At 38.6% G+C, this 142,809-nt stretch overlaps 1 protein-coding gene and 1 long non-coding RNA gene across 4 annotated transcripts; one reads left to right on the forward strand and one right to left on the reverse strand.

Moving 5' to 3' along the window:
* Positions 1–1,767: 1,767 nt before the first annotated feature.
* fxr2 (FMR1 autosomal homolog 2) lies at positions 1,768–103,650 on the reverse strand. 3 transcript variants are annotated; one of them, XM_028798434.2, is made up of 17 exons: positions 103,142–103,650; positions 75,260–75,312; positions 53,248–53,341; positions 47,095–47,166; positions 46,100–46,248; positions 45,914–46,007; positions 40,537–40,653; positions 36,337–36,507; positions 33,825–33,903; positions 30,291–30,400; positions 27,305–27,391; positions 23,931–24,165; positions 23,031–23,207; positions 19,103–19,306; positions 14,375–14,473; positions 5,898–6,010; positions 1,768–2,335 (listed from the first exon to the last, which is right to left on the reverse strand). In XM_028798434.2, the coding sequence occupies exons 1-17, from the start codon at positions 103,190–103,192 to the stop codon at positions 2,228–2,230; spliced, it is 2,013 nt and encodes a 670-aa protein (XP_028654267.1). In that variant the 5' UTR covers positions 103,193–103,650; the 3' UTR covers positions 1,768–2,227. The 3 variants fall into 3 exon arrangements, with proteins under 3 accessions (XP_028654267.1, XP_028654268.1, XP_028654269.1); XM_028798435.2 differs by having other exon boundaries at positions 23,946–24,165; positions 103,142–103,649; XM_028798436.2 differs by lacking the exon at positions 14,375–14,473.
* A 452-nt stretch (positions 103,651–104,102) lies between these two features.
* On the forward strand, positions 104,103–108,077 carry LOC127527219 (uncharacterized). The gene is made up of 3 exons (XR_007934527.1): positions 104,103–104,240; positions 106,733–107,096; positions 107,128–108,077. It is a non-coding gene; the product is annotated as an uncharacterized LOC127527219 (long non-coding RNA).
* The last annotated feature ends 34,732 nt before the right edge of the window (positions 108,078–142,809 follow it).

Here is a 142,809-nt window from a genome sequence, read left to right on the forward strand (position 1 = left end):
TAGGCCACTATGCAACTTGGGTGGTTTTACATAATTGCCATTAGCAACTCAAAAATCAATACACTGGGTCTTGAAGCAGGGGCCACACTAATGGACCCATTAATTGCATTTAAATTAACCTCTACTGCAGCCCCAACAAAGTTTTTCCTGCTTATACTTCAAACATGTCAGAGACTGAACTGCCAATGCTTTAGCTTGGAGCTGTCAGATGTTCAAGGCATCCTCATACTGAATGTGGCCTCTAACATCTTTGGGATTATATTGCAATACGTGAAATAGGAAATCCGAAGGTGAGAAACTCCACACAGCATGTCTAGTGACCTTGCTTACTGCCCCTGATGTCTGCCAAATAAAGAGATATTCCAATACATGAAGAGCAGCTGTCTGAATACTTTAGTGCTGCAAGATGGGTTTACTGCCAGTGAGATGAAACTGGCACAAAGACTCCCAATTCCAGGTTCTAAGATCTAAAATAATTTTGTTTCAAATACAGTAGCACTTCTCAAGATCTTTCCAAAGACATTCTCTCTACATATTATCTCAGTATAATGAGATACATTAGCTGCAATGCTCTTTTTCTGCTAAACATTTTTAAATACTGTACAACAAATAAATAGAAAAGAAATACACACAAAGCTGTGTGAGTCATGAAGTTCAGCAGGTCCACCCACTTCATCATTCTTCCACTAAGAGCAGCATATACTGGAGCCACATTTTAATGGCTGTGCACATTTCACAAGCCGTATAAACTGAAACATCTGCTTGGCCACATATGTGTATAACAGAGGCATGCTTTACAGAGTAAATTCATCCAAAGGTGTGAAAAGGTCTAGTGTTGTGATTTACGATTTACAACTAAAATTCAGCTTGGATGACAATTGATCCTATCCACACAATTTCCCATATGCGTTGCACAGTACACACAGTGACAAAAGCAACACATTTGCCATGTAGTACAGATGGAATACCACTAGTCCCTCATTTTTCTAGCCCAGACAGTCAGAGCTCAGATGTGTTAGGGGAATGGAAAATCAAAACATTCTGTGCACAAAACCTGCAGAAGCAATCTTACTATTTCAATAACCTTGGAAGGACCACAGTCCTTATTGTAAGCTGACAAAAACAGAATGTTCCCTCCTTAAAAAAAAATAATAAAAAGAATGGCTACCTGTATTACTAATTTAAGCTAGTATTCTACACAATGCATCTGCCAAGTGTCAGTAACCGCACTTACAAGACCAAGTTTTCTGGAGTGTGTTTTATTTATTATTTTCATTTTTTTTCTTCCTTCATTTTGAACCACACATACCACAACACATCACTTTACACATTTTCAAAAACTATGTGCTGTCTGGCGTTCCACTTCTTCCTCCTTTGCATCTTATCTTCCCTAGTGCATTATGAAGTTCTCTTCTTTCCCAACAGCTGATGCCAAACTTTGTTAAATTTGGCACGCGTTTTATTCTTATAACAAATGACCAAAGAGCAGATCCGCTTTATCAGACTACCCATTCTACTGCACTGCTCTTTTCCAGTCCTCCTCCATTCGCTTTTTTTTTCTTGGCCTGCTCAATCTCTTACCAATAAACAACAAAAAAGCCCTCTCAGTTCATTTCAGAACACACAATACTTTTGCAAGTTCAAGGCACAATGTCTCATTTCAATATATAGAATTTTTAATTTCAACTTGTTTTCTCTCTCTACATTTTATTTTTTAAGTCAAAACCAGGATAAAGACATTGAAGAGTTTTCTTCTCCCCCCCACCCCCCCTCGCTCAACCCCATCCCAACACCACCCAAAGTTAATCCACTGCCAGCTACTCCCTTCTCAATTACTCTCTCACTCACTCCACCCCCACCTAACAATAGGGGAGCGCAGCCAAGTCCAGTCCGGTCAGAAAACAAACAAAAAGAAAACGAAAATGTCACATTCTGTTGATTTTTTTTTCCTTAAACACCAAAAACATATCCATCAGCTTTTTTGGCAAGCTAGTTAAATAAGCACTAGTACTGATAGATAAGATAGATAGCTAAAGATTGTTTCTTAGATATGTAGGATACATATTGTACGTAGTGTTTGTGTTAAGTAGGTTGTGTGGATTTTTTTTTTTTCATTTGTATTGTTTCATGTTTTTTTCTGTTAACATCAATGCAAGCAGGTCACCATAGAGAAAAGGTTCTGAGGCCATGGCCCCATCATTTAGCGCATCATTCTTCATTTCTTCATTTACGAGACTCCGTTGACGAGAGATGCTGGTTCATCTTTTGTGTCAGTTTCAGCACTATTCTTCTCTGAGCTGGGGGTTCGTTTGGTGGCTTTGTTGTTGCCTTTTTCCTAAATACAAAGAGAAACAAACTCAATAGGAAGACTTCTAGTTTTGGTATATTTTCCAATGGCAGCATTAAAATGTAAGGGTGTGATGAGTGCGGAGTTTCCTAATGAAGTCCCTGACAGCCAGTCTAATGCGAGGTGCAACATAAAACTGAATCTGTCTTCTTTACAACATAAAAGGATGGACAAAGCAAAAACACAAGTATTCCAAAGTTCTCAGACCAAAAGAAGAAACTTCTTGTTCTAAATGGAACAAACTTACACAGGGATTATTCATTTGATTAAACTGTGTAATACACTGGAAAAACTGCATCTAAAATACTGTCTGCACTTTTTGAGAGACACACAAAAAAGCACATCTAGAAGTATATATTGCAATAGTGGCAGCAAAAGCACAGACAAGTGCAAAGACTGAAGGAAACGAATCTGGTCTGAATAAGCAAACCAAGATTAAGAACTGATCCAGCAGAAATGATTACTCAACACGCTAATAATCAGTTCATACAAGACCTATTCTATGAAATGGCAAGTTACAATGACTTAATTGTTAAAGCTGCCTATACAAGTGTCCATGACTGCCACATTTATAAACAGTATACATAATTAGTTCACAAAAACCAGTACTGCTATTTGGCCTTCCCCTAAAAGTTGCCCCAGAATGAGCTGGATGACAGCTCTTAAATATATCAATCTCTGCACAACTACCCAATACATATCTACTAAATGTAAATGGAAAACTCAGCAACTTCAACATTTGGTTACTAGTTTTAATAGAAATACTAGATTAAAAAGTAAAGAATGTTACAAATAAAAATATTTGTTTCATTAAGAAAAAATAATGGATAATAAACAGCATAGTCAGGGTCTGAGCAACTTCATTTATGATTTTCTGCCCCAACTCAAAGCTAATCCATTTACACTTCATTTGCATAATGGACACTCACACAAGTTATGGCTTCATTTTAGGTGTACTTTCAAACTAGCTAAATCTAGTTCAGGTGGCCAGAGTCTACCCTGCCAGCAGTGGCTTCAAGGCAGAAAGAAAAGTGCGGTTTGGGGCACCAGCCCATTGCAGGTCCTAGTCACATACACAGGACCAATTTAAAATTGTCAACTAGCTTCACATGCATATATGCAGTATGTGGTTGGTAAGCCAGAGTACCTTGAAAAAAACCCCAAGCAGACATAGTGACCAGTGACCAAGAGCCAAAAGATGAAATAACTTTACTAAGAGCCCTCAGAATGCCAAAGAAACATGTAGTGAATTATTCAACTGCATTTCCTTTTAAAATCCAAAATCAACAGAATTCTTTCACACAGCAGTTAACTTTGCAACACTGCTTTAAATTTAGAGAATAATTTGCATATTTGCTTTTGGAGGAGCACAGTTTCTCATTACATAAATATACTCATGGACTGGTGGCCTTTCAGATTAGCTTTTTCTAGCTATAGATGTTGATCATGGACCATACTGAAATGGCAGCCTAAACTTATAATGAACCATGGTCTCTGTTAAATTATATACACTACCAGTGAAACAGTGTCCCTGATATGGCTTAATGTCAGCCTAAGCTGCAAGTGTGTAAAATGTTTCTGTAATATTTAGTTTTATTAAAAGTACCATACTGTGCATTTACATACTGTTTACAGCACACTTTTATATTGGGTGATTTGATAGAACATGACAGTTACAGTTAGTGTATTTTGGAACATGTTTGCCAACCACTGACTTATGCACCCGAAAGTATATTTTTAAGCACTAGTGAAATTAGAAAACAATAGCTCACACTAAACAAATCAAAAGGCCTCAAAGCAAACTAATCAGTTTCTCTGCATTACACAGAAATCAAAATTGTCAGATGGTACCTTCCACTAATAAGTTTTTAAAATCATTGAATCTGAACTTCAAAATTCAATGTACTATCAATTTAGGTTTAAATGGCTCTTTAATTACAAAATAAATTATAAAGAAGCAAGCATTAATAACTTTACTGTATATAAACTGCTCAAAAAAATTAAAGGAACACTTTGAAAACACATCAGATCTCAATGGGGAAATACAATCATGCTGGATATCTATACTGATATGGACTGGACTCAAAGTGAAAAAATGATGCACCAGGCTAATCCATTTTGCCGAAATTTCATAACAACAACTCAAAATCGTACTCAGTAGTTTGTATGGCCCCCACATGCTTGTAAGCATATATGACAACATCGGGGCATGCTCCCCAATGAGACGATGGATGGTGTCCTGAAGGGATCTTCTCCCAGATCTGGACCGGGGCATCACTGAGCTCCTGGACAGTCTGAGGTGCAATCTGGTAGCATCAAATGGACCAAAACAATGTCCCAGAGGTTTTTTATTGGATTTAGGTCAGGTGAGTGTGGGGGCCAGTCAATGGTATCAATTCCTTCATCATCCAGGAACTGCCTGGATTCTCTCGCCACACGAGGCTGGGCATTGTCATACACCAGGAGGAACCCAGGACCCACTCCACCAGCATAGGGTCTGACAATGGGTCCAAGGATTTTATCCTGATACCTAATGGCGTTCAATGTGCTGTTGTCTAGCCTGTAGAGGTCTGTGCGTCCCTCCATGGATATGCCTCCCAGACCATCACTGTTCCACTGCCAAACCAGTCATGCTGAACAATGTTACAGGCAGCATAACATTCTCCATGGCTTCTCCAGACCCTTTCTCATCTGTCACATGTGCACAGGGTGAACCAGCTCTCTCATTTGTGAAAAGCACAGGGTGCCAGTGGTGGACCTGCCAATTATGGTATTCTATGGCAAATGCCAATCGAGCTCCACGGTGCTGGGCAGTGAGCACAGGGCCCACAGGCCACCTTCATGAAGTCTTTTTTTGATTGTTTGGTCAGAGACATTCACACCAGTGGTCTGCTGGAGGTCATTTTGTAGGGCTCTGGCAGTGCTTATGCTGTTCGTCTTTACCCAAAAGGAGCAGATACCGGTCCCGATGATGGGTTAAGGACCTTCTACAGCCCTGTCCAGCTCTCCTAGAGTAACTGCCTATCTCCTGGAATCTCCTCCATGCCATTGAGACTGTGCTGGGAGATGCAGCAAACTGTCTGGCAATGGCACGTATTGATGTGCCATCCTGGAGAAGTTGGACTACCTGTGCAACATCTGCAGGGTCCAGGTATCACCTCATGCTAACAGTAGTGACACTGACCATAGCCAAATGCAAAACTTGTGAAAAAAAAAGTCAGAAAAGATAAGGGAAAAATGTCAGTGGCCTCAACCTGTTAAATCAATCCTGTTTTGGGGGTCGTCTCATTGATGCCCTCTCTAGTGCACATGTTAATTTCATTAACATCAAAGCAGCTGAAACTGATTAACAACCCCCTCTCTCTGCTACTTAACTGAGAAGATCAATATCCCAGAAGTTTAATTGACTTGATGCTATACTCTGATTAAAAAGTGTTCCTTTAATTTTTTGAGCAGTATATTTTTTTCCACTTCAAATCACAGTCTTGTTTTCTTTGAATACATCTGGTATATAAGATATTAATGAACTCTGTACCCTCACTCAACTTACCTTTGGCTCAGTAGAAAGTGTCACTTCTTCCCGAGGCTTCTCTGCTTTGTTTTTCTGCGGTAGTTTCTGACGGCTTTGCGATTCTGCACGGGAAATGTAATCTGCAACAGTTACTAGAAAAGAAAGAAATTTTCAAAAAAAAAAATGTAGAGTACATACAAAATCTAACACCTAATGGAACTTTCCACTTGTACGAAAAAAAAACAAAATCCTTCACAGGAGATATGTAAAAACCTCTATGAATACCTTAGGAATGGCTTGCAGCATAATACTGCCACAAAGGAAACCTAAAAATGCAGTATTTAGTCATTTAATTATTTTTAACCACATAAAATGCTAATGTGTCATATTTATGTTTACTGAAACACACTAAAAACAATACCAAACTGTATAAGAAAGACACTCAGGTAATGACTCAAAAAAGGCAAGACAACTAAACTCAGATACTCTTAATGGGATCTGTATCTTTGAAACTATACTGTTCTACCTGGTTTCAGATGTTAGTGTCTATTGTGTAGTCAAGATTTCATCATAACTTATTGTTGCTTCATAGATGTAAAATGATAATGGGAAACTCTGAAGAATTAGGATAACGTCCAAATAAAATGGAGACTACCAGCAACAACTGAACTGAAGTAAAGTTCTACGTTTTTCACATTGTTCATTCTATTAATACCAAGGATCAGGGAAATCATCCATTAAACAATTGTCTGTTTTAAGAAATGCATAATAAACCTTACATTTTTCTTCATAGCTTAATTTGTCTTCAGGCAAGAATGACTTATCTTTACAAACATTTAAATTAAGTTTCTGTTCTTGTAAAGTAAGGTAAGCCTAAACTGACTGTTGCAGCTACTGTACCAAGCCTGCTTTACAGGTGGTTCATGTCTAAGTTTCACCAGGCATCTGGTCTGATTTGTGTAAGACTACATAAAAGATTTTGTTTCCAAACTGATGGATTGAAAGAAATAATGATCTATTATTTAGAGCAAATCAGACGTGACTATCAGGAATGCATAGTGTCTGGTTGATAAGCCTCAGCTTCATATTTTCTCTATCAAGATGATAGATTTAAGCAGTACATTTATAACTACAAGTTCCAAACCACCGGGATTTTTTTTTCTTTGATTAGCTCTGCACTGATTGCTGTTCAACATTATTTTCTTATTTTATTTCAATATGAGTTTAGGTGCAGCTACACTAAAATGTAGACACATAGTAATAACACATCATTTTGCAGTGTGGTGTGGAGTTGGGGCTAATACATTACACATTAAATCAGAAGATAGATGGTTCAACATTGCTGACTCACTATGTAACCCCAAGTAAGTCACTTATCCTGCTTGTACAATTACAAAAATATCTATAGACTATTGTGCTGTATCCATACCCTGTATGAAGGGTTAGGCATTCCCGAAATACTCAATATTAATGACAAGCAAGATTAACTTAGCATATGCTGTAATGTGATCCATAAACCAGAAAATACACCATCATAAATCTCATCTTTACAAGTTTTAAGGAAAAGCAAAAACCTAAGTAATATGAACATTCCACAAGCACGAAGAAAACAATACACTAAATTATAAAATGTAATTGTCACTGTAGTTTAACATATTGAGCTAACATTTATCAAAATCACCGACAGGCATTCCTAAGTAATTTTGTTCTTGAAACATTGTTTACTACTTCAGAAACATTTATAGATGGGTCAGTTACGGTCACAGCTTAATGCCGATGCAATCAGGAAACATTGCTCCACATAGGCTACTTTCTAGTCAACGACTACAGATAGAATGTCAAGGAAACTTGGATATGGTTGTTCGCTGGAATTAGCTTTAAGTAATATGCTTGATCACAGTGCAGCAACATAAGCATTAACAGAACAGGCTTAAGAGACACAGCCTACTAATTGCATGGAAACAATGTAAGCAGTAGATAATTTTCTTTTTCTTACGAAAGTAAGCTATAAGTCCAACCCTCCAAATTTAGGTAACAGTACTCTGTGACCCTATTTGATCCGCTTTTTTAGCAGAAACAACCACTGGACAGGGAACATACACGCACAATCACATCCATTTGCAAATAGGCCACATAACCTAACATACACATCTTTGGTACTCAGACACAGGGAGAATGTCCAGATTCATGGGTTTAGGAACCCTTGCAGGTAAGGCCACATTTCTAACCAATCCAGGACCATGCAGATCCTCCTATTTTTTTTATATATAAATACTAGGGGGCTTTGCTCGCCAACCCCTGTGTTTGGTTTACCGGATATACAATACAATTTATTTTTTGTATAGCCCAAAATCACACAAGAAGTGCCACAATGGGCTTTAACAGGCCCTGCCTCTTGACACCCCCCAGCCTTGACCCTCTAAGACGACCAGAAAAAACTCTCAAAAAAAAACCCTTGTAGGGAAAAAAATGGAAGAAACCTAGGGAAAGGCAGTTCAAAGAGAGACCCCCTTCCAGGTAGGTTGGGCGTGCAGTGAGTGTCAAAAAGAAGGGGGTCAATACAATACAGTACAATACATAGAACAGAACAAATCCTCAATACAGTATAAAAATACAAATTCTAGAAGTACGGAGTAGAATTTCACATTAGATGATATCACATAATATGATTTGGATTTGTTTTAAGTCCCGGAGACCTCATTCAACAAGCTGCCTCCCCCATTTTGCCATTCCACATCTGTAATAGCATTAATCTAATGAAAGGACCCCTCATTCCCACGTCCCCATTCATCAGGGATGACTTTACCTTAGGCAGGCAATCTACAATTTAAAAAGATTATTATTTTCTTGTGAATTGTTACATATGCATTATTTTCACTTTTACTTTAAAAACTTTTGTAAAAACAATACTTGTTTCTTTATTTCCTGCCCCGCGCGTGGTTACGTGTTGCGGCTGAACGTACGCTAAGGATATGCCTTTGGATCATTTGCGGTATTTTTGCTGCTTGCTAGCTGCCTCTTCTGCCTGTCACATGTCGTTGTTTTAAGAGCTCTGAGCACACGATGCTTGCCTGCCAAAAGCAATCCAACAACTGCTAGCTTAGAGATCTGTTGACTTGTTTTAAATGATGGCTCACTGCCTGGTCTCGCGTGACGTTGTAAAAGCAATACCTGTCTTATTTCTGGCCCCAGGCGTGGCTGAATTCTTTCTTGCAGGATGTATAACGCTGCTCGTGTTCAGTTGGGGTAGCTGCTGTCGCACTGCCCTTCGATCTTTTTAAAGCCTGTACAGCCGCTGTCCTTTTTGCTACAGCCCTAGGACAATCTCTTGGCACCAAGTCTCATGTTTACGGTCCCCGTGAGACGCACCGTGGCAAGTCTCCTTGGTCTTGCGGGTCTTTAAAATATCTTTCGAGATTATCACGTATCGTAGCCTTGCATTTGCTTTCCATTCAAGGATTTTCTTTTATATAGAAAGAGATAAAGCAAGTGCTGCATTTCAACAGTCCTGATGAATGTAAAACACAAACTAAAAAAATACATCACTGCCGACCAACCTGTAGCTAAAGGCATAACTGATGGGAAAATTCAGCCATGCATGCTGTTTCACATACTGCATCAAACAGAAAACAGCCAAGTACTGATCCTACACTGCCCAGCTCACAGGATTGTGTGTTAGATCAAACAAGAAATTGACCAATTTTCAATCCCCTTCATACAGTTCATCACAAGGCGCTTTACCTCACAATACACTTTTCACTTTAACATAATTAATCATACTAATTGTTTGTGGAGGGATTACCCTGTTTATCTCATTGCTAATACAAAAAAGACACCTCACTGCCTTACTATTTTATCAGTTTACTTAATAATGTGCCTTTTGAAATCAGACTTGTGATTTTTGCCAAGAGGAGGAATACAGTCCAAATGCAGTAAAAGGTGTGCGTGTTTAGATTTCAGAACACCCTGCCTCTTTATTGGCCCCAATTAGACTTTACTGTTTAAATTTAAGGATTACCTTGGCACTGAACAATGCAATTTTATCATTCTCCAGAGGGGTGGAAGGGATACGCTTGGCTTTCCAAAACAAAAATGAACATAGCGGTGTGGTTGGAAGATTGACAACTTTGCTTTTTCTTAAAATGCACATTTCAATAATAATTTTACCTGTTCCTAACTTTGTTTTTTCTTTAAACTGTTATTAAACATTTTTCTCTACATTTTAACAATGTGAACACTAGCAGATAATGAACCTTCCTCAGGGTCACAAAGAGGGAGAAAGTGAACTGGCACACTGTTTTAATCAACAGATAACTGGGAGGAATTAATGCAGACACATCTACAACATTTTAATTTTGTAACATAATTTGAAGTGACTGAACTGGAAATTAGAGCAAGACAAGTTATACACCACACACTGTATATACCACCAGCATATTAACCTTCAGAGAATTTGAGCTGGGGCAAAGAGAAACATTAAACAACATTTAAACAATCTCTATTAATTTAAAACAGAGTTTTAGCAAAAAAGGACAACCTGACCGTTTGCTGAAAAAAAAATTGGAAGCTTTAAAAAAATAAATAAATTTAAAAAAAAAAAAGCTCATACTTGACAGCAAAGGCCAGCAGATCAAGACTGCCTCTGTATTTAAGCACTACCTAGCAAATTCATCTATCACACGTCTTTTCTCTAAAAACCATGTAATGTCTGGTAAAGACTAACACATGTGGTCCCTTTTGGAAAAACAAGAGGTTTGTTAAATATTTCCACATCTGTCAGCATGCTGAAGGCATTACTGCAAGGTAGAAAGCTTACCATGCAAAGTGTCCTATGAAGCACATCTTTTTGTATACATATATTACCATAGAAATGTTTGGGAACCCCTGTCAAAATACATGGTTTCATTGACTCTGCAAGTGAATGAAGTTAAGAAAACCTCTGCAAGATATGCCTTGTACTTCTACATTGTAATGCACAATTACTATTCTCTTAATTTAAATAACTGCCAGGAGAAAAGGGGAGGCAAAAATAGGTGGTACAAATATGTATGTAACTTTGAAGCTGTTTTTTTAACTACATTCCCCCCATCCTATAACAACTCAGGAAATTTAGCAAATTATTAACAATCATGGACAGTCTATGCAGCTAATAACCAACACAGACATTAAAATAGAAAGGGTACTATACTACTGAAGTCAATCAAGAACTGAAAGATCCAGAAAAAACTAACCACTGATAGTCATGACTCTGCAAAAGGATATGAAGAAAAATTAAATTTTAAGTGGAATGTTGGTGCTCAGTACAGCAGAACAAGGTTATTACAGTTTTGCCTTTTTATATTAATTTTTTCTGACCTTACTTGGAAATTCAGTTTAGTTTTAGTTTTCCTTCACCGTGTATTTTTAGTTTAGTTTTTATTTCACAGACATTTCTATTTTATTTTTATATCTATTAGTTTCAGTTTTAGAAATTATGGCAAGGAGCACCTACGGAGTTAGTTTTGTGTGACAGTCAGAAAGAACTGTACACTTAACAGATTTGGATACAAGATTAATGTTAGTGGAAGCTTACTACACTGCCTGGTTTACTATCTGGTTTTGTTTTTGTCTGATAAAAACCAAGCATAATCAAAACTAGACACTGAATATGAACAATTTTACACAATTTTATAATTTTTAAAATATTTTCTCATGACAATCGCAGGGGCTTAGGAAAAAAAAAGGGCTCTTAGACTTGAATCAGTGTGCAGACCCCACCTAGCTGTATTGAGGTAAACAAAGAACAACAAGCATGGAGTGTCAAGGTTAGGGGCAGTGAGTCTTGAATAGACCATCATAAAGGACAGTAAACCCATAATGAGCAGGTAACAGGAGTACGGACAGGCATAAAACAACAGAGACAGCGTTTGAGATTAAGAACATCATATACATTATCTAAACCTGTTTATCCAGAGTAGGATTGCAGGAAATCAGGAGCCTACAGCAGCAGGTTTGGATGCAAGGCAGGAAAAAAACCCTGGTATGCAATATGAATGATAAAGAGTATGATATCTAGGGGATGGAGATTTGAGGAGTAAACCGCAAGACAATGATTTTTATATTATGTACATTAAGAAACCAGCAACAACAAATCAAATTAACAATATATTGAACAATTATTATAAAAGTTGAATAAATCGGACTCTGCAGCTGTATAAAAAAAAAAAAAAAAAAAAAAAAAAAAATCAAGTATGTGTTCAGGTAAAGTACCACTTCCGGGTGATGGATTTTGCCCAAAAGTTAATACAAATCTATACTTGTGGTGTAACAACTACATGCCAAATTTCATCCATCTATCTAGTTGCGTTTTTGAGTTATCGTGTTTAGACACACTCAGGCACACATATACACTCGCGTGCGCGTGTACAAACACAATTCCAAAAAATAGCATTGTTGGACACTGGTTAGTCTATAACGTCAAGATTCATCAAAATATCGAGGTCGAATTTTTTCATGATTACTATACTTTCTCTATACTTCGTATATGGGAAAGTAAAAACGATTTCTCCTGTGCAAAGTGACAGGTGAATTGCTGTCAACAAAAAGCAGGCACCTGAGAAAAACTGAAACGTTACTCATGATTTTTCTGTCCATATGGTAAATGTTTTGTTGACCAGCACATTCTGATTTCAGCCGTTTGAATTCCATCTTGATATACAACAAGCACAAAGAAAGGCGGCACGCAAATCGCTTTCTATTTCTCACGCTTTACGCACCCGCACTCAGCTTGCTCTGTCACCGCAAATGCTGCGTGAACAGCCACCCTCCGTCACCAGCCCCCGTTCACTGGATGAGTATATGTGGGCGGCTCGTGGTGGATGACTTTCTGTTTTAGAGTTAAAACTACTTACAAGGGTTAAAGACTAATGGCAAGAATTGTCATTCAAAAACGAAAACTATAAATATTTTAGTAAATTATTATTTTATTTCAGTTAGTCTTTCCAGCTACTTTAATAGTTTCATTTAGTTTTAGTTTTTCATTTCGGTTTTGTTCATTATTTTCAGTTTACGAAAATGTTTTTTTTAATAGTTTCAGTTTTGATTTTAGTTTTCGTTAACTATAATAACCTTGCAGCAGAAAATGAAGAACGGATTCAGCCAAGTAAAAAAAAATCCTATAAGCTAAAACCAGTAAAGAAACTGAAGCTTTGGGTATTCTTGCAAGACAAAAATATCAAAACATTAAAAGTCAACCATGGAGTACTCAACAGGACCAAAAGGTTAAAATTTGTAGCGACCTTCAAAGCCCACTGAGCTAAATATTAGAGAAAAACTGATGGGAAACATTAGACATACAGTGTGTGAAAAATGCACTAAGATTATTTCTGAGCAAGATTAATTCTAGAAGTGCCAGGTAAAAGTTCCTAAAGCAAGAAGACTTTGGAAACTGTCTGTTCTAAAGTGGTTCAGGTATGGTATTGACCTGAAGGATGACCAAACTTATCCACACTCCACATTCACCATCTTAATGAAATGTACTTATTTATATTATTCAAATTAGGAAGATACAGTAGGAAGTTGCATTAACTTTCAATTGCAGATCTTGTGAAAACATCAGTTTGACCAGAGGATAACAAAATCTTCACATACAATAGTACACATAGCAAAGAAATCCACCCCAACCCAAAGTAGCCTGACTTTACACAGAAAATGTGTGTTCCTAAGAATATTTTTGGGTACAACTATAAGTATGACAATGCAAATGTAGTTCATTTGCTCTTTATGCATTTCCACAACACTTTCCCTAGTCCAACCAAAACTGGCAGGAGTACACAAAATAAACCAAGGAATGTTCATAGGATGCTCACTAATGTCAAAAGAGACTTTGCTAGATATACGGAGACGTGTCAAACACCATCATGCTCCACTCATGTGACTATGCAAGTGGAATTATTTTTCGATACATGCAAAAAAGTATTTTACCAGGTTCACAGCTTGGAAGAACTTAAATGGTGCATAGTGATTAGTATTAATAAATAATAAAACCTATAAAAACCACACAGATATACAGTGCTCACACCTTTGTGCAAACTGGTTTTAACAGATTGGTTTAGTGGGGAACTGACTGTTGATATATAATAACAGCCATTAATGTATGGAAATTAAAAAACAGGCACCTATAAAACAAAAAGTTAAGGTTGGAAATTATGTGCAAGGTGCTCTCAGCGATTATTTCACCACAGAAAAGTCTTCAAAAAGCTTAGTCATATTAGAAAGGCAATATTAATTGCATTTGAAGGTGGAACTTAATTTACTTTTTGGAGACCAAAATGTTACCTTTTCAGTATTATACAGTATATTAAAAATCAAATAACTTCTTTGGTCATTAAAATGATTGGGATGACTGCAACACGTATATCTGTTTATGGTTTGTGACTGGTGCATGCAAGCCCTTTTTGCAATAGGAAATTAACAGGGATAGCAAAAATGATTTATTGTTGCATGTATACATTCCTCCTTTTAACTTGTTCACTCACCTGGTTGGCGGTCTCTGCTTGCAGAGCCTCCATCAATCCGGGCCCCACGGTTGCGGCGGCGCCGGCTCCGGTTCCGCCGTTGGGGCTTGCTGTCATCTTCTGGAGAGAGCAAAACGAAATGCTTACACTCCAGTTCCAAACTGTGGCAAAATGTCTAACAGCTCTTTGGCCATATTATATATGTATCAATCAGTACCCCAATGAATCACTTTTCATTTGTTTTATAAAAGCTGGTATAAATACTAAAATTTGGAGGGTGAGAGCACACTTAAACCTGCCAATAAACACAAATCTAGATACTACTCAGTACTCATAAGTAGGAGTAATATTTCCAAGGCCTAGGAAACAGCAACTTATTGCACAAAAATACTTAAGAATTAGTCATGACATAAGGTCAAAAGTGAGAGGTGGTACATAATGATTCGGTAACCTAGTCATTCAACTACAATCTAGTACAGCCTCAAAAATCTGGCACACTATTTTCAGGTACTGCAGACTGCTCCTATGAACTCTCACACATCCTTACTTTATTAATAAACAGATTTAGATTTTTAATGGAATAATCCAAAATTATTTTGACTGACAAGTTTGTTATATGTTCTGTCTCTTTATTCTGTTAAAAGGAGTAGGCAACCATGGGATGGCTTCTTACATCCATTCTATACCATCCCATAATATGCAGTTAATCCCATCAACCTTACATTTAAAGTAACATCTCTGTAGATGCTGCAAGTTACTTATTAGTCAACTAATTGGAACAAAAAATATTGATAGACTAATCTTGGGAAAGTTGTTAGGTGCAGGCCTAGTTTAGAATAAGGATATAATGACAAGAGGAGGAAAGTACATAATTTGCTAAAGCCCGAAAAGTTTATTATTCTAAACCAAATACCACTATATTAAAAGATTTTATTTCAAATGTAAAATTTACTTAAATCTAGGCATTCAACCCAAAATGTACAATTGCCCACCTTCAGACTCCGCGATAAGGACTTAAACTGATAACGCAATTATTTTGAACCAAAATGGAACAATTTGATATTTCTCAATGAGTTTTTAAAACGCCTTAAAGACTGACAATTCGCACCAGACAAATCACAGACCCTAATACATGTACATTTGTATATTATATACACACAAAGCTCTCCATAATGTCTGGGACAAAGACACATTTTCCTTAATGTACCCCTCTGCTTCACTGTTTAAAATTACAAACCAAAACAATTCAGACATGATTATAGTACACACTGCAGACTTTCATTTAATGGGATTTACATACTTGTTGGTCACACCATGTAGAAATGACAACACTTTTTATACAAGGTCCCCATTTCAGGGCTTTATAATCCTTATGACAACTGGTGTTGCAAGAGTTTGTGATTACCCAGGTGGGTTTCATTACTTCATTGTTGCTGCAATAAGATACCTCGGTTTGCGTAATTGTTCATCATGAGAATGAGAGCTGTGCCAATGAAAGTCATAGAAGCCATTATGAAGTTAAAAAGAAGAATAAAACTATTAGACATCAATAAAAATGATCAATAAAATAATAATAATAACACCCCCCCCCCCCAAACAGGAAAATAGGGCGTGATCAGCAGAGTGGGTTCCCAAAGGTTAATTAGAGAATCAAGAACAATCTTGCCACCCACTACCAATATAAACAACAGCTACTCGCAACCCTGCGGTAGCAGCATGTGACCCAAACAGATAAGAAACTTTGAAACAGAGCACTAAACACAACACTAACTTTAAATCATTCAGAACAGACTATCACGATCATTAAGTTCAATTCATCTACTAAACAAAAACAAAATCAAAAGAAAATGGACCACGCTGCAGTTTACTCTGTAATTGAATAATTCAGGAAAAAAAACATTAAGGCTGCTTATAACATTTCAGTAAGCAGAGAGCAGGTGCAGTGGATGGATGAGGAGTTTCATGCTGCATACATGTGCCTGGATGGCCTTTTCATAAGCAAGAAGGTGTTTTATCTTTAGATGATGTACTGCTTGAACGGTCTGTAAAACTGAAGCATTTGCAAACAGTAGCGCTATTCTAAACATTTCCTCTTCTGATCATCTTCGTTTTTTTTCATGCTCATCGTGGGCAGATTTTAGAAAATTGTGGATATTTTAAAGGATTTTATTTAACATTAAGAAGAATTTGTGGAAAATCCATATACAAATTCTGATCACTGCAATATTGAGTTTTGCATATTGATTTTTTTTATTAAATACTGAATAAAAAATTTGACATATTGCCAATATAATGTAGGAGGAGAGAATCATTTTACACTATTTACATTTATTTAACATTATCTTTGATTTTCCAGGCAATGGATTTAGTAGAAACAAATTATCAGTGAGACTTCACTTTGCTAAACCAGGAAGTCTCCTTCCTATTCAAAAATTAACATTCTGACAAAACTCCATAGCAGACAGTGACAGCCCCTCCAGTGTCTTGCTATTGTTTTGGAACTGGTCTGTGCCATGCACACTGTTTATGGGGCACTATGTATTGATTTAATGTGTGAAGCTTAATGGAACATGATCATCTTATTCTCCTTCTTGCCCAACTGACAACCCACCCCCCACCCGACTCCCTTTAGAAAACATCAAGAAAAAAATAAAATCCCAAGGTTTCCAACCGGATATCCTTTACATAAAGGTTACAAACAAGAGAAGACAAAATACCCTTTCAAAGTTCTAACATTTTAAACTGATTGAGGTTAATCCCAAATATGGAAACAACTCTTGCTACATAAAAAATGTGCATTATACCAGTGCACTTGATGACAGTGTATCACTTTAAAGTACATCCCATGGTAAGAAAGCTTAAAACGTGGTTTAAAATTCCATCCTCTAATTGGAGAGATCACATTAAAACACATCTATCTACAATACCAAAAGCCACAATTTTTGCCTTGCATTTTTCTTTTCGATTTTCTAGTTATTCACAGTAGTGCTGAAATTCAGCATGTGTCCAGATACAAATCTCATAGAACACAATATTCCATTACATCTACCATGGTTTCCACCCAACTTTGCGTCATTCGGGTATTAAAAGCATAATATTACATAGGTCAATTACCCAACGGTAGCTTTGATACATCTGACCTGTGACCTAACACTGAATACAAGCATAGATTGTATAACATAAGCAATACGTCAAAATCAATTTATGAAACATTTGAAAATTAAAACTGCAAAAAAGGCGCCACAAAGTTCTGCCAGTTTTAGATTAAGATGCTTTTTATACACTGGCACTTAATTTCAGTTAGAAATATTGTTTGTAGGTGGCTTGGTTTAATTTTTGTAGATGTTTTTATAAAAATACATTTTTAAGGTCTATATACATTAATGGAGTGATCTGCAAGACAACTCAGAAAAGTTACATTATATTATTTGAAGGAGTTATCACCAAATTAAGTTTACAGACAGCACAAAAGTTTACCAGTAAGACAACGCTTCCCCACCTTTAATACTTTTCTATTCCAAAAACCAAGAATTTTGCATTAAATCTGGATCTCTCTCTCTCCATCAGACCAGATTGGTAACATGACTGACAATTTTGGATGGCTTAAAAATGCCTGACTGTAATCTCTAAATTCAACCTTATGGTATCCATCAGCCAGATGGGTCCACTTCTTAAAAGAGCCTGTTTAACTAGCATGGTATAAGCATATTAAGGCTAGAAATAGCATTTCTCTCACTGATGAAATTTGCTTATCCTGCTAGATGGGAGTTTTTACTATGGATAGTGAAGAAGCCAAATCTGAATCTTTGCTTTTGCAGTAGGTCAACTTCATACAGTTGCCTAAATAAGAGGGACTTTGGTTGAGAATCAGGCGGAGTTGTGGCTCTGAGGCTAGGGATCTGAACTGGCAATCAGAAGGTTGCAGGTTCAAATCCTGTAAATGCCAATAGGGACTCTGCTCTGTTGGGCCCTTGAGCAAGACCCTTAACCTCCAATTGCTGAATGCTTTTGAGTAGTGAGAAAAGCGCTATATAAATGCAAAGAATTAATTATTATTATTATTATTTGTATACCTCCTTAATTTCCAAAAATAATGTACTTGATGTTCACCGGTTATGGGAAAAGCATGATATACAACAGTGGTACCCAAAATATGGTAATACCCAAGATGTACTTGCTATTCTAGAACATAATGGATATGGACAAGACCACAACCCCCCTACTGTGTCCTCTATTATTCATAAATGAAAATCAAACATTTTAGAACATTAAAGAAATACTTGCAGTGTGAGAGACAGAAATCTAAAAGGATTGATAAGGACTAATTTTCTCTTTTGTTTAGGTCTTGTGAAGTTTTTGTTGACCATAAAAAATGTCAATAATTTCTGAAAAATTACAATCTTTGAGCAAACCACAATAGGAGGCTCATTACCTGCAATTATGACACTGGTCAAATCTTTAAATGCAATATCTTGTCTACCACTATAATTTTTTTTGGCACAATGTTCTTTAAAGGAACAACAGACATGATATTTGTTTAGATTGGAACATTCCTTGAAGAGGATGCAGATGCCACCATGTTGCACTTCTCTCCACTTTAATATGTATTAGTACTGTAGAACATAACCTATCTAACCTAATACATTAGTTTTGCCTTTTGTTTTTAATTGTTAAGAGATTAAAATAAAAATCAATTCTTGACAATCTATTTGAACAATCATGCAAAAAAATATAGAAACGACAACATACCAATGCCATTCTCACTAACAGAGTGACTGTCTGATTCCACGGCCCCATCCATTACACTGGGGTCTTGGTCAGTTTTACGTCTGCGAGATCTTCTACGTCTCTCTGCGCTGGTTTGGCTTTCACTGGCATCGGTGTCTCCAGTCTGGTCAGTCTCTGCAGCTCCATCCAAGAGGGAATAGGGGTTACTGTCAGGATCTCTTAGGACTGTAAAGAAAAAAAAAAAAAAACTAAGTAGGAGCTATAACAAAAATGACAGTGAAGAAATACAGGTGTTTCCTTAGGAAAAACAAAGGGGAGGAAGAGGGGAAAAATTAAGTTGGATGGTTTCCTCAGATTTTATTAAATAAATAATAAAATGACATTATTTGTTAGCATCAAGTTGCATATAACACAGAATAAATATAAATCAATTAATAACAATTACCAATAAAGAAAAACTATGACTTAATAGTTAAATGGACACAGGAGGTATTTTTTAATAAGAACTTATTTCAAAAGAAGGGTTCACCAGTAGCAGGTAAGCATTGAAGATGGTAACCAGGACTTTAAATTAACAGACTATGGCCACATTTATATGGAGATAAATACCTTTTAATTGGTAAAATGGCTAGTTTGGAATAAAACACTTCCAACATAAACAATGAGGAATCAGACTGTAGAAAACCTGAATAGAATCATGCATACATCATTCTAATATGTGCCCTTTTATAATTAAATAGACCCCACACTGCAAAATCTACTGCTTTGCTGCATTTAACATTTTGTTTTTTAAACTACAATATTGCTTTAAAAGGATTTCAGTCAATGTGGAGACAAGAGTGGACGTCATTTCATCAATCACTCTTGATGTACCGACACCTATAAAAATGTATATATACTTGGTGTCCATTAAGTCCGTGTGCAATTTAAAATAGTTGTAACTTTGCAAGTATATGTGATACAAAGAATTTGTAAAAAGCATTAGAAAGCTTGATGTATCTGTTTTTTTGTCTTTAGAAGTTTTATTTTTACTATATTTGGGGAACTGAAAATACACGAGTCTGCTGAACCTGAAACAGATTCACCCAAAGTTAAGAATGTGTGGTGTGTTTTGGGGAAAAAATTGAGTCATAGGGCCATTCTTTTTTGAAGGGCGTGTTGTTAATGGTGATAGCTATTTAGAAATGCTGCAAAATTACTTTATTCCTCAACTTGAACAATTAGGACTGATAGAGAATACAGTGTTTCAACAAGATGGTGCTCCTTGTCGCTTTGCTTTGCATATTATAGACAGTTTCTACATGAGAAAAATTCCCTAACAGATGGATTGGAAAAGGTGGACCATTTTCTTGGCCTCCACGTTTGCCAGATTTGACTCCACTGGATTTCTTTTTATGGGGACATGTGAAAACTGATGTTTATTCAACCAAACCTCGATCTTTAGAAGACTTGCAAGCTAGGATAACTGATGTGATTGCTGGTATTACTGAAAATCAGCTTGAAAATGTTTTCTGAGAACTGCAGAGTCTTATTACCCTTTATATTAGTAATGATGGTGGACATGTTGAAAATTAACAAGAACAATAAAAATGTTAAACGTTTCTTCTTTCCAATCCTTTTTAAAGATTCTTTCTATCACATATACTTATTATTTTAAATTGCACACAGACTTTATGTACACCCTGTATAATATATATATTAAATATAATAATGCAACTTACTACCTATGCTGTTCATCTTACTGTTTAAATAAATGTGCATGACATTTGTTTCAAAACTGTATTGAAGTATTATTGCAAATTTCACACAAGTCACAACCATGGTTGTCTATATTTCACTAATACAAAAAGAGTGTTTTAAGAAAATCTCCTTTTTACGTGCGTTCACATATAATGCAGAAACAACCAGTTGCGATAGCCATGTCTATTTCTGGGCACATAAGCTACAAAAGTGTCTGGTATAGGACTTAGTAAATTACAGGATGACCAGATTTTCAATCAGAGGGTCGTATTCACCCGATATCCATAATGGCTAGACAAAGTAATAAAGTTTGCCTTTTGCTTCTATTATTCTTGAGCATCTGGCATAACTGAACAGTTTTTCAAGTTCCATTTCTTGAAAATTACAATGGCCAGATATGCTCAAGCAAAGAAGGAATTAATTGCACGATTTTTTTTCTCTTTTTAAATTTGGGTTATGTTAATTAGCAATTGCAATTTGTCAGTGTGTGTTTACTTGTGTGTGAACAAGAGTTTCATGCCTTTTCTCTAATCATGGTGAGAAAGTCTTTGGCCCATGAAACCCTGAAATTCATTGAGGTTCTAGAACCCATACTGGAACCCAGTCCATTGAGGACAGTGCTTGTACAGTCTTGAAATACAACTGAAAGTTAACACCATGCATACATTTTCCAACTTCCTTTCTATAGCATCTTCCACAATGACAGTGTCTGGTGATAGTACAATCTGTGAGATACCCCATCATGTTAAGTATATACTGTATATATTATCTCCTCACGAAAGCTGCACCATTGTTGTACCAATCATTCATTTTTTAAACTATTCTAGGTTTAAGTTTCCAAAAATAAAAGATTCCTGAATGAAAGTAAAATAACTACATCTATTGTGTGTATAACAGAAGATATTTCATTGACATCAAGTATTTTTTTAATCACTGTTGTGTTTTTACTTAGCAAATGCATAAAGATCCCAGAGATTCACTTTGCAGGAAATTATTGATGGCATAAAGAAAAACAACAACAACAAGATTAATTGTATATTTTTTTCCTAACAGTTGAGACTGTGTCCCACATTTCTGATTTTTTTTTTTTAAACTTTATTAAATTAACTTTTATAGTTATCTAAGAAATTTTAATAATCTGTTTATTTGGTCAATCATTGCAGTTTGGACATGGACATGTTGGTGAAGGGAACCAAAGGAGATGAGGAGGTGCTGGGTAGGTATGGTGTCAAGGAGAGGAATGAAGAAGGTCAGAGGGTAGTGGATTTTGCAAAAAGGATGGACATGGCTGTGGCGAATAAGTATTTTATGAAGACAGAGGAACATAGGGTGACGTACAAGAGTGAAAGAAGATGCACAAAGGTAGATTATATTCTATGCAGAAGAGTCAATCTGAAGGAGATTAAAGACTGCAAAGTAGTGGCAGGGGAAAGTGTAGTTAGGCAGCATAGGATGGTGGTCTGTAGGATGACGTTAGAGATCAAGAAAAAGAGGAGAGGGAGGGCAGAGCAAAGTATGAAATGGTGGAAATTGAAAAAGGAAGACTGCAAGGTTGACTTCAGGGAGGAAGTAAGACGGGCACTGGGTGGCAGTGAAGAGATGCCAGACAGCTGGGCAACTACAGCAGAAGTAGTAAGTGACAGCAAGAAGGGTGCTTGGTGTGACATCTGGACAGAGGAAGGAGCCACCCAATAACAAATTCCCAATTATTAAAAAAAAAAAAAAAAAAAAAGGCAGCCACCTAATTTCCACCACTTCAGCAGTACCTGTAAATAGGCCATACTAACAGAACAAGTCTTCATTTCACATTTTAATTTTGAGATTGATGGGACCTCTTTAATACTGGTGGGGGCATGTTTGGTGTTTATTAGCGCTTTAACGAAAGGCTTTCCAACAGAGAGTAGCTTTATCTGCCTGCAGAATTCAAAGCACTGTACACTCTGGAATACAGTCATAAATAGGTTCTGCAAGGCAAGGGTGGGGTTTAGTCATTTATAAATAATAAATTATAAAAATGATAAAAATAACAGATAAAACATATACCAAGAAATTACAATCATAATGGTCAGAAGACACTCCTCTTACAGAAAAACCGGTCAATCTGTTGAGGTCAATCGTCAATCTGTTGCTATTTAAATAACAGCCTGCTGTTCCTGCCACTCATCTCCCTTTTAGTAAAGGTAAAAAAAAAAAAAAAAAGGTGGCTCACCAGAACTAATAGTGTTAAGTGGCCTACTTCCTGATCCTCCTCGGCCACGGCCAGAAGGTCCCATTCCTCGACCTCGTCCTCCACGACGGGCTCTCTCCTCTCCTGTGCCCCGAGGCCGTGGCTCACGCTCATTTACATCTTCAGATTCAGAGGCATTTGACTGTTCAGAATTTGTGCCTAAAAGGTAGGTTTATGAAATAAACAGAACCAATGTTCAGACAACATCATGATTGTCCTGCATAAGGTCTATACCAGGGGTGGGCAAATTCATTCCTGGAGGGCCGCAGTGGCTGCGGGTTTTTGTTCCAACCCAGTTGCTTAATTAGAAAACAATCCTTGCCAATAATTTCATTTCATGGCTTGTTAGTGCTTTAACTCTGCTATGTCATGTCATTCTCATATTCGAGATTTTTTTTCCATTCTAAGGATATCATCCAAATACTTTGAAGTGTAAAACAGATGGGTAATTTTCAGTCCTTCACTTTTTTCTCTTCTCTTTCCTTCCAAGTATTTAATTAAACCAAATAGTGCACAATAAATACACGCAGGTGTAAAGGGTAACAAGCAAAATGGATAACTGCTGGTTTCTTTTGTCATTTGCATCTTATTGCTAATAAGGAGCAATTAAAAACCAAGAACGCAGCTGTTTAAGACTTAAATAAGCAATAAGGGTTCATAATCTTAACGAGGGAGATAACTAAAATGAAGCAGAAGTGTTTCTAGAGCAATAAGTGCTTCTTATTAAGCAATTGGGTTGGAACAAAAACCTGTAGCCACTGCGGCTCTCCAGGAATGAATTTGCCCACCCCTGGTCTATACCAAGTCTCGAAGGTGCTGTTCCTAATTATAGTGATAACGGACAGAAACACTTCTGCATATAAATGATTACAAATCTGTTACCTTCTGTTCTCTCACCATATCCAGAATTGTGATTGTTAGTCCTGCGTCCTCGTCCTCTGCCCCCGTAAGTTCGAGTACCATGAAGGGAGGAATTACTCTCATCAGTGAGATAGCCTTTGTCCCGTTCAGCACCACCAGTTCCACCACTACGGCTAGGAGGTGCCCGATAGCCCACTCCAATTTGCCGTAGCTGCTCATCTATGTGTAGCCGTTCAAGACGCAGCTGTTCAACCTCCTGAAAGAATGAAGGTACAAAGAAATTAAACATTACCGATTCCTTACAGCACTGTTCTTTCAATTCAATTTTATTCTGTAATATGCAATTTTTAAAATAGTTGCATTTTTCTGTGAACTTGTTACCTGCACTCAGTGAAGGCAAAAATACATCAACATTTTACCAAAAGTCACTGAGTCACCAATATGTCTTGACTTGAGTAGAGTTTGCATGCCTTCACACTTTTTGTAAATTCAGTGTAAGGACATACCATTACTAGATGATGATCAACTTAAATTGTCCAAGATTGTGTGAAGTTGTGCTATGTAGAGTACTGGAATCCTATCCAAGGCTATACCTGTATTTCATCCTTTGTCAGCAGTAATACGAAAATGGGTTTACTGTTTCCTTTTGGTTTAGGGACAGGATTAGGTAGCAGCAATCACAAACAACCGGCTCTGTACCTACATCAGTTCAGTATAGTCCACTGGAATTTAGTGATATTTTGCATTAATGAGTAGAAAACTTGTAATACCATAAATATGTGCCAATAAAACTTAATTATATTGGGCAGAAACTATTTCTAATCCTTTATGTCAACAGTCCTTGAGATATTTGGAGGAGGTGGTTCTATTTGAAAGTGGCTTTAGGAAATCTGGCTTTTTCTCCCACTCCTTTCTGAGTCTGTCTGCCTCCTCAGGGGGGAGTTTGGTCTCAAAAGTGCCATTTAACGAATCATGAGGTGCCACAAGGGATGTTTTATGGTTGTAGCCACACAGGTAATGGTGACGAACTACCCTTTTGTAATGAGTTTCTGAAATACCTCCTCTGAACTCTGCTCCGCCAGGGTTAGAAAACTTGGTAATGCAAACCATGCTTGACAAGTCACACATGGAAACTTTTAAAAAAAAGGTTAATATATGTGGAGGTGATAATCCAGATATTTAACAAGAATCACTATATAGCTGCCCAAAACAACTAAAGGTACTAAATTTGCTATGGAAGCAGTAGTGCTTATGTGTGAAGTATTATCAAGCTTGCATTAACCTCACAAAAGAAGCAATTCCATTCCACAAGTTGTGCCAAACTGATGTAAGGTTCAGACAAGAATGGTGGTACAGTAGTTCTGAAGTTCAGTCCTGGGAGCCCACTGTGGCTGCATATTTTACCACAACCAACTTCTGATTTTAATTGGACTTCTACCTTATTAAAACAAGTTTGTGTTTTGGTGTCAATCCAGAAATTGTATAATTGGGCCTGCTAAACATTTATTAGAAATGTATCAAAATATTTACATATGTCACCTGGGGATAATTTACTGGGTTTTTTTTTTTTAATATAACTTTCTTCATCAGCATCTTATGGTATTCATTCCACCTTTTCAGGTGTTCTGGTTACTTAAGCCATTATTTACTAACAAGTGCTTCAGTGGGTAGAGCATAGAAGTTGCTCTAGCATGTCAGCATTCAGTTTCATTTTCCCAGGCACCCATTCATCTCATCATTTTTATTATCATCAGGATACAAATAAGGAAAAACATGATTCTTAAAAAAGGATGAATTACTAAGAAAATTACAAAAAAAAACAATCTAAGCATTTAAGGCCAGGAAAATGTATACATTTTAATAAATATAAATAACATTACTGCACTTTAACCTCTTTTCTTATTTTGCATTCAGAAAAGGTGAGCTTACTAAATAATTTGATCAATTAAGGGGAAAATGCATCACAATTTGTGAAACTATTTTATTCGCTTGGAACAAAAACTTGCAGTCTCAAGACTGCAACCTGAGTAACCATTGGCAAAGTGGGGCTTACTCAAACTTCTACAAATACCCCAAATAATGTATGTTGACAGAAATTGAGACAATTTGCTTTTTTTTGTTAAGACATTGTAGAAATTTCTAATTCTTGCATACCAGCCTTAATTAATACTCAAATATATTTCATGCTAACACTGGCTCTTGTGCCTTCTCCAACACAATTCCAGACAGTGAGTGCAAGCGAAAGGGGCAGCCAGCAAAGCAAGCATTCTGAGGAATGCAGCAAACACTCATCCTGACAGCTGCAAGTGAGGGAGGAAAGTATTTTCAGATACTGAAGCCTCCTTTCCTGAAATCCACACCAAAGACTTGGACTCCACTATTAAACATCTAATTTTAAAACTCCATGACGGAGGCTTAAAAAGAGACCATGTATTCTCAGCAAATTCATTAACAGGTGCAAAAAAAGTAATGCACTAGAAAGATTTTTACACAGTGCTACACACCTACACTATGTGTATAACGTGGGAGACAATCCATGATTCTGTATCAAATGTCCATCCATTAATTTCCCAACCATCTAATTTTTCTGCTATATACTGGTATATGGTAGTATCCACTATCAAAAAATTCTAGAAGATGGAGAGAAAGGGCATAATCAAGAATCTGTCTAGTCTTATTAGAGACTTAATGTAATTTCCAAGAAATCTAAAATTATAGGCATAAAACTAAAGCTACTAATAAAGCATTTCCTCACTCTCTCTCTCCGGTCAAAAATACTTATCAACTTCAAGGGTTACAAAATTACAGCACAACCATCTACAATTAATTTGATCATTTATGCTAAACTATTATATTTGTCTGTACTTTGCTTTAATAGTAAGTATGAAAGAAAAATAAAATTGGCAGTTAGGCAAAGACGAAAATGTATACTTTGTGTGTGTATGTGTATTTTACACATGTATTTTATACTATACACACATAGAAAAAACTTACATATACTCACAATGGATATATACCCAAACACACATATATACACACACACATATATATATATATATATATATATATATTTTATATAAATATATAGCCTTGGATTCCTGCAAGTCTTATCATTTTCCTCAGATGAGGACACCTGAAAAAGGAGTCAAAAGGTTAGGAATAAAAAGCTATTTTTATATACAGGACTCACTTTCTCCCTTTGTGGATTTCCAGCTACACATATGCAAGCCATATCACACTAATCCATATCATCCATTGCTTCCATCCATATCCACACACACAAATATAAACACACACAGTATATATGTAAATACATATAACAGAATTTTTTTTTAATACTTAACATTCACCATAATATAATGTAAACATTATTAAAAAAAAAGTAGAACACTAACCTGTAAGTAGGCAAGGTGGTATTCCAAGAGAGCCTGGGCATTGCTAATATTCTCCTTGGTGCCAACAAACACAAATGGAACCATGCCCTAAATAGAAGGGAATTAAGGGAAAAAACGCAGTTGATGCCAACAATATCTGTATGAATTTCAACATTTTCCAAGTCTTTTTTTTTACCACTAAACCCAGATACCTGCCAAGCACCAATGAAATTCAAGTGTGGCAGGATACTTGAAACCTAAAACACTGCTACATGTTTAGAGTATTAAATAATTAAAATAAATAAATAGTCAAACAAACAACCACTTGCTACAGTTATTAAAAGGATTTTAAAATTAAGGAAAACCTGGGTGCCCCACAGGCAAAACAGCACTGTATGAATTCTTTGGTGTTACTATCTGTAGTACTAGGGTGCTGTACCGTGTTAGCCATTATGAATGTAGAGAAAAGCCAAGCAAAATGACACCTTTTATTGGCTAACTAGAAAGATTACAATATGCAAGCTTTCGAGGCAACTCAGGCCCCTTCTTCAGGCAAGATGTAATCAATGGTGTTACTATGTAAAAGTGAGAACATGTTTGCAGTTTCTTCATGCAAAGTTGATTTGATACCATATAAATAAAACATCTGACAACATTCCTAAATGGAGGTACTCAATACTAAGAGCTGCTAATCTTTTAAATACACTTAAAAGCAAAACTGCAGGTAGAGGGAGGGCCAACTTAAGTTTAAAAAAAACTTTTCACAATAGAAGTAAAATTCGGTAGGTGGCACAAAGAGTTATATTGATGTTTCTTACATATTCTTTTGTTGCATTTTTCTACTGTTGTAAAATTTAGTTAAATCTCTACAGGACCGAGTGTTTTTCACATGAACTGCACAAAGCAAAACTTGTAAGATTGTAATTCACCACAGCAGTACATACCTGCATATTTTGTGGTTTTTTTTTTAGGATTAGGAGGTTAAAGTCTAAATTTACAAAAATGGCCAGTTTATACTTCAAAATAAGAAAGCACACGCACCATGGCTGCCACACGCTCCCAGTGATCATTTCACGAGGCCTCTACGCATGTCCTCAGAAATTAACGCAACACATATGCAAGATGCAATACCAGCAAAAAATCCAGGGGGGTCAGCAGCATGTTCACATTGGAACATGACATCAGAGTCTGTTTAGTAACAGCATAGGACAACAAGCCATTTTGCAGATCCTACAGGATTCAATGTGCGTGCTTAGGGGTTTGATAAATGGTTTGATACAGTGAAGCAAAATGATGACATACAGTACGAATGCATTTGTGGTGCTTTTCTTTTCAAGCGTTGCTTTATTCCCCATCGTAATGACACAACACATTTTAAAGGTCTCACATACCTTCTTCTGTGAAGTCTTTTTTTTTTTTTTTTTTGCACCTTCGCAACAGCAGGAGAATGTACGGAAGAAGATTTTCACTAAAGTAGAAAGAACTCTGTAAACGTTATCTTACAATTGACCCAGTTGTTAATTGCTACGTGCTGCGGCAGAAACTGCCACACAGAACACCTTAAATTTGATATTCCAGCTCACTGGACATTTAGAATTCTTAGATTTATACTTGATAACACTTTCACAATGAAATATGTTAAAGCATGTATATTACATTTTACAGATAAATCATTAACTTCGTTTAAATAATACTGTTAATAATTACATATGTGGGGCGGCATGGTTGCGGAGTGGAAGTGCTGCTGCCTCACAGGGAGTTACATCCCTAGTGTTCCCTGCTTGGAGTTAGCATGTTTTCTTGGTGGGTTTCCACAGTGTGCTCCAGTTTCATTCCAAGGACATGCAGGTTTGGGGATTTGGTGAAGCTAAAATGACACTAGTGTATATGTATTCACCTTGCGATGAGCTGATGCTCCACCCAGGGATTGTTTCTGCCTCGCGCCCGATGCTTGCCGAATTGGGGGTGTGCCTGGATTGATGGTTGTAATCATTAAACATCCATCCTTTTCAGAGATATTGTGGCAAGATGTCCATGGAATTTAATGGATGTTTCTGGCGATTCACAACACAGCAAAGCTGAATGTTGTTCTCTCACTGTGATGATATCTCGCACTGCCACCTGGTGAAATCTTCTAGATTTACATAAAGTACTTGCGCAAGTATAAACAGTACACCACTTGCGCAGCAGGAGCACGCGTCTCATCACGTTAAGTATATACCCGGCCTAATGCTATTAAAGATTAGATGTGTTTAGATAGTACTTTTTATCTCTGGACAAAATAATTAACCTTCATTGCAATATCATGCATTTTTAACAATACATAAATCATATAGCAAAATATCTCATACTTTAATCACTTGCACACAGGCTTGTGCATGATGGATGTAAATGTACACAGGGAAACCACCCAACTACCTAAAATGAAATCTGATTAATTAACAAAACTTTAAATAAATAAATAAAACAAAACACCATGGGAAAAATGTTCTTATTCTGCCACGACTATAATCTTATATATAGAGACTTGGGGGTTGGCTTCTTTGGGGGAGAACTGGTCAGGGCATCACTAAGAGATATATTTGGATCCTACTGTTAACAGATTGAACTAGCACAAAAATATCACATACTTTGAAAAATCTGCACAATATACATTTATTTATTGATTGGCTGTATTTGTCCTATGAGTCTGTGTCCTAATTTTTTATGTTACTGCTGCTGTATGCATCTGAACTGCCCCTTGGGATTAATAAAGTTTATCTAATCTAATCAACATTACTACTAGGACATTTTAAATCTTCCCTAAGCCAATAATTCAGTTTTTGTGACAGGTAAGATTGCAACTTAAGGCCTCATTGTTTCACTATGTCTTTGATTTGTTCTATTCATTCAAGGCAAGATCAATGTTCAACAACCCATTAACCTAATGTTATAAAAACACCCATATTTATTGGCAACATACCCTCCCATATCACTCGGATTAATAAATCAACACAGTAATACATACCTCTTCTCGTGGCAATTTTTTGTCATTGTCTCCCTCAATTCGTACTCTTACTACTCCTGACTTGTCCACAATTTCTTGAATTACCTTCCCATTTTTTCCAATCACTTTACCTGCAGAGAATTAGATGAAGAACAAAGTTTTAAACAAAAAAAAAAACAACAAGATCTTACTAATTTCTATTCAGCTAATGTGTCTAAACACTGTGATGAGAAACCTAACACACTTAGCACTAATGTGCAACTCTTCCAGTGCTCTACAGCACACTTAAATGCACATTCCCAATACACAAAATTAACACTTCACATTAACAACTCTCTATAAACACACTTTGATTATAATACAATTTGATCTTCTCCCAAATTGATACTTGGGCTGTCATGTACAGGGTGAGCCAAAAAGAAGTACCACACTTCAAACATTTATTCTATAAGAACATAATAAGAAAAAATAAATTTCAGTATGACACAAGAAAGGGTATACAAAATAGGTTTTTTCCCCCCACTGTGTTTTAAAAATGATGTTTTGAAGGTGGTGACCATCATTAGCGATACACTCTTCAAGACGATTTCTGAATGCTTGCATGACTCGTTCGGCCATTTCAAAGGGAATAACGGTGATTTTGTGGCGAATAGCGTCCTTGAGGGCTTCAAGGCTTTGAGGTCAGTGTGTGTATACCTTTCGACACGAGATAGCCACAAAAGAAGAAAGTGCATGGAGAGAGTTCAGGTGAATTTGAAGGCCACCTGACATCGCGGCGCAGGGAGATCAGCTTCCCCGCATAACTTGCATGGACCTCCACGCCGTATGAGCTGTTGCTAAATCCTGTTGAAATCAGGCATCCACCACATCCATTTCTTCCAGTTGGGGCCACAAAAAGTTCTGTAGAATTTCAATGTAATATTCTAAAGTGACTGACCGTTGCTCCTCCCTCCTCAAAAAAGTAAGGGCCTACAATGCCAAATTCTGCAACAGCACACCAAACTGTAACAAGCTCACTGTGCAGGGGGGTCTCTGATGAAGTTCAAAAGGGTAGGTTTCAGCCCAATAGCAAAAGTTTTTCTTAATTACACAACCATTCATAGGAAAATGTGCCTTGTTGCTGCACAGGACGATGGCATCTTGAGAAACGGTTTGCCGAACGTTCACGCAAAACTATCTACAGCTCTCCCAGTCTCTTTCAGCGAGTTCCTGCACTATGATTTTGTACAAATGGAAATTAAGATCCTCATGCAAAATCCTCCTCAAAGAAATGTTGGAAATGCTTATGGCAGAAGCATGTTTGTGCGTTGAACATCTAGGAGACTGCAAAATTGATGCCCTTATAGCTTGGATGATTTCAGGCGTTTGTACAGTCTGAGGACGGCTTGGAGATTTTCTGTTCAATGTGGTACTCGTCTGTCTAAATGTAGCCACCCACTTAAGATTTGTTCTCCTATTTGGAATGTCACCGTTAGGAGGAATGCTGAAGATCATTCAGAAGGCACGTTGCGGAGTGATGATGGATTCGTTGTTTTTGAAGAATGCACGGTGTGCACCGCACCAAGGCCCTGTATAATACAGCATTATTAAAGTAGAACACCTTTTAATTACTTCAATAAAGTTCTTAATTGTACAGCTTCAAGAAAGAACTGCAGACTGCAGCACAGCCAGTAAAGGTTTTGAGATGTGTTTATTTTAGTTTTGTCACTGATATAAGAAAATGTTCTATTCCTCATTATTTTATTTTGTGCTGGTAAAAATTGTGAAATCTGCCAATCATTACATATTTTGCCAGAAAGATTTTAAACTTGCAAAACATCTAAATATCCTAATCAATTTATTTTGTTACGTAATTTAAAACCCACATGCAACGGAGGCAACATGCAAACTGAATGCAGGCTGAATTGCAAAACATCTAAATATCCTAATCAATTTATTTTGTTACGTAATTTAAAACCCACATGCAACGGAGGCAACATGCAAACTGAATGCAGGCTGAACTCAAGATGTGAACCCCAGTCTCCTTCTTGAAAGGTGGCAGCACCATACATACCGTCCCAGAGCTGATTTAGTCTTTAATATACATGATTGTTTATTTTTTTCCCCTTGCCAACACATAAGAATGTAAAATGGTGTACAAGTATTTCTAATCTAAAAAAATTTGAACATTTTTAAAAGGTATGCATACTTTTGCAAAGCAGTATATATCACACTATAACAATCCTGTAAACAGTCACTTACCTAAAAAGGAAAATACACACACATACACAACATAGTGTTCAGTTTGACTGCTTAAAGGGTAAGTTTGGGATTTTTTAACTCAAATTTGCTTCTTTATAATCATAGTATACAGTACATTAATTTACTACATGAAATTGTATTATAAAGTGAATCATATTTTATAAATTGCAAAACATTATGAAATTCAGCCATTTTAAAAGAAGAATGGCTATGCACTTCACCATTCATCTTCCTCTGTGGGACCTTACAGCCCCAGGGATGTGGATTCACCTTTTAAATTTAACCGCCAAGCACCGTAGGCTAATTTCCAGAAATGAACTGCTGTCTCAGTTTTGTGGACAAGTTATAGGAAACACTCTGGACCACTTGGAGGTAGTAACAAACGAGACAATTAAAAGAAAACTGAGCTCAATTATAAACAATGCTGCACATCCTCTCACTGACCCACTAACATTGAGGACTTTCAGACAACCAATTATTCAGCAGAAGTGTGTCAAGAAACACTACTGGAGATCCTTTATACCAACAGCAACACGACTGCATAATGCCTCACTGTGACAATGACAGCCAAATCAGAAATTCATTCTTTTTACAATAAACACCATAGAATATTACATTTTTACAACACAGAATGTAATAAGCAAAATGGTGGCACCATTAAGGAATAAAATAATCAGATGATGTGAGCAGACATCTGTCTATTATTATAACCCATGGCGAAAATTAACCACTGAAGAAACAGAATTGCAGAAGCAAAAGCAGAATAAGTAGTATACAGCTTGGTGTTGTGGGGGTGGGACATTTGTATTGTCATCATTTCACACATTTGAACTGACAAGCAAGCAAGAAACGTATCATTACTGCGAGAAAACAGTATCAAGAATCTGAGATTAAATGTATTATTTTCCATTTACTGCTGTTGTTGGTATAAGCACAAACATGTCTCAGAAATGCCAAAAACACATTCTCTTAAATTGATATCTTTGCTACTTCAAAGTGGATTAGGCAAGTTTTAAAGCTTATTTAAAATTAAATCCCAGTACCCATTAGCTCCATTCTAAACCATAAGAATGGGCTAGTTATTTTTTAAAATATACAAAATATGCTTCACTTTAGAACACAATTTCAAATTAATATGCACTAGGAATGTGTAGAAATAACTTTGAAGTTATCCTTTAAAGTTCGGCTCCTTTGTAGTAAAATTTTCTTTTCATGTTAATTGTGTAAAGGAGTTTTAGAAATCAAACTTTTAAAAAAACAAAACCTTCCTTAAGGTAAAAGTATTCATTAAGAAATTTAAATTGTTCATCTTACCTACTAATGTGCGCGGGACTTGAATGAAATCTTCCCCAAACTCCAGATACATACGGGCTTGCTTTACAGCTTCAGGGGTCTATAAAAAAGACACAAACAGACATTACCAGGGTGGTACAAAAATAAAAAATACCTGTAATCATATCTATCTTTACAGCTAATGAAATAGGTTTTGTGGTTTTATCATTTAACTTTCAAAACAAATTGTAAATCCCTAAAAGAATAATTAGATATTTTCACATTACCTTCAATTTGCCACAAGATGCACTATTGGATAATTACTTCAACAAAGTAGATTGATTCAACTTTAAGCGAACAGAATCTGAAAAATGGCATTTAACATCCAACGGTAGAAAATTACAAATTTGCTGCTGCCCATTTCAGATGTACCCACTAATCAACTTCGTCAGGGCACTTTTTACATATTTTTTTTTTGTGTAATACTGGCTTCTTCCTTTTGCTGCAATAATTTTAAAATTTTATGAAGCTGGTTTAACCACCAAGTACAATACAATTCAAAAATCATCACTCTCCTTTCAGAACTAATCATTAGTTGGAAGGCTAGGTTTTGAGGACAGAAGACGGATTCATTAAATAAAAATATTAAAAAAATTGTCAAAGTATAACATTTTTAATGATTACATTACATATTTTATAAAGATTGAGGGCTTCTTTAAAGAGGGCATTTAGAAAAGCTTCCAACTGTGCTGTGTGTACATTACAGAACTCTAGAAACACGATTTTGTGATGCTACTCCTCAATACAAATTAACAGAATTAAACTTGAAAAATGATTACGTGCAGAGGAGTAAAGTATCATAAAAAGCTCAAGCACAACTGAACTAAAATTTAGGATGACTGCATTTTGGTGGCGATGTAGAGAAAGGTTCTACTTTTCCCAGATGTTCCACTTTTTTTGTCAGTTGTTACATTATAACTCTTAACACAGATGTCTGAACAAGAACCGACTTTCATAATAAGATTGCCTCAAACTTATATTTGGTGCTTTAAACATAAGTATGTTGCAGTTCCACAGCATGTTACTAAAGGAAACATGTCTAAACAGTTATAATGCTAACGCAAAACCAAATGCTTATTTAAAAGGTCAATACATAATATGATCCCATGCTGTAATTGACATGGTAGATTGATCTCAAAGAAAATATGATGGCAGAAGAAAGCAGCTCCTGAAATACAACAAAAGTGCAGCACTGAAATCAAGTTCTAATTGTTTGGTCACTGAAGAATATCTAGTATAATGGTTTAGATTACAGATCATGAAGTGCTTCTTTGGTGTCTACCTCAAAAACATGAAATTGTTTTGTTAATTTGGTATTGCATTTTTAATAGAACCATCCTAGCTTTCACTAGGTCATCACAATGACTGCCAAACCATTTGCTTGTACTATAAAGTGTGTGAACCCCTACTTCTAATTCTTTAAAGGAACTCATAGTAAAAGTACAACATTAAATATAAATCAGACCTTCCATTTCTTTAAAAAGGGTTAGTATCAAAAAAGCATATGTAAAGTTTAAGAACTTTAGCATGAAACAGGATTTTGATGTGGCAGACAGAATCAGACTATGTGCAACATTTTACTCTATCACAAGACTCACTAGCACTGCCAGTGAAGAGAGAACATTTTATTAACTTGATAGCCAATTAGCAAAACCTAGTCACCAAGACTAAGTGAAAAATTGCTCCTACTACAATAACACAGTTAATTTGGTCTTACTCATATGGGTAACGTTATAATTGGTCATTGTTCTGGACAGCAGAGAAAAGGGGTTTTGGAAATCTTTCTTCTATAAAGAAAATGCCTACCAATGGATAAAATTTTAGATGACACTGACCAAACAAATTTGGACATATTTGAAAGTCTTTCCAGAGAGCAACAAAATAAGTACCCTAGGAGTACATCCAAGGATGTTCAGAACTTCCTAGCCTGCAAATGATTTGTGGTATGGATAACACAAGTTGGAAAGCATTCGCATTCATTGGAGGGGTAGCCCTTCATCTCAAAAAAACAAAGCAGTACGTGAATGATCCCATAGCTCTTGCTAAGAAAGTTCTCTAAACAAACTTTTTTTTTTTTTGATGTGGCCGAAAAATTAAACAAACTTTAATTTCAACAAATTTGTGGGCAAAAAGCCATTCTTTCACCTAAGAATTAGATTTGATTAAGCATATATTTCACAGGCAGATAACATTTAAATGACTAATTGGGGTTACAAACTTTTGACATGCTGCAGTAATTGCCGACTGCTCCCTTCTTCAGTGCATATTTGGTGTTTTACATGATCATTTTTTTCTACAGTAAGCAAAAGACAAAGATCTTTATAATGGGGTGTATGGTGGAGATGTGGTTATCACTGCTTAAACCCCAACCCTAAGGACATGGATTTGATTCCCAACCCATGGGTCAGACATTTAGTATAATCCAGATTTTTTCACATCAAAATTTTTAAATCCAACAATGTAAAAGTAAGCAGCACCACTTCCAACTTCTCACCTCGCCATAGATACGGAAGGTACAGCTGTCCTCTTCTAGTTCAATAGCTGTCACTCCAGGCACTTTCCTGGCCTGCTGGATGTTTGCTCCATGGGTGCCAATAGCCAGCCCCATCAGATCCTCCCGAACTTGAAATTCCTCCTGGAAGGCTGATGCCAGCTGCTTACTTGTCTGTTGTAACGAATTTGAGAACATTAAGACAAGAAATTGTTGCACTCGATGCTACAAAACACATCTAAAACATTAAGTGTTGGGAGTACAACCAACCAAAAATATAGTATGTGTCTATTAGGCCATGGCCATAAAATACAAAGTTTAACAAAAGGAGCAATAAGAAGTGTGCTGAAAAGGAAACGATGAAATTTTGCACTCCATAATTGAACAGAAAAGCTCAATGAAATGTTTGGCCTTGCGTTTATTCTATCCTTAACATTCTTAATCCTTTATGACATTGTGCCACATTACATGCGTTAAAATGGCTCAAGTAGATGTTAGTTTACTTACAGTATATTCATTCCACTTTAGTATCACAAATAACTATAGAAATCACTGAAGTATCTTCTTGAACAAGGTACATACGGAGAGTGAAGCTCCAGTGCTGTGTTACCTAGTGATTACTACAAATGATTTAATCAAAATGTTTTGGGGGCAGACCTGGTATTAATTTAAAACTGACAAAACTTTGCCTGTACAGTTGGATGCACCTAATTGCAGGAAGTGCCTACTAACTGTAAAGGTCACCCATTTGTCTGCAAGTCCTTCTGTTATTTGAGCAAGAGTTGAGACAACAAATTTTACATGTCCAGTAATTTATACAAGTGCAATTAAATTCGGTCATTTTACAATGGTAACAGCCATTTGGCCGACATGAATTTGTTTCCTAAAATTACAAAGTCTTGAAAAAGACTCGCTACATTTGATTTTCATTTTACCAATCAATAACTAATGAAATTTCTGAAAATATATACTTAAGAGTAATGCCCACATAATCCAAAGCAGCTTACGAGGATGTTGAATACTATATTTCAGTCCTCTGAAATGTGTTATGTTTTTATTTTAATGAACATTAAACAAAGTATAACCTGTTTAATATACTGCATTTTTTAAAATTAAAAGCTTTTATATAAAGTGTATATGCAAGTAGTGTCAACAGCCAGATTATATTCTTTTCAATGCATACAGTGCATCCGGAAAGTATTCACAGCGCATCACTTTATCCACATTTTGTTATGTTACAGCCTTATTCCAAAATGGATTAACTTCATTTTTTCCTCAGAATTCTACACACAACACCCCATTAATGACAACATGAAAAAAGTTTACTTGAGTTTTTTGCAAATTTATTAAAAATAAAAAATTGAGAAAGCACATGTACATAAGTATTCACAGCCTTTGCCATGAAGCTCAAAATTGAGCTCAAGTGCATCCTGTTTCCCCTGATCATCCTTGAGATGTTTCTGCAGCTTAATTGGAGTCCACCTGTGGTAAATTCAGTTGATTGGACATGATTTGGAAAGGCACACACTTGTCTATATAAGGTCCCACAGTTGACAGTTCATGTCAGAGCACAAACCAAGCATGAAGTCAAAGGAATTGTCTGTAGACCTCTGAGACAGAATTGTCTCCAGGCACAAATCTGGGGAAGGTTTCAGAAAAATTTCTGCTGCTTTGAAGGTCCCAATGAGCACAGTGGCCTCCATCATCCGTAAGTGGAAGAAGTTCGAAACCACCAGGAATCTTCCTAGAGCTGGCCGGCCATCTAAACTGAGCGATCGGGGGAGAAGGGCCTTAGTCAGAGCGGTGACCAAGAACCCGATGGTCACTCTGTCAGAGCTCCAGAGGTCATCTGTAGAGAGAGGAGAACCTTCCAGAAGGACAACCATCTCTGCAGCAATCCACTAATCAGGCCTGTATGGTAGAGTGTCCAGACGGAAGCAACTCCTTAGTAAAAGGCACATGGCAGCCCGCCTGGAGTTTGCCAAAAGGCACCTGAAGGACTCTCAGACTATGAGAAAGAAAATTCTCTGGTCTGATGAGACAAAGACTGAACTCTTTGGTTTGAATATCAGGCGTCACGTTTGGAGGAAACCGGGCACCGACCATCACCAGGCCAATACCATCCCTACAGTGAAGCATGGTGGTGGCAGCATCATGCTCTGGGGATGTTTTTCAGTGGCAGGAACTGGGAGACTAGTAAGGATAAAGGGAAAGATGACTGCAGCAATGTACAGAGACATCCTGGATGAAAACCTGCTCCAGAGCGCTCTTGACCTCAGACTGGGACGATGGTTCATCTTTCAGCAGGACAACAACCCTAAGCACACAGCCAAGATATCAAAGTAGTGGCTTCAGGACAACTCTGTGAATGTCCTTGAGTGGCCCAGCCAGAGCCCAGACTTGAATCCGATTGAACATCTCTGGAGCGATCTTAAAATGGCTGTGCACCGACGCTTCCCATCCAACCTGATGGAGCTTGAGAGGTGTTGCAAAGAGGAATGGGCGAAAACTGGCCAAGGATAGGTATGCCAAGCTTGTGGCATCATATTCAAAAAGACTTGAGACTGTAATTGCTGCCAAAGGTGCATCGACAAAGTATTGCGCAAAGGCTGTGAATACTTATGTACTTGTGATTTCTCAGTTTTTTTATTTTTTAATAAATTTGCAAAAACCTCAAGTAAACTTTTTTCACATTGTCATTATGGGGTGTTGTGTAGAATTCTGAGGAAAAAAATTAATTTAATCCATTTTGGAATAAGTCTGTAACATAACAAAATGTGGAAAAAGTGATGCGCTGTGAATACTTTCCGGATGCACTGTATGTGTGCCCCTGTTTATTAGTGCGCAATTGACTGTGTGGTAAAATACCATAAGGCATTTTGTAAACCTACAATACTTCCTAAATTTTTCAGAATGGGCTATCAATAATCAAAAAGAGGGAAGTTTTGAACACTTCATCTACTGGCTATGTAAAGTACCTTTGAACTTGGTAGGCTTTCTTGTGTAAAACTCAAAATGTTGATTAACTTGAAGGTAACTGGCAAGTTGCAGAAACACCTCTGTTGTAGTTTGAGCAACGAGGTTCAAGGATAGTCCTTGTGTAAAATTATCTGCATCATTATGTACAGAGAGAGGTCTGTCTGCTGTTGAAGTAGCTCCCCACTCACTATGTAAAAAGTACTTTGAGTAGTGAGAAAAGTGCTATATAAATGTAAAGAATTATTATTACAGTATTGAGAATCAAACGTGTTTTATACATTCAGACTTTAAGAATTCAAAGTAAGCTCTTCTTTGACCTTGAAGTGTTTTAAAGGATAACTTTGGTATTATTCAAGTGCTTCATAATCATGGCACATATTAACTTGCCACATAAAACTTAAAACTTTCCAAACACTTCCACTTTACAGCAACAAAGGTTTCGATTAAAAAAAAAAAAAAAAAACACATGCTTTCCATGCTTATGAGGTATCCTTGTGATAACAAAAGAAGAACTATAAATAATATTTTATCAGACTCTTGGAACATTTTTTCTTGAGGTAAGAATATATTTAATGTTCACATGTCTGCTCAGAGCCTCTGTTGTGGGAGGAGTTACAGTAATCCAAAAAGGCCCCAGCTCCAAGCCATATTCTGCTTATACTACTACTTTAGTTTATGCATTTTTGTTTCAGCAGTATTTATGTTCTGCCATAGCTTGTAACAGACAGATGTGCGTTCAAATAATGTAAAAGCAAATTGGCAGTGATAAAGTGGCCTAAGTGTGCATGTGTATTTGCCCAGTGATGGACTGGGGCCCGATCCAGGTGTTTTTAATGCCTTGTGCCTAATGCTTGCTGGCCTAGGCTCCTGCTACCCCTGAAACCTGCCCTGGATTGTGTGTTAGGAAGATGAATGGATTATTATCATTATTACTGTGCCTATGAAGGGGAAAAATATATAATCTTCTTTCTAGGCTTTGCCCCATGTTGACGTAAGGTAGGCTCCAGCTGTCCTGAAACCCTTCACTGGTTTTCTTTTTTACCTTCTTAAAACAACATGCATAGAACGTTCTGCAATATACTAAATACTTTTGCAACATATTAAAATGTACTTCCACAACACCAATGGACTGTGACTTGGCAGAACAGAACTATGTAAAAAAATGTTTCAAAAGAGGGTTGAAATGGCTAGAACACTGCAGACAAAAAAGACCATTAACAGTACCTCTAAATGTTTGGTTGCTTCTTCATTTCGGGACATCAACATAAGTTTGGTGCGGATACTTCGGAAATGCATGTCACTTAACAGGGAAGCTCTTTTCACTGTGGACTCACTTGTGGACTAAGTATGATAAGAAAAAAAAATAATTTAAAAGAAATCAGCCAAACAATTTGCTCCTCTTCAGAAAAATTTGCTGAACACAGCTTTGCATGCAGATTTAGTGGAAACACCATCAATTACCTATATAAAGACAGGCTGTTACATGTATATGTTTAAAGGATTAATGTCTCTTAAGAACACAGTTGGGCCACCTTAATCTTTGAGCAACAAACTGCAAGGGGGCCCCACATCCCCAACATCAGATGTTCAAAATTAACATGGCAGGTTTTAGTGAATCCTACCTGCTAAACACTCCTTTTATGCAATTTATTTGGTTATTTAAAAAATATTCTCAAAGGCAGTTACAGTTGAGGCTGGTCAGGTTTATTATTCTTTATTTAGTATGTGACCACTTTTTTATAAATCGTTTTTCATGTAAAATTCTAATAGGAAGAGGATCGAACGACAAAAATTATTGTGCAAACACACAAAATTTGAAGAAACTATCATTTTAGAAAATAAGTGATTTTGTGATAAAAAAATTTCAAAACAAATTCACCCTGCCAGATTCTTTCAAATGCAGCAAAAAGAAACAAGGAGCATTTGATTGCTATATTGGTTACGATATCATCAGCAGCCACAATAGACCATTTAGATGTAGCTGACCCATCTCTTTTTAATGTATACAAATATAGTAAATGTACAGATGAAGAGGATTTTTCAAACTAATGATTTCTTAAAAAAAACAAAAAACAAAATCAGCAACTTAGTGCTACATTGTTTGTATGAAATTGTGTTTTACAAAATGAAATAAAAGTTAAGGCAGTGAAAAACAAACATGATTAGGCAATAACATTACACAGTATGTAGCAGAAAAGGGTAAGGCTGAACAACCAGAAAAACAGAAAAAAAAAAAAAAAAAACCTCCAGTTGGGCAGGAGAGAAAAAAATCTGCAAGGGTTCCAAGGCCAAAAGACCATTCAAGCCACACTGCGAGTAAAAGCGAGGAGTTAAATGTGATTTTTTTTTTTTTTTTTTTTTTTTTTAAGTAGAAGTTAAGAACAGTGTTTAAACAAAAAAAAAAACAGCAAGTTTTCATCACTAATCAGAAGTCAAAGGAGCCCAAAGAACATATCACAAGAACTGCACAAATACACAAGTATATTTAAAATATCAAATCCTAGAAGAAACAGGTTTAAAAGTCTTTTCACTGCTAGCTCGTTCATAGTTCTTTACAGGATATATCTGTTACCTGGCATTGACAGGGAAATTTCCTAAGACTGTAGGCCTCTATTACATCTGATTAACCGATGGCACTGTATTAGAAGTACTATGCAACTTAGTTTTCATTATACACTTGTTTTTTTTAAAGCAGAGGCTAATGCTTGTTCAATGGAGCTCCTTACTCTTGAACATACTTTATACAATTGCCCATAAGTAAAATATTCCTGCCATTGATTAATTCTTGCTTTTTCTAGTGACTGACCTTGGGATCTTTGGATGGCCACTACAAAACACAATTTTACACTAAACTGTATAGCTTTGAATTGACACTGATAATTAGTAGGAATAAAGATAATTTTGGGTATTAGTTTTTTCCTGTAGGATGCACCTGTAAAAATGGTAGCTACAATCAGATATGTAACGAACATTTTGATCTGTAGTCTTATACTGTTCCTAAGTTTTGGAAGGATTAGACCAAAAGCCCCAATTAGCCGAGAAGCATGATGTCTGTCCAATCTTTGTCTCACTGCCGAGCCAAAAAAATGCAGCATGTTAGTGTAGCCTACTCAGTACAGTATTATTATTGACACCAAAAAAAAAAAAAAGTCAGCTAATTTTGTTTTTTCTATAATTATCATCAAATTTCAATCAAAATATATCAAAGTATTTTTTAGATTTGGTGATATTTTATATATTGTAGGGGTTGGTTCCCCCCCCACCCCAAATACCTATACAGTAATCCCCCGCTCTATCGCAGTTCAGCTATCGCGCCCCCGCTATATTGCGGAAAAATTCAATAAGTACATCCTACCTGTAATTAACTTTGCAGCCAATTCATAACAAAGCATACGGTTTTCAGCAGACAAAGTTTCGCGTTACAGCACCCAGATGATTTCTTACAAAGCCCGTTATTGGCCGAAAGAGGAGACTCAACCAATCAGAGCGGATTTTTTTCTCTTGGGCTCTGATTAGCTGCTGATAACGTGGTGTAATCTTGTAAGAACAGCGAGCATGGGTCCCCGACAAATCGCGTATCGCGTACCTTGCTTGTGGTCTGACTTTTCTGAGCAAACTTTTGTGAACTTTTCATTTTGTTTTGTTTTAAGCCCTACGATGGCTCCCAAGTATCCTGCATCTTGTAAGCCTTCTGATAGCAGTGAGCCTAAGCATCAGAGGAAGACCTTGACCATACAGGAGAAGGTAAAACTGATGATTATTATTATGTTACTCATATCTTTAGCCCGACATCCAGGTATCATGTGTGTATCCAAAGTGTGTTTTAATGAGTTTACATGTGTTTAAAGAGTGTGGGAGGGGTATTTTAAGACTTAAACTATAAAAAAAAATGTGGTCTTTCTATATCGCGGATTTTCACCTATCACAGGTGGGTCTGGAACGTAACTTCCGCGATAGGCGGGGGATCACTGTACACTGAAATGTCCTCTCTTTGAGGATAGTGGATACTTACTGCTCTGCTTGTAAAATCCTGCCTAATTTCAGCTTTGTAAATGAATGGGAAAATGTTTTTGTTGAGGGGAGAGTAAATGAGTCAGTCAGTCAACTTTGCATGAGATGGATAAAAGGACATGGTGAGAAGGATTGATGGATGTGTGGAAATCACAGCTGCATTCAAAAAACTGGAGTAAAATTACATGTCTACACAAAGTTAAACACGCAGATTATTTCTGATAAAAAAAAGTCACTCTTCCCTAGCAAGAACATCAAGCTAATTTTGGACTTATATTAAAATATGTCTGGTATCCAAGCTGTCTTATGTGGGCCTGTGTTCTACTATTGCAACTTGCCTGAGTGTAACAGTCTCAATTATGTCAAAGCAGGTCATTTCATGAAGTCTGCAGAATGTCCAACCACATTTTTTCCAAATCTACTCAACTGTGTGTTGTTGTGGTTACGGGAATGCAAGGTAGTTGAGTGGAAATCTGATTTTTACTTACAGCACCAAAAATCCTAAAATTATATTACCATATCATTCTAAAATTTTAGCTTTTCAGTAGTTCCAGTAATGGTATACTATACAACCCTAGTGAATTCAGATGCATTTCTTGATTGAAGACAAGTTGTGACAAATCATGAAACTAGATGGTTTAAAAAGACCTATCAGACAACTTTCATGGTTGAGAATATACAAGACAGTTGAACATTAACTTATCTACATACACAAAGATTTTAAAATTACACGTATTTTGTGAAAGTAAAGCTTTACAAACAGATGTTATTTAATCTATTTCATTATTCAGGGGCTGTAGTTGGTTAGTCAATACATTTATATGCTCTCTAAGTCATATGCATTGGCAATCACTTAGGCAAAAGGAAATTTTATTTAGCTTAGTGGCTTAAGCAACTTGCTTTCTGATCACAATACAACTTTAAGACCCCACAAACAGACTTTCCAGTTGTATATAGATGCAATCTTGAAAATATGCAACTTCATTGTGTTTTACCTGTCAAAACATGGTCTCAATATACTGCACTTTTTGGAACTGAATTCCAAAATTACCACATCACATACTTAAAAGTGAAGACCCAAACACATTTATGACAAAATCTGAATGTACATGAGGTATTGGGACAGCTAAGATATTACCCAATCAACATATAAAAAAAGGAAATGGGGAAATAAGGAATGCGGCTGCGCCAGATCATTATTTTATTTATTATACCTCTAAGCAAAGGTGACTATACGTCTCTGCGCCTCCTTTATGAAATTCCCTCTCTATATAGTGCTTTGTTTTCTATTTATATAGTATTTGGGTATTTCAAGATTAAAACTAGAATTAACCAAATTGCTTCAATTTGTATTACCTATTAAAAAAAACCTAATAATTCATTCCACATTACAAAGCGTTTTATGTTAGAATGATAAGCATCTCTAAATAGACCAAGTTCGAGTGAATGTTTGTAATCGCCCTACAGTGGCATTGCTGGCAGGGTCAGTTTTTACTTTGTACCGTGGACTACTATGTTTGGACTCCACTATCTCTGAATTTGGAACAGAAAGTTAAAAAAAAAAATTAAGGCATGAATGCATTGTTATATCTGCTGGAAACAAATTTCACTATTCTGAAACTCCAAAACCACAAATATTAAAATGCCATAGTACAGGTATAGCCACAAACTTCACTGAGCTTGTAGCACCTGATGTTCTAATGTATATACGGATTCATACAACAATACAAAAGGTTTTGATTATGGAGAAAAGCATCTCTTGAACTAAATGATGCAAGAGAAATACAGACAGTAGAGAACTGAACACCCAAAACCAAAAAAAGGAAACAAGAAAAAAAAAAAAAGATTGATAAAGGAAGTATTATCATCTAGCTATAGAAAATTATTAAGTATTACGCATACAGATCCCACAATGATTATGTCCATCTTATTTTTTTTAATGTGCCATGGGTGATAAACTATGGCAGTTATGCCAGAACCCAAGGTAAATTATTTCTGTTCTGGAAAAGAACAAACCACTGTTGCAATATTAGAAGGACAAGGCCTGTTACCATTACATAGTCATCTAAATGTGTGATGGTGAACATATTCAAGACTTCAAGAGATAACCGAGTAAATTCTTATGCCCTAAGGCAGCAGAAAGATATTCCCTCTTTCCTAAAGACAAGACAGAAAAACCCAAAAGCAGTTCCCACGATCCCACCTTCACCCCACCAAAACAAGACTATTCAGCTTTGCTATAGGCAAGGTGAACACCCTATCAAATACATAGGGAACAGAGAGAAAGAGACACACCGACAGCCCACCTCCTAAACACCACATTGATTCTTGGGATTTTGATTTCTTCCACAAGATTAATACTGGACAAGTGATGTCACCAATGTACTTCTTTCTGGAAATTTACACAAAAATGGTTGGTTTGTTTCATACCACATTGTTTATCAATGCTCACGCATTAAAGAGTACTTTCCACTATTAAAGATAGAAAAACATGACTGTTCCCATTTTAACCATGAGGCACTATGAAAATGTAGAAAGATCCTTGCAAAAGCACTATAGGACAAGCAAAAAAGAATCAGTCAGCACTTACTAGTACTATCAGTTCATGGCTGGCAGTGCTGTAGAAAATGCAGTTGGCTCCAATAGCTTTCCTGAAGTCTTTATGTATGGAGTCATTCGAACAGCTACCTCAAAATAAATAAATAAATAAATAAATAATCATGCAGAAAAAGAAACTGAGTAATCAAAGCACAAGTGTTTGCCACTGCCAACTCACGTTTCCCGGAGGTCTTCAGGCACGGGGATTGTCACTTTATGGAAGCTACTTGAAGTGGCAGGGCTGTTGGGATTCACTGGTCGAATTCGCTCAAGCGTCACAATTTCATTGTAGGTGGCATCACAGGCAGCATACTCTATTACATAAAACTGCAAAGAAAATAGACAAAGAAAAGAAAACCCAGCAGAATAAATAGAAGTGGCTATAAAATTCCAGAACTACACATCTCATGCAAAATGATGTGGGCTACAAGTGGTGAAAAGTTAAGATTTGCTTTCCCCATTTGTTTTGCTATGGTTTCACCAAAAGCTGAAAGCAACCAGAACAACTGAGCTATTAGCAAATTGCCACTCACATAGTATGTTGCACGCTCCAAATTATTAGTCTACATATAATTGTAAATTAGTGTCATTAAAACACTTCAAGCTCAATAATGTAACACCAACAACTGATGGAAACAGTTTTGAGTCCATCCCCAATATCCAAATTTAGGAAAATCTAGACAAAAAATATACTAGGTGTTTTTTGATTAATGTACTGTTAAAAAAGGGAGTGTAACCTAGCGCATAAAGCACTTCAATTTAAGCCACTTAACATACAACTATGAAAAGTACGGAAGTTATAATACAAAGTAATTATAATTTGAAAGTCATTATGGATAAAAAGTGACTACTAATATAATGAAAAAGTACATGAAAATATCAGATTTAAAAGTGAAAGGATAGCTAATGTCAACCGAGATGAAATAAGGTGAGCACTAACAACTAGTGGAGTGTGGATGGCACTCAATAGACACACTTTGTAAATACACATCTAACACACAGCTAATTTTATCTTGACTGTTAGGTACAATAATAAAATTATTTAAAAATCTTGCTTTCAATATATTTTATACCAAAATCTACCTTATATCCATCTTGATAATAATGTGCACACCTCTAATTAGTTTAACGCATGTAAAATATGCAAAGACACGGAAAGAAATTTGTACTTACTTCTCCTTTCATCATTCGAACCCTAGCCAACCACCAACCACAAGGTTCATGCTCATTAGCTCTGGAGTATACCTGAAAAGAAAAAATTTTCCACAATACCAATTCTTTATTTTCACTACAAATGTTAACACTTTTTAGTGAATTTACTGTAAAAAGAAAAATATTAAAATTATCTACTGTATAAGTTACAACACAGCTAAATTCTATTTCATTTCTATACATGAATTTAAGAACTAAGTAGGACCCCAGATTTTTATGATTTAGAGAGAAGTGTTTATGCATGATATTTGTTTAAGCTTTAGGAAAATAGACTATAATAATAAATTTAACAAATAAAAACATAGCTATGTCCATTTGACACAATATGTCAGCCTACAATTATGGAAAAAATTTGCCAATGCTAATTTATTTTTAGTAAGTACAGTGAACCCTCGTTTATCACTGTTAATCCGTTCCAGACTCTACCGCGATAAATGAATTTTCGCGAAGTAGGAATCTTTATTTATAAATCGAATATTTTCGCAGTTAGAGTATAGAAAACCTGTTTACGACCTTCTAAATACATTTTTTTAACATTATTAGAGCCCTCTAGACATGAAATAACACCCTTTAGTCACCATTACACTCGTATTACCCAATATATTAGACAAAATGAGAAAATAAGTCTTATTAGACGTTACAAATATCATATTATTATTGTACTGTACATTTAATTACACACACACACACAGTTCTTACACACAACCACTAACCTATGAAGGCACGAGCTCAGTAGGAGAGTCTTCAGGTTGTAAGCTGGAGTGCTGATCACACCCTCAGAGGACACAGATGTCCCTGGGAAAACCCCTGAAACAGCTGACAGTCTACCTTCACATTGCTCCTTACCCTTCTTACTTGCTCTATAACGCACGATAAACCTCTCGCGTGGTACTCCGCTTACTTAAAAGTATTGTGCAGCGGCTCTCAGCTTCGGAATTGGTTGTTTCGTTTCTCTCGCTCTCTCTCAGACATTCTCTGCTCCTGGCGGAACTGTCATCTCTGACTTGTCATGGAGCACGTTTAAACTTTTGAAAAGAGACAAATGTTTGCAGTGCTTTGAATAAAGTTCTTTTTTTTCTACAACCTCCTGTGTCTCTGCAAATTTGTGACCCAAGCGTAACAAGGTGGTGCAGTAACTTCAGCAGGTGCATCGTTGTCTTCTTCCGCTGAAGGAGTACTAAGAGTAGGCAGTGGGTGTCTGGGTGCGTGGCTGAAGAACATCTTGATAGGCAGTTGCTGGCGCGCTCTTTTCATATGCGTGAGGAGGCTTTTGTAGGGTATTGCCATCTTTGATCATATCCAAGAGTTTCACCTTCTGCTGAATGGTAAGCATCTTCCTCCGGCGCTTAGTTTCATTGTCAGAAAGCTTAGAAAAAGCAGCACGTTTAGGAGCCATCGTGGGGCTTAGATAAAAGTTCTCAGAAAGCGCATACATAGTGTGCCCTTGACCCAATACCAACAAATTTTTTCAAAGAAGTATCGGGCATGCTTATTGATAATGTTCTTGACATAGTAAATTCGTCATTAGATACGGGGGTCTTCCCAGACTGTCTTAAGACTGCGGTAGTTAAACCCCTACTTAAGAAAAATAATCTCGATCCCTCTGCTCTTGAAAATTATAGACCCATCTCTAACCTGCCTTTCTTAAGTAAAATTCTAGAGAAGGCAGTCATTATACAGTTAAATGAGCACCTCAATAAACATGCTATTTTTGATAAATTTCAGTCAGGTTTTAGAACAAATCACAGCACAGAAACTGCACTCGTTAAAGTAGTAAATGACTTGCGGGTAAATGCAGACAGAGGCCATTTATCTGTTCTCATCCTCTTAGATCTGAGTGCCGCATTTGACACCATTGATCATAATATTCTTAAGAATCGCCTTAGTCAATGGGTGGGCCTCTCTGGCAGTGTCTTAAATTGGTTTGAATCCTACCTGGCAGGGAGAAAATTCTTTGTTAGTTGTGGTATTTATAACTCAAAGACACATGATATTCTATATGGTGTTCCACAAGGCTCTATCCTGGGTCCACTGCTTTTCTCAATCTACATGCTTCTATTAGGTCAGATTATCTCAGGGCACAACGTGAACTACCACAGCTATGCTGATGACACACAGCTGTATTTATCAATAGCACCTGATGACCCCAAATCTCTTGATTCACTAACACAATGTCTAACTTGTATCTCAGAATGGATGAATAGTAACTTTCTCAAATTAAATAAAGAAAAAACCAAAATCTTAGTGATTGGCAATAATGGATACAATGAGGCTATTAGAAATAAACTGGATGCATTAGGATTAAAAGTCAAATCGGAGGTAAAAAGCTTAGGGGTAACCGTTGATTATAATCTGAATTTTAAATCGCATATTAATCAGATCACTAGGACAGCATTTTTTCACCTAAGAAACATAGCAAAAGTTAGACCTCTTATATCATCGAAAGATGCAGAGAAATTAGTTCATGCGTTTGTTTTCAGTCGGCTAGATTACTGTAACGCACTCCTCTCAGGTCTACCCAAAAAAGACATCAATCGTTTGCAACTAGTGCAGAAAGCAGCTGCTAGAATCCTTACCAGGAAAAGAAAATCCGAACACATTTCTCCAGTTTTGATGTCACTACACTGGTTACCTGTGTCATTCAGAATTGACTTTAAAATTCTGCTTATGGTTTATAAAGCTTTAAATAATCTCGCCCCGGCTTATATATCGGAATGTCTGACACCTTATATTCCAAATCGTAACCTCAGATCCTCAACTGAGTGTCTCCCTAGAATTCCAAGAGCAAAACTTAAAAAGTGGTGAGGCGGCCTTCTGCTGTTATGCACCTAAAATCTGGAATAGCCTGCCAGTTGGAATTCGCCAGGCTAATACAGTGGAGCACTTTAAAAAAAACTACTGAAAACACATTATTTTAACATGGCCTTCTCATAACTTCACTGTAATTTAATCCTGATACTCTGTATATCCAATTCATTATAATAACTATTCATTCAAAATCTGTACTAACCCCTACTCTCTCTTCTGTTTCCTTTTCCAGTGTCCTGTTGGTGGTGGCGTGCGCCACCACCATCTACCCAAAGCACCATAATGTTCCAACAATGATGGATGGATTAAAAGCCAGAAGTCTGTATGACCATCGGCATCAAGTGACTCCGTGAAAAACCCGAACTACAAAGAGGACTATTTCTTTTATGTTAGGTAGAATGCCCAGAGGGGACTGGGCGGTCTCGTGGCCTGGAACCCCTACAGATTTTATTTTTCTCTCCAGCCTTCTGGAGTTTTTTTTTTTGTTTTTTCTGTCCACCCTGGCCATCGGACGTTACTCCTTTCTATGTTAACTAATGTTGTCTTATTTTAATTTCTTATTTTGTCTTTTATTTTTCTTCTCTTCATTATGTAAAGCACTTTGAGCTACTTTTTGTATGAAAATGTGCTATATAAATAAATGTTGTTGTTGTTGTATGAGAAAAAAATCGCGATAGAGTGAAGCCGCGAAAGTCGAAGCGTGATATAGCGAGGGATCACTGTACTGTTGTGGAATGGAGCCTTGGAGCAGCTGTGCTAGCCAAGTCCCGAGTTTAAATCCCTTCATGGCCACTGACTTAGAGGGAGTATGTATATTTTGGGTTTGTCTCCACATATTCCTGTTGTTTTCCCACTTGCATCTAAAATATATATTTGTATTATGTCAATTGGTAACACTAAACAGGACTTAAGTAATTTAGTCTTGCTACTAACTGGCTCTCCATCGCTAGTTGATTCATTTCTAATGCTACTATGATGGAGACTGGCCCAACAGCATTAAAGATAGAAGCAAGAACCATATGCAGGAGCTGCCAGTGCAACTTCAATGTGAAGTTAAGAGGAAAAGAACCTGGAGAAGGTTATAACAAAGACTGACAAGTCTTGAACTTTCCTATGAGCACCATGACATCAATTCTAACAAATAAGGGGGTGGGGGCTTAACTGGCACGACAAGGGCAATACCAAGATCTGTCCATCCTACCAAACCAAGAAACCACACAAAAACACAGTTGTCAGAGAAGTGACCAAGATGACAGCTACAACACTAACAAAGTGGCAGAGATCTTTTCCCAAAATGGGAGAATCTGTGTAGTCATCAATAATCCATTCAGCAATTTGCAGACTACTTATTTCAGAAAATGACAAGAGACAGTTAATGAGTTCTTTCTTTGAAGTCATTCATGAAGTTTGCTTAAATTTGAGGGGCTATTGCCTGAAAGCAAAAAATTATGTTTGCTACTAACCAAAACACTTCCATTTAATCCTACTATGGATGTCACGTGAACTGATATTTTGGAAACAATTCAACTTAACAACACTACCAATGCTGATGTTTGAATTTTTTTTTTTCAGGAGACCTTAGAAAGAACAACTAAGGACATTGTATCACAGTGAGTAAAAAATAATTAGTAATTCCGAGTTTTTTAAAAACAACTTCTAGTTTCCTGTTCGTAAACATTTATTCAAATCAATTCTTTGACGAGGCAGATCTAATTTTACAGAATTACTGCTAACATGGCATCTTGATTTGTAGCAATTTTAAATGAAATTGAAACAAATCACTTTTGTAACATTTCCAAACATCACTAAATGTGCTGATTTGCGGCAATCTGACATTATAAACCATTATTGCCCTGTGCTAAAAATGGCCTCACCACCACCCCACGATAATATTGTACATCAAAGTACCGAAATGACAAAGTGCATTTCTAAAGACATCACACAGTCCTAGTCTTTAGTAATATTTTTTGCCCAACTAATGATAAAAATATAAATATATTACAATTAAAAAACAGAATCAGAAAGCATGTTCTTACAAAAACTGTGATAAAGAGTTTGTTTAAACTGAAATATTCTATCTTGGAATTCACTAATTCTACCATACAGATGTAACATTGTTTGAATTTTTATTTTTAGTGTGGGTTTTAAGCATTACTGTCCACTTACTGGAAAAAATTTCAGAGAATAAATTTAAAATGTGCATATGTTGAGATAAATCAGGTAATTCACGATGAATCATTCTTTATAAACGATATGCTAGATTCACCCACAAATTATAAATCCCCCAACTGTTATACTGGTGGGATCCCCATCTCTCTCACAAATTAAGAACCAAGCCCTACAGTATTTTTTGACATTTATGAATGCCAATACTTGTTTACTTAAATGCTGGTTGGTTAACTGCTTTATGGACTTAACTATGATTTAAAGCTGTTATTTTTATTAATATATTTTATATTGTATTACAGAAAAAGACAACAGTGTTCACTTCAGTAAATGGAGGTACTGTAATAAAGTCACTGAATAGGACATCTGTTTCTGCTGTCGTAGTGAAAGGTATCAAGTATAGTAAAGTTTCACTGGTATGAACACTGAATACACAAATTCTGGTATTGTGACATCCATACCAACACCCTGAAAAGGACAATGCACATATGAAAATATTGTGCTGCAGTTTGTTGTATTTTTCCTTCAAGATGTATGGTTTGACATGGAAGGAAAATGTTTATGAAAGCTGTGTGAGGAGTAATAATCTCTCTGGGAATGAGACAGTCAATTAATGTGCAATATGAAAAAGCTGGAAAGAACAGAGAGAAGAATGATCGGGTAGATGTGTGGAATGTGTTATGGGATGAAACAAAGATGAATTAAGTGTGTAGGAGGAATACATTAAGGTGATTTAGTCATGTGGAATAAAAGAATGCATGAGTGTAGAGGTGTACTATAATGAAATAAGGGGTATTAGACCAAAAGAGTGGTGGCTGTACGAGGCATCGGAAGATATGAAGAGTATGGGTCTCAATCCAAAGAATGTCCAGGACTGATGAGAGTGGAGAAAAAGACTTGCAGGGGTGGAGGGCAAAAAAGGTAAAATTTTCCATATTGATCCACTAGATATAGTGTATGTTCAAGACAACTAGAATCAAATGAGATGTTATGCGTAATTAGTTTTTCAGTACTTTTCAAAAATTGAAAGATAATCACCCTCAATATAAAATCATCATCAAGAGGACAATAACACATTCTGTTTAAAGCTAAACAAATTCAGTGCATTACATAAGCATCAAAGTCAACAATCCTCCTTACCTCAACCTCCTCTCCTTCGCCAATGTCCTTGTGGTAGTCTGCAGGTGGTGGTAGTCGAACATCACTGAAGGGAAGTTGTCGCTCTGGCTGCCAACTGCAATAAAGGCACAAAGTGCATTAGCCCGTTTACAGAATCCATTCACAAACAACATTTTACATATCCTACATATTAGACATTATATACATTGTTACTTACTATCTCAACATTCAATTATGTCACATCACATGCTGCTGACACTTGGAAGAAATCATTTTGAACACTAAGAGCCAGCACACCCTTCGCAACATAGCTGCATATAAGCTGTCTGAGCAAGTGAACTTGCCTTCTATGCTGCAATACTCTTTGCTAATTAGTGTCTATATCAACAAAGGAGCTGCAACTCTCAAGGTAGCTAAAAACTGAGTGTCAAATGGGCCGATTTATGAATGGCAAGTCAAAAATAAAAGAAATGAAGGCCTCAAATTTCTTAACATTTTTCTGCAGAAATCAGGGCATGTTCATCTTCACATTGCATGGCAAAGTCTTTGTCACGGTTTAGGAACTATAGATTGCTCAAAGACCAAGTATGGCTATGGACAACAATCAGCCTTCCTCACATAGCTCATTTCTATGTGTTTTCCACTACAAAGTTCTTTACAAATGCAGAGAAATGCATCCTTATGCAAGCTGATAAAGTGACTGGCTGAGGGATGCATAATGTATTCGTGAGAAGAGTGTGAGACCCAACAGGCCACAGTTTCTAGTAAAGTAGTACTTAACCACAAGGTCAAACTGTCATCAAGGGGCATATTCATACGTTTATTAAGAAGAACTTAGTGTAGTTGCAAAGAAACAATTTCAGACAATGACAAATGGGTAGGATTCTTCTGTGGTGGAATATTGTGATGCTCAGATATTTACATGATCCTTTGCCAGTAAGCCCTCTCTATAATGGAGACTGAAAAAATAACTTAAATTTAATGTTCCATTTTCAAGTGTGTTTAGTTTGATTGACACTGAGTTTAGTTATAGAAAACTTGTGTTTTTAAGGAAAAGTTTGTGTATGTTCACTGCTCATAGCCAGAAGTGCTACTAAGTGTTTTATTTCTATTTATTACAATTTAGATTAAATGTACTATATAAATATTGTATAAAAAAATTTAAAATATCTATAAGTAGTTAATTGTTTTTAAATACATTTCTGAAACTTTTATACAAACCTGTTTATTTGGTGAAAAGTTCCATTTCATGAACTTTGTGTTAGATTTAAAATATTTATTTATAATCCAACAAATCGATTAACTGACAAAAATAAAATCAACAGATAATTTGATTATCAAAATAATAGTTACAGCCCTACATTTGACTTTGTACATTACTACACAGCTCTTCCAAGCATAACCTGACATAGAAGATGTCTTAATTGAGTATTATGTTACTTACAAAAAACAAAGAAATCAATATAAATGAGAGGTACATGTTTTTAGTTACTAAACATATGAACTGTGGATGACGAACATATGCACAAATCATTAGTTCCTGACCGATTTCCAGCTAGTAGTACAACAAGCTAGCCAACTGAAAATGTACAATAGGAAGAAGCTATTTAACATAAAATGAAACTTAAAAAAAAGACTAATTAAAATGATCAAGAGGATAGCTGAATCTCATGGCACAAGAGAAATACAGAGCTGTAGTTGCTTTATACCTCAACTTTAAATTGTGAACTCCCAATCACAATTTTTAAACAGGCTTAAAAATGCAGAAGCCTGCCATAAGACTAAGCTATGGGTAGACCCCAGTGGCACATTCATACTCCTCTGGAATATGCAGGTAAGAGTAATGAAAATTAACTTTTGGGATTTATATAAGCAACATATTTAATAAACATGGTTTTCTCAAATTAAAATGAATTTGTATTTTCCACTGGGGAAAAAAAAAAGAAATATTTAAGACTTGATTCAAATAATTCATTAAATACTCCGGATTACTCTTACACTATTTTATTAGTGAAAGTCATTTAATGTCACTTTGTAAGTGTAGTATAGATTATCTCTATAGGGTAAAATACACAGACAGACAATCCTTATCTCTAAGTATATCCTAAATGTATTCTTCCTGTCCAATATCCTGGTTTTACAACTGCTGACAAATGTTCATTCAGCTTTGGGGCTCCTACTCTTTGGATACTGTTTCTGGGTATTTTTATGAGGCTCCTAACAACTCAATTTTCAAATTAACACTGAAGTTATCGTTTCTCTGCCTTTTCAATTGCTGTACCTTCATCTACAAAATTTTCAGAGTCTCTTCTAATCCAAGTAAGTGCACTTGAACTACCTCATAGTGCAAATTTAACTTGGCCTTTCAGATCTGAAAACACTACTCAGTTCTTCTGTTACTCTGTGGCTTTTTATAGTTTTGTTCTGTGGCTGTGCATTATCTGCATAGTTTTGCTAAACACTATTTAAAATCAGTCAGGTATACTTCTACAGTCTCTATCAGTACTACTTCACGTACCTGCCATATGTGGTTCTTTATAACATTGTACTATTAAATGTTTATATTTAAACGTAGAATTGTAATCGTGTTAGCTTTTGTTAAGAACCTTGTGATGTGGCTTGTTAATTGAAACCCGACATATTGAAACTTGCCTAATCCAATTCAGGATTATTGGAAAAGAAGCCTTTCCAAGAAGTATTTCGTGGCGGGCAAGAACCATCCTTCCAAGGTAACATTCAATCACAGACCACACACACATTAACACAGGACCAGTCTGCAAATGGCAGTAATGCTTACCCACATGTCTTTAGAGATGCGAGTGGAAAACCTACAGTATGTAGTCATGGGGGACAAAAAACAGTGTCACTCACTGTTAATAGTGTGGATATGGCTTTCAGCAAACAAGCAATGTTGCTCTATCAGTAGTAGTAGTAGATCTTATAGATTAAACAAAAAAAAACTGGTATTACACTGCAGGTCAAAAGTTTTAAAATACATCACTAACAGTGAATATGGCTTTCAGCAAACAAGCAATGTTGCTCTATCAGTAGTAGTAGTAGATCTTATAGATTAAAAAAAAAAAAAACTGGTATTACACTGCAGGTCAAAAGTTTTAAAATACATCACTGTTGTCAGTTTTTATGGAACTGCATGCAGTTTAATGTCTTAATGTTTCATAAAATCAAGGCATAGAACAAATAAAAAAATAAGTCAAGGAAACATTAAGTGTACAAAACTTTATTCCTATTGTATTCAATTTTTTGAATCAAAGTAGTCACCTTTTGCTGATATAACAGCTAAATTATGGGAACCCTTTTGATTCACTCTCAGCAAGTCACTAACTCTACCTCCACCAAAAGAACCCCAGACCATCACACTTCCTCCTCCATGTTTGACTGTTTGAGTCACCCCCTGAGGAACCATCCTTTCACCAATTTGACAGCATTACAAACACCCTATATGATTAACCAAAGATTTCAAATTTTGATTCACTCGTCCATAAAACTTTCTTTCAGTCTGCATTAGCCCACAGCAGATATTTCAAGGCCCTATTTTGTCCTTTGAGTGACTTTCTTACTGCCACTCACTATGTCAAACCTGCAGCACAAAGTTTTCTCTTCACAGAAGAAATGGAGACTTGCTTCCTTCAACCACACTTAAGCTGTGGTGCTGCGAGTTGACTGATCATGTAAGCTGGTGAATGTTCTGATTGGGTTGTGACTTTGGGTTTGCCAGATCTCTTCCAGAATTTCTTCCAGTTTCCAAATGCCTTTGGATTGTGTAGGACACCGTTCTCACTGACAGTTTGTTTTTGCAATTTCTCTAAATTAAAAGGCCTACACGTCTAAAGGTAATAATACTCTGTCTCATTTCATTCGTTTAATGCAGTTTTTTTGCCATTTTCTCTGGAATTTACAACTTCTATAGTGTAATATTGACCAAGTAGTACTTCAAAGGGTGTAATAACACAGTCGGTTCCAACTCTGCTTTAAGACAGACAGGGATTTTAGTAATCAACAGAAGTTGGAACACCTGTGCAAATTGTTAGCTTTAACTTGTAAGGCTTAACTTTAATTGCTGCAGAACATCTGTAGGTTGTAACCGATTAGTTGTTCCCAGAAGAAACCACATTGTAATATTCTGAAATTTCCCGTTTTTCAGTTTTTCCCAACCTAAACTTTAAAATTTATACTTCAGGCAGTTTACCATTTCACTACTTTACATTTGAAGGAAAACAGGAAAAACCAGGGTGCTCTGAAACTTTTTTTTTTTTTTTTTTGACAAGAACCTTCACTTCAATCTTATTTTCTTTGCAAAGCATACTGTTATTTGGGAAGGAGATGGAGATTATGTACAAATAGTGTTGTTTTTATTTTTATTCATTTATTTTTTAATTTCCTAAGAGGTTTTCATCTTCCTATCAGCTAAACATATCAACAGTATTAATTCACATCCATAAGTAGTACCGTGAAATTCTTTGTTGCAAGTGACAGGGTGCTTTCTCACTCTCCTTCTACTTCTTAATAATGAGCTTCCAGGACATGTACATGAATTAATTCAAGGGCACTGCCAGGTTCCACAGTAAACTTAAAAGAAACCTTTATAGTCTCTGCAGCTTAATATTTCATTTTGATTAATCATGAGCCAAGTTTCTCAAATCCAGTTGGAATGAACAAACTGGTTATGGAGGATGCTGGGTGTTAAAACACTAAAACGAGAGAAAACATCCTAGGACCGTCGCTTCCTTCACCTTTTTCCTCCTAAAAAAGGTTTTATCACAACTCTGGTCAGATTAACAAACTCGGGCCACTCAAGGACAGGGTTAGGGGGGGAAAGAGGACTACCAGTTATGACATTAGTGTTGTCAAAAGTATTGAAATATTGATAAATATCGACTTTAACATTTTAAAATTACTTTAATGCTAACTTTCCATGGTATTGATTCTACAGTATGCATTACGAATGCACTTTCAGGTCCCCACGGTTCAAACTGCAGTTTCATTTCCGTCCACTCAAGTGTTAATGTGATGGCAATTTCAGCAGTATCGGAACCGTCATAATCATGCTTAACTTATAAAGAGGGCAGCCGGATTGGTGTCTTGAAAAATTTGTAAATTACAGAAACTTAATTTCTGAAATTAATAAGTAAAAACATTTAAATGGGAGAGTTTGAAGTAGTGATGTGATCATTTTTTTTCTAAAGATTGGTTTTTTGTAGCCATTTAAATGTTTAATACATCAAGGGGTATTCAATTAAAAGTGACCTGTAGATCATTTTTATTCTGCGTTGTTCAATCAGAGCCAATATTCTTCAGCACTAAAGGTCAGTCCCTTCATTTTTTAAACCGTTGCCACAGACTGCTACTGTAGCACTTTATTTTATTACGCACTATTTTAAAAGTATACTTCATTACATTTACTATATAATGAAAGACACTATAAAACTTTCCAGAGCTCTGTATAATGGTGCTACTCCTCCATATTTCTAGCTGTGCTTAGAGCTGTACTCATTTCATCTAGAGTTCGGCAAAATGGTGGAAATGTTCGGGGAACTTTGTCAAACTTTGTGAAATGCACCCAAGTCAAATGAGGAAGGAGAAACGGAGCTTGGTTGGAGTGGAATGGTGGAATTGTCTTTTAAATGTCTTTACATACAGTCAGTATGGCCAATAGGATGAAAAGGACACTTCTGCCCGGCGATTCCAGTTCTTTTCTTTGAGAGCTTGGGAAGCATCGACCAACTATTATGGCCAAAAATGTGACATATGCTATGAGACAGCAGTGCTAACAATGGCACCACCATGCCTCCCCAAGATAAAAATAGAATTAAATATCAGAACAGTAAAATTTCTGGCAGACAGTAAGTATAAATTGACAAAGGCTTATCCCATACAGATGCAATAGCAGTACTCGCCTCTCTTGAGCAAAAAAGTACAGTTGCATTTTTTCCCCCCTAATACTTTTGTTCTAGCACTGTGACTGTAACCAAATAACCCCAACACTAATGCTATGATTCATATAACTTGGAAGTCAAAGCTGGAAATGGTCACACTCGAGTTGACCAAGTTCTAGTAAAACATTCAGAAAAACAATAGATGCTTCCAGGAAGACCTTTGTTGTGCTTACTCTTTAGGAATTAAATACAACTACTGAACAACACACTACGCAGTATTCTGCACATCTAAACACCATAGTAGTATGTCCAGCAATTGAGTATGGACAGTACTGTGGGTACAATTGATTTAATGAGATAATAGGGGGCTTCGCCCCCTGCTCGCTTCGCTCACCAACCCCCGTGTTTGGTTTTTCGGATACATACTTAAGATTTTTTTTTCTTTGAATTGTTGCTATTTCATTAGTTTCACTTTTATTTCAGAACTTCTGTAAAAACAATATTTGTAATCTTGCGAGTCCCAATATTCTGAATCTTTTTAATGAGGTCAGGACAGGTTTCTCTGTTTAGAATTTCAGCACAGACAAAACAATCTACATCATCAGTAGTTACTTTTTTACTTTGTCTGCATTGGACTCCTGTCTGTAAAGTCGTGCTATTTTCCTCTCACTGTTCCAAAAGTACATGGGGTTACCAAGGTGATACCCCAGCTTTTGTCTAGGTTTTTGTACAAGGGCTAGACAGAACGTTTTTGACTCCTGGGGTAAAAGTAGCTTTTTAAAATAAGCAGACAGATAAATATATATACATGAACAAAGAGAAATGGCCCCCCGATCTGAACCCGTGCAGTGTTTTGTTATTGGACTTCTGTGCTCGTCACGGATTGTCCATAACGAACACCATGTTCAAGCATAGGGGTGTTCATATGTGCACTTGGCACCAGGACACCCTAGGCCTTAGTTCGATGATCGACTTTGTGGTCGTGTCGTCGGACTTGCGGCCACATGTCTTGGACACTCGGGTGAAGAGAGGGGCGGAGCTGTCAACTGATCACCACCTGGTGGTGAGTTGGCTTCGATGGTGGGGGAGGATGCCGGTCAGGCGTGGTAGGCCCAAACGTGTTGTGAGGGTCTGCTGGGAACATCTGGCAGAGCCCCCTGTCAGAAGTAGCTTCAACTCCCACCTCCGGCAGAACTTCGACCACATCCCGAGGGAGGTGGGGGACATTGAGTCCGAATGGGCCATGTTCCGTGCCTCTATTGTTGAGGCAGCTGACCGGAGCTGTGGCCGTAAGGTGGTCGGTGCCTGTCGTGGCGGCAATCCCCGAACCGGTTGGTGGACACCAGCGGTGAAGGATGCCGTCAAGCTGAAGGAGTCGTCCTACAGGACCCTTTTGTCCTGTGGGACCCTGGAGGCAGCTGATAGGTACTGGCAGGCCAAGTGGAATGCGGCTTTGGTGGTTGCGGAGGCAAAAACTCGGGCGTGGGAGGAGTTTGGGGAGGCCATGGAGAACGACTTTCGGACGGCTTCGAGGAGATTCTGGTCCACCATCCGGCGTCTCAGGAAGGGGAAGCAGTGCAGTGTCAACACTGTATATGGTGGGGATGGTGCACTGCTGACCTCGACTCGGGACGTTGTGGGTTGGTGGGAGGAGTACTTCGAAGACCTCCTCAATCCCAATAACATGCCTTCCAATGAGGAAGCAGAGCCTGGGGACTCAGAGGTGGGCTCCCCTATCTCTGGGACTGAGGTCACCGAGGTGGTCAAAAAACTCCTTGGTGGCAGGGCCCCGGGGGTGGATGAGATACGCCCGGAGTTCCTCAAGGCTCTGGATGTTGTAGGGCTGTCTTGGTTGACACGCCTCTGCAACATCGCATGGACATCAGGGACAGTGCCTCTGGATTGGCAGACCGGGGTGGTAGTCCCCCTCTTTAAGAAGGGGGATCGGAGGGTGTGTTCCAACTACAGAGGGATCACACTCCTCAGCCTCCCTGTAAAAGTCTATTCAGGGGTCCTGGAGAGGAGGGTCCGTTGGATAGTCGAGCCTCGGATTCAGGAGGAACAGTGTGGTTTTCGTCCTGGTCGCGGAACAGTGGACCAGCTCTATACCCTTAGCAGGGTCCTGGAGGGTGCATGGGAGTTTGCCCAGCCAGTCTACATGTGTTTTGTGGACTTGGAAAAGGCATTCGACCGTGTCCCTCGGGGAATCCTGTGGGGGGGTACTCCGAGAGTATGGGGTACCGGCCCCCCTGATAAGGGCTGTTCGGTCCCTGTACGATCGGTGCCAGAGCCTGGTCCGCATTGCTGGCAGTAAGTCGAACCCGTTTCCAGTGAGAGTTGGACTCCGCCAGGGCTGCCCTTTGTCACCGATTCTGTTCATAACTTTTATGGACAGAATTTCTAGGCGCAGCCAGGGCGTTGAGGGGGTCCGGTTTGGTGGGCTCAGGATTGGGTCACTGCTTTTTGCAGATGATGTTGTCCTGTTTGCTTCATCAGGCCGTGATCTTCAGCTCTCTCTGGATCGGTTCGCAGCCGAGTGTGAAGCGGCTGGGATGAGAATCAGCACCTCCAAATCCGAGACCATGGTCCTCAGCCGGAAAAGGGTGGAGTGCCCTCTCAGGGTTGGTAGCGAGATCCTGCCCCAAGTGGAGGAGTTCAACTATCTCGGGGTCTTGTTCACGAGTGAGGGAAGAATGAAGTGTGAGATCGACAGGCGGATCGGTGCGGCATCCGCAGTAATGCGGGCTCTGCATCGGTCTGTCGTGGTGAAAAAGGAGCTGAGCCGCAAGGCGAAGCTCTCAATTTACCAGTCGATCTATGTTCCTACCCTCACCTATGGTCATGAACTATGGGTAGTGACCGAAAGAACGAGATCGCGAATACAAGCGGCTGAAATGAGTTTCCTCCGCAGGGTGTCTGGGCTTTCCCTTAAAGAGAGGGTGAGAAGCTCAGTCATCCGGAAGGGGCTCAGAGTAGAGCCGCTGCTCCTCCGCATCGAGAGGAGTCAGATGAGGTGGCTCGGGCATCTGATCAGGATGCCTCCTGGACGCCTCCCTGGTGAGGTGTTCCGGGCACGTCTAACCGGGAGGAGGCCCCGGGGAAGACCCAGGACACGTTGGAGGGACTATGTCTCTCGACTGGCCTGGGAACGCCTTGGGATTCACCCAGGAGAGCTAGAAGAAGTGGCCGGGGAGAGGGAAGTCTGGGCATCTCTGCTCAAGCTGCTGCCCCCGCGACCCGACCTCGGATAAGCGGGAGACAATGGATGGATGGATGAACAAAGTAACCAATAAATGCATGTGCAGTAAACTTTGTTTCTGAAATTCTCAAGATTCTTTATGTGTCACATGCATAAGTTATACAGGACAACACGCAGTGAAATGCATCCTGATCCGCATATCAAAAACTGTGCAAAGTTAGAAGAATATCAGTTAGATTAACAAAAAGCCATAGATTGAAAGGTAACAGTATAGTAGAACATAATAAATAAGTACAATTGTGTGAATAAAGTAGAATCAAATGTTAATTTGCAATAGTGTAGTAATTATTGTGCAAAGTTAGACTGGTGCATAGTTAAATGAGGCAGTTTGTCTGCGCTACTGCAATCTTTACTTTTTTATATATTCTAATTTTCCTACTTTCATATCCTTTAACTTTCTCCACATGTGTATAGCACAGTTTTTTTTTTGAGCCTTTCTAATTTCCCTGGTTTCATAGTCTCTAACCTGCTCTGCATGTGTTTAGCGCCAACATTTGTAAACGTCTTTATGAAGTTCTACTTTCTTTTACTCCTTGTCTTTTAATTCTGAGCCGGATTGGACGTGCTTTTTTTCAATTCCATTTGTTCCGGGCTGATAATTACTTTCCTGATTTTCTGAATTTGCACCTCAATTATTCTTTTTTGGTCTTTTTTCTGTCCAACGCATTTGAGTCGCTTTTCTCCGCTTAGATGTCGACATTTAATTTATAATGTACTGTCCTTATACGCTTTATATGCGCTGAGAGCCCTGGATCTGTGTGTGCTCAAATCCTTCATAAGACTGAATGTTATGCTGCCTATTGTCCTATTTGATAGATTGTAAGTAGAGCGTGTCTTTGGTCTCGCGGGTCTTTAAAATGTCTTACGAGAAGATCACATACTGTAGACTTGCTTTTTGCTTTCCAGGACAGGATTTCTTTTTATAATAGACAGACAAATAGTCCGAAGTGCAAACACACAGTGTATGTTGATATTTTGGATTGACGTCAATCTGAAGTCTGACGAACTCGGACCTTATAGACCAGCCCAGAGTTTCCAAATAGGAAATCCAGCTTATGGGATATTCCGGTTGAAAATTCCAAAAAGGACCTTGGAAATTCCAGTTCAAATGGAAAACAGAGTACATAGTTTCTTCAGTCTGCCCTGTTTGCATTAAGTGCAGAGCAATTGAGGTAACACTATTAAATCTGTTGGTACAATTATTACACACAGGTCACATACAAGTACATACAAAAAGACTGCCATTAAGGCATCAAAACACTGACATTTCCATTTTTTCTGCGTGAGAATTTTGTGTTTACATACAGTACTGTGCAAAAGTTTTAGGCAGGTGTGAAAAAATGCTGTAAACAAAGAATGCTTTCAGAAATATAAATAATGATTGTTTATTGTTATCAATTTACAAAATGCAAAGTGAGCGAACAAAAGAAAAATCTAAATCAATATTTGGTGTTACTAACTTTTGCCTTCTAACCAGCATCAATTCTTATAGGTACACTTGCACAAAGTCAGGGATTTTGTAGGATTATAGTCAGGTGTATGATCAACCAATTATACCAAACAGGTGCTAATGATCATCAATGTCACACGTACTGTAGGTTGAAACACAGTCATTAACTGAACCAGAAACAGCTGTGTAGGAGGCTTACAACTGGGTGAGGAACAGCCAAACTCTGCTACCAAGGTGAGGTTGTGGAAGACAGTTTCATGTCATGGCAAGATTGAGCACCGCAAAAAGACACAAGGTAGTTATACTGCATCAGCAAGGTCTCTCCCAGACAAAGATTTCAAAGCAGACCGTTGGTTTCAAGATGTGCTGTTCAAGCTCTTTTGAAGAAGCACAAAGAAACAGGCAACGCTGAGGATCGTAGACGCACTGGTCGGCCAAGGAAACTTAGTGCAGCAGATGAAAGACACATCAAGCTTATTACCCTTCGAAATCCGAAGATGTCCAGCAGTGCCATCAGCTCAGAACTGGCAGAAACCAATGGGACCCAGGTATACCCATCTACTGTCTGGAGAAGTCTGGCCAGAAATGGTCTTCATGGAAGAGTTGCAGCCAAAAAGCCATACCTCCGATGTGGAAACAAGGACAAGCGACTCAAGTATGCACGAAAACATAGGAACTGGGGTACGGAAAAATGGCAGCAGGTGCTCTGGACTGATGAGTCAAAATTTGAAATATTTGGCTGTAGCAGAGGGCAGTTTGTTCGTCGAAGGGCTGGAGAGCGGTACAATAATGAGTGTCTGCAGGCAACAGTGAAGCATGGTGGAGGTTCCTTGAACGTTTGGGGCTGCATTTCTGCAAATGGAGTTGGAGATTTGGTCAGGATTAATGGTGTTCTCAATGCTGAGAAATACAGGCAGATACTTATCCATCATGCAATACCATCAGGGAGGCGTATGATTGGCCCCAAATTTATTCTGCAGCAGAACAACGACCCCAAACATACAGCCAAAGTCATTAAGAACTATCTTCTTGTTCTTCTTTACGCTGAAGTCCTGGAAGTGATGGTATGGACCCCACAGAGCCCTGATCTCAACATCGAGTGTGTCTGGGATTACATGAAGAGACAGAAGGATGTGAGGAAGCCTACATCCACAGAAGATCTGTGGTTAGTTCACCAAGATGTTTGGAACAACCTACCAGCCGAGTTCCTTCAAAAAACTTTGTGCAAGTGTACCTAGAAGAATTGATGCTGTTTTGAAGGCAAAGGGTGGTCACACCAAATATTGATTTGATTTAGATTTCTCTTTTGTTCATTCACTGCATTTTGTTGATTGATGAAAATAAATGATTAACACTTCCATTTTTGAAAGCATTCTTTGTTTACAGCATTTTTTCACACCTGCCTAAAACTTTTGCACAGTACTGTATATTTGCAAGCTTTTGATAACTTTTAGCTCACAATTAGGATCAGTGTTTACATACTTGTGTTGGAGGCTATACTATCTACACTGGCCTCATGAAGCAACCACTGAGGAAATAAGTGTTCATTTAAGCTGGTCACACAGCAAATGTTCAGGACAAAATTCGGCAAACAAGGTTACATGTGAACACCACAAATTCACTGCGAAAAATGCTTTGGTGGATGACACCGATCAACAATTATGATCGCACATAGTTTATGTTGAAGTCAATGCTTTGAAGTGGCTATTTAATATTAGTGTTCCATCTGGAGACTTCTGGTCCATATGTTCAGAGTAACTATGGGGTCAATAAAAGTGCTTTTGTAGGCAAATGATGCATTTTGACAGTAGCTTAATGGAAATACACTGGCTGGGCACTTGTTACATGCATTTTACTATTTTTTTTGATTAACTGCCTAAAATTTGTACACTGAATTGGCATAATGTAATCAAAGTAACTGAACACACTCCTCAATGTTCCTTGAAGTTATTAAACAAAAATGATTGAGAAATACACAATAGTGCCAATCACAACCACAAAAACAGGAATAACATGAAATACATGAATCACCTTAAGAAAACCTGCTTGTAAACAACATAGCTTCTATATTATATTTGCAGCACTGGGTAAAACCTAAGAATTTGTATCCCTCAGCTGGTACTTTATAAATAATGGGTGAATCTCTATAACTTAAAAAAAAAATGAAGTTTCATAAAGTAATTCGGCACATCTGAAACAGTCCTTGTTAAAAAGCTACAAAAGGGCAGCTTAGCAGAACTGTAAGCTGTGAAGAAAAGAGCAAACAAGATCATTCCTAAACTGAAAGACATGTCCAATACAGACCAGCAAACTGAACGTTTCTAGTACTATAGAGTCAATCTGTGTGGGGTAAACATTTTTCAAATTTTATAAGGAAGTTAAAGATGCTTTAGTAGTTAACAGGTACATTTTCACAGGTGTCAGAGTAAGAAGTACTTTTAAGAAGGAAGACACAAAGCACCACATAGAAAGGTTCATCAAATTAGAGTCTATTTTAAATACATACCTCAGTAGTTTGTTCCACAGAACACTACAGGGTTATTAAGAAAATTACTAAATATAAGGAACAATGTAACTATTAGTATACAGAATTTATGGTAAGAAATTTGCTTAGCCAATAGCCACTATCCCAGATACTTTAAGAAACTCGTTAAGAATTCAACTTCAAATCCATTTTTGTAGATTCCAATAACTTTGTATGTGAAGAAGTTCTTCCTGTCCCTAGTCTTAAGTGCACTCCACATTAATTTAATCGAGCACGTTGATTCCTTATTTAATCTAAAGAATAATACCGAATGCACTTTATCCATGCCTTTGAGAACTCTGAAGAGCTAAATTAGATTTCCAGGATTTCTTCTTGGCTCACATCTGAAAAGGTTCAGTTCCCTGAGACTATTTGCCTTACATATGCCCTTTACCCCAGGAAACAGTTGGATGCTTTCCTCTAAAAAAACATCTACTGTTGTTATATCCCAAACTAAAAAAAAAAAATTAAAAAAAAAAAGAAAAAAAAAAGTGGTGACCAAACCCATACACCATACCTCAGCCTTGTTCACATGTAGTAACTAATCAACCAAATGTATAGGACATTTTTTTTTTTTATTTTGCAAGTAAATGACTCTCATTCCTCACCCAACTACAACATTTAAGAAAGAAACTTGAAAATGTTTGAAACAAAGGAGCAGTAGTGAATAACACATTAACGTGTCTAAGAATACTGCCTAATACCTTAAGTAGTCACTACTTTTTATTAAATAGCTCGCAATAAGCAATATAGATAATAATAATCGTGGAAAGGGATATTACAGCATTCCATTTAATACTCCTGTATATCAGACATCGAGTTTTTCTAGTTGCAGACTTCTCTAAACAGCAAATGAGTGTGTGATCAAGCACAGACACATTCTCCAGGTGTGAGTATGTGGTATAGCGGGTCCGCGGCTTCAAAAATATGGCCAGTTTTAAATCCAGACAGCCGTATCAGTCTCTGTGGGCATGATTACACGACCGTGGGGAGTTAATGGGGTAATAATAATAATAATTCTTTGCATTTATATAGAGCTTTTCTCACTACTCAAAGCACTCAGCAATTGCAAGTTAAGGCCCTTGCTTAAGGGCCCAACAGAGCACAGTCCCTTTTTTGCATTTACGGGATTCGAACTAGCAACCTTCCGATTGCCAGTGCAGATCCCCAGCGTATATGTACAGGCTGGCGCAGGGGGATCAGGAGGGAAAAAAAAAAAAAAAAAAGATTGAAAGAAAGAAGGAGGTTAAAGGACATGAAAGGCGGTTTTGGGAGGACAATTTGGCCACCTGGAAGGAGAAGGCAGTATGAGCTGGAGCCCCGCAAAGGAGCGTAGGCTGTGGCGCTCTAGGGGCTAGTTCGCCCCACTGAATATTTGAGTGGAGTGGGGTGAGCAGGGCAGATGACCTCCCTAGGCATCTGTGGTGCGACTGAGTGAGCGCGAAGGAAGACGGGAGGAGAGCCATCCTCGGACGGTCTGGCTGCGCAGTTTGGAGGCAGCGAAGACGGGTCGATAGAAAGGACTTCGTGGCTGCCGAGTCTCCATCAGTTACGCAAGTGATGGGTGAGCTGAGATCGGGAGGAGTTAGAGACTACATTTTAACCTCTGATTTTAACAGATTTATTTATTATGGATTTTTATCCCCACTTTTCACTTGGTTTTTATGGATTTATTTATATACTGTTTTTGGAACACTGCACAGTGGACACTTGTTTTTGGTTTGTTTTGTTTTGGTTAATAAAAGCACCCTGGCACTTTTTCCACCATCTCCATGCTTCATCTGAGATTTGTCCCCATTTGTCAGCTCCGCTCAGGCATAACTATCAACATTGTTGGGTTCTACAGACTCCCATATGTGAAGAGGGAGTCTGGAGGGGACCCGCACAGTCACCGAGTGCTCTAGCAAGTCACAGGCACTCACATCATAGGACAGAAATTTGAAACTCAACCACACAGTTTGGTTTTATTTATCAAAAGAAAAAGTTCTGATTAAACTGTACACAATAAAGTTTTTTTTTAATAAAATAATAATGCCCTCCTGCACTTATTCTTCCAAAGGTACATTTACTTTATACCAAATTTTGCACAAGTGGCACGTTCCACAACCATGATCAATTTGTGGTTAAGCAGAACTATGTAAGCATGCCTGAACATAATGGCCTAAAATGCTGCTTCTTTAAGCAAATGTGCCTTTGTTACAATACCTTCCTCAAGTATGGGGGCACCACTGCTCAAGTCAGGTAAAAGCATGTAACAATGTTTTACTATTTAATTACTTCTGGTGCTTGCTATATATTTACGTTGTATTTAAACACATTAAATGTAACATGTACAACAGAACCATCAGGTTGTGATTATTAATGTCGCAATATTATACTACTGTCATTTAAAATGTTATTATCTGCATTGATTTCAAATACATATGGAATATTTGTTTTCTTAATACAGCAGAACACTAATATAACACTTCTATGTTTAACATTTTCCAGCATTTTTACATTTTTAAATTTTGAGTGGTGGTGATGGCTGGGGTATCAGAAGTAACATTTATAAAAAAAAAAAGTGAGGAATGTTTGTTATACTAAAAAAAAAAAAAAAAAATTTTAGATATTTGTATATCTAATTTATTAAAAATACTGACACATGTTTTATAAGTGTGCTATATAAATTATTGTAAAATATAAAAAAAACAATAGTAAACACTAGGCGTTTGCGATATACATCGTTTATGATTATACAGTATCTTAATTGCTGTTTTAATGATGTGCAAGATTAAATTATCGAGTATGTAACTCTCTTTGCAAAAAAAAACCAAACAGTTCATTCACTAATGCAACAGTTTAGACCACTACGCGTGCGCAAAGCGAGTTGTGTAGGCGTGCACGTCCAGCAAGCTACAAGTTAGCGTTGCTCGCTGCCTCAAAATGAGTGAACAAACCGCGCCAGATGATAAAACAGCCTCGCCATCTACGTCGTCAGAGTTAATTGCCAGACGTGGTTCATTCTCACTCGCATGGCAGTGGTTTGGTTTTGAAAAGACTTGATGTTGCTCAAAAGACGGCAATCTGCAAACTATGTGGTAAATCGGTTGCCGTTAAAAACAGCTCGACAATTAACTTGTTTCACCATTTGCGAACTAACCACCGCACAGAATACAAAGAATATGAAAAGCTTAAGGAGTCAACTGTGCAGCACAAGTCTAAAGTAACCAAGGTACAAGCACAAACACACACTCAACAAACTTTAGCGGACTCATTCTGCAAAAAAGTGCCTTACGACAAGAAAAGCAACAGATGGCATGACCAATTACATCGCAAAAGATATGGTGCCAATTCAAGCGGTTGAGAGAGATGGTTTTAAACAACTTTTGAATACTTTAGACCCAAGGTACACACTGCCAGGCCGAAAATATTTCAGTCAAACAGCTCTGCCGAAGTTGTATGATTTGTGTCACCAAACTGACGCATAAACTACAAAAGGTTTCACATTTTGCCACAACAACGGATTTATGGTCAAGCCAAACCTCTCCCTAACGGTGCATTTCATTGACGAAAACTGGCAACTGCAAAGCTTCTGTTTGCAAACATCGTACTTCCCAGAAGATCACACTGGTGACATCATTGCGCAAGGTCTGAAAGATGCGCTGGCATCATGGTCACTGCGAGAAGACCACATGGTTTGCATGACAACAGACAGCGGGGCTAACGTCGTCAGTGCACTACGGATTAATAACTGGAAGAGGCTACCTTGTTTGGGCATAGGCTTCATATTGCAATTGGTGAGTAATTTGGGGTTCCTCTATAAAATGCAGTTTAGGTTAAATTGATCTTATGTATTATGACGTTTAAAAATACAAAAAAGATGATAAGTAAAGCTATAGATGACAAAAATAAAATTTAATATAATTTCAAATAATGCATTACATTATACAACATAAGAATGTTGTAATGCAACTATTATATACAGTACACTTTGAATGTTCCGTTAAATTGTATATTAAATGTTTTCCAAAGAGGAGCATGCAGGATCCAAGGATAGACAGAGCCATAGGAGTTTGCAAAAAGGTGGTCGGAGCTTTTTCCAGTACAGTAATCCCTCACTTATCGCAAAGTAGGGACACCATGTTTATTTAATTATTTAACGTGTATTTGGACGTTTTTAAACCCTCCCTGTATTGTTTACAACCCACCCTTTACTCTATTAATAACAGGGACAACTGCTAAGCAATATGAAATCGGTAGATACGTTTACACTTACTGTACAGCGAAGTACACGTAGCTATACATGACGTGATGATGGTGATGAATACGCTGCGCAGTAAAAATGATGACGATGAAGGTGATAATAACTTTTACTGCGCAGCCGATGACTGTATTTAACGTCTCTTCAGACGGCGGTGCCATTTCCTGGGGCACCTCCTCCACGGTTTCCGAAGGTGTATCCGTAGTAGTAGTAGGAACTGGCTCTTTTTTGCGAGGCTGCAAAAACATTGTGATCGGCAGTTGCTGCCGCTACTTCTTTTTCCGGTCGAAGAGCAGCTTGTAGGCGGTCATGACATCGTCGACCTTGTTGCAAAGATTCCTAAAGCAGATTCCATCCAGACTACTGCCTTATCACGTCCACTTGCAACTCATTTTGCGCCCTGGTTAAAGGACACTGCAGTTGTAGATCTTATATGCTTTTCCTCCTTTTTAAATAAAAAGAATCGTGGACTCATTGATGCTGTAATGGTGTCCTGCAGCGGTGTAGCTGTTCCCTTCCTTCAACATATTCAAAACTTTTACCTTTTCTGCAATCATTTGCATCTTCTGTTGGCGCTTGGACACGGCCCCTGAAGCAGGTGCACGTTAATGCTGAATGAGTGAGATGAGACTTCCTGGTTAATGCAGCACTCCATCGCTGAGCCAATCAGCAGCACACAGGAACTTAACTGCGTGCTCCGATTGGGTACCTTCTCAGCCATCCGCCAATAGCATCTCTTGTATGAAATCAACTGGGCAAACCAACTGAGGAAGCAAGTACCAGAAGTAAAAACACCCATTGTCCGCAGAAACCCGCGAAGCAGCGAAAAATCCGCGTTATATATTTAGATATGCTTACATATAAAATCCGCGAAGTCGTGAATCCGCGAAAAGTGAACTGCAAAGTAGCAAGGGATTACTGTAGCTGGAAAAAGAAGAAAGCACTTGTTGATGCACAAGAGCTCAAACTTCCAATGCATTAACTTATCACCGAGCCACCAACAAGATGGGGCTCAAGACAGCGCATGATAGAGAGATTTATTGAACGAGAAAAAGCCATTCGCCATGTTTTGACTGCAGACAAAAAGCACAGCCTTCTTGTCCCAACATGGCAAGATGTTGAAGTGCTGGAGTCAGTACATAAAGCACTAGACCCTCTTCTGGAGTTCACAGATGCTCTTTCTGGTGAGCAACTTGTAACAGATTCTTACTTAAAACCTGTGTTGGCCTTATTCAACTCTGATGTCCTGGAGGTGAAGTCTGATGACACAGACCTAACCAAAAAGATCAAACAAGCCATTCTAGAGTATCTGAACTCCAAATACACAGAGGACTATGTAGACGAGCTATTGGGTTTGGCATCCAGACCCTGTTAATTATCGTTATCGTCAAAGTCCCAGAAAATAGATTTTTTTTCCCCCAATATCGCACACCCCTAGTAAACACTTATTTTTTATCTAATCCAGCAGTTCATATTAATTTTGTAAGTGGTTCCCTGAGAAACTGCATTCTACTATACTGTGTGTAAACTGAATATTGTATATGCAGTTTCACTGTACTGTTAATTGAAATTAACAATCTCAATAATATCTAAAGTAATAATTGTAAATGAATTTTGTCATAATTGTGCATCCTATCACCTTTTTCACTGCAGCTAAGAGGAGAGCATACAAAACAAAATTGCTATTCCAATTGCTATTTAGCTAGCAGTTACTTTTTTTCCCCCTTTTTAACTCCCTAAGAGAATTTCATAAACCTAATGTTTCAATAAACCCAAGTCTCAAAAAGGAATTGCAAGAGGTCAAAATGGGTCTCCACTTACCAATCTTCTATTTATCACAGTGGATGAAAATAAAAATCTATAATAATAAAAGGCAAAGCCCTCACTGACTGACTCACTCACTGACTGACTGACTGACTGACTCATCACTAATTCTCCAACTTCCCGTGTAGGTGGAAGGCTGAAATTTGGCAGGCTCATTCCTTACAGCTTACTTACAAAAGTTAGGCAGGTTTCATTTCGAAATTCAAAGCGTAATGGTCATAACTGGAACATATTTTTTGTCCATACACTGTAATGGAGGAGGCGGAGTCACGTATCGCGTCATCACGCCTCCTACGTAATCACGTGAACTAAAAACAAGGAAGACATTTACAGCACGAGTCACACGCGGGAACGAAGGTAAATGACGTTAATTTTTGACTGTCTTTTAATACTGTGTGAGCATACATATTAACACATGTGCAATTAAACGTGTGCATTTACGGGGTGATTTCTGAGGCTTAAAAGCTCACCTTTTATCAAACGCGGAAGAAAGGTAACTGACGTTGTTCACTGTCTTTTAATACTGTGTAACCATACATATTAACACATGTCCAATTAAACGTGTGCATTTACGGGGTGATTTCTCACGCTTAAAAGCTCGCCTTTTACTAAAAAGGTAAATGCAAAACTATTTTCAATCAGTTTATTGAAACGCTCCCGTTAAGGATTGCAATAACATATTCGCGAGATAAAAGAACGAAGTAGGGGGAAATGGAGGAACAGCCGCAAACAGCGAAGAGCAAAAAATTTATTAAACAATTGAGAACGGAGCGAGTTAAGCATACAAGCATGTTTATAAGGGAAACAAAGCACGGTGTAAAACGAAAGTTTAAATTAAGTTTATAGAAACGCTCCCGCTGCGGATTGCAATAACATATTCGCGAGATAAAAGTTTAATGAGAAGACACGAGGTATAAACGAAGCACACGCCGTGGCGCAACGTTAGGGGCAACAGTTTCAACCATTCTATGATCTGCTTCTCGCAACTGAAAGACGGCACATGGCGGATGTTAGCCGACTTGCTGACCGCAACGTTAGGGGCTTCAACTATGGCGCTGACGCAACATCTCAGTGCCAAAACTTTGCAGACTGTACTTAAAAGACACGCCCTCCTCACTGGACAGTTAAAAACACCAATCAAACTAACGATGACATCAAGTATTACCCAATCAAAAGTAGGAAAGGAGGCATCTTCATAAAATGCGTGTGGGATGATTTGCATGAGACGCTGCTTTAAAAAAAAAATGATACAAAAAATACGGGATAAATCCCGTCCAGTATTGATTCAAAACGGGACGCGCAATTTCATTCTCAAACGCGGCACGATGCCGTATTTTAAAGGACGGGTGGCAACCCTACAGTGCCAGGTAACCACCCATACAATCAGATTGTGATTCAGACTAGGAATGCAATGAATGTAATTACCCCGATCTACATACAAGGCGAAAGTCTTGCAACATTCAAAGATCATGGTTTGGGATAATTAGTACTTATTAAGTACAACATTGAACATAAAAGAGCTTATGAAGCCTTGAACCGAAAAAAGCAAGATCTCAGAGATCGTAAAAAAAAAAAAAAAGGAGGTAATGTCGTTTTACTCGCTGTAGATTTTAGTCAAACATTACCAGTTATTCCACGAGGGAGACCAGCAGATGAACTCAACGCGTGTTTAAAATCCATGCTTCTCCCACGCTCGGTTATATGTCGCGTGTTCTCGGGTAGGTACACCAAAAAATGTATACATTTAAGCATGTAATGGGCAAAGAAAAAATGAGGTATACCCGAAGGCACTGCAGTAGTACTCAATGTAACTTTACTTCTTAAATGTTAATGTTTTACTGTTTAATAATTTATACGCTTCTTATATATTGTTCAAATTCTTTTATCAAAATACCAGTGACAGCGCAATGCACGATAACATGGAGTGAATACACCATACGCATCTGCCCACGGCCGCCCTGGTGTGCGCAGATAGGAGTTGATTCTAAAATAAAATAAACATAAAAAGAGTAATACATTCATCACCCATAAAGCGGATAGCAGACGTGACGTATTATATGTGTACCACATTTCAAGTCAATACGTGAAACGGTTTGCAAGCTACATGTGATTTAAAATCCTGGACAGACCAACGAAAAGCCACAGTAGCAAATTATAGAAGAAGATTTTACTGTTTAATAATTTATATTTATATGAAATGTGCTTCTTATATATTACTTCATATTCTCATATGATAATGATGTTAATGTTGTTTATATTGATTTCTATGTTATTGTAAGTGCATCTATGTGTGTATATGTATGTATGTATGTGTGTATGTATATATATATATATATATATATATATATAAAAAATATATATATAAAAAATATATGTGTATATGTATATATAATATATCTGTATATGTGTGTATATGTGTGTGTATATGTGTATATGTATATATATATGACAGCAACACTCATAACAATGACAACACAATTACATTGACAATCATGTTACGTTATTTTTAAAATGTTTCCTTTACTTTTTCATAACCTCTTTAACACACTACTTCTCCGCTGCGAAGCGCGGGTATTTTGCTAGTATTTGAATAAATGCAAATAAATGTACACCTACTAAGGTATACTGCATAGGAATAATGATTTCTGGTATCAAGTTATCACCAAGTCTGAACATCTAAACCTGTAGAGAAAGCCCAAAAGAAAGTATTATAATTTAACTTTCACCCCATTTTACAGCCGGTACTGAGCCCGATGTTTCATCAGTATTAACTTTGGGAGGTTGGGGTTTTTTTTTTTTTTTTTTTTAAAAAACACCTTAATTACAACTTTACACTTACTTGTTCTCAAACACAATTGTAACGGAGTCCTCATGTACATCCTTTATGAAGCCCTGTGGAAAAAAATGAAATTACATAAGTGAAGGTGAACACTTCTGTTCAGTAAAATACAGTGTATGAAAGGAACATCACCCACATTCCCCGTGTTCATGTAACTGGACAGTGTGCTAGTGAACTGACTTGCTTAGGGACATTTAGTCAAAGTATAATCAACAGACATTCATTCATTAAAATTAATTAATCTGTAGGCCTACATCACAAGAGGGTCTAAAACCGGTTATAAAAATAACTCAACTACAGTTATAAAAGCTCACAATTAACATTACGCCTACCATAATAGAAATCTCAAGATAATCCAGTTTACAATCAAGACACCATGAACTTTAAGTGAGTTGTATATTTACATTTGTATTTCGGGTAATATTTCATACTCAAAATTCTCAATTACTACAATGCAATTGTTCTACACACTTAGAGATACAAGTAAGTGCACAGAGTAGCAGGGTGAGTTAGGGTGAGTATAGGGAACTGGACGAGCAAACTTGAGATTCACACTCCAAGAAATTCCTCTAATACGCTACAGGCACTAATCGATAGAAAAAGAGCTAAATGACACATCTATATGATTAAATATGAACCAATAACCAAAAATAAAGAGATCAGTGCCCTATTAATTAGTATAAGTGAACAAAAGGCTACATAAGCATCTTTTCATCCAAGATTGTAACTTTGATGAGCACCATTCAAAGAAATTGCTTGCTCAAGTTTCCCTGGAGACTCCAGGGTGACAATATTGGCAGGGTGAAGGTACACCTGTCCAGTCACTCAAATGCTGGGCATTTGGGGTGGCAGGAAAAAAAAAAATGTTGAAGTATAAAGTTTCCATGCTCTTGTACTACAGTCACAGAAGCAGCTCCCCAGGGAATTGGGACAGCAGCAGAGTTATAAATACCTACTGAAGCAAACCTGCCATTTGAAGTGGATCAGTGGCAGTACATATATCTTGAAACACAGTTAAATAAAAGCATCTGAGGTATCAGCAAGTGGAACTTTAAAAGGAATAAGCAAACTATTAGGTGTAGGTTGGGGAAAGACTTTACCTCAAACGAGATCATATCTTCATGGATTATACGGAATACTCCACCCAAAAATTATATATTTCTTAATGTTACTTGCCCTATGTACTTCATAGAGATAGCCTAGAAAAATGTCTAATATCCTTTTTTTTTAATGAAAACCCTCCACTCCTCATGACATGAAATTTAACATTTTTCTTGGCCATCTCTCTCACAAAAAATGTTTAATCTCATCTTTTCATGGAAAACAGACCTAATAAAGTTTATGCTTCAAAAGAAATGAAAAGGGTCCAGCACTGGAAACAGCAAACAATATCAAAATATCATTGACAAAGTCTCATGTTACTCATGTTGCATAATCCTCAAAGTCATCCAGGCAAATGCTTGAACCATGCAAAACATGCATTTCTCACTAAAATTTTGTTAAATCAATTCCTACACTAAAACAAAAGTAGCCCACAACATGGTAACACTTTCACACAAGGTTGTGCTTTTGAATTAAAAACGGGAATCTTGGCCAATGTATTGTGGGATAGAAAGGTGGGGATAGTCTATTTTCCATGTACTCTGGATTCTTTCCATTAGCTCAAATGTTTCATTAATTAATAACTTCAATTAAATCAAGTTAGTTTTACTTTATTTAGAGGGTTGGTCGTCAATATAGTTTTGAGATATATAGTGCCCATTGCGGCACTTCTTGTGCGAATTTTGGGCTATTAAAAAATAAATTGTAATTGTTCTGAGAGGTGCACTAACCAGAATCCAACAGTTGCAAGGACACTATTTCAGGGAGCTGGAATGTAACAGAATAAGATATAGCAGTCGAGAGAGTATCTAATGTGACCCTATGAGAACATGACAACTCTACACAGACCATGGCTAGTATAAAAACTTGGTCTTTTGATTTGAAAGTGAGAAGTATAAACCATAGTAATCCACCTTAATAAAAAGGGTTTTTGTGTGTCTGTCCGGTTACAATGTCTCGGTCATTCCAATACTTTGCGGCATCACAAACACTGCTTTTGCGATTCACATACAGAGGTTTATGTTGATCACTTAGATTTCAACCCATCTTATATGGGTAGCAAAGCTAGTAAGGATATGTATTTTCATGTTTATTTTAACTGCACTACATTTGTGCAAGTGTGAAGGTGCTTGAAATATTACACAAACAACAAAAAGACATTTTTCTTAATTCTATCTTTGTGCCATTTACTGGTAGGGATGGGATTGCGGATATGATAAAAGCCTTGAATATGAAATGATACATATTGATGGAGATGTCACACCCAAATCGAAAAATCATATTTATATGCACATTACAGTTTAAATATTCCAAAATGAGGTGAAAGTGACAACTTTCTGAATTCAGCATCAAGTTTTTCCATACACTACATTAAACTAAGAGGGCTTTGTGACCATCACTTCAAATTTACCATAAGGACATTATTTCTGGCAACAACCTATTTACATTCTTAGCTGGAAAGGTGGAAAACTTCTTTTCCTGAAAAGTACACAGCCTTTTCCTTTTGAAATGTGGACACTCTACTGAGCTAATTTGTGTTTCAAAACCACTGACATTCAGCTGAAGTAATCATCCTATGCGATATTAAGAGTATGAAGACACCTAATTAACTACTAGTACATAGTATTTTTCAAGGTTTCAGAAAACAAACAGTACCAAGGATGTTTTTAACTCCTTCAAAAAAAAAAAAAAAGTTTTGGTGTGTGCACATATGTTGTTGTGATAGTGTCATCCTCTCCAAATTGAGACTAATAATACTTTTCGCATTATAATAAAAGGTGGATGCTTCAGTATACAGTATAATCTGTCAAAAAAAAAAAAAAAAGTGGCATTAAAAATATAACATAAAACAGAAGAGAAAATTCACTGTAGATATATATCCATACTGGACCAGAATGCATCATTCATTCATTCATTCATTCATTCATACATACATACATACATACATCCTTCAAAATTAAAAACTTATTTGGGTGCATGAAGCTAACAATTCACACAAGCTTCATCAACTACTGCGCAAGACTGGGAGGCCATCAGCATCACACTAACTGGCAATTTAAAGAGGAGTTTCACCTTGACATGCCAAAACGAATGTTGTTTTTCTATTTTTTAACCATGACCAACTGATGATTCAGCAGTGTGAAAAAGGGAAACACTGCTTTCTTAGATAATCAGTCCCTAGAACAAGACAAGGAGTCAGCTGCTGCACACTAGGGCCACATAAAGCCCGTATATCCCATCAAGAGGTCTCCTGTCAAGCACTACAGCTCTGCCACCCAAAACTCTTGAGTGAATCTGTTCCTCATCAATCACCCCTAGTAGCCAGCAGCTGGATACTGAAATGAGGGGGAGGAGGCAGCAAAATACCACAAGGGTACAGGACAGTGTGACAACTCCTTTTTAGGGATGGCAAAATGACAAGGTTGCAGTGAAGGGAGGTGGGGTGTGCAAGAGGCAAATTAGAAAGGACACACAAGCTACATGAATATTAGACAGTGTAAATTGATCAGACTACTGCTAGACACTGGATGTTAAGATCAGAAGATTGCAATTACAGGACTACATACTAAAAAACTAAAACATAAAACTAAGCAAATACGATTGTACAAAACATTTGTTCACAACTTAATCTCTGCTGTTCTCGTTAGCCAGAAGTCCAATCAAGAATACTACGTATGTTTTTTGGATCGAGGAGAAAAGGTTGCAGAACAAGATAAGGCAATGACACGAATATTATACAGTAAATCAAGTTACATCACTTAATTACAAACATGCCAGCTTATTTCAATAATCCATATGCAGTTAGGATAATGGGACACAAACAGGACTGCCTCTCACAGTTATTGATAGAATAGTTGATCCTGGTTAAAGGGTAAGTTCGGCATTTTTCAACACTAAGCTGTTTCTTAATAACCATAGTATATACGAATTTGCTAAATAAAATTCTAAAGTGAAGCATTTTTAAAAATACCTTATCTGTTCTTATAGCTTACAATAAGGTGTTAAGGGTACCAAAGGTTGAAGAAAAGGGAATACTCCACATAAATATATTTTTAAAGTTGTTTACCTCATGTACTTTGTAATGATGATCGAAAAAAAAGGTTTAATCTCGAAAAGCAGAAGGTGGCATAGCCGTACCTAACTTTCGATTTTATTAATAGGTGGTAAATGTACTGTACATACTATATATACCTAGAAATTGGCACAAACCAATGCATTTACACCAGCTTGGTCAGCACTGGAAGTAGGGCTGGGCGGTATTACCAAAATGCTATATCACGGTTAGTGCTGGGCGGTATACTGGTTCATACCGAAAACCGTTTTTTATTTTTTTTATGATGTGGATTTTTCTTACACCGCAACACCGGTTTAAATTGCCTAAACGACGTTCGGAACGTGGCGCAGCGGGAAACTGTTTAAGTGGGGACCTTTTTCACTGCTACACCGCTAAACACAGATTTGTTGCACTAGGGCTCTTTTTCACTGCTACACCACCAAATAGTGGGCGGTAGCATAGGTATTCTGCGCGGTGAAAATGGACAGAGAGCATTCTGAAACTGAACTAAAAGTAAAGTTGAACATGTGATGAACAGAAGAACTTTTGCCGAAAAAAAGGAGTCACATTCGTCGCCTGGAGATACTTTAGTTTTAAAAGGTCAGATGTGTAAATACTGTTTCTATACTACTGGATAATACTGCAAGCCAAGTTGTACTTGTTTTTGTACTTGCTAGTGTATGTTTTGCTTGTATTCATTCTGCGATGAGCTATCGACTCGTTCAGAGATGGGCACAACTCTGAATGGATGGCATAATTAAACATGTATAACGAAGATATTTTTAAAGTTCTGAACACTCCGTCGGCTAAGTTAATAACTAGTTTTAATTTCACAAAGACGTTTATCGTGTGGCGATTAACACAAAGTATTTGATGTGCTGCATTAACTTGTGACGGGGTTTGAGAAAATCTAGTAAATTAAACATTGATTTTAGGATGAAGTTTAGTTTACAACATTCTACTTTAAATTATAAAATAAACTGAGAATAAAATGGAAATGTCGACTTTAATCTTGACATAGTCAACATGTCGAATTTATTCTTGACATATAGTTTGTTTTTTTCTTCCGTGTCCATATTTTTTTTTCTTCACAGTGGCCCTAATGCGCTTCCATAGGGCTATACCACAAACAGCATTATAAATTCTAGTTGCAGTTTTTATTATTTATGTATATAGCTTAGCTTGAAGCAAGGTCCATATTAATGCAGTTTGCCTAAATGATGGTACAGTTGGTAAGATGTCATGACATTGTCATCACCAAGATTGCACTTGTTTTATTTTATCTTAATTTGGTGAATACTGTGTAATGTACCTGGGCTTGAAGCCTTGAAGTAATGGTGCAACTATCAGTAATACTATTATGTATTTTATTGTTATTTATTAGTTTAAATATTATGCAGTTTAATGATGGTAAAATTGTTTAAAAAGCCACTTTAACGTGTCAGTGGACAGAGATTGTTAACATTAACAGAAAGTGTAGTTGGTTTACAAAAAATATTTACTATTTATTCCTTTTCTAAGACGTGTTCAGTGCAATCCAACTTTTGACAAAGACCTCTGGATATTTTACTAAGTCTAAATGCCTCTTTGGATGGTTGAAAATATGTTGTCAAAATCATAGTTTAAGCTTTTGCAAAATTTGTTCAATTAAAGGTTCTATATTTTGACTGCATCTGTCATGCAATGTGATTCCTTCTCTTTAGTGCCACCCCTTGAAAACTATCACTTTATGGGGCCATGCAAACCTGGATTAATACTTGTGTGCACATTAAAATGTCTTTTTGTACGATGTACAATTCTCATAACAGTCTAATAGGTTATTCTTAGCCAGTCTACTGCAGTAATTGCAGTGGAAAATGTGGTTAACATCCACTCATGCATGGGGAAAAAAATACCATCTAATACCGTGAAACCGGCAGAATTTAGAAAAATACCGTGATGTAGAATTTTGGTCATACCGCCCATCTCTAATCACGGTATTTTTCAAAATTATACCAGTTTCACGGTATTCAACGGTTATTTTTTTCTCCATGCATGAGTGGATGATAAGCACATTTTCCACTGTAATTACTGCAGTAGACTGGCTAAGAATAACCTAATCCACTGTCATGAGAATTGTACAAAAAGATTGTTAATGTGCACAAAAGTATTAATACAGGTTTGCATGGCCCCATGAAGTGATAGTTTTCAAGGGGGTGGCATAAATGAAGAGAAGGAATCACATTGCATGACAGTTGCAGTCAAAATATAGAACCTTTTTAATGAACAAATTTTGCAAACAAACTAATTCTGACAACATATTTTTAACCATGCAAAGAGCGCATTTAGACTTAGTAAAATATTCAGAGGTGCTTGTCAAAAGTTGTATTGCATTGAACATGTCTTAGAAAAGAAATAAACAGTAAGTAATTTTTGTAAACCAACTACACTTTCTGTTAATGTTATCAATCTCTGTCCACTGACACGTTAGCTATATCGATTGTAATGGCATTGGTTATCTCGATCCACCACTTGCTTTTTTTTTTTGTCGTAGGCAGTACCTCTAGCAAATGCATCTACAAGTAATGTCTGACTCAAGTGTCCTCTAGCTTTTCCAGTTTTACCCGAGGACGTGGAGGGTGCCAATCTTAGTTCCATACATTCATGGTACTCCAAAGCATGTTTGCTGCTAAGGTGGTGCAGCAAATTGCTCGTGATGCCGCCTCCGGCGACAACTTTAGCTCCACAGCATTTGCAGTAAATAATTGCTTGGTCCACATCCGATGTTTTAAAACCAAAATCTTCAGACGACACGGCTCCTTTATTTGGCAAAAGTTCTTCTGTGTCATCATGTTCCAACTTTATCGTCTGCTACAGCTTCAGTTTCAGAATGTTCTCTGTCCATTTTCACCGCTCAATACCTCCACTAACACATGTACTCCAATGCATGCATGTTTAGCGGTGAAGCAGTGAAAAAGGTCCCCCCTTAAACATTTTCCCGCTGAGCCACGTTCCGAACGTTGTTTAGGCTATTTAAACAGGTATTGCGGTATAAGAAAAATCCATATCATAACAAAAATAAACAGTTTTTGGTATGAACCGTTATACCTCCCAGCACTAATTGGAAGTTAATCTTTCTATATTTCTTTATATGCATTGTTTTGTGCCACTGTAAATACTATTGACAAAATACCAAAAATACAGTAATCAACCAATCACTTAGAATATGGAAGCAATGCAGGATACACTTCAGGGCAGAGAAGCTTTTATCTGTTGCTCCATTTTGGCAATGCCAATCCACCTGTATGTGTGTGGACTGTAGAAGGAAACTAGAGCATCTGTGGAAAACATGCAAGCCCCAGACTCTCTCACTGTGAGAAAGCAACTCTACCATTGCACCAACTTAACCCCCAATATCACTATTATTTGCTGTCCTCAATATCTTCCTTCCATTGCACTATTCAAATAGAAGTATGACCACTTTATCCACAGCAAAGAGCAATCAGTGGCAGAGCCTGAATCTCAACCCACAAGGACGGAAGCGATGCAGGTCCTGAGAGAAAAAAAAAAAAAAAAGTTGGTTTGATCAGTTGAGGGATGATGTGTGTAAAGTCAATGCTGCCTTAAACAGATGCCCTACTTAGTCCAGTCTCCTGTGAGTGTGACAAAGATTGACCTGCCAGGTATGTTGGACTTGCAGTAGTAAAAAGCAGTATTTACTTTGTTACTACAAACATTCCAACAATATGTAGTATACGACACTCTAAATTGTGCATTAAGATTATTCAAATTATTATTTTTTCTCCAAAATTTCATTTTGAGATGTGATTAAAAAAAAAAAAAAAAAAAAAAAAAAAACCTCAAAGACGACAGAAGATTGGAAATTCTGGGGAAAATCAACATAGGCCTTACTAACTGGTAGAGGGACAAAAGTGGGCCAACAAAAGCTAATGTAAATGCAAACTGCTAGTAAACCTGCTTTGGGGTTAAATTGTACTAAATGGAAAGTTTTTCTAAACATATAAAGCTAGTAAGTAATACAAAAATGATGTAAAGATCCCCTCGCGCATTTAAGTATGTGTCCATTACATTATTGCACTTCTCCAAAAAAGCTGGCCAAGATGGAAAATGCCACATGCTACCTACATGCAATTGTCATTGCGCCATTTTAAAGGAATACTTCACCCAAAAATATTAACTTTCTTTAATGTTACGTATTTCATGTAGTTTGTAGTAGTGGCTAAGAATTATTTTTAATCTCATGTTTTCGTATAGACAGTGCTCTAATCCATCAAATGAGAAAATTAGATGTTAAGGTGAAAGTTGTCAGTGCATAATATAGACATCACTGTGCATCAAAGTGGGCTTGGACTGCAGTTTAATTATTTTGCACACACATGCAGACAATTTAGTGAGTCACATCCTCAGACATGCATGGCATATCATAACACTGTTTTCAAACAGGCACCACTGCATCCGCACTATTATTTTCAGACTGAACTCTACCGGCAGAACAAAGGTCTGATTGTTTGATCACACTCCTGCTATAGTTTTATCCTGCTCCCAGCAACCCCATACACACACACCCCCCCACACACAAAATTCCACCCCTTTTTTTCCCCCCACTTCCACCCGCTCTGCACCCACACCCAACAAAGGTTCCAGTCTGGTCAAGATCATAATCCCATTTTCCCCTTTAAAAGGTAATTTAAATTAGCACATAGCCTAAGTAAATTCTTAAAAAAGAAGAATCTGTAAATAGGAAGAAAATCACACTTATGCCAGTAAAAATGTTTAGGACTTTTTACTTTTCCCACAGTTCATTTACAGTCTATTGATATTGTTTTCAAAAAATGAAAGACAGATTAATAGATAAAGGATAACTGGCCATCATCGCCAAACCCCCCGCCCAAGTCATCTTTTTGAGACCGAAAATAGTGGTCTGGCGGATATTTAAAAAAAATAAATAAATTGAATGAGGACTTTGTCTTGGTTGTTACTTACAGTCCAAAGACATGCAGGTTAGGTGCATTGGCGATTCTAAATTGTCCCTAGTGTGTGCTTGGTGTGTGGGTGTATGTGTGCCCTGTGGTGGGCTGGTGCCCTGCCCGGGCTTTGTTCCTGCCTTGCGCCCTGTGCTGGCTGGGATTGGCTCCAACAGACCCCTGTGACCCTGTGTTAAGATATAGCGGGTTGGAAGATGACGGACTGACTGTTACTTACAGTGTTCAAACAATTCACCTACATATGTCCAATCCACATGCAACACACATCTTTTGACCCTGCAAGTAGTGTAATTTGCATATAGTATAAAGTTTATGTTTAAAGCAAAGAACACATAGCAGGTTGACTCAGTTGACAGCTAGGTGAACTATGCAAAGCCAGGTTAGTATTCAACATCAACTTAAGTACAAAAGGTGCCTAAAAACAAATACTGTATATACATCTTAATAATAATAATTACATTTATATAGCACATTTATCACTACCTTCACACAAGTAAAATCTTTTCAATCACAATATAAAATAGTAGGAAGCTGAATGTACAATCATTAGACATTTGCAAGCTCAGATTCACTCTAAAAGTACAAAAATGCTGTTAAATTGAGATAATTTATCAGAAGGCATGACAGACTATTTGGTGTGGCTAATTTCATTATGTTTCAAAATGTTCCATTAAAAATAATCACTTTTAAAGCCAATAATGACTTCTCTTAAGTTATAATGCATGTAGCTGCCTTCACTTCTACTACATGTTAATATGACTGTTATACGAAAGTTATTAAAATTGTCTGTTTTCTGTTTTTCTTTTTTACTAATATGGAACCCTGCAAGTCCTTAATTTTACTAAGTAGATGAACTTAAGACACTGATGGAGTGGCTTGATTAGAAAAATTAATACAGAGCCATTGTATACAAAGGAGTTTGTAAATTTTCAATTGTATTTTTCACCATCGAGTCTCTACTTTAAAAAAACAATAATATACGCCTGCTTTGACATGCATGCCATTAAGACAAGCATTTAAAAATACACACTAATCACACATATACAATGCCTCCCGAAAGTATTCACAGGGCATCACTTTTTCCACATTTTGTTATGTTACAGCCTTATTCCAAAATGGATTAAATTCATTTTTTTTAATCAGAATTCTACACACAACACCCCATAATGACAACGTGAAAAAAGTTTACTTGAGGTTTTTGCAAATTTATTAAAAATAAAAAAACAGAGAAATCACATGTACATAAGTATTCACAGCCTTTGCTCAATACTTTGTCAATGCACCTCTGGCAGCAATTACAGCCTCAAGTCTTTTTGAATATGATGCCACAAGCTTGGCAAACCTATCCTTGGCCAGTTTCACCCATTCCTCTTTGCAGCACCTCTCAAGCTCCATCAGGTTGGATGGGAAGCGTCGGTGCACAGCCATTTTAAGATCTCTCCAGAGATGTTCAATCGGATTCACGTCTGGGCTCTGGCTGGGCCACTCAAGGACATTCACAGAGTTGTCCTGAAGCCACTCCTTTGATATTCTTGACTGTGTGCTTAGGGTCGTTGTCCTGCTGAAAGATGAACAGTCACCCCAGTCTGAGGTCAAGAGCGCTCTGGAGCAGGTTTTCATCCAGGACGTGTCTGTACATTGCTGCAGTCATCTTTCCCTTTATCCTGACTAGTCTCCCAGTCCCTGCCGCTGAAAAACATCCCCACAGCATGATGCTGCCACCACCATGCTTCACTGTAGGGATGGTATTGGCCTGGTGATGAGCGGTGCCTGGTTTCCTCCAAACGTGACGCCTGACATTCACACCAAAGAGTTCAGTCTTTGTCTCATCAGACCAGAGAATTTTCTCTCTCATGGTCTGAGAGTCCTTCAGGTGCCTTTTGGCAAACTCCAGGAGGGCTGCCATGTGCCTTTTACTAAGGAGTGGCTTCCGTCTGGCCACTCTACCATACAGGCCTGATTGGTGGATTGCTGCAGAGATGGTTGTCCTTCTGGAAGGTTCTCCTCTCTCCACAGAGGACCTTTGGAGCTCTGACAGAGTGACCATCAGGTTCTTGGTCACCTCCCTGACTAAGGCCCTTCTCCCCCGATCACTCAGTTTAGATGGCCGGCCAGCTCTAGGAAGAGTCCTGGTGGTTTTGAACTTCTTCCACTTACGGATGATGGAGGCCACTTTTGTGCTCATTGGGACCTTCAAAGCAGCAGAAATTTTTCTGTAACCTTCCCCAGATTTGTGCCTCGAGACAATCCTGTCTCGGAGGTCTACAGACAATTCCTTTTGACTTCATGCTTGGTTTGTGCTCTGACATGAACTGTCAACTGGGGGACCTTATATAGACAAGTGTGTGCCTTTCCAAATCATGTTCAATCAACTGAATTTACCACAGGTGGACTCCAATTAAGCTGCAGAAACATCTCAAGGATGATCAGGGGAAACAGGATGCACTCGAGCTCAATTTTCAGCTTCATGGCAAAGGCTGTGAATACTTATGTACATGTGCTTTCTCAATTTTTTTATTTTTAATAAATTTGCAAAAATCTCAAGTAAACTTTTTTCACTTTGTCATTATGGGGTGTTGTGTGTAGAATTCTGAGGAAAAAAATGAATTTAATCCATTTTGGAATAAGGCTGTAACATAACAAAATGTGGAAAAAGTGATGCGCTGTGAATACTTCCCGGATGCACTGTATTTGCAAGATGCAAGCTGACTGCTGTGCAGCCATACATGCCGCTGTCCCAATCAACACAAAGGTAAGTCAATACAGATACTGAATGAAGGAAATGGGGGAGTGGTAATCAGTACTCCAGCCACTAATCATGTCATGCATCTGCTTCGCAAGATGCTATGCATATGCACAACAATCCCTGGAATAATGTGGAGAGTCACACATATACTATCTTTAAATGTTTTTTGACTGGATGCACAGAGTAAAACAATATTATAACATCAATAACATCTAAAATAAATTGATAATTTATGAGAATTATCTCAATGGTTTAACTATTTTGTGACCGCCCATGACCACACTAAATAAAATCTACTCGCACACATCCACTCAGTACTCTTAAATTTTAGTCCTGTGCCACACAAAACTGAGTTAGGTCCAAAAGAATTTCTACATTAATTCCAGAATAGAGGTCAGCATTTCTGTGGATTGTTGACATTCTCATTTTTCTTAAAAGGAAAATTAGCATTGTTTTTTCACAGATCAAGTCAGGACTCACAGCTAATAGACCAATAAGGCATTCAAGCAGGAAATAAAAGGACAGGTATAGTTGAGGCAATGTTTGATGTTAATGGAGAAAACAAAGCTAATTTTAAATCTGGATGCTTTTTCACTACAGTAAATTTACATTGTAGGTTTATAGGGTCATAGGGTTTATTCAGAGAACTGTGAAATTATTACTTGCTTGTGCTATTCAACATGCATCACATCTTGTTACTGCAGTGCAAATATTTTTTGTTAATATTTAAGAATATTTCACTTCAGTAATAAAGAAAAAACGTACAAAAACGTACATTAATATTTTTATATTTGCACACTGTTTTGAATTTATTTTGCAGTATTCAAATTCATAAATGTCAAATAAGGAATACGATACATAAAGTAAATATCTTATGAAAATGTAATATTGTGGGAATACTGTATCATGAAGCCAGAAAACAAATTGTATCGTGGGGTAAGTGTATTATTATCCAGTGCCTTGAATGTGTACAGTATGTATGCACGCACACGAAAAATTGGGCTCATCAATGTAATTGTGCAATTTTCTGGGCTAATTACTGCCAAAACAGTGTCAGGGTAGACTCCAGTCCCAACACTACTCTGATTGGATCAAGAAAGTTTTAAAGGAGAAATACATTTTTATATTAAACAGTAGTCAGTTTTCCATTAACCATCTGGCCACTATAACAAAAAACCTAAAGTGTATAATTATGTTTAAAACATAATACACCACCATTTGACAATGCTAGAATGATCACTCCTTCATTGTTCTCATACTGCTTATGAGGGACTTCCTCATATTTTTTACACGTAATTTGGAATAACCTCTCCTTGGCAACCGTAACCTTAGAAATATGGAGCGCAGATATTAGAAACTGCATCAATTGTTAATTCAAATAACCACCACTGGCTTAATGTGCAACTCTGAGTGAGTCCTCTCAAATGCCCATATGGCAAGTTTATACTTAAAAAAATATATATTTTCCTTGGCAAATTGCATAAACATTCCAGTTATGAGATCATTGTTTCCCCAACAGTACAGACAAAAGAAAATCAAGCACAGGGAGGTTTATGTAAAAGCATTTATAGCTTTAATCTAATCGATAAATTAATAAAGGCCATAGTTCTCTTGATGTCTGGAAAGTTTTAGAACAAGAAAAACAGACTTTAATCAAATGTCAAAAAATTATTATATAAATAAAAATAAAACCCTGCACATAGACAGACAAGTATCCAAAACAGCCAACAGTTTGGACAAAGCATGTGTCTTGCAGGTAAAGAGATGAAAGAAAAAAAAATAGCAAGGCTACGCAGAACAATAAACCTGAGACAGACTGACTCATATGTTTACATCACTATTACATTCAAAATCTAATGCCCAAAGAATTACAGGTTTAAAATATTACTAGTGACACACAAGGTGGGACAGCACTTGGCTGTACTATAATTCTGTGCTTATACAAAACTTCCTTCAGGAATGGAGTATGACCTAACAAGCAAAAACCGGAATCCCCATTTTGCCACTGTAATATTCAACGCGTCATAGCTACTTCCAGGTCTCAGGTTACTTTGAACATTTGAGGAAAGGCATGCAATGCAACTACCAACACATCATAACTGACTTATTACAAAGTAGTGTTGTATTGAGGAAAGAGACTTAAAAATATTTTAAATATAGAACCAATTGGGTTACAAGTCTTCAATTTGATCACATTTTAAGGAATAAGTCTCCCTTATGGTAGGTATCATCTGTTGACACTGCCATATTTACTTGGGACCCAAAGTGCTGTTATTTGCTGTGCAGAGTTTAGAAATTACACTAAATCACTTTTTGCTTTTGCTAAAATTTTCATTCTTGAAGTACAGAATATCAAATGGAAAGAGATTAAGTGAGCACTTGAAGACAGAATTAAAATGGAAAACTTAGACGGTGGAGGGCGAGATGGTCTGCAGGGCAAAATGTTCTATTAACAGTATATGAACTGGCTACCAACCAAAAAATGTGGTAGAAGCAAAAAAGTCTAGCTTTTGAGATGCCCCAAAGTTAATACTTCTGGTAATACTGACAATTCTGAATCTTCATGGTATGCATCAAAATTACAAAATTAGGTTTAATTGCCAAAAAAAAAAACTGCTGAATATTAATTTCCTGGGCATATTTCAACTAGATGCCTAGGTCCTATTCCGTTAGGAAATTAAACAGTAAACATTCCTATACAAAAACTTTAACCGGGCCTTCAAAATTTTTTAAAGGCACTAATACAGCTGATCCAGGACAGAATTGGTACATCATGTGCGCCCTCTAGAATACTTGACCTAAATGGTAATGCTTTTCTAAAATATTATATTTTATTAATTCATACCAGGTTTACACCAAATCTGACATCCAAGTTAAATTCGTATTTCTCAATTTCAGGGAAAATTAAAGGAGTGCCAGGACGAAACTCACAACTGGATCAAAACATGTGAAACCAGAGGCCTCCCAAATAACCATTTCTGATTTGCTGCATACTTTATGGAAATAATATTGTAGTTCCCAAAAACTAGTGTGCTTGTATCTTCATTAGTTTGAGATATGAAGACTTTAAAAAGGAGATATGGCCCTAATTTTACTGTAAAAATGAGTGCTAAAAAAAAAAAAAAAATCAATGTTCCATAAGTCATAACTTTAAATTGTTAATGCTAGATTCATGATTTTGAGGAATTGCTATTCGGTGTCTGATGTCTTGCTTCTAAAATAGTTGGCCCACAATTAGCAATTTATGGCTGACAGAAAACTATTTTATATTATATATATTATATATTGTGGTGTGTGGCCGGCTAAATATTCCTGCCCTCACCCCCAGACCGCTAGGTGGAGCTCTCTCAACAGTGTGGACGTTCCCCGAATTCCAGCAGGGCCTCATGGACTATGTAGTTTATATGCACAGCCCTGCTGGATACCTTGGGGACCACCAGGAGTCGCTGTGGGGAGGCTGCCGGACTCTTACTTGCTCTATAACCCGGAGGTGCGTCATGGTCACATGACAAGAGGCAACGACGTGCTTCCGGGTTGAAGAAAGGAGCTTTTTATCCGACCCGGAAGTGTTCATGATCACATGGACAGAAGGGAGAAACACTTCCGGGTCAGGGACTATATAAAGGACTCTGGGAAACCAGTACGCTGAGCTGGGAGGAAGGGTGGCTAAGTGTCTGGGAGTGTGGAGGATTGATTATTGTATTGTTTATTGGTTAGTTATAGGAGTATTGTGGAGTGGAGGGTGCTTTGTGCACTGTACATTGTCCAAATAAATATTACTATTGGACTTTTACCTGGTGTCTGGAGTGGTCGAAGGGTTCAAGAGGACGACAGCGACCTTAATCTGCGAGAGTATATATATATATATATAAATATATATATTATAAAAAAAAGAGTGCAGCAACACAGTGTTTTTCAACAGAGTCACAGGCTTCTGCCGTTGGACCACAGGTTGCTGTTGTTCGGTGCATGAGTGGGTCTAGACCAACTATGTACCTATACAAGGGTAAATCTAAAAGCAAAAGCAATTTGAAAATTATACTATCCTTAATGTGTGGTTCAAAAACACATAGCACAGTGATCTAGCATTAGTCTAGTTGAAATTAAGGTCAAAAGATCATGGAAAGTCATGCTCCTCTGCAAGATTGCACCTTTTGTTTAACAACATGCTGAAGTGTGATTTCTTTGGGATGAGGGAGTGAAACCTGCTGAAATTCTTCAGAGAAGATGGATGGATGGATGGATGAATTACATAGTCTACCACTGCTGTACATTTGGATTTTGAACTATGGATTTGCACATGCCATAGTGCAGCATGACTAGGGGTAACAAAGTTTGCACAAAATGGGTGCCCAAACAGCTTATTGATCTGCACAAACCAACATCCTTTGGTGAAATTCAACAATCTTCCCTCTGCCCAAAGAAATCTCACTATGGCACATTTTGTTCAACATTGGTGCAATTCAGAAGCATAGCATCCATGTTAATTTGACCCTGGCTTCAAACCACACTAACAACGAACAACTGCACTGTGTGTGTTCGAACTACCACTAAGCCATCACAAACATGTCTTGTTTTAGCTTGTACCTACTGTGTGGCAACCACGTAATTACTTTTTGAATTACCCTCTCTTGTAAGGGCTACTAAACTGTGATCAGGAAAACCGATAAAAGGAAAACCAAAGCAAAATAAATCAATACAGATTCAAGTAAAAGGAAATTAGAGATGAATGGTAAATTTTTACTTTCTAGTTATACAAAGTATAGGGAAAGTATTGGAATCCTCCAAAAATTTCAGTTTGAAATTGATAAATCTCAACGTTTTACACCGAAATACCATTTTTGGAATTGTCTGTGTGTGTCTATTGTCATGCACGTGCAAGTAGGACATTGTATGGACCAAATTAAGGTAATTCCACACCAGGTCAGGGGGTGGCGGGGTGCACTAAACCTTCTGTTATCTCTGCAGACCAACCGCAGGAAAACCTGTCTGACTCATCGATGCCGACGGTTCCAGTGCCCAGGCTGACGTCACTTGCAGGTTCTGGCACCCAGGCTGTCGTCACAAGAAGGCAACTTCCAGTTCCCCTATGTCACTTCTGGTTTTATCAGTTAAAACTGCCATCTTTCCAAATCTCAGTTTCCAAACAGTTTATGTCTGGACTCCAACAGAGACACTTCTATCTAAAACCAAACCCATTGCAGCCAGGAATAATATACGGGTGGCTGCCCCAAACCTTTTTTTAAGGTGTGTCGAGTCTAATCATTTAACAATATGTAAAAAAAAGATAACTTGAGTACGCTTTCACTTAGGTCAACCAAATTTCGCATACAAGCATTAGATACAAAACAGACTTCTATCAACTAATCAATCAGCTATTTCCAACTAGAAGTTGTACTTTACCTTTTATACATGCAGCTGCAGAGTCCAATTTATTAAACTTTACTTTTATAATAATTGTTCGATATTACTTTGATTTGTAGTTGTTTTTTTATTGTAAATAATATAAAAATATAATCACTGTCTTGTGGTTTACTCCTCAAATATCCATCCCCATATCTGAGTATACGAGAAAGTCTAAAGGAGATCCACTCCAGATTTTAATACCTTTTAATAACTAAAATTAACCAGAGTGAAACATCATTTTCAATATAAAATCATGAGATAAGAACAAACTGTTGATGCTCTTGGCCTAGTAAAAAAAAGTTTGAAGAACTCAAATCCTAAAAATGAACGTTGTGGTATGAGCTATGCCATGCATAGCAAAACAGAGTCCAAAATCTACCATGTTGAATCTTGGGATTTGAGTTCTTCCACCACCTCAATGCTAGTCCTTTAACATTTCCAGTCGCTACTTACTGGCGATCTGTATGAATTTAGTACATTGTTTCATATTGCAATCTTTTTAAACAATCAACATGAAAGAGTACTTTTCAATATTAAAAGAAAAACAACAGTTTTCCTTTAAGAGGGATCATGACAAAAATATTTAAAATTTGAAGGTAATAAAGCCATTCAAAAAAAACAAAATGGAGCAGATGGAAGCTAACAGAGTAAATAATATGCAAAACCATAAGAAAATATCTTTTCACGAAATGGTTTATCTGCATGTGTGTGCATATAAATACCCAGTGCCCTCCATAATGTTTAAATTAAAGACATTTTTCCTTCATTTACCCCTCTGCTCCACAGTTTAAAATTACAAATCAAACAATTCAGATGTGATTAAAGTGCATATTGCAGTCTTTAAAAGGTATTTGCATAAAAGTATATTTCGGCCACACAACACTTTTTATACATGGCTCTCCCTTAGGTTTACCTAAGGTTTTAGGAGTATCTGTCTGGAATATCACTAAGAAGAAAGAACGCACTGACAAGCTTAGTGATCACAAAGGGACTGGCATGCGAAGGAAGACCTCCACTACTGATGACAGAAGAATCCTCACTATATTGAAGAAAATGCCCTAAACACCAGTCCAACAAATCAGAAACAGTCTCTACGAGGCAGGTGTGTATGTGTTAGAGACAACTATCTGTGGAAGACTTCATGTACAGAAATGCAAAGGTTATACTGCAAGATGCAAACCACTGGCAAGATTATAGGACTTAAAATGCCTGCAGAAATTTGGAAAAAGGTCTGGGACAGACAAGACAAAGATGAACCTGTATCAAAGGGATGGCAAGAGCAAAGTGTAGGGACAAAAATGAACTGCCCAAGATCCAAAGCAATGATGTCAAGCTGTCATTGCTTGCAAGGAATATGTAATCATTATTAAAATGACTGTTTTTAATATACCTACCATTGCTATATGCCCAAACATTATGGTGCCCTGAAATGGGGGGACCTTGTATAAAAAAAAGTGTTTAATTTCTACAAGGTGTTACCAAAATATACACAAATACCCTTAATTTAAAGTCTGTAAAGTGAACTTTAATCATGTCTGAATTGCCGGATTATAATTTTAAACTGTCCGGCAAAGGGGTAAATCAAGAAAAAATGTACTTTTCTATAATTATGGAGGGTACTATACATACATACATACATCTCTATTATAAAAGGAAATCTTGAGACAACAGACTATTGCCAAGAGATTTTTTCCCAAGTCCCGCCCTCCTCTCAACCATTTTCAACAATTCCCATGGTCCTCTCACCTCTAATTTGTGTAAATGCTTTTGTCAGAAACAGTTCCGGTGCTCTCAGCTCTTATAAAGTTTTACATTTTCCTCACTTTCAGTTCCCAATAAAAGAAGACGTATGTCCAAATCTTATTGAAGAATTTCATCCCAAAGGATTATCAACAGAAAAAATGAGTACGTAGGCAATACTAGCACCAAGAAATGATGAAGTCAAACTAATTAACCCAAAAACTGTCTATCGTTTACACGGCAAATTGGTTAAATACATATCAATAGACTATACTGAAACAGTTGGTGTTGATGTTGCGTAAGATGAAAACATTAACTTACAATATCTCATAGAATAACTACAACCATTAACACTGCCCGGTCTTCCACTGGCCAAATTACTGTTAAAAGAAGGATGTATCGTAATAATGTTGCGTAATTTATGTCTGAGTGATGGGCTATGCAATAGGACAAGATTAGTTGTACTCAAAATTGGTTGAACAATTCTGACATGTAAAATTTTAACAGGCGACAAGAAAGGTAATGTAGTACATCTCCTTTGGTGTCATATGTTATCTGCGGAAGACCTTGATATGCCATTCGAATTAACACGTTTACAGTTTCCCGTTAGAATAACTTTTGCTATGATAATTAACAAATCACAGGGACAAACATCGAAAAAGTCTGTTTAATTATTAGAGAGAAAGAAACGATATTCATTCACGGGAAGTTACGTGATACGTTGTCACGATGTTAAGTCCAAACACGGAATCAAAATTCAATGCGATATTGACGAAAAGTTAATTAAAAAAAAATTGTTTTTACTGAAGTTTTACAGTAAATGTAAAAAAAATAAACAAATAAATAAAAAAAAATTGCATGTTAATTTCAAGGCCAAACAGAATGAAAACATAACACAATGAATACCTCTAATGAAACATGAAATATAATTTACTTTCAATTTATTACATTTTACTACTTTTTTACTATGGTTAATTACTCGCTAAAATATAAAATAGTTATATTATGCATATGTAACAATTCCTATGAAAATAATCTGTTTAAATTGTACGTCCGCTTCCCCATACACTAGTGGCAGATCCGCAAAGTGGCTAGCGCGGAGCGCCCACCCGGGGTTTGGCGAGCGAAGGGAGCAGCCTAGTACATACATACATATTATATACATACATACATACATATACCTACATACCTACCTACATAGACAACATTTAGATTACGATGCGTACTTTGGTTTAGAGTTGCAACACATTACATTTTCAATAAGTCTTTAACAATAGTCATTGTAATTAATAAGGAAATTACATTTTCCCAACTGCAAGGCATATGCTGCAATGATTGGTGCTGCTCAAGTTAGAAGACCACCACCCACCCCCATTCTACATTTCTGTAATAGCCAGAACAGTATGGTTTAATTAAAAAAATAAAAATGCGAAAGTAAAAGTATTGCATGGTACTTTTAATCAAGACTGGCAGATGCATTAGTGTGATGTGTCAAGAATCATAACAATCATTTCCAACTTCTTTCTGTTATGCTAAACACACTCCTGAAACAATGATGACATCTTTTCTGAAAAAAGGGAGGCATTTCTGCTTTGAGGTTGATTTGGTAAGTTTTAAAAGCTTGTTTCATATTACTGTTGAATGGTTCATGTTTCCTCGAGTACACTACCAGTCACAAAATACACTGGGGGGACGTTTCCTTTTCACTATGTAATTCCAGACTCACTTGACGCAAGTAACGGGGGCAAATGAATATGTTATGAGACACAGAAAATCTCAATCACAGGGTTACTATTAGCAGAGCTGCTGAAATAGCTCAACATTCTTCTGAAAACAAATCAGAACACAGTAAATTTGCATTGTTAATTTGGTTTTCGAAGCCAAAGCAATATTCCTTATTACAACAACTAAAATGTGAAGACAATTGTAAAAGTACATGCAATATATATCTCAGTGCTAAGGAAGTGCATAGGATGCAAACTTAAGTTATGAATAACTGCTGAATTTAAGGTCAGTCTAGTGTAATATCTACTTATTGATTAATGCATAGACATTCATCATAGGAAAGTCTGACCACTTTTTAAAGGCAGCTTGTACACAAAATAAAGGTTGTTTTACAAGAACTCTCGAAAAAATCTTCAACTGAACACTGACTTCAAAGACAGCCTTAAAGTTGTGACAAACCTGCAAAAGAGGGAAAGACTTAGAAATTTAATGCATGTGAAATTCGAAAGGGACTTGTCCCGTTACATATTGTTGTTGAGTAAGTGCCATTAACAACCTTCTGTCTCTTCCATAAACTAATACAAATCTCAAAAATCTAATAAATGAATTTTCTGACAAATAAAATTTTAAAGTGTGTCGTTAAAATATCAACTTTAAATAGAGTTTGTGTAAATAAGAGGGGAAAAAAAAAAACAAAAAACTTAACACTCAAGTATCTCTAATCCGAAATGCTCCAAAATCCAAAACCTCAGTGCGGACTTGACACCACAACTGAAAAACTCCACACTAGGGTTATCCCTTATAAAACTTTTCTTGGGTTGGAGCATGATAATGAGTATGCAAAAAAGTTTATGTGAATAAAATTTGTGCAGATTCAAAATGGACTTATTTTTTCAGAGCAGGATGGAGGCGGGGGTCCCATGAAGCTTACAGCATCACAAGGCAATTAAACACATTCAATAATTATTTTTGATTCATAACCAATATGCCCGAGAGTGCATAAGTAACAGATAAACAGAACTTCATCCTGCACAATGCAATACTGTAGGTTCGTACTGTAACACCTAACAAACCAAACACTGGTTACACTGGTCAAACACATGTAAGATGGCACCATAGTAGTGTTTCTTTTCATTTGTTTTTTCAATATTTCTTGTGGGTTCACTTTGTATTGTATTCCTTCTGTTAAACGAGTTTCAATCTGACACACACTGCCAAATCATTTCCTGAGCTGCATTCTGACATGTCTTTTATGGCCGTATTTCTAATGTTGTTGAGTGAAACTTGACTGCAGGCATTGTAATACTGAAGAGATTGTTGTGGCAAGCATACTAGTTGACATTGTTAAAATAGAAATAAGTAAGCAAACTCCACAGAAAAAGGTGAACCAATAAGAAATGACAAGAAGTGTTAATATCTATATTTTTCTTGCACTGCTGTTCTATTCTAAATGCAGAATAAGTGAAAGAAAAAAACAGTTAAACCAAGAGATCAATTAGAGGTTGGAATGAAAAGTGCAGCTACAGAGACCACCCAGAGCTTAGATAGGAAATCATTGGCCTGGAGGATGACAAGGTGTACTGTAAAGTAAGCCTACTAGCTCAATCTGCACCACTAACTCATTTTGTAACCTTTGAGAGTCCTGTAACATCTCAGTGCAGTGCTACAAACATAAAAATATCGACGTTTGTTTAGTGTTTTAACTTGTAAAAGATTTTAGGTGTTAGGTAATTAATATTAGCGACTTAACATATGAGCATGATGGCATTGACATGTCACAAGGGAGCGAAGTGAGTGCAGAAAAGAAAACACTCGGCAGACAATGTTTTGCACATTATCGCGGAGTCGGACTCAGATTTTTCCGAATCGGATTTTATTGACAGTGATCAGGAGATTGAGCAAGAGAGTGAGAAGCCGGCATCAGCTGATCGGACACCAGCCGATGCCGCGCCAGCTGATCCGCTGTCAGCTGAGCGCATTCGCACAGCTGATGCATCTACGGCAAGGTTCGCGTGGGAGGAATACACAGACATTAATCCATCAGAGCCGAACTGGCTACCGGACTTCACAAGACGGCATGGCTTGCTGTTGGACATGACAGATCACCAGCTGCTGAACTACTTCAGGCTGCTCTCTCCTGATGCTGCTTTTCAGCTACCGTCAGACGGGACAAACAGGTAAGGCAGAGAAATTTTTTGAATCATGGGCTGCGCTTGCATTGCATTCTCGTTTTTCAAAGTGGAAACCCACAACAAAAGACGAGATGAAGCACGCTGTGGCATTACAAATAGAGATGGGACAGAACTGGTGATATAACTTCAGGGAGCATTGGTCCAAACGTGCTTTGGCCTCTGGTGGCTTTGGACAGGTTATGCAGCGTGATGATAGGTACGTGACGCCACAAACTTTTATTTATTTCTGTTAATAAACAGAAGCAAATCCCATGGGGTGAGCCAGGCTATAACGCCATGCATAAAGTTCAGCCCCTGCTTGACATTGTGGAACCAACACAGAAACAATTTCTTCAACCTGGCTGTGATTTGTCTGTGCATGAATCTATGATAAAATAAAAGGGACACCTTTTTTCTGCAAATATATGCCAGACAAGCCCACAAAGTATGGCATAAAGGATTTTGTACTGGCAGAAGCAAACACTGGTTTCTGCCTGAAAGTAATTACATATACAGGAAAGTATTTCTTTCAAAAGAGAGAACTGTCCCTTGACAAGTCAGGTTGTGCTGGAGCTGCTTCAGGGCTATGAACATTTGGGTCATGTTGTGTACATTTGGACAATTTTTATACATGCCCAGAATTGTTCATGGAGCTACAGAGCAGAGGAATTGGAGCTTGTGGCACAGTGAGGGTGAACAGGAGACACATGGCTTCACAGTTGAAGCCAGACAGGCTGAAGATGAAAAGAGGGGACAATACTGTTTTCATGCGGGCAGAAAACTTGGTGGCAGTGGCATGGCACAATGGCAAACGGGTGACTTGTCTCTCTACAGCACACACTAACAATATATGTGAGAAAGTGCAGCAACAGACAATTGAAAAGTAGGCACCAAAGCAACACATATTGTAAGCAGTGCAATGTGACAATGACTGAAATTGGCTGCTTTGAGCGAGATCAGACTTTGCTGTGTAAAATGTATGTGATATGTATGTGAAATCATATAGTATGCAGGCTCATACAACATGCAAGACAGTAACATTTGTCAAAAGTAAATATTTCTTGTTGATTTGATATGTTATACAATTGCTTTGTGTTCTTTTTTAAAAAAATGTTAGTTTTTGGAAAAATATTCAGCCCTGAGAGAAAAGAAACAAAAACAAATAGCCCTAAAAGAGTTAAGAGATCTAAAAAAGGTACAAAGGAACACAAGATTAGACAAGCTGCACCAGCAACACTATAAAACAGTCTGAATCCTACAAATTGTAAGCATTACCAATTTATGTTTAATTTACATCCTGTGTCAAAAAATTGCACCCAGGGTTTTAATCAGCATGGAAATATTTAGGTTCAGTATTGCCAAGTACATAAAAAGTTTGAGTGGCATCTGTGTTATACTTAAGTCTACCATTAGTGAAGCTCCACATCATGCTCAACACAAAAAGGCAACAGACAGGTTTAGATCACACAACCACTGGAGTTTCATATTGCTGCTAGACATCAGAAAAACACCTACATAAATTTAACAGATGTATGCACAAGTGAGCAAGTTTACCAAGTTTGCAGTTTATATTATACCATATGTGTTAGTTAGGAATCGATTTATTTTTTATTGTTTATGTTTTGTTAAGGTCGTATGCATAGGATGTCACCTTCCTGTTGCTACTGCTCTTGACCGGAATGCACAGCTGTGGAAAATGGCAATCGGCTGTTCAGCAGAGATGCACAAGTGTGCAGCAGGAGTCAAGAACCTGGGGATTGTAGTGCCCTTTGTTTAAACTGTGCTTTATAAGTACTCAGTTGAACTTTGTTAAAATTTAAGGCTATTTCACACATGTAATACAGAAATTCATGTAATTGACTTGAATTGTTCAATAAATGTGTATTCAGATGTTTTTTTTTGTTGTGTTTTTTTAAATTTGGCTAACCAACAGCTGCCAATTTGTGGCTATATTGAGAAATCAATCAGTAAAGTGAATCAGTAAAGTGGCTGTACTAATCAATCTGCACTACTGTGCCACCTAAGCTAAAAATGTGTGTTTAAATGTCAAATTTCTTAAATTAACAGCATTCATACATATAGCCTTATGTTGAATGCTCAACTGTCTTAAAGTTCCAGAATATTATAGTCTAACAGTATATTTTACATTCTCTAGATTTTTGTAACATTTCCTCTTCAAGTCAGTGTTTTTGGCAAAAACATGAACTGAACTCTCTACATGCACAATTAATGAATTATTTCATGTTAAGATATCAGAAATAAGTTAACTGAATGACTGGCTGATAACTATCGACTGTTCTATAAAACTACTGCAAACATTAGAAAGAATAAAATATTAAGCTCAAAGTGCTATAATACTTTCACCCTAGAGTCTGAAATCTCCTTGTGTGTTAAATTTAAAAAGAGGATTCCCCAAAATTTCAAGCCCTAAACAGAATGCATGGTGGCTGTAACACAAGTGACAACTGGACAATCCTAACAATTGTGGTTGAGTCCCAGGAAATATTTCAGGCCCAGAAGAAAACTCAAAAGGTACATGTGCAGATTGCACTGCCTCCAAAATGCTTTTGTCAACATAATCCTCCTAAAATTACATCAGACATCACATCAGCATTCACACAGGTTGAGCTCCATTCATATGGTTTATTATGACATCTGACTTTGATAGCTGCTTGCCACAGCCCGCTGCTTCTAAATTGGTAAATGTGTACAGTTTAAACAATCCAATCTAGTTTTCTTCAAGTAAAGGCCCCACTTCTCCCAAGGGGCTAAAGACTAGTGGAGTTCCAAAAGAAGGAAACTCCACCAATGGTGCAAACCAGACACCATTCTTCAATAAGAAAATAGAAAAAACAAAATTAACAGGTAATGGACCATTCAAAACTAAAGAGTAAAGGTTGACGTTTGTTAAGGATACTCTAATGTTATAATGAGAGAATGAAGCCCTGCCACCCACTGCCTAATTTTTAATAGAAACTGGCAATCCCAATACCCCTAACAACCTGCCATACTTACATCTACATGATGTGTCATCAGACCCATCTTCAATTCAAACAAATTTATGAAACAATCACAGAACCCAAATACCATAAAGACCACTACTACTTTGGGAGGGAAAAAAAGGAAAAAAAAAATAAGACGATCTCCCTAAGCATGGCAATTGCACCAGATACAAATACTTTGAAGACATACAAATCTACTAGGTCAGAAACCTGTCTACTTCATCCTACTACAGCCAAAATTGATATAGACAGTCCAGTATCCTGTCCCATCGCGGTTCACTTTAATACTCTACATCAACCTGATATGAGCAACTGCAAGTATACACACGTATGCACAGGAGAGTGTGTGCTCAATTAAGAGTAAACAGTCATGAATCTACTGAAGAAGCATGTCCCCTTAAGGAGGGGAGTGGGCTCACACCGTACAAGTGTTCCTAAGTTATCAGAGGGCACCCTGAACTCTGCAAGAGGACACCAGTACTTGGGTGTTGTACCATATTAGCCATTATGGATGTAGTGAGAAGTCAATCAAAATGACACCTTTTATTGACTTAAAGACATTACAATATGTAAGGGTTCAAGGCAACTCAAGGTATTGCCTGAAGAAGGGGCCAGAGTTGCCTTGATAGCTTGCATATTGTAATCTTTCCAGTAAGCCAGTAGAAAGTGTCATTTTGCTTGACTTCTCACTACAAGAGGACACCAGAAAGGATTTTTTTCAGACACAGAAACAACTTTTTACCCACAGATAATTTGGCTTTGGCTAGCAGTTAACTTACTATGCCTCGAGCAGAACGTAGGGCAAAACCTCTCTGAACAAACACTTTAAAGGGTGCATCAAGCTGTCCTACAAAACATCAAGGGTTGTACCTGGTCTTGAATCGGAGAATGCTGGTATATATCTTAGTTCCCTAGAACTCTCTAAAGGAAAAAAGTGGGTTTATTTTCAACCAAGTAGTCTTCAAACGCTTTATCAGTCTCCAATTTCTGGGCACTTGTGCTAGGTAAGGTAATTGCTTTTTTTTCTAATTTTAGTCTCAGACTCCTAAAAACACTGCTGACATTACACCTGTGCTGGTAAAAAATAAAATGAAAAAAGGAAAACCCCAAAATACACAGATTTATGGCATTGATTTACTGGGTGGTGCAACCCTTACCCACCAACCAGCATATTGTCTGAAAGGGGGATCTTAATATTGGGTATGGAATATGATAAATTAACTATGCCCCCTTTTTTGTTTAAATAAATCACTAGATCTACTCGGTAGAGTTTCTCTTAATCTGGAGGAGAAAGACTTGCAGTTTAAGAGTAAAACGTAATTTAAAAATATAGGAGTCAAAGCCAGCCATAAAAGAATAAGACAACTAAAGGCCTCAGTTACTCTTCTACGGAAGCGTCAACTGAAGTAAGCCTGAAAACCGCATGGTGCGGTCGACCTCAAAAGCAGGGCAATCATATGGGGGTCCTGACCCCGTGGTGTAACTGATAAGATGCCTTAGGTGCATTCCTCACTCATGTGAGGCCTGGAAGGCGAATATGGTCGAGGCGAGCCTTTGATGGACTCCACCAGGCACAATCGTCTCCCCCGCGTGTATACCGTCAAAACAGCAATCGCTTGGTGGACGCGATGCAAAAGGCCTCCAATTCTCCGGCGTCTATTTCGACCATCTAGGCTACTTTTTAAAATACATTAAAAATGTATCACAGCGTAAAGCAGTAGAGTAGCCTCTATGGTCCCATCGCGTCCCCGCACTTCTGCTACCTCAGGAGGAAGGAAGGGTGGATGTGATGGGCTGAAGCGAGACCAACCGGACCCACAGATATTACAACTTAGCCCCCTTTTGTGAATTTCTGAAAATGCGCCCCAACCCCCCTACATACTTATACCATAAGATACCCAGCCCTCCTCTTCCTTCCATCAATATCCCGGTCCCGCCTTCCCTGACTTACCCTATAGAAGGCTCCATTGGAGCCGCGGACTTCTACGGCCAGACCGTCCATGCTATCGGCAGCCGCTACGACTCCGTCCGGGGGAACCCCCAGCTTGACTCTTCGACCAGCGCCGCTGCTCTCGCTGCTGCTCCTCGGTCTCCTGTTGACTTCCAGGGTCGCAACTCAATGAATGCCGCAGTCGAAGAGGAACGGGGTTCCAGACAGGGAGACTGAATCCGGCCGCGATGCCTTCAAATGAGATTCATGAATACGCCACTTGACAAGCCGTTCCTGTAACAAGAGGTTCCAGCGTGCACTTCCAGGCGGTGAACCCTGGACCGCGTATTTATCCCCGTTTTACGTTACAATGCTATTGAAGTAGAAGGGTCTCCACCGCACTCGCTTTCCCCCCACCCCCAGCCGCCAAGCTGCACCGCTGCTGTTTAATGCCGTTACAGCACCGCCTCTCCTCCGAGAAGCACGCCACGAGAGTGAGACATTAAGTGACTCTACCGGGGACTCCCCACTTCTCACGAGACCTCCTCCTCGTCGAATCTAGGCGGAGCTAAGTCCCGCCCCATATCCGCAACTTGCGCCCTTTCTTTTGGTCAAATTGGCTGCCATTCACTTTTAATCTTAAATTTAATTGGCGGCTGTCCCTGGCCATCAAACCGTGATCTCTGTCCTTTGCCAGAGGAGCACACTCGACCCCACCCACCACACCCCTGCACCTGAATTGCGCCATTTGCCAGCCTTTAAAGCTGAAAGGCACTCTTCATGTCCAATTGAAGCCAAAGATCTTTGGTCTCGCTCACCCCTACGACGAATGTATTGGGTGGTTTTTGTGAAACAATCGGCGTCTGCCGTTTAATCCTGCCCCATTGGGAAGGGTTATGTTTCGTCATTTACAATTAACTATAAAGCTGTTGGTTACTCTGCTCGTCAATCAAGCGGATTTCGCCACATTTTTTCCTAAACACATTGAGAATAAAGAACGAGGAAAGAAGGTGTTGAAGTATGTTTTACAGGACAGCATAATTCATGGAAATGTATTTTATAATAATGTTTAAAGTAATCGCACAATTTAATAGTTTTTAGCGGCTTATGGTTAAGTAAGGTAATACGTAGATATGTGAATATCTTCAACCACATTTTAAATCTTTGTTTTATGTGTGAATATGAGGAACTATTAGATTAATTAAATGTATAGTTTCACATACGGCATAATGATAAAATATTTGTAGTACATTTTTAAAAGAGCAATCCTGTTAACGAATTATGGCAAAACGGTGTACAAGATGTGGATATTTATCTATTGTTTCAATCCAAAATTTAATCTGCACATAGAGATTAAGTGGATTTCCAAGGTTCAAAAATTGGTCCTGTGGCAGGAATTGACCCAACAAGCACGTGCCGCTGAGTTCTAACCACTACACCATGCTGCCCACAACTACAAAGTCTTAGCTGGCCATCTTCAGTCAAAAATAAGAAACATGGTTTTAACCCCAGCTCTGATTTAGCTAATGGGTTTATGTTAAAATCTACTTGAGATCTGAACAGTTTAATTTCACGGAGCAAGTGTTCAGTCAGATGCAGATGGTTTTGGATAAAGGCGAGGGAATTTTTGTTCCAAAGGATGTAAAGAACATTTTAGAAAATTAAAAACAAAAGTCCCGGACCAACCCGTCTTAGTTGAAGGCTCTTGTAATTCTATGCAGAGCAGCTCAGCTCAATTTATTTTACTTTATTTTTACATTGTCATTAGAACAGCAGAAGCTTTCAAAGCAATGGACACCGACTAGGATAATTCCAGTAACTAAAACCTTAAATGACTTCAGCCCAGTGGCTCTGATATCACTGGTTATGAAATCATTAGAAAAACTTACAAAGAAGTAGCTGACAGATAAAACTGAGGGTTTATTAATTATTTGATCAATTTCAGTTTGCCTTCCAGCCTAATAGGTGGTCACTTTGCTTCATCTGTTGTATGGCCATTTGGTATGCATCGATACTTCTCATCAGGTTATAAACAACATCCAACCCAACTTGCTTGGATAGAGGCTTATAAAAGATTTTAGTTGGACTTAAATTTAGTAGGGTAATTGATCAACTCTTTAACAAGCAGAACTCAATGAATGAAAGTTAAATGGTTAAATCTGTTAAATCTTAAAATAAAAATAAAGTTAAAGTTAAAATAAAGTTCAATCTGACATGCTGTCCTCAAACACATGGTCCCAATCCAAGAGTATGTTCTTTCAAATCTGTTTGTCACAGTAAATCTGAAAAAGGGTTCATCTTAAAAACGTTTTGATGACTCAATGATTATAAACCTACTGAGTGAGAATGAAACCAGTCATGGTTCAGTGGTGGATGATTTTGTTAACTGGTGTGATGAGTCTTTTCTGTTGTTGAAACTTAGAAACTTCTGGGGGAAATCATAGACTCAAAACTGACTTGTACTCAAAATACAGAAGCCATCTGTAAAAAAGAGCGCCTCTACTGCCTAATGAAGTCAAATGTTTTTAGTGTGAGTCTCACCATTATGTCAATTTTTTGAAAGTCTTATACAAAGGCTGTGCTTACTTTTGTTCTGCTGGCCTAGTGTGGAATATGTCAGCAACAAAACTTAAATTGTAAACTAGAGAAGCAAAATGAGAAGGTCTGACAGACCTGTTTAGTTAGCAATTACTACAGAAAGAGATTGCGTTCTGTCAGACAGGACTTGCCCACTACATTTTCCATTTGAGTGGTTGCCATCAGGTCACAGGTTCAAGGTTCCAAGTGTAAAAAGCAGCAGGTTCAAATTCTTTTTTCTTCCCACTGCTATTAATCTTCAAAATAAGTTCCACTTTAATAAACTTGCGCAGACATAAATCATAGGATAAACAGCTATCATTTGTATCAATCATTAGGCAAGTGTAAATGTTGGTCTAATTTTTATGCATAATATGTTTGATCTAGCATTTTTCTGTAACTGCTTAATGCTATATTAGATTTATTGCACTAGGTTTATGTTTGATGGCTGTGTTCTTTGTTGATGTGTTTTTAATGTTATGTCGTGGTCTGTCCATAAAACCTGCTGACAAACTAAATTTCACCCTTGGGATAATAAAATTGAATTGTTTTCACTTTGACATTAAAACATCTTTTTCTGTTGGTCACTTTCAACCAATTTAAATTTACTGTGATTCAATGTTGTGTAACTATGAAATGTGAACACTTTTCACGAAGGGGTGAATACTTTTTATAGGTACTATCTATCTATCTATCTATCTATCTATCTATCTATCTATCTATCTATCTATCTATCTATCTATGTGCATTAATTATTTTTTATTTTAGAAATGTATTTATTTGTGTGTTATTATTAATTCAAATCAAATAATATTTGATATTTAGTTGCTAAGCTCTGAGACTGTGAATTAAGTAGAATGTAAAAGGACAATAAATAGTACATGACTTAATAAATATCAATAAAAAACTGTTGTGTTACCTGAATTAGTATGCTTTATATTATAATTATAGAAATATGTAATAGATAATGCATGAATACATAACTTAAACTTAATGTAAGAAAATTAACTTTATGTAATCCTGTCTTTCTTCAAGGTGCGGATGGAGTGTGGACAGAAGATCCTCCTCAGTCTCTTGAAGTGGACGATAGACAGCCGTAGTGTTTACCTGACCAAAGCACAGAGGAGAGGCTTTTGTTGAGTTGGCTGTTGTCTATGATAATTTTCTTTGCCCTGGTCCAACATTGCTTGGTGTAGATGTTCTGGAAGTTAGAGAATTAACATCAACACTGTTGTATTCAGCTGACTGCACAACTATCTACAGAGCCTTGTGGTCCTGCTGTGTGCTGCTCCCAAACCAAGCAGTGTTATTTTCCTGTTAGGATAATTTCTATGGTGGTTGTGTTGAAGTTCTTTAGTAACTGAGAGGACTGCCTATAATCCGTGAGACATCTGAGATGGTAAAGATGTTGTCATGCCTTCTTCACCAAGGTGTCAATGTGCTTGGATCAGGTCATGCCCTCTGTGATCTGAGCACTGAAGTATCTAGAACTGTGCACCCTGTCTGCCTGAGTGCTGTTAATACTGAGGAGGTGGTAGTGCCCCTGCAGTTTTCTCCAAAAGTCTACAGTCAAGTCTTTTGTCTTTTGATCACATTCACAAGTAGACTGTTGTTCTGACTCCCATGTGACAGACTCTCCATTTCATTCAGGTAAGCCTGCTCATTGTTGTTAGAGCTCAGACCTACCACAGTTGTGTCATCATCAAACCTGAGAGTCACGTTAGAGTCTGTAGGGGGCCAACAACTATCTGAGCAGCACTGTGTGCAAGGCCAGAGTCCTTGGTGGACAGGATACCAGCTGATCCCTGTGCAAAGTCCCCCACAACAGGCCAGTTTAGCAAAACCAGTAGATTTAAACCAGACTATCCAGAGAAAAAGCAATGAGTCCATGAGGAGAACCAAAAGTTCAGACTCCATATAGACAGCAAGTGAATTTCAGCACCGGTCCCTAGGGGTAGGTGACAGTGTTAACAACTATCAAATAACATGCATTTAATTAAAATAAACCATTTAATTTTTCAAATGGTATTAATGTTTTGGTAAGATGAATGTTGTGGTAAATCTTAAAAACATTAGAAATCTTAAAAAGTGATAATTTTAATGTGACATGTCAAATAACATGATTATATTGAGTATTGTCTTCCTAAGGTAATTGGGTAATAACAGTATTATTTGAAATTATTTTTTGATGAGCAGTGCAGGTATTTAAATATAGGAAATCCACTGTGGTAAATAATCAAGCGTCGACACACAAAGAGGTTTGGGGGCAGCCTCCCGTATCCACATTACTAAACGAAGGTTGTATATATGCACGGATGCCAGACGCCAGAAGCAAGCCATGCCGAAAGCGCACACGCACAGCGTCTCCGTGCCCCAGAGTCAAACCCATTGAAATCCCTCACGCCTTTATTTGTGACGACTTGGTAACAGAGGTTTTTGGTAAAGCAATATCATTGGACCAGATACCACTTTTGACGCACCGGGATATATTATGTTCAAAGAATATTGACGTTGACCGGATAAATAACCAAGTGATTGTATTGCTTCCTGGAGAAAGCCGCGTCTTTCTAAGTACTGACAGTGTTGATTCTGAAGACGAAAGTGAGCATCTTAATTTCCCATTAGAATATTTAAACACTTTTAACCCGGCCGGATTACCACAACACAATCTTAACCTTAAAGTACAGACAATAGTCATGCTATTAAGAAACCTTAATACTAAACAAGGTTTATGCAACGGTACACGGTTGGTCGTGAACAGCATGAGACAAACTGTTATTGAGGCACAAGTGCTTACGGGATCCCATACTGCCAGAGTTCGTATGACGTTAAAGTGAAGGTTTTAACTACTCCATACCAGGGACAGCTGATTCAAGGACAGGAAACCATCTTTACCAAAAATATTGTTTATAAGGAAATTTTTGATTAACTATTTTGAATTTACCATTTTATGATTTTTTTGTTTCCAATTTACTTCACTTAAACCTTTGCACTCCAATATTTTTTTTATTTATGAGTGCAGCAACTCAAAGACATTTTGGACTTAAATGATATAACAATTAAATTTAATTTTAGTTTTAATAAATTGGTTAAAGTTAGTACAAATATATTTATTTCATTAAATGAAAACTTTCCCAGGACGCTCGCATCCTCAATGATTTTTCATCCCTCCAAAGATCGGAGGGAACAGAAAGTGATTGCCATTCTTGGATTTGCGATTCTTTAGAGAATCGGTGGTATACTGGTACTTGAGAATTGACTGCAACATGCAAAAAAAGGGTAAGAAAATGGTCTTTACAGAAAAGAGTCCAAAACAGAACTGCACACGTCAGTAAACATGGTGAATGTACAGTTAGATGGCAGGAAGAGGAGGGATCTTGGGACCAGAACAGGAAATGAGGTCATTGGGCTGCGGCTTCTTAGAAGGTGGAACCAGAAGTGACATCTTCATGGAAGCCAGGCGGAATTTTTCCCGCATTTGGTCTGCGGGGAGACAAGAGAAAGGATTAATGCACTCTGCCACCCCTGGTCTGATCAGGAATTACCTTCTTTTGAGCCCTTTTAGCTGCCTCCCATGCGCACATGTGTGACACCATTTATATTGTTTCTACATAAACTTCTTAATGTAACATTATACGTATAAGTCAGATACATATAGCCTTTAAAACATGCTCATGTTGAATAAAGTCAGTTTAAAGGATAAGTTCGCTATTTTTCAAGTCAAAGTTATTTCTTCACAAACATGGTATACATTGTTTGCCACACAAAATTGTGTTCTAAAGTTAACAGTTATCTATAAATTAAAATATATATATATAGCCTGTTCTAGCATTTCATAATGGATAAGGATCTGCGCTGGTATCCAGAAGGTTGCCGGTTCGAATCCCCGTCACTGCCAAAAGAGATCCTACTCTGCTGGGCCCTTGAGCAAGACCCTTAACCTGTAATTGCTCCAGGGGTGCTGTACAATGGCTGACCCTGCACTCTGACCCCAAGGGGTATGCGAAAACTAACAAATTCCTTATACAAGAAATTGTATAAGGTGAAATAAAGAACAAAAAAAAAATAATGAAAGCCATGTGGCACAAGGTTTGACTTGAAAACAAAATCTTACCGATTACATCCATTTTTCAAGCCAAGAAAGTTGTCTGCTGAGTTGCTCTTCTCTGGACCTTTTCTAGTGCTGCTATGTCCTTTTTGTAGCCTGTAGACCAAAACTGCACACAGGACTCCAAATGAGTACCCTAAACATCAGTGTGCTATATAACCTGACATTCTGTTAGCCTTCTTAATGGCTTCTGAACACTGTCGGGCAATTGATAGTGTTGAGTCCACTATGACTCCTAAATCCTTCTCATAAAGTGTATTTTTGATTTTCTGACCCCCCCATTCTGTGTTCAAACTTAACATTTTTAGAACATTAGAACACTCTAGACGAGAACAGGCCATTCAGCCCAACAAAGCTTGCCAGTCCTATCCTCTTATTTCTTCCAAAAAAACATCAAGTCGAGTTTTGAAAGTCCCCAATGTCTTACTGTCTACCACACTACTTGGTAGCTTATTCCAAGTTTCTATCATTCTTTGTGTAAAGAAAAACTTCTAATGTTTATGCGAAATTTATCCTTAACAAGTTTACAACTGTGTCCCCATGTTCTTGATGAACTTATTTTAAAATAACAGTCTCGATCCACTGGACTAATTCCCTTCATAATTTTACACACTTCAATCATGTCACCTCTTAATCTTCTTTTGCTTAAACTGTAAAGGCTCAGCTCTTTTAATCTTTCCTCGTAATTCAACCGCTGTAGCCCTGGAATCAGCCCTGTCACTCTTCTCTGGACCTTCTCTAGCGCTGCTATGTCCTTTTTGTAGCCTGGAGACCAAAACTGCACCCAGTACTCCAGATGAGGCCTCACCAGTGTGTTATAAAGGTTGAGCAGAACCTCCTTGGACTTGTACTCCACACATCAAGGTGCTATATAACCTGACATTCTGTTAGCCTTCTTAATGGCTTCTGAACACTGTTGGAAAGTCGATAGCTTAGAGTCCACTATGACTCCTAAATCCTTCTCATAAGGTGTACTCTCGATTTTCCGACAGCCCATTGTGTATCCAAACCTAACATTTTTACTTCCTATGTGTAATACTTTACATTTACTGACATTAAATTTCATCTGCCACCAATCTGCCCAAGCCTGTATGCTATCCAAGTTCTTCTGTAATGATGTAACGGATTCCAAATTATCTGCCAATCCACTTATCTTGGTATCATCTGCAAACTTAACCAGCTTGTTACTTATATTCCTATCTAAATCATTTATATGTATTAAAAATTGCAGCGGCACTAGCACTGACCCCTGTTCAACATCATTTTTAGCATCAGCCAGTTCTGAAGAGGTTCCTCCCATCATAACCCATCTACAAACATCACCCTGAACTTCCACTTCTTTTAGCATGACACCCAACCTCTAATGTGTCACCTTATCAAATGCTTTCTGAAGTCAAGAAAGCGGAGGTTCTTGCCATGAAAATTAAGAAATTCAAATTATGAAAATAATCTGTAATTCTTTGCAAATAAGTATTATTTTTTGCATCAATGACGCTGATATTTCATTGACTCACAATTTGCAGACAGCATTGCATCATCCATGTGTTTAATGCCCAAAAAGTCGCTCTTCTTATTAATAATACATAAAAATTGACCATTTCTTGTTATTTCTACTGCAGAAGTGTACATCAGTCTGAACCTAAACAGATATCATTAAACATTTATGTTTTATTCCTTTTTTTTCCGCACGCATACTTAACACTTATTGATATGGCTATAATGAACATGGGGTGGGGGTTTGCTCTGGTTAAATTGCTCCTTCTAGGGATGGCACAGCCCATAGCCCTCATATACAATAAGCAAATTCAGAAAGTTATGTCACGTCTACCCGTTCATTAAGTGATTTGCCTGTGTGCTTCAGACGTACTTGGCCAAATGAAAATTCAATTATTTGCTCTTCTCCACCATTCTAAAGCACATGGCTGCAAGACCCCAAACCCCCCGCCGTCATGTCACCTTCCTTGAGTGCCTTGTCACCAAATCCTCTGACAGCTGCAGTTGCTGAGCCCAGGTGCCATGCCTGACTGCACCATTTGGTCAGCTGGAGAGGTGGAGTCTGTTTACTTCACCTGCCATCTTCACGCTGGTGGCTGTCAGTCCCTGTGCCCAAAATAGCCCACAGCAACCCGAGCGTTAAAAGTTAATTGACCGGCCAGCGTTTTCTGTGTAAATTAAGAATGAGCAAATCCACAGTACTGACAGGGCAGGCTTTTAGTAGTTTCTGATTTTCCACAACATTCATTCATTTATTTATTCAACATCTTAGGAAGAAATGTGCTGTTTTGCTAGCTACAGCATCATTGCAAATTTTGATTTAAACATTAGAAAATTTTTGACAAAAACAGGCCATTTAGTCCAACAAAGCTTGCCAGTCCTATCCACTTAACTCCTCCAAAATTAAATCAAGTTACTGTCTACCACACTACTTGGTAGCTTATTCCACATGTCTTTTGTTCCCTGTGTGAAGAAAAACTTCCTAACGTATGTGTGAAAATCATCCCTAACATGTATCAGTTATCCAGTTGTGTCCCTCTGATGGATCATTGGAAAAAACATAAGCACCTGCCAGGGTGGTGCAGGGCAGCCAATGTCTTGCAAGAGATCTCTAGGGTCCATGAGCACTGTGCCAGAAGAAGGAGATGACCAGCACATAACAGAACAGAAACACATGGACCTAGTGCTGGTTGTAGCTCATATAGGGCCTTTTTGCCCATCGGTGTCTACAGCAGGTAGTCAGCATTCTGCTCCGTTCACGTTCTCTCAAGACTATTCAGACTATTGTACTTTCTCCGGTCCTGTTCAGCCTATATACATCGGACTTCCAACACAACTCAGAGTCCTGCCACATGCAAAAGTTCACTGATGACACTGCTATCGTGGGCTGCATCAGGAGTGGGCAGGAGGAGGAGTATAGGGACCTAATCAATGACTTTGTTAAATGGTGCGACTCAAACCACCTACACCTGAACACCAGCAAAACCAAGGAGCTGGTGGTGGATTTTAGGAGGCCCAGACCTCTCATGGACCCCGTGATCATCAAAGGTGACTGTGTGCAGATGGTGCAGACCTATAAATACCTGGGAGAGCAGCTGGATGATAAATTAGACTGGACTGCCAATACTGATGCTCTGTGTAAGAAAGGACAGAGCTGGTTATACTTCCTTAGAAGACTGGCGTCCTTCAACATCTGCAATAAGATGCTGCAAATGTTCTATCAGACAGTTGTGGCGAGCACCCTCTTCTACACAGTGGTGTGCTGGGGAAGCAGCATTAAGAAGAAAGACGCCTCACGCCTGGACAAACTGGTGAGGAAGGCAGGCTCTATTGTTGGCATGGAGCTGGACAGTTTGACATCTGTGGCAGAGCGACGGGCGCTCAGCAGGCTCCTATCAATTATGGAAAATCCACTGCATCCACTAAACAGTGTCATCTCCAGACAGAGGAGCAGCTTCAGCGACTGACTGCTGTCACTGTCCTGCTCCACTGACAGACTGAGGAGATCGTTCCTCCCCCAAACTATGCGACTCTTCAGTTCCACCCGGGGGGGGGTAAACGTTAACATTTAACATTATACAAAGTTATTGTCTGTTTTTTACCTGCATTATTATCAATCTTTAATTTAATATTGTTTTTTTGTATCAGTAAGGTGCTGCTGGAGTAAGAGAATTTCCCCTTGGGATTAATAAAGTATCAATCTATCTATCTATCTATCTATCTATCTATCTATCTATCTATCTATCTATCTATCTATCTATCTATCTATCTATCTATCTATCTATTCAGAACTCCAAGTTGTGATGTTTCATCTTTCCACTTCGGATGGGTTTCCCGTCAGACTATTCGTAAAACCATAACATCAATGTTGATTTGTTACTTGGTCTGCCAATAAAAAGCAATTTAAGGTACATGGCCTTTTTATGGAAATAAAGAACAAAATAAATGTAGTGAATATGTTTCACTTCCAAAAAACATTTGGAGCTGGCCAGGTTATAATGATTAAGGTAAAAGGTATATATTACGTCACAAATAGGTCAATTCAGGTAGCTTTGCTTTGTCTGAACTGTCTGAGTTGTAATTCCAGTTTTGTGGGGAGATTCACTTGGTATTTCTGAGTCAACAACTCAAAATTACAGTCTGTCTGAGAGCATGCGAATGCAACATGAGACATCGACGAAAACATGTCAGAAGCACATGCCCCACATAAATGGCACCACGGCATTTACAGAGCACACAACCCATAGCTTTTATAAATGGTGCACAAACAGTTTTACTAGACCAGTGGTTCTCAATCTGTGGGGCGGGCCCCCCTAGGGGGGCGCGAAGATGTGAAAAAAAGAAAACGAATCGAAAATATGAAAAATACATCTATTGAAACTAAAACAAATTAACTTAAAATTACATTCTGATACTAGAAAAATAAATATAGAGTTAGATAAATGTCGATAAAAGTTAAGTAGGTATAACAAATATGCATCTATGATATATCATTAATTAAAAAAGAACAAATTGGTATTAGTGGGCTCCATTCAAAAAAACGTTAGGGGGGTGCGATTAAAACTGCTATGAAAACTCGGGTCGCAAATCCTTAAAGGTTGAGAAACGCTGTACTAGACTTTGATGAAACAGATCCTTATCGGCCCATTCAGCTACACAATTGGTGCCCCATGCAGACTTTACAGCACACGTGACCCTTTGTGTCTGAAGCATGTGCCCCTTAACTTTCTTAAAATGGTGCCCTTAATGGATTGCCCCAGCTCAGCCAATAATCTCCATTCAGAATTTCTTGGTGAGGGTGTCCTGTGGCACCTCCAGCCAGATGCTGCCCTGGGTGACTGCCCATGTCACCCATACCTAAGTCTGCCACTGCAATGACTGCCCATCTTTTGGTTTACATCTTGGCTTTTTTTGCAAAGTATTTTACTGGTTTTCAATTCCTTTGCTATACCCCTTAGCTACATTTTGGATTTCTCACTCTGAGCTTTGATTCTTCATTTTCTGATTATGACCTTGGCTAGTTTATATTACAAACTTCTATCTCCTGATTCCATTTTCATTTCCAACTGCTGTTACTTAGTGCAATTGGTACAACTGGTAGCAATCCCTGCATGTTTGCTGGGTGTTCTGTCTTATGATGTTCTGACCCAAACAATCTACTAAATACAAAATCCAGTTTGTTTTAATTCTCTTTGAGATATGTCTAGAACTTGATTGGAGTCCATCTGTGGGACATTGAATTGATCAGACATCAATAGGAAAGGCGCACATCTGTGTATTATAAGGTCCAACAATTCACACTGCATGTAAGAAGAAGTCTAAGAAACTCTTTGTAGACCCCCGCATTCAAATTACAGGAAGGCATAGAACAGGTTAAGGGGATAAAATCATTTCTAAAGCTTAAAGTGATCGCAGGAGCATTATGGCCTCAATGATTGTGAAATGGATGATGTTTGGAGCCACCAGGACTGCTCCTAAAGTTGGTTATCTGACTAAACTGAGTAACCTTGCAAGAACCACTTTGGTGAGGGAGGTGACCAAAAACCCAATAATCAGAAGAGCTTCACAAGTCTTGGGAAACCTGTCAGAAGGACAACCATCTCAGAAGCATTCCATCTATCAGGTGTTTATGGTAGAGAGACTAGACAGAAGCCACACTTGCATAAAAGGCATATGACAACATTTATGGAGTTTGCCAAACAACATTTAAAGGACTCGGAAAGCATGAGGAAAGAGATTCTCTGGTGTGATGAGTCAAAAACTGAACTCTTTGGGCACAACTCCAAGCACTTTGTCTAACAATGACCAGGTACTGCTTACCACCTGTCTAATACCATCCCTACGGTGAAGTGTAGTGGTGGTGACATCATGCTATTTGATGCTTCTCAGACGCAAGGACAGGGAGACCGGTCAAAATAGAGGGAATGTTGAATATAGCCAAATATATAGAGTTCCTTGACGAAAACCAGCTCTAGAGTACAGGTGAAATCAAACTGGGGAGATGCTTCACCTTTCTGCACCACAATGACCTGAAGCATTCAGCCAAGACAATGCTGGAGTAGCCTTAGGATGAGTCACTGAGTGTCGTTAAGTGGCCCAGCCAAAGTTGATTCCATTCTCATTTCAGATTGCTACAGTCAGTACAACAGGAGGGCAGCAATTGCAGTATGTGTGCAGAATGCCCAGTGCTATGATGTTCTGGCCTAGTCAATCTACACAATTCAAAACAAGGCCTTAACCTCTGAAATGGAGCCTCAGACTTTCCTATCTTCAAACCCAGTGAATGGCCAAATAAGTCCTGTTTTCCCAAATCTAGTCCCAGGTTTCTTTGAGGCCTAGTTTCCTAGATGGGCCTTTCCCCAAGCCATAAGACACCAAAAAAGAAAATCTCAGTCTCAATATAATCTTTAATAATCCTCAAGAGAAATTTTAAATGGGGGAGAAAACCATACAAACCTAATAATCCAATTAGGGAAAATTTTGAAATTTTAATACAAATAAAGATACAGCATATCAAAGAAAGCAAAACAAACATCAAAAATGGATGTTTACCAAATTCATAATCCACAGAACACAACAAAAATGGAAAAAGTCCAGTACTTACTAAGCCGATGAATGCAACATGAAAATTAATGCTGCTCTGAAGAACCTGCGTCTCTGCCTGGAATATATAGGAGGTGTTAGTGTCAGCCAGGATGTGTCCCCTAGTTTCTGTTTATGTCTGTTTTTTAAGTTTCTTGGTTTATTCTGAAGTGTTTTTCAAATTATAATGACCCAGCATTACTAGAGACGGAGGAATGGAATTAGCTATTTCACGCCGATTGCCCTTAAATGGACCTTTATCATCTTCACCCACTTCCGCCACACTGCTCAGCTCTTCAGTGACTGCATGCAGTCCCTGCTGATTTCTCCCTTTGTCCATTCATAAACTCCGCTGACCCGGGGTCAGAGCCACCTGTATGGCACAGTATCTAAGGGCCAGATCCACATATTAGACTTGCCACCAGGCACACATCATGGTCTCTAGAAGCTGGGATACACACCCAAGGAGCGTGTCCCTCTCAGGTCTGGACCCAGGGATGCTACACTATGCTTATAGTGATTGTGTGTTTTAAGTTAATAGTGTTCTATTTATGTATTACTATGTTTTGCCATACGCACGCAAGTATGGGACAACTGCTGGGCTACAGTAAACAGGACAATATCAGTCCTGAACAATGTGGGGGTCATTGTTGGTAAAACCTTCTCCTCTTTTGCCTCCGGGACAGATCACACACATCTAGATAGCCAAAGGTTGGGCTCAGGAGTTGAGACATAAGAGTACACTCAGTGGACCAGAAGTCGAACCTCTTCCTCCCCGGATGGAGTATTTGGAAAAAAACAGCTGGAAGTTGGCAAAAAGTTGGGAACCCCCATTGAGTGTGAAAGATGGCCACATCAGCAGTGAATTTATAAGGAACTAGCAAAATACCCGCGCTTCGCAGCGGAGAAGTAGTGTGTTAAAGAGGTTATGAAAAAGTAAAGGAAACATTTTAAAAATAACGTAACATGATTGTCAATGTAATTGTGTTGTCATTGTTATGAGTGTTGCTGTCATATATATATACATATACACATATACACACACATATACACACATATACAGATATATTATATATACATATACACATATATTTTTTATATATATATATATATATACACATACATACATACATACATACATATACACACATAGATGCACTTACAATAACATAGAAATCAATATAAACAACATTAACATCATTATCATATGAGAATATGAAGTAATATATAAGAAGCACATTTCATATAAATATAAATAATTAAACATTAAAATCTTCTTGTATAATTTGCTACCGTGGCTTTTCGTTGGTCTGTCCAGGATTTTAAATCACATGTAGCTTGCAAACCGTTTCACGTATTGACTTGAAATGTGGTACACATATAATACGTCACGTCTGCTATCCGCTTTATGGGTGATGATTGTATTACTCTTTTTATGTTTATTTTATTTTAGAATCAACTCCTATCTGCGCACACCAGGGCGGCCGTGGGCAGATGCGTATGGTGTATTCAATCCATGTTATCGTGCATTGCGCTGTCACTGGTATTTTGATAAAAGAATTTGAACAATATATAAGAAGCGTATAAATTATTAAACAGTAAAACATTAACATTTAAGAAGTAAAGTTACATTGAGTACTACTGCTGTGCCTTCGGGTATACCTCATTTTTTCTTTGCCCATTACATGCTTAAATGTATACATTTTTTGGTGTACCTACCCGAGAACACGCGACATATAACCGACCGTGGGAGAAGCATGGATTTTAAAGAAGCGTTGAGTTCATCTGCTGGTCTCCCTCATGGAATAACTGGTAATGTTTCACTAAAATCTACAGCGAGTAAAACGACATTACCTCCTTTTTTTTTTGTACGATCTCTGAGATGTTGCTTTTTTCGGTTCAAGGCTTCATAAGCTCTTTTATGTTCCATGGTGTACTTAATAAGTACTAATTATCCCAAACCATCATCTTTGAATGTTGCAAGACTTTCGCCTTGTATGTAGATCGGGGTAATTACATTCATTGCATTCCTAGTCTGAATCACAATGTGATTGTATGGGTGGTTACCTGGCACTGTAGGGTTGCCACCCGTCCTTTAAAATACGGAATCGTGCCGCGTTTGACAATGAAATTGCGCGTCCCGTTTTGAATCAATACTGGACGGGATTTATCCCGTATTTTTTTAATCATTTTTTTTTTAAAGCAGCGTCTCATGCAAATCATCCCACACGCATTTTATGAAGATGCCTCCTTTCCTACTTTTGATTGGGTAATACTTGATGTCATCGTTAGTTTGATTGGTGTTTTTAACTGTCCAGTGAGGAGGGCGTGTCTTTTAAGTACAGTCTGCAAAGTGTTGGCACTGAGATGTGGCGTCAGCGCCATACTTGAAGCCCCTAACGTTGCGGTCAGCAAGTCGGCTAACATCCGCCATGTTCCGTCTTTCAGTTGCAAGAAGCAGATCATAGAATGTTTGAAACTGTTGCCCCTAACGTTGCGCCACGGCGTGTGGTTCGTTTATACCTCGTGTCTTCTCATTAAACTTTTATCTCGCGAATATGTTATTGCAATCCGCAGCGGGAGCGTTTCTATAAACTTTATTTAAACTTACGTTTTACACCGTGGTTTGTTTCCCTTATGAACATGCTTGTATGCTTAAGTCGCTCCGTTCTCAATTGTTTAATTAATTTTTTGGTCTTCGCTGTTTGCGGCTGTTCCTCCATTTCCCCCTACTTCGTTCTTTTATCTCGCGAATATGTTATTGCAATCCTTAACGGGAGCGTTTCAATAAACTGATTGAAAATAGTTTTGCATTTACCTTTTTAGTAAAAGGCAAGCTTTTAAGCCTGAGAAATCACCCCGTAAATGCACACGTTTAATTGGACATGTGTTAATATGTATGGTTACACAGTATTAAAAGACAGTGAACAACGTCAGTTACCTTTGTTCCCGCGTTTGATAAAAGGTTAGCTTTTAAGCCTGAGAAATCACCCCGTAAATGCACACGTTTAATTGCACATGTGTTAATATGTATGCTTACACAGTATTAAAAGACAGTCAAAAATTAACGTCATTTACCTTCGTTCCCGCGTGCGACTCGTGCTGTAAATGTCTTCCTTATTTTTAGTTCACGTGATTACGTAGGAGGCGTGATGACGCGATACGTGACTCCGCCTCCTCCATTACAGTGTATGGACAAAAAATATGTTCCAGTTATGACCATTACGCTTTGAATTTCGAAATGAAACCTGCCTAACTTTTGTAAGTAAGCTGTAAGGAATGAGCCTGCCAAATTTCAGCCTTCTACCTACACGGGAAGTTGGAGAATTAGTGATGAGTCAGTCAGTCAGTCAGTGAGTGAGTCAGTCAGTGAGGGCTTTGCCTTTTATTAGTATAGATTACCTGTTTTTGTGACAACCGACATGGCCAAATTACCTTGCATTTGTGTACTTCATTTATTTTTCCTTTTTCATTATGCAGAGATTACCTTTGTGGTACTCCAAACCTCTTCCTGCATTTGTGCTTTTCTTACATTTAAATATTATGTTTTAATATGTCCCTTGTCTTTTGTGAATGGAGCCCCAGGAGGCGGGGCCACCCTGACATCACCACTCCTGAGCCCTCCCACTGGCTATTTAGGTGAGAGCAGAGGGAGCTCAGGTGTGGACTGTTGAAGTTTGGTGGAGTGTAAGTGAATATTGTTTTTCTTGTGAATATTTCTTGGTTTTGACTACTCCAACTCTGTGTGGTAAAGCGCGTTAGGGGTCCTTGGTGGTGCAGGATTTTAAATAAAAACAGTTCTGTTGCAAGGCCGTGCGGCCCTGGAGTGTTTCAGTGGGTGATTGACAGATTGTGCATTCACATGTAAACATGATCGGCCCAGCCAGTTTCTTCATTGACACTCCTTGAGTCGGTAAGCAGAGAATCTGCACCCACACAGGTATAATGATCTGAGTAGGATAGTCAAGAAGTCTGAGAAATAATCAGAGAGTGTCTCCCAGTGTGGCGGATTGTGGCCCTGCTGGGAGTGAGAAGAACACCACTCCAGGGGCAGTTCACAGGGAAAAGAAGTGGTTGATGGCTTCAAGTGTTGCTCCGCATATGCCAAAGGAATCTGGTGGGACAATGGAGCTGGGCTTTGGATGGCCCAACAGATACTGTCCAAGATGACTGGGACAAAAGCCAGATGATGGATGATTACTTATGCCAGTGTCTCTGCTCAACTGCGCAGACCCAGAGGGTGAGCAGACAAGATGGAGGAGTGGGACACACTGGGGTGCACTGAGAGACAGTGAAGCCAATTCTAAATGTGTTGATTCTTGATTTTAGTTTATTGATTAAAACATATTTTTTGATCAATTTTAGATACACAGAGGAACACTTGAACGCTGTTTGCACTTTTGATTGTTTACTGAAATAAATGCACAAAGGACTGTTTGTACCAGTCTTGTTGTTATATGTCTTTATTGCACTAGTCCATCATCGGTTTCATGGCTATTGGTGACCCGGGTTCCAGAAGCTGTGGGCAACACGAGCATCACACTCTGGTTTCTGGATTCTGTTTATGGATTGTGTACTGGGGACATATTTGCTGTGAACTGCAAGTAATTGCAACACAAACACTGACTCAATCAGTTTTAACACGAAAAAATGGCGATGAAAGGGGAGAAGAAGTGGGTGGCTAGGGTGGAGAAAAGAAGAGCTGCTCAGGAAGCAACGAATGCTAAACGTGCAGAGAAAGAGTATGAAAACTATGAATTCTCAAGTCAAGTGTATACACTGCACGTTATCGTGCAGTGTGCCATTACTGGTTTTATTAAATTAGGACATACAACAAACCCCTCTCACATACACACTAGAATGACTGAAAAAAAGAAAACTTCTAACGCGGCAGTTCCAGTCACAGTAAGGCACTATAAAGACTTATTGCTGTTGGTGGAAAGGAGCCCCCATGTTGTTTCTTGACACACTTCTGCTGAATAGCTGAAAGTCCTCAGTGTTAGTGTGCCATGGAGAGGATGTGCAGCATTGTTCAGAATGACACTCAGTTTTCTCTGCATCCTCTCCTCCAGAAGGTCTAGATCAGGGGTCTCCAACATGTCGCTTGCTCGCAACCCCTTTCCAAGTAGCTCACCAAAGGGTTAATGAATTGTACATAAATTTGAAAACTTGATTAGTCAAATTAGGGATGGGCGATCTTTCCAAAAAATCATATTATGATCCTTTTAACACAATCCACAATCTGAATTGCAATCTGCCTTTTCAATGTGGCATACACTTAAGAGAATATCCAGACTCAAACTCATCAAGACCTAAGTAACACTTTATTTTCAATATCAAACAAAGTTGAATTCATTTGTTCTTTCATTTGCTAGCTAAGCAGAGTTAAGGAACACACCCTGTAAATGGTAAGTGGGTGAGGAGAGCTCGGCCTGCCGCGTGTTTATCAGATTCGCGCTAATAAATCGATATCACAAGTGAACTCTGATACATAGCTCGATGAGAGAAGTTGCAAAATCAACCAGAATGTTCAAGCAAATTATAAAAAAAAAACCCGATCTAAATCCGTGAAGTACTTCTCTTGTGAAAAGCGGACTGACATGCAGACCTAGAGACATTGGATTTTATATCTCTTATATATATTTCACCTGTGTCTTTACAACAGCTTCTTACACAGCAAACATCAGAAGCTAAAAATTATTGTGAACACATTCGAGAATACAACTCTTCTCTAGCGTTTGCTTCCATGGGTATACAGATAACTCAACCTCCTGGCCACGGACCATACTGTTTTAAAATACACGGGCAAATGTATCACCAAATCTCTCCACTATACACTAACACTTCTACCTCTCCAGGATATGGACAGTTGTATGTTTTTGACACAGCGCAAGCTACTGAAGTACGCTTACAAAATAAAGCAAACTCTGCATGCAGCGAAAATGTACTTCTCCAGCTAGATTCCATGCTCAGAACCATCAACCCCATCACTAAATCATACAAACACATGCATGAAATCATTCAGTCCAATCCAACAGCATCTGTACGAATGGTTTTCAAGGAAAACCTAGGCGGGATTTACGACGATACAATGCCCCGACATGTCACACCGATGTTGCGGCGATTTTCGTCGGAGAAGATGGCGAACTGCCTGCTGAAAAGGACATTTGCATCTATCCCATAGGCAAGTCCTGTAAACAGATTTCCACGCTCAATATGAATTGCGATCCTATGGTTTACCCACTTTTATTCCCTTACGGAGACATTGACCGGCACAAAGATTTATAACGTTCCCGATAAAAGAACCGCCAAGCAAATAAGGCTTACTCAATGCCAATTTTACGCGTACAGATTAGCAATGAGGAATACATGTAGTATTTTGCACTCCAGTGGCAAACTATTCCAACAGTACGTCGTAGATGCGTATGTTAAAGCAAAGGGCGCGCGTCTCAACTATCAGATTACATAAACAAGATCTGCGCGTGGAACTATCAGACGCACTGCAAGCAAACGCTGAAAATAACAATGTTCGTGTAGGCAAAATGATCATATTACTGTCCACATTTCCAGGAAGTCCAAGATACATGCAACAAAACTATCAGGATGCCATGGCCATAGTACGTAAATTCGGAAATCCTGATTTATTTACCACTTTCACATGTAATCCTGCTTGGCCGGAAATTCTACATGCACACTGCGTCTTTCAAGAAGTATTTATTTCTTCTTGATTTCTGAATTCTTTTCTCACCATTTTCCGTTCCTATTCTTACACCGCCGTATGCTATGGCGGGCGCCGGCTAGTATTATATATTAATAAACCTTCCAAATAATGTGCAGTTAAAGTCTCAACAGCATTCTCAGCATTTCTGGAGCTCAGTAGAGCCAGACAACTATAAGAATCTTCATCAAGAAGCTCTGAAAATGTCTGCTCTGTTTGGGTCCCCATACCTCTGTGAGTCTGACATGAATGTCATGAAATCAAAGTTCAGAACAAGGCTGACAGACGAACATTTAAATGACTCCAGAAGAGTGAACCTCAGTGGCTCCACTCCACCAGACACCGCAGTGCCAGTCATCTGACTAACTAAAGAACACATCACACATGCAACTGGACATGTGAATAAAGTGACACAGTGACATGTGACAAAATGACAAATGAATAAGTCAGATCTGTGTATTTGGAATTGCATTGTTTTGTTTTGACAGCATAGTGTGAGATATACTAGAAAAGACACTTGCAGGTGAACTAAATATTTTTTTGTGATGTTTTAATGCAAAATGTGAGTTGTGGACACCAACATTTTGTAAATGTTCAGGCAAAACAAGCTTATTCAGTTTGATTGGGTTGAAATAAGCTATGAGAATAAACGTTAGAAAACATGAGTAGCTCTCGGCCATTTTCATTTTGTAAATTTAGCTCTTAGGGGAATAAAGATTGGAGACTCCTGGTCTAGATTGTGTCCCATAGCTGAGTCTGCCTTCTTAATCAATCATCTTGTTTATTCGGTGGGCCTCTCCTGAAGTGAAGTTACAGGCCCAGCATGGTGTACAAGCCATCCCAGAGTTACAGAACAAGTAAAAGATGTCACTACCCCACATAGAAGGAACACCGTCTCCTAAGATAGGAGAATCTGCTCTGCCCTTTCTAATATAGTTTGTCTGTGTTCTGAGACCAGTCCTAACTGTCATTGGTGTGGACGCCCAAGTATAGGGTGGTCCAGATCTAATTATGTAATTTTTATTACGCTATAACTTATTAAGTTTATTACAGAGAGAATTCACAGCACCTTCCCTGCACATACAGATTTCACTTAAAATTCTTTTCGTTGCAGCACCTGCCCTGCATTCCAAAATGGCGGGGAGACGGTTGTCAGTTGAACAGTTGCATAATTAGATCTGGACCACCCTGTACACTTCTACATCTACTTCCTGAATAGCGACCAAGCTTCGAAGCTCTTTGGTGTGTGAAAGTCAATAAGCAGTTGTTGGATTTTGCTGATGTTGAGAAGCAGACCCCAAACTTCTCCACCTGACTTCCTTTTCACCCCCCATCCCTTGTCAGTTCACCCCCTTAATGCAGAACCATCAAAAAACGTCTTCAAGTGACGTGACCTGGTGTTATGCTCACAGCTAGATAAACGTCACATAAAATCAACATGTGGAATTTTTGTCTTTTGAGGCCAGCAGAATGACACTTATCAGGGTACATATTTTAAAGCATTTTATCTCCATGTTATCACAGAGCCTTAAGATGAAGCAGCTGGCTGTGGGCGAATTAGTACGAGTAGCTACTGTACGTTCATCTCCCTGTGTTTACTCTCACTCAGGAGCTCTTTAAGACATCTCCCTTTTACATTTACCACAGGGTGCCAGACCCCTGCCATAAATCACCCCAGATGGCTAGTGTGGTCTTTCAGCAAAAGGTCATCGCAGGAGGTCACTGCACAGCACTTCCCATCTTAAGGTCTTATCAGTCCATGTTGGCCTTTGTATCTTTTCTCTTTCTTTCTGTCCCTCACAAACCCACACCGCCTTCTGCACGGCTTCTCAGGATGCCTCTGCCCCTTCAGGAAGCGTCTCCCTCCCGGGGTCTGCCAAAAGATACTCCATCATTAACATCAGATACTCAGCACTGAAAGCAGTTAAGGATATGACTAGTCATAAATTTTCAAATTTTTGTTTAATGGGTAAAGTGATTAATCTTATGGTTGATAAATAATCAACATGATTCATGATTGCGATAACGACTACTCCACAACAACAAGACGTCCAAGTTCACACGCATCACAAAAATCAACAATTGGGTCACTTTAAAACGCTCGGATCTTCAATCCCTAAGGTAGAAATGAAATGCTGAGACTGCACATGAGCACACCTGAGGAAAGGGAATGGCAGATCATCCAGCAGGGGGCGCACACTCCCTGGGAATACGCACATTAGAGAAGTGCTCTCCAACTCCAGGCGTGGAGGGCCGCAGTGGCTGCAGGTTTTCATTCTAACCCGTATAGATAGATAGATAGATAGATAGATAGATAGATAGATAGATAGATAGATAGATAGATAGATAGATAGATAGATAGATAGATAGATAGATAGATAGATAGATAGATGTGAAAGGCACTATATAATAGATAGATAGATAGATAGATAGATAGATAGATAGATAGATAGATAGATAGATAGATAGATAGATAGATAGATAGATAGATAGGAAAGGCACTATAAAACAGATAGATAGATAGATAGATAGATAGATAGATAGATAGATAGATAGATAGATAGATAGATAGATAGATAGATAGATAGATAGATAGATAGATAGATGATAGATAGATAGATAGGAAAGGCACTATAAAACAGATAGATAGATAGATAGATAGATAGATAGATAGATAGATAGATAGATAGATAGATAGATAGATAGATAGATAGATAGATAGATAGGAAAGGCACTATAAAACAGATAGATAGATAGATAGATAGATAGATAGATAGATAGATAGATAGATAGATAGATAGATAGATAGATAGATAGATAGATAGGAAAGGCACTATAAAACAGATAGATAGATAGATAGATAGATAGATAGATAGATAGATAGATAGATAGATAGATAGATAGATAGATAGATAGATAGATAGATAGATAGATAGATAGGAAAGGCACTATAAAACAGATAGATAGATAGATAGATAGATAGATAGATAGATAGATAGATAGATAGATAGATAGATAGATAGATAGATAGATAGATAGATAGATAGATAGATAGATAGATAGATAGATAGATAGATAGATAGATAGATAGTGCCAGTCAAAAGCTTTAGAACACCTTAGAACAACCTGCCAGAGGTTTACATTTAAAGTTGAGGTGAGAAAAAAATGAAAAAGGCAAATTTCAGAATATTACAAATTGCCTTCTTCAGAGAACAACTAATAGGTTACAACCTACAGATGTTCTGCGTCAATTAAAATAAATTAATCCTTGCAAGATGAAGCCAACAATTTGCACAGGTGTCCCAACTTTTGTTAATTACTTTAAAAAATCTCAATCTGTCTTAAAGCAGAGTTGGAACAGACTGTGTTACTTCACCCTCTGAAGTACTATTGGACAATATTACACTGTAGAATTTTGTAAATTCCAGTGATAATGGCAAGAAAATGGCAATTAATAAATGAACTGAGACAGAAGTTTGTTACCCTTAGATGTGTAGGCCTTTTCATTTAGAGAAATTGCAAAAAAAAAATCAAAGTGTCAGAGAGTAGTACAGTGGTGTCCTACACAATCCAAAGGCAATTGGAAACTGGACGAAACTCTGATAGGAGGAGACCTGGCAGACCCAAAGTTACAAGCCAATCAGAAGACAAGTTTTTGAGGGTCATCAGCTTGCGTGATCACAGACACCTCGCAGCACAGCAGCTTCAAGCACAGCTTAACAGTGCAGGTCAAAGAAAGCAAGACAAAGACCTAAAACATTTGCTGGAGGCAGCGTTTGTGACTTGCACAAAGTGACTGGCGTTCTGAATCACAAGGGTTACCACAGCATCTTACAATTAAACACAACACCTTCTGGTGTGTGTCTAGTAGTTCAGGGTTCATCCTACAGCAAGACAATGACCTAAAACATACCTCCAGGCTACGTCAGAAATACGTTAAAAGAAAAGAACAAGAAGGTAAACCTCAAAACATGGGCTGGCCAGCACAGTCTCCAGAGACCCAATTGAGTTAGTTTGGGATGAACTGGACAGAAGTGTGAAAGGAAAGGAACCTATAAGCTCAATGCATTGTGGGAAATCCTGCAGCGGTGTTGGGAAGATCTTCTTTGCAAATATTTGACTCCCTTTATAGAAAGAATTCCACAGGTGGGTTTGGTTGTTGCTGTAGATCAGCAAAAGGTGGCTACTTTGATTAATCAAAAATTTGAAAATATTTTTGTATTAATGATTCCTTGATTTATTTTTTTTTATTTGCCATTGTTTATTTGTTTTATCCCCTGATTTCATGAAACATTAAGACATTAAACTGCTGGCATTGCAATTAAAACTGAAAAAACTGAGGCGTTTTATATACACATACATATATGTATATTGTAACAAAAGGCGCTATATAGGCGCCTGACCCGACACAGAAGGACAGAGAGGCATGTATAAAACCACACAAGACTTTTAATTTTCTTCACCCGTGGGCGCACATCTTCCCCGTGACCCACAGGCAATACACGGTCCAAAAGTACTCTTCCACACAACACAGCAATCCTTTCTCCTTTTACCACCACTCCTCCTCAAGCGTAGTCCTCCTCCTCCTGACTCTGGCTCCTTGAGTGCTGATGGTGGCTGGCCCTTTTTATAGCCCACCCGGAAGTGTTCCAGGTGCTTGACCACCTGGTCCTAATTGCACTTCCGGGTGCGGCTGAAGATTCGTCCAGCCAGGCTGTTGAAACCAGACAGCCCCCCCCAACTAGCGGCCACCCCGGGCCCCAACCAGGCTGTGCAGGACTCCATCTCCCATGGAACCCTGCAGGAGGTTGGGGAATCACCGTTGGCCAGGGAGGCTGCCACCAAGTGTCCCGGGGGAGGTACTGAGCTGCCCATGGCTGCTCCCCTAGAACATAAGCAGTAGGGGCATCCCAGCTGAGCATGGGACCCGGCCGATCGCCACAATATATATATATATATATATATATATATATATATATATATATATATATATATATATATATATATATATATATATATAGTGAAAGCCAGCCTGACCACAGACAGACAGACACCGTCTTAAGTCCACCACACACGATTTATTTACAAATATTTGCAATGTCCACAGTCCCTCACAGCACACATTGCTTCCAGCACCAAACACCTCTCTCTTGACCTCTCAATGGTCCTCTTCGGGCCACCTTCTCTCCACTCTCCGAAGCCTTGTCTTCTTCCGCCCGACACCAGCTCACCGACTGTTGGAAGGCGGCCCGTTTTATGCCTCTCCAGATATGCTCCAGGTGCCCCTTGATGAACTTGATGCACTTCCTGGAAGAACTGCTGGCTTCCAGGGCTTCAGGATCCAGTACACGCCCTCTAGCAGTGGCCATGGGCCCCAATAGGGTTGAGCTTCCCAGATCGGTTCCTGTGACCGTCTGTCCTCTCGTGGCAAAGGCGCTATATAGGCGTCCCAGCTGGGTATGGCACCCAGCTGGCCATGACAATATATAAATATATATATATAGTCACTTGCGTGGGACAGCTTAAGGCAGGGGTGGGCAATGTTTGTCCTGGAGGGTCGCAGTGACTGCAGATTTTTCTTCCCACCCAGTTTCTTAATGAGAAGTCAATTATTGCTGATGTAGCACATATTGCTGAAGTGACCTTGTGAGTCTTCATTTTAGTGGTCTCGCCTGTTAAGGTTCCCCACCCTTAATTGCTTATTTCAGTCTTAAACAGCTGCATTCACTGTTTTTAACAATAAGATGCAAATAACAAAGAATCCAGCAGTTCCCCATTTAATTTGTTTCCATTTACACATCTTGTGTGTTCATCATGCTCTATTTGGTTTAATAAAACACTTAGGAGAAAAATGTGACAGACTGAAATAATCCTTTTTAGGCTTCAAGTAATTTGGATGTCATCCCCGGAAACAAAAAAAATCAACAATGTAAGAACCTAACATTGCAAACTAAGAAGCCATAAAATCAAATAAGGTCTGAGATTGGCAAAGATTGGTTTCTAATTAAGCAATTTCGTTGTAACATTAACCTGCCACCACTGCAGCCCTCCAGGACTGACATTGCCCACCCCGGGTTTAAGGGCACTGGTGATGGTAATTTCCTGCCGCTCCACAGGTTGGCACTGTGTACTAATGCCATTGTTTTTCCTCCCTCTGCAGACCACAAGATTGACAGCTTTAGCACCAATGATGTCACTTCCGGCGTCTTTCCACCTTGACCCGCCTCTTCCTGCCGGAAGTACCTAAACCCAGAAGATCCGCTATCTTAGGCAGTCAACATTTAGAGTCGCACCTGGAAAGATGTTTTTTTTGTGAATGCTGATTGTACAATGTGTTTTATTCTCTTTCATTTATATGGGGTTTGCCTTCGGGTGCCCCCACTGTGCATGTTGTTTCTGCCTTCTTTCTTACGATATACATATTATAAAATAAAATATCATGTCCTTTCCTATCAGTGCCGTCTTAACACATGGGCACGTTGGGCAGTTGCCCCACCAGCATAGGGGCCCCATGCTAATCTACATATGTTGTGCTTTCTGAGCGGTTGTGTAGGTAGGGACCCCAGTGCACTGCTTTGCCCGGGGGGCCTATAATGCTGTTAAGGCTGCCCTGCTTCCTATTGGTATGGAAGTGATGCTAAGATGAAAACAGAAAAAATAACACTAAAGAAAGGACATCTTTAAGGGATAGCTTCTTTTAATATCAGCAGGACACTCACAATAATGCAGTTTTCAAAGGAAAGCTGCTGGCCAAAGTGTGATGCAGTTTTGGGGTTCCTGCAGTCGGTTCTGCCCACTTCGAGAGTGTGGGAGACATGGTTCCTAGCTACGGGCAGGAGTGATGGCTTCCATCCATCCATCCATCCATAGGAGAGCTCTAACGTTCAATGCAGTTGACATAGCTTTAGAGCTTAAGCCTTTTCTCAGGTTTCAAAATTAGAACATGCATTTGCCAAGCATGGACTACAATCTTTTGCTGGCATAAGGTAAATTCCAAGAACTTCAAAAGAACTTCAAAAAGGGGTGTAGGCTTTTCATAGTCAATGCAGATATATTGTAGATATAGACCTACTGTATAAATACTGTATAGTGTGAGGGATGGCTGAGAGCCATACCTGGCCAGGATGCCCTTGGTGTGGAAAGACAGGGAGAGACATCATACACGAGGCATTATCTCCCCTGGAATGCTAGATGGCTGCCCCCCTGGTTTGCAGCAGTGCCCCAGATTCCCACAGGGCATTGTGGGAACTGGTGTTCTTCAGCTCAGGCCTGTTGGGTTCCATGGGTGCTTCCAGGAATTACTGCTGGGATTAGCGAGCCCTATTTTACGGGGCTTCCACCTTATCTGGAAATGCTCCCAGGCCAAGCATTTGGAATACCAGTTGTACTTCCAGAATCACATAAAAGGAGCTGCCTGCCACAACTCCAGGAACCAGAGTCAGGAGGAAGGAGACAAGGCTTGCTGGGAGGAGCAGAAGAGACAGAGAGAAAGGAAGACAGAGAGAGAGGGAGAGAGAGAGAGAGAAAATAAGAAGAAAAGAAAGAGCTGCTATGTGCTGCTTATTGCTGTACTCGGGGGTGCTGTGGGAAATGATGGAAAAGAGTTTCCCACGGAAAATGCAATAAAAATCCTCTCGTTTGATGTGACCTGTGTCCAACTCTGTCTGTGTCAACTGTTTAGGGAACTGAAGTGACCCCTGGTGGCCATAAGTGGCATAGTCAGCAGGATTCCATGATGACCATTAGCCTGGGGTTGGAGTCTCCTGCTAGGGAGAATAACACTCCAAGGGAAAAGCTTTTAGTCGGAAAGAAAGACAGAGGGCTGGATGAGATGGATTGGCTTGGTGGTGCTGGCATCCGGGCTGTCCAGTCTCCCACCAAACTAGTGGTGGTCACCTGCAAAGTGAAAGGGGGGGTCTTTCTTTATGTCATAGAGAGATGCAGACTGGCTATGCAGCCCAGAAAAGAAGGAGATCTGAGAGAGAAAGACAGGGTTTCACAATAGAGCGGAGCATGAGCCCATTCACTCACGTGTGCCTGATGGCCCTCCCCCAGGGACACAGAGGGCTTAGTTAAGCTCAGCTGAGCATGGAAGGAGGCAAAGATTCCAGTCCTGCTTCCAATCTTGAATGTCGTGAGCTTCAGGTGGGAAGCAGCGGTGTTACAAATCCCATCACCCAAGACATGGCAGGAGGTGCTGTTCATACACGGCAAAGAAAGACGCTGGAGTAATGTGTCAGCGCACTGTCTCCTTGTTATTCGTATATTTTAAGATGGAGCCATGGTCTGGCTGATGCCAACAGTCCCTCTTGAAGGAAGACAGTCCTAATGGGACTGGCCGGCTCACCAACTGCTCATTCAACACAAGGTCAAACCAGCAGTACTCAAGGATTCACTAAAGAGACACAGAACTGAAGGAGTCCAGTCTTCATCTCTGGTCACTGGATAGTGCCCATGTCTCGCAACCATATAGCAAGACAGGAAGCACCAGGACTCTAAAGACTTGGACCTTCGTCATGAATATCACTGCCGAGGTAAATAAACCTCTCAACAAGATCAACACTCTCTCTGCAGACAGGCACACTGCTGATGGCTGTGCCCAAGAGATCATTAAAGGCCTGGATCTTGGTTTTTATGAGGACACTCGCAAGCCCAGACACTCAGACCCCTCGCTCAGTCTCTCGAGAGCCCTGATTAGAGCCTCCATTGATTCCGCGAAGATCACAGCATCGTCAGCAAAGTCAAAATCAGTGAATCTTTCTTCACCAACAGATACCCCACAGCCGCTGGACCCTATGACCCTGCCCAACACACAGTCCATGCAAGCTTTGAACAGAGTAGAAGCAAGAACACACCCCTGATGCACCCCAGAATCAACTGGGAAAAACACAGAGGTTCTGCCTCAACTCTGCACAGCACTCACAGTACCAGTGTACAGGCCAGTCAGGATATCCAGCAACTTCGGGGGGATCCTGCAAAGTCTCAGGATGTCCCACAGGGCAGCTCGATCTACTGAGTCGAACGCTTTACGAAAATCGTCAAAGGCTGAAAAGAAACTCTGACAATATTTGCTTTTGTGCTCCATGAGAACCCTCAGTGCCAGGATGTGGTCGATGATAGACCTCTTAGGCGTAAAACCAGACTGTTCCGGTCGCTGGTAGGTGAGTAAGTGATCACGGATGCTATTGAGGACGACCCTAGCAAGGACCTTACCCGGCACCGAGAGCAGTGTAATCCCCCTGTAGTTGTGGCAATTCAGGAGATCACCCTTCCCTTTCCAGATAGGGATGACAAGTCCCATTTTCCAGTCATTTGGGATGATGCCCATCTCCAAAATGGAAGCAAAGACTGCTTGCCATGCCAAGAGGACCTTACCACCAGCCTGGAGAAGTTCACCCCGGATACCACAGATCCCTCTAGTCTGGTTATCATCGAGAGGAGTTGCAGCACACACATGTACAGCGAATGGTCCAAAAAAGGGAAAATATCCAGTGAGTGTCAGTTCTCTGGGTGAAAATGCTTTGTTGATGCCAGATGTCAGAGGAGAATGGACAAACTGATTCGAGCTGAGTAACTCAAATAACCATTCATTGCAACTGAGGTATTCAGAAGAGAATCTCTGAATGTACAACATGCCAAACCTTGAAGTAGGTGGGCTGCAGCAGCTGGAGACCACACTGGGTGCCACTCCTGTCAGCTAACTAGAAAATGAGGCTACAGTTCCTATGGGCTCACCAAAATTGGATAATTGAAGATTGGAAAAACTTTGTCTGGTCTGATGAGTCTTGATGGTAGGATGGTAGGGTCAGAATTTGGAGTCAACAACGTTAAAGCATGGATCCACCCTGCCTTGTATCGATGGTTCAGGCTGCTGGTGGTGGCGTAATGGTGTGGGGGATTTTTTCTTGACACACTGTAGGCCCCTTAGTACCAACTGAGCATCGTTTAAATGTCACAGCCTATCTGAGTATTACTGCTGACCCTCTCCACCCCTTTATGACCGCAGTTTACTCATCTTTTGATGGCTACTCCCAGCAGGATAAGGCGCCATGCCACAAAGCTCAGATCATCTCAAACTAGTTTCAGTCATCCGGGAGGGGCTCAGAGTAGAGCCGCTGCTCCTCCGCATCGAGAGGAGTCAGATGAGGTGGCTCAGGCATCTGATCAGGATGCCTCCTGGACGCCTCCCTGGTGAGGTGTTCCGGGCACGTCTAACCGGGAGGAGGCCCCGGGGAAGACCCAGGACACGTTGGAGGGACTATGTCTCTTGGCTGTCCTGGGAATGCCTCGGGATTCCCCCGGAAGAGCTAGAAGTAGTGGCCGGGGAGAGGGAAGTCTGGGCATCTCTGCTCAAGCTGCTGCCCCCGTGACCCGACCTCGGATAAGCAGAAGAGAATGGATGGATGGATGGATGGATGGATGGATGGATGGATGGATGGATGGTTTCTTGAACATGACAATGACTGTACTGAAATGGCCTCCACACTCACCAGATCTCAATCCAACAGAGCACCTTTGGGTTGTGGTGGAGCAGGAGATTCATGTCATAGATGTGCAGCTGATAAATTTGCAGCAACTGTGTGATGTTATCATGTCAATATGGACCAAAATCCCTGAGGAATGTTTCCAGCACCTTGTTGAATTGATGCCATGAAGAATTACAGCAGTTCTGAAGGCAAAAGGGGGTCCAACCCGGTACTAGCCAGGTGTACCTAGTAAAGTGGCCGGTGAGTGTATCTGTTCATAGTGACTGATGGACAGATGGGAAGAGCATCAACAACAATAGTAGGGACAACAGCCAGGCTACTCTGCTTAATCATTGGGCACTTGCTAAACAAAAACGTTTTCCATTTCTGTGCTGTCAAGAATTATGGAGTTCATGAACAAGTTCAAGAAAATACACTGCACGGTCTATTATAGGGAGCTCCAGTTCCATCGCCGCCATCCTCTGAGGGGGCGTAGCCCATTTTAATGGTGTCCAGACCAGATGGGGTGGAGCCATCTCAGGGCCCAATGGTGGAGGTAGGTTTCATCTTGGGGTTGCCTGTCAGAACTGCAGATGGGAAAGAAGACAGCGTTAGTCTTGTTGTGGTGTGGTACTGCTTACTTCGGCAGGGCCAGGAAGATGATCCCCCAGGGACACGTGTGTGACAATATATTTACATTAGTAGGGGCCTTTGCCCCCTGCTTACTTCGCTCACCAAACCTTGGGCAGACGCTACGGGCTAGCCACTTCACGGGTCTGCCACTCGCATATGGGAAAGAGAATGTACAATTTAAAAAGATTGTTATTTTCATGGGAATTGTTACATATGCATAATAGAACTAACTATTTTACATTACAGCAAGCAATTAACCATAGTAAAAAATAGGAGAACGTTATAAATTGAAAGAAAATTATGTTTCATGTTGCGTTAGAGGTATTCGTGGCGTTGTATGCTTTCGTTCAGTTTGGGTTTGAAATTAACACACAAATTTTTTTTTTTTACTTTTACTGTAAAACTTCAGTAAAAACAATTTTTTTAATTAACTTTTCGTCAATATCGCATTGAATTTTGATTCCATGTTTGGCGTTACATGGTAACAACGCAACGTACAACTGCCCATAAGTGAATATCGTTTCTTTCTCTCTAAAAAATAAACCGACTTTTTTGAATGTTTGTCCCAGTGATTTGTTAATTGTCATAGCAAAATGGGAAACTGCAAATGTTTTAATACGAATGGCATATCAAGATCTCCTTTGGTGTCCAATGTTATCCACGGAAGATGTACTTCATTACTTTTCTTGTCGACTGTTAAAATTTTACATGTCAGAATTGTTCGACCAATTTTGAATACAACTAATCTTGTCCTATTTCATAGCCCATCACTCAGACATACAATACAAAATAACATTACGATACGTTCTTTTTTCAACAGTAATTCGGCGGGTGGAAGACCGGACAGTGTTAACAGTTGTAGATATTCTTCGGGATATTGTAAGTTGATGTTTTCATCTTCCGCACCATCACCACCAACTGTTTCAGCATAGTCTATTGATACGCATTTAACCAATTTACCGTGTAACCGATCGACAATTGTCACGTTAATTCATTTGACTTCATCGTTTCTCGGTGCTAGGATTGCCTGTGTACTCATTTCTTCTGTTGATAACCCTTTAGGATGAAATTCTTCAATAAGATTTGGACATAATAAATCTTCTTTTATTGGGAACTTAAAGTGAGGAAAACGTAAAAATGTGTAAGAGCTGAGAGCGCAGGAGCTGTGTCTGACAAAAGCATTCACACAAATGAGAGGTGAGAGGACTGTGGGTGTGGGCCGTCAACCGGAAATGGTTGGGAGGAGGGCGGGACTTGAAGCAATCTCATGCCAATAGTCTCTTCTCAAGATTTTCTTTTATAATAGAGAGATACAGTATGTAAATATGTTTACATACATCTTCACTGCTCCTGCACTGTACTGGGGGTACTGGTTTACTTCCAGGTTCATCCCACACATTCCAACTGTCCACTTTATGAACCTTTGTGCCCAGCCCCAAGTAGGATGCCAGTCTGCTGGAGGGCATACTCATGCACAAGGCCCACATGCTGAGTGTGAGCACCCTCTAGTGGTTTGTGGAATCCTTGCACTCTTCATTGCCTTTGAAAGATCAAGGCTATCGCAATATCACTTCCCCAGCGAGCCCTGTCTGCCCACATTGGCACCTTAATGGGCTCTCCATTCACAACCTTTCAATGGCTCTGTACCAGTTTCAGTCCCTAAAGTGTAACCCTTTGTTGTTATGTTGCGTGGGTGTGTGAGTGGGCACTCTTATCGTGGGAGCTCCACAGTGGCCGTGCAGTTTGTGGGCCTGCGATTTCATGCTGCTTCTTGTCAGCCCATTCCTACATTTCTAGAGCCTGGCAGGGCGAATTTTTGGATTTCTCCTAACATTCTCCCCTACCACATCTTGGTTTTTATCATCATGTTTCCGTTATGCTACTGAACACTGCTTAATCCAAACCAACACTCAAACAGATCGGGGTGTAACCAGGCTGTTGTGACTATACGGACTGAGCCATGTTTAAAGTAGTAGCCACCTATGGCCATCAGATCAACTTAGAGGGGCATGCGATGCAGAGTATCAGTCACTGGCGTTATTAACAAGTGTATACATGGGATCAACAGTACAGAGTAATGGGGATTGTGGAAGAGAGGAGAAAAAGAGAGTGCAATGGGTGGAGAAGAGTGTCAGGAGTAATTTGTGACAGACGGGTATCAGCAAGAGTGAAAGGGAAGGTCTAAAGGACAGTAGTGAGACCAGCTATGTTATATGTGTTGGAGACGGTGGCACTGACCAGAAAGCAGGAGACAGAGCTGGAGGTGGCAGAGTTAAAGATGCTAAGATTAGTACTGGGTGTGACGAGGATGGACAGGATTAGAAATGAGGACGTTAGAAGGTTGGCTCAGATTGGAAGGTTGGGAGAAAAAGTCAGAGAGGCGAGATTGCGTTGGTTTGGTGTGACAATAAAGCCACATGACTTAATATTAGCATGGTCCTCCTCCCCTCTGGTTACTGTTTGACAGGTCCATTTTGATGAGCAGACCTTGGACTGGCTGACCACTACCAATATGCCATCTCAAAGATTTCCTGTAGTGAAAATTTGCACCTATTCTGGCGCCACATTGTACAAGGATGAGGTCATCAAGTGGGCGCCTGCCATCCTCAAGGTTTTGTTGACTTGGGCCATGGTGCTTCAGGAAGGTTCAGCTCTGATGATACTAAGTCAGGATCGACTCCAGATTAACTTTCATGCACTTGAACGTCCCTCTAAAGGCCAGAAAGAGGGAGGTCAAGTGTCTCACTGCCGTAAACATCAATGCTGCTCAAACTTCTTGGGAGACTTAACCATTTCCACATATGAGCTGATTATCCTCTCCATTTTCTCGACTGTTGTGAGAGTGAGGTCATAAATGGTTATAATGTATCATTGATGATCTTCTCGGCTGTTGTCAGGATGAGGTCATTCATGGGTATAATGCATCATTGATGACCTTCTTGACAGTTTTCAGGGTGATGTCATACATGGTTATAATGTATTATTCATGATCTTCTCGACTGTTGTGAGAATGATGCCATACATGGTTATGCTGTATCATTGATGATCTTCTTGACTGTTTTCAGGGTGATGTCACACATGGTTATAATGTATTATTCATGATCTTCTTGACTGTTGTGAGCATGATGTCATATATGGTTATGCTGTATCACTGATGATCTTCTTGACTGTTTTCAGGGTGATGTCATACATGGTTATGCTGTATCATTGATGATCTTCTTGACTGTTTTCAGGGTGATGTCATACATGGTTATGCTGTATCATTCATGATCTTCTTGACTGTTGTGAGCATGATGTCAAATATGGTTATGCTGTATCATTCATGATCTTCTTGACTGTTTTCAGGGTGATGTCATACATGGTTATGCTGTATCATTGATGATCTTCTTGACTGTTGTGAGCATGATGTCAAATATGGTTATGCTGTATAATTGATGATCTTCTTGACTGTTGTGAGCATGATGTCAAATATGGTTATGCTGTATCATTGATGATCTTCTTGACTGTTTTCAGGGTGATGTCATACATGGTTATGCTGTATCATTGATGATCTTCTTGACTGTTTTCAGGGTGATGTCATACATGGTTATGCTGTATCATTGATGATCTTCTTGACTGTTTTCAGGGTGATGTCATACATGGTTATGCTGTATCATTGATGATCTTCTTGACTGTTTTCAGGGTGATGTCATACATGGGTATACTGTATCATTCAAGATCCTCTTGACTCTTGAGAGAGTGATGTCATATTAATGAATATAGCAAACCATTCGAGATCTTCTTGACTGTTGTAAGCGTGATGTCATGGTTATAATTTATCATTGTTGATCTTCTCGACTTTTATCAGGGTGATGGTTATAAGGTATCATTCATGTTGCTTTAAAGAAAACAATTAGGGAAATGAAGCCTAACTGCAAATGCAAAGGCAAAGAAACAAGCAGAGCAAAAATGTGTGGCAAGAGGAAAATGAAACTAAAGAAAATGAATGGCTTGCAGACCCTGCCCTCAACCCTCTACACATTGTTAACTCCATCCACATTGGCACCAACTGAAACCGCTCCACAAAACTCTCAGTGTAGACACCAGAGGATGGAGCTATCGGCCCAGGTTAATTGTGTGTCACTCTTACGGCTGAATTTTCCTTTTCTTAAATTTTTGTTAACTCTTGAGTTTCTTCACATTTGTACTTGAGTAAGCTGTACGTGATGGGACTCAACCACAAGTGACGTGTGGCAGCTTACTTTACATTTCCTAGAGTACATTGAGGGGTGAACACTGCCACCTAGTGGTGTTGCATTGATATTACAAATAACATCTGACTGGAAACGTTTGAAATTGAGGGCAAGTTTTCAGAAATTGTACAACAATCCATTAATCAGTTTTTTGAAGTCACTATTCAGGTACAAGGCCAAAGGGGGCCAGACCAAGATGGGTCTCCAATTTTTAACCTGCTAATCAAGAAATGTGTTGGACTGTGGGAGGAAAAGAAGAGGACATGCAAGCTCCACGTGAGAATCAAAGATCCAAGTGCTGGTAAAGTCTGTCCATTTTATGGAGTCAGGGCCATCTTAATGTATGGGCACTGGCCGGGGGCCCACGATATTTCTGATGCCTATGTATGTTTCTGCTTTTCTGTCAAAACAGGGGGTCCTGTGCACTACTTTGCCCAGGGGGTCTATGATGCTGGTAAGATGACCCTGCTTAAGCGTGGCAGAGTAGAAGGATTAAAGACACCTCTGTATACCGTCATGTGAAAAGGTAACACAGAAGACACCACAAAACCTCTGGATATAAACGACATAAATGTGACTTTCATTTACCCACACTGGGCAAGCTGAGATTTGCCAGTTGACCTAAACGTCTTTGAAAGATACAGAGCCTAAGAAAGTCTTCATCCATTGAAAGTTTTCACATTTTATTATTATACAACATTGAATTTAATTTGATGGTTTTTTCCCTGATCAACAGAAAAAGACTCGTTAAAGTCAAAGTGATATCAGATCCCAAAAAAATACTCGACTTCATTTTGTATTCACCCCTTGTCGTGGCCAATAGTTTTGAGAACGACACAAGTATTGGTTTTCACTAAGTCTGCTGCTTCAGTGTTTTTAGATCTTTTTGTCAGATGTTTCTATGAAGTATAATTACAAGCATCTCATAAGTTTCAAACGCTTTTATTGACAATTCCGTTAAGTTTATGCAAAGAGTCAATATTTGCAGTGTTGGTCTTTCTTTCTTTTTCGAGACCTCTGCAATTCACCCTGACATGCTGTCAATCAACTTCTGGACCAAATCCTGACTGATGGCAGCTCATTCTTGTATAATCAATGCTTGGAGTTTGTCAGAATTTGTGGGTTTTTGTTTGTTCACCCGTCTCTTGAGGATTGACCACAAGTTCTCGATGGGATTAAGGTCTGGGGAGTTTCCTGTCCATGGACCCAAAATTTCGATGTTTTGTTTCTCGAGCCACTTAGTTATCACTTTTGCCTAATGTCCTGGTGCACCATCCAGCTAGGGGGGGCAAGGGGGGACATCTGTCCCCGGGCGCAGCATCCAGAGGGCACCAAATTGATGTTTCTTTCTGTTCCCCATTGCATTTTGGCAAACAGGAGGGGGCGTGAAATCTTCAGTTGTCCCCGGGCGCTGACAACCCTTGCTACGCCTCTGGCTCCATCATGCTGGAGAAGGCATTGTTCGTCACCTAACTGTTCTTGGATGGTTGGGAGAAGTTGCTCTCACAGGGTGTTTTGTTACCATTCTTTATTTGTGGCTCAGGATCGGGGCACCACCAGTGTACAGCTTGTTCAGGAATGGCAGTAAGCAGGTGTGAGTGATCTGCACACACAGTAAGGTGAAGACTTTTGGAGGATGGCCTGGTGTCAAGAAGGGCAGCAAAAAAGCCAAGAAAAACATCAGGGACAGACTGATATTCTGCAAAAGGTACAGGGATTGGACTGCTGAGGACTGCTGGGGTAAAGTCATTTTCTCTGATGAATCCCTTTTCTGATTTTTTAGGGCATCCTGAAAAAATATTGTCCACTGAAGAAAAGTTGAGCACCGCTACCATCAGCCCTGTGTTATATGAACAGCAAAGCATCCTGAGACCATTCATGTGTGGGGTTGAGTCGACTCACTCACAATTTTGCCTAAGAAAAAGAATGGTACCAAAATATCTTCCAAGAGCAACTTCTCCCAACCATCCAAGAACAGTTTGGTGTCCAACAATGCCTTTTCCACCATGATGGAGCACTGGGCCATTAAGGCAAAAGTGATAACTAAGTGGCTCAGGGAACAAAATATCAAAATTTGGGGTCCATGGCCAGGAAACTCCTCAGACTTTAATCCCATTGAGATCTTCTGGTCAATCCTCAGGAGACAGGTGGACAAACAAAAACCCACAAATTCTGACAAACTCCAAGCATTAATTATGCAAGAATGAGCTGCCATCAGTCAGGATTTGGTCCAGAAGTTGATTGACAGCATGCCAAGGTGAATTGCAGAGGTCTCGAAAAAGAAAGAAGGGCCAGCACTGCAAATACTGACTCTTTGCATAAACTTAACATCAATAAAAGTTTTTGAAACTTACGAAATGTTTGTAATTCTACTTCATAGAAACATCTCACAAAAAGATCTAAAAACACTAAGGTTAGGACAGACAAACATCACGCACACTGCAGAAAGGTGGCTGCCTTTGACAAATGTAACACGAGTCTGTTGATCACGAGTCCCCATGAAACCCCTGCTTTTAGCCAACTGATGTCAAGGTTTGTGATCAGATTTGTACCTGAATGTGATTTTGTGTTCATTTCATGCGGTGTGTAAAGTTTGTAGGTTTCTTTTTATAGCTGTTTCTGTTTCTAATGAGAGCATTATGGGAAATACTACATTGAATATCTCAAGTACTTAATCAGTCTTCCTCCAATCTTGATGCTGTGTTCTTCTTCATATAGTCCGGCTTCTTGGATTATTTGCTCAGCATATAGATTGAACAAGTATGGCGAAAGGATACAACTTTGGCACAGCAGCAAGGAGAACTGTATGATGGTGACTGGGAAATGAGACATAGTCAAGAACTGAAAAAAATGTAGAAACCTGGGGAACCAATCAACACCACAACCTAAGCCAATAGGAACATCTGACAAAAAGATCTAAAAACACTGAAACAGCAAACTTGGTGAACACCAATACTTGTGCCGTTCTCAAAACTTTTGGCCACGACTGTAGTATAACACTCCTCACTCCCAAATCCTCGCTGCTGTAGATTTAGAAATATCAGAATTGCTCTAATGGAGACCACATTTCTGAGATTTCAGTTGATAGTCATTCATAAATTCACCTGAATGTAGAAGGGTCGACTTGTGGGGGGATTCAGTATGGTGGGCTAACCTTCACAAGAAAGGTAAATGAGCACAAGTCAGGGGATGGAGACAAAAAATCTCCAAATCACAGAGTGTCCCATGGAATCCAGCTCAGTCAATCATGAAGAAATAGAAAGAATACGGCACAGCTGGAAATTTGCCAGAGCAAGCCATCCATAAAAACGGAGGGATCATGCAAGAAGAAAATGAGTGAGCGAGGCCACCATGAACCTCAGAACTCTGAAGGAGTTACAAGCTCTAGTAGCTTAAAATGAGGGAGACAGCACAGACAACAACAGCTGCCTGGGTGCTTCACCAGTCACAGCTTTATGGGAGAAAAACCACACAGGACATCTCAGCTGGAGTTTGAGAAGAGGCATGGGAGACTCTGAAGTCGGCTGGAAGAAGATTCTGTGGCCTGATGAGACTGAAATGGAGCTTTGTGGCCATCAGGCTAAATGGCGTGTTTGTGAACACTACATGCTATCAAAAAAACACACCATCCTCACAACGAAGCTTGGTGGTGGCAACATCATGATGGCCTGATGAGATCTGCAAAACACCTGAGCCTTGGATGAAGATTTCTTTTCCAGCAAGGGAACAACCTCAAGCAGACAGCCAAATGTATGCAAGAATTGCTGAAAAACTACAATGTTAATGTCCTGGAGTGGCCAAGACAAAGTTCAGATCTCAATCTAATGGAGAATTTGTGGCTGCACTTGATAAGCTGGGCGGCACGGTGGCGCAGTGGTAGTGCTGCTGCCTCGCAGTAAGGAGACCTGGGTTCACTTCCCGGGTTCTCCCCGTGTCTGCGTGGGTTTCCACCCACAGTCCAAAGACATGCAGGTTAGGTGATTGCATTGGCGATCCAAAATTGTCTGTAGTGTGTGCTTGGTGTGTGGGTGTGTGTGTGCCCTGCAGTGGGCTGGCACCATACCCAGGGATTTGTTCCTGCCTTGTGCTGGTTGGGATTGGCTCCAGCAGACCCCCGTGACCCTGTAGTTAGGATATAGCGGGCTGGATAATGACTGACTGACTGACTTGATAAGCTCTCAGCACTCACCATCAACACCACATCTGGCAGAGCTCAAGGACTTCAACAAAGGAGGAGAAATGGTAGAGTCCAGATGTGCAAAACTGATAAGAGATCTAGGAAGACCTGGGCATACTGACACGAAGGGGCTACATAGTACTGACCTGAAGGGGGTGAATATGTCAGTGATCAGCTGTGTTGTGTTTTAGGTTTATTAATT

The sequence above is a fragment of the Erpetoichthys calabaricus genome, chromosome 3 (genome assembly GCF_900747795.2).
Source record: "Erpetoichthys calabaricus chromosome 3, fErpCal1.3, whole genome shotgun sequence".
Taxonomy (NCBI): Eukaryota; Metazoa; Chordata; class Cladistia; order Polypteriformes; family Polypteridae; genus Erpetoichthys; species Erpetoichthys calabaricus.

Coding starts and splice junctions, on each gene's coding strand:
- fxr2 (XM_028798434.2), bottom strand. CDS start 103,192: ATGGACGGTCTGGCCGTAGAAGTCCGCGGCTCCAATGGAGCCTTCTAT. Junction 75,313..103,141: donor CCAATGGAGCCTTCTATAGG/GTAAGTCAGGGA, acceptor TTTTTTCCACAG/GGCTTCATAAAGGATGTACA. Junction 46,249..47,094: donor TTCGAATGATGAAAGGAGAA/GTAAGTACAAAT, acceptor TTTTCTTTGCAG/TTTTATGTAATAGAGTATGC.